Source organism: Micropterus salmoides, unplaced genomic scaffold (assembly GCF_014851395.1).
Source record: "Micropterus salmoides isolate LMB-PRFRI ecotype aquatic unplaced genomic scaffold, ASM1485139v1 Ms_hic_scaffold_14, whole genome shotgun sequence".
Taxonomy (NCBI): Eukaryota; Metazoa; Chordata; class Actinopteri; order Centrarchiformes; family Centrarchidae; genus Micropterus; species Micropterus salmoides.
The window spans coordinates 25,013,708-25,140,947 of record NW_024040485.1 but is presented as its reverse complement, the minus strand read 5'-3'; the positions used below and the strand labels follow the sequence as shown (position 1 = coordinate 25,140,947).

Genomic DNA, 127,240 nt, shown 5'->3' with positions numbered 1-127,240 from the left:
AAGCCAGGAGCCACATGGGAGTAAGTGGAGTGACCGTGGCAGCCACCATCGCTCTTACTGCCACGTCTTTAGCTGTAGTCTCCCTGACCCTGTCCCTGTTTGCCTGGGAGGCAAGGTCTGGTGCTGTTGACGATAAAACAATCAGACAGCTCCCATTTATACAGTCAGGTGTCATGACAAGGGATAAACAGCCGACCGCTTTGGGCCTCTTGAGGCACAGTCTGCACCAGCGGTAGGGGCTATCATCAACCTCATCCTCACCATCACCCTCATGATCATCATCATCAAGAGCCGCAATAGTGGTGTTGGCAGAAGCTCCTAGGTGCCTGCTGGGAAACGGACGAGTACTGACTCAGATTGGACAGAACTCAAGGTCTGCACTGTTTACTTTGCCGGGCTGTATTCGTTCGTGTCACTGAATTAATCGAGTCAAAAAAAGCAATTGCCAAAAACATTGCTGAGGAAGAGGGGGTGGGAAGAAAAAAAAGAACAGTCTCGAGTAGAGCGAGGCGGCTGTGGCACACACGCAACAGGAATGACAAGAGTGTGGCTGTCATCGCAAGGGATGAAAAACAGCACCCCTCAAACGAGGCGAGGCAGCGGCTGCCTCTTGCGCCAGCAAGTAAGGGGATGCGCTGGGACCACAAACGCAATTATCTTCACGCCAGCTTTGTTTGTCAGAACTGGCACGCATTTAAGGACTTGGGTATACTGATTATATGACACCCAGAGAGCCTTCGGGGTGGACAAGAGGCAGCCGGCAGGGAGTCATTACCCAAGCCAAATAGACTTCTCATTTGTTTTTCCGTCGGGGTAAAGCATCAACAGGAATAAACAATGGCTGATTGATACTCCATTACCAAAGGCATGCACCCTTGCAGTTGGTGTTTTTCCTTTTGAAGATCCAATTACAAAATCCTAGCATCAAATCATGGGAAATAGCATCTCATATGTGTGACCTATGTGAATCCCAGAAAGGTTGTGAGGGTACCCTTCAGATATGATCTAGTGTCTGGGAATGAAATCACGTATGACCACCTGACAGATGGCATAATGTGGGCACAGGGGTTATTTTCTGACAGTGTGAAAAATCATCGTGCTGGCACCTTTCTATATCGCCAGCTGGTCTTTTTCATAGCATTTCATCTAATTTAGGCGAAAAAAAGTAAGCTATTTTCTTCATTTTGTCATGCCTCCCCAGAGTGTCACCATCTTGCCCTGTGTGTGGAAAGCTTTGTAAAAATATTCTGAAAGCCGGTAGCCTACTTAATAGCAGCTATTCTGAAAATACCTGTTGATAACCAGCAATCTCTGTGCCAGACATATGCAACCGTCCACACTGGCAGCACACTGCCCACAGTCTGCTGGTCCAATGCCAAGGTCACAGACACAGACAGGGTGAGTCCCAACATGGTGAAAAACCACAGGTGAGAAGTGTTTCCTCTATACATGACTAGACAGGCCAAAAGGGCAGACAGGAACATACACACCACAGGTTTATAAATCTAAAGCTATAAACAAAACTATATCCCCAAAATAAGAACAACCTTAAGAATTCAGAATTCTTCAAAAAGCTTGTACAAAGTGTCTTCTGAGCACGTCTAGAGGCAAAAGTGTTATCTAGTATAGATAACACTTTTTAGTAGTATATCTGTTCCAAATGGCACAATCACAGGCAGGACGAAAAAAGCCTGTTGAATCAAATAAATAGGGGAAACGGTCTCTCTTCAGAGCATTCAGCGTCTTGCACTCGCTTGGACATACAAAAACTAATTAGACAAGTGTTTATAGCCGTGCTAGCAGCTTTGTGGGGCTGCATTTAGGCCATTAAAACGGAGACCTTTTGCTACATTTTCACCTCCCGTCCAGACTACAACGGCGAAGACGAAACTCCAGAGGGCGTTTTAGTGAAGACGGGCCAAAACGGAGGACTTTAGAAACGATGACGCAGCCGCTCACGCTCGGTTCTCTGATTATGTCTTAAAAGTCATGCAAAGCAGAAACACGATGCTACTGACCGGGTTTTTGACATGGTATTTTTATTACAATATTATGTACCGTGCAAATAACACTTATCTGGCTACACTTGTACTGTGCATGTCGCCACATTTACTTTGCAACGACTCCCAGCCTGTTTTCCGTCGCAACACTCCTGTATTAATTCAGTAACAGTCCCAGCTCCTTATTGGTGCATGCAAAAAAAAAAAAAACTTCTTTTTCTGTATTTATTTTTTCTTTCGCCAAATCTTCTGTAACAAGGAAGAGACCATCTGCCTCATGTTTACACCGGCATGCGCATGCCCAGTGTACCTGAACAGCCAATAGATGTGCGTTTTCAATCGTTTTAATGTAGACCGAGATAAACTACAAAATGCAGCTAAAACGCTGGTGTGGATGGAGATCGTATTCGTTTAAATTCTTCATTTGTAAACTAAAACGGAGTAGTGTGGATGGGGCTTTAGGCACAGCGGTGCTTTGAGCTATCTGCTAACATCAGCCAAAATTCTCACAATGACAATGCCAACATTCTGATGTTAAGCAGGTAAACTGTTTGCCGTCTTAGTTCTGCATGTTAGTATGCAAACATTTGCTAATTGGTACTAAACCCAAAGTACAGCTGAAGCAAACATCATTTATTTTGCAGGCATTTCATCACAAATTAAAGCATTGGACAAATGATGATAGCACTAGGTGAAAAAAGTGAGGAAAGTTAAACTAACAACTGTAGCAGTTAAACACAAATATAAAGAGAACTTTAAGAGAAGTTCAGAAACACTCTCATCTCGATCCCTTAACACACCTAAAAAATTTCTGCATGAAGTGTTCGTGCTTATCAGATAGTAAAAATGCTGGGGAGGCCCAGCACCGTCCGACAAGTACTTCATTTGAAACATATTGATGCCTATTAGCAGAACGCTTGTGAGCCAATGAACAAAAATAAGAAATGAGTACCTTATGTCCCCCCTGGCGCGATCCACAGATGCTCTTCTCGCTGTTCAAAAGCTAGACTTGCGAAAAAAAGTGACAGAGCCTTTGTTGTTGTCAGGGATTCTACATTTTGTTTTACTGTCGTGTTGATTTTTCTAAAGCACTTTGTAGCCTTTCAGAAAAGTGATATATACACTCACTGGCCACTTTATTAGGTACACCTTCCTAGTACCATGTTGGACCCCCCTTTGCCTTTAGAACTGCATTAATTCTTCGTTGCGTAGTTTCAACAAGTTGTTGGATAGCATGATGCAGTTGCTGCAGATTTGTCGGCTGCACATCATGATTCGGATCTCCTGTTCCACCACATCCCAAAGATGCTCTATTGAATTGAGATCTGGTGACTGTGGAGGCCGTTGGAGTACAGTGAACTCACTGTCATGTTCAAGAAACCAGTTTGAGATGATTTGAGCTTTGTGACATGGTGAATTATCCTGCTGGAAGTAGCCATCAGAAGATGGGTACACTGTGGCTATAAAGGGATTGACATAGTCAGCAACAATACTCAGATAGGCTGACGCGTTTAAGCAATGCTCAGTTGGTATTAAGGGGCCCAAAGTGTGCCAAGAAAATATCCCCCACACCATTACACCTCCCCCACCAGCCTGAACTGTTGATACAAGGCAGGATAGTTCCATGCTTTCATGTTTACGCCAAATTCTGACCCTACCATGTCGCAGCTGGCTCATCAGACCAGGCAATGTTTTTCCAATCTTCTATTGTCCAGTTTTATAGCCTCAGTTTCCTCTTCTTAGCTGAAAGGAGTGGCCCCCGGTGTGGTCTCCTGCTGCTGTAGCCTGTCTGCTTCAAGGTTCAACGTGTTGTGCGTTCAGAGATGGTATTCTGCATACCTTGGTTGTAACGAGGTTATCTGAGTTACTGTTGCCTTTCTGTCATCTCAAACCAGTCTGCCCATTCTCTTCTGACCTCAACATCAACAAGGCATTTTCGTCCACACAACTGCTGCTCACTGGATATTTTCTTTTTCTGACGATTCTCTGTAAACCCTGGTTGTGTGCGTGAAAATCCCATTAGATCAGCAGTTTCTGAAATACACAGACCAGCCTGTCTGGCACCAACAACCATGTCATGTTCAAAGTCAAAATCCCCTTTCTTCCCCATTCTGATGCTCGGTTTGAACTTCAGCAAGTTGTCTTGACCACATCTACGTGCCTAAATGCATTGAGTTGCTGCCATGTGATTGACTGATTAGCTACTTGTGTTAAGCAATTGAACGGGTGTACCTAAAAAAGTGGCCAGTGAGTGTAAATAAAGCGGATTACTACTATGTGAAGCCAAGTCTGCAGACCAGCAGCAACTGAGGAAAAGTAGTCTAATTCATGCATGGTGTCACATTAGAAAACTATACCCACAACGGATTATCAATCATCTGTCCATCTTATACAGTAGCTGTTTAGTTGAGATGTTCTTCAGTAATATGGGGGCTGCTTGTTTAATAAGTGATACAAATGGTGCACAGGAAAACAAAATAGGATTTCAAGTTTCCTGGTGAAATCTGCTCTATGTGCACACATTTCATTATGATTTGCTCAGATAGTATCTCATCAAGTAATTACAGCCTCTAAAAGCCAGCTATTTTTATCAAGGCAAGGCTTCTGACACCACACTTAAATGACAACGCAGTATGCTTGATATTTAATGGTGCTGGAGGGCCTGGCCTTTATCCACTACTCTGAAAATATAATTTAGTCATATTCAGTTTGTAAAAAAATAAAAATCACTCCTTTAACCCTTTAAGCCACAAGGGCAGCCAAGGGGTTAAATATGTCTTCTTAGTGTTGCTTTTATCAACATTCACTCCATTTTAGCATATCTCCATGGGCACATGCATAGTTCTGCTTCGATTGATGGTGCAATTCCCATCACTTCATTACCAAGAGCAGCACCACAGATGAGACCCGCTCATTTCCATTTATCGAAATCCCATTTCTATTCCATCTGCTAACTAGTCACCTGTGAAACTAGTTTTTAACCATGATTTTAACGCGTACCGGCTTCAGAGGCCTACCCTTTACTAGTGTTTATTCCCAACCATAAAAATTGCTGGAGGGGCACACACTTCCAGCGCAGGCTGTTACATTGTAAAACACCATGGCAGGGTGGCACACAGCTCTGCGCATTGAGAAGTTAAGTGTGTCGGGGAGGAATTAAAGAATAAATTTCCCCTTCCAATTAAAAGACGTATTTGTGCAACGTGAGCGGGGGAAGGGAACATTAGCAGTGAGGGGAAGAAAACACCCTGTTACAACTCAGGAGGCACAATTACTGAGGCTGGTGGTATGCAATTAAGTAGTGCTATTTAGACTGTGCTACTCCCCACTAACAAACACAGAACATATAGAGAAGACAAAACAGGCTTTGGATGTACCTCCAAATCCCAACAGCTGTGGGGACCAGATGACTGAAAAGTAAACACAAAACAGTGGCAAAATGACTACATCAAAAGCAAGATGAGGCGACAAGACTATACACTTAAATAAAGAGTAAATTCAGAGAAACTCAACTATTTACTATCTTCCTACCTAAAGGTACAATCGTGCAAAATGACATAAACAACACTCTTGAAAAAAAAGAACCTCACAGGTTTTATTGAGAAAGGTGTAGTTTCTGAGGGTATGATCCAAATTAAATGTATGTAGGGCAAGCACCACAGTACACCCACACTGTATTAAAGCACATTTGAGTCATCTCTCCTTCAGTCCCTCAAATCATACTCTGTGCAGGGTGAGTGGAGCTCGCTAGCGTTGTTAAAAATGTACAATATAAAGCTTTAAGCTATAGCAAACAAGTCAGAACGGCCCACAGAAGTAATGCAAGTGGAAATCAATAGGCAGCTGAGTCCTTTTTATTCATGTGTCAACTCTGACATTACAGAACATCTTAAACATTGGATACTAGAATAACCTCCTAACAAACCTTATTCTCTCCCCACTTCCTTGTCCCCTCTGTGCTCTTTCATTTCCTAACTATGCCTGATCCTTGTACTGGTGGTGCAGCATGAGCACGTCTTCCTGGGAGACCCTGGTCCAGCCCTCGCTGTGGACGTGGTACAGGTTGACCTGCCCTCCGCTGTAGGCGTCACGGTATGTGGCCTGGTAGATGGCACGGCGCCCTAGCTCGCAGGCCTCGTCCACGGTCAGGTCTTGCCGCAGGCCGCTGTCCATCACACCGTAGGCGTACATGGAGCCTGAGCCCACAGCAAACAGGTCGCCGCACACTCGATTCCCCTCTGAGTCGACGTAGTACAGCCCTGAGGACAAAGGACAAAAGGCATGTCAAGATGGTGTGTAGGAAGAAACAGACAGTGTTAAGGGGCTTGAGTTCGATGCAAAAGCCTCCTGCATTCTCCTGACTCCGGTGTAGAGCTTTGTCAGGAAAACTGAGATGGTGTACATCTAACACCGCCGCTTTCACACAAACAAAACACACTCAAACTTGCAAGCGCACATACGCCATGTTCTCCAGAGAGAGAATATGAACAGCTGCAACCTCTCCAAGTGAAGTAAGGCTGGCAAATATGAACAGCTGCATCCTCTTCAAGTAAAACGAAGCCGGCCGAGGAACCTGCTGACGCGGGCCACATCGCTGTCTGCCCAGGGGCCCTGCTCCGGGCCTTATTGATCCCTGCAAACACGCTAAAAATTAACTATCGACCCGCAACCCGAGCTGCACAGGTAACTGCACCTCGAGGAGGACAAAAAACACATCCTGTGGACATCAGACGAGTACAGCACATTCCTCGCCTCCCACACATACACACACACACACACACACACGCCTCTATGCGGACATTTCCCTCACCTTCAGATGTACACTTGAATGACACATGGGAGGCGCGAGCTCACACCACACCAAACTGGCCAAACATGTAATCCCACATGCACTGCAGACCCACAGTGCTCTGACAGGCCTGTGAGGGACAGTTTGCTCCACACCACGCTTTGTGGACACATGCAAGACATTTTGTTCCGCACCATGACACACTCGCTAGGCCTGATCCCAAAGTGACGTGGAATGAGTGACTAGCACCAGCCTGTGAGCTCGCCCACAGCCAGCCTACAGATGGTAAAAAGACAGCCCACAAAAAGGCATGTTTTTCATAGCGCTTCACAAAGCAAAACCTGTGAAAATGATACTCACACAGAGAAAGGCAGGGACACATGCATATGAAATTGCCTAATATCCACCGCTATCACTCATCTCCTACATTAAAAAACACTTCAAAATGCCCTCAGATTGCACATCCCTGCATGCAGAGTTCCTCTGCTGAACTAGTGACAGTCTATTTGGGATAGAGAGCCACTTGCCTTTCTGAAAAAAGGGGCTTACCATTGCTTTCAACTGGCAAATTGCAGCTTCCTCAGCCTGTCGTTAGCTTGCCATGATAATCATCCAGTGCCTGCCTATCCACGGGGGTAATTTGCCATTCTGAGACCTGCCTGTTCCTCTTGAAAACTGTAAGGGACTCGTTAAAAACATAATAGGCAGAGAGAGAGTTGTAAAGGCAGCCTCTTGTGTTGAGTAGCACAGTTGACGGAGGTGGATAAGGACTGTTTAGGAGGTCCAAGTATAGAAGCAGAGCGGCACCAAAAAAAACCCAACATCCCACATCCATGTCTTTCCAAAGACACCTGGGGTTTTTGTAGAGCCCAATGTCATATCGTTTAACAGTCTCTGCACCTCAAACGCTGATGTAGAAAATTTACAGGAAGGTGGCGACGAAGGCTCAGTACAAAAAAAACAAATACAAAAAAAAGCGAAAGCAGGGGCACGTTGCCTGGATGGTGAAGCATTGCAGGAGTTGCGGCCAAGTGAGACTCCTTCCACTCCATCGATCAACTGACAGGTGCTTAAGGAGGCTTCTTTAAACAGCAGCCTGTGTAGCTGGTTGGACTGACAGCTTTTAGAGGTAGGCGAGGAGCATGGAGCCATGAATGGGTGGCTAACATCAAATGGGTCAGTGTCTGTCATCTGTTCTTCCTACAAGAATTTACCACTGGATGAGGAGTAAAAATAATAAGAGCAGCCGTAGAACAGACAAAAAAATATTGCATCACTCTCTTGGGAACTGACTGCCACATGGGTTTTCTCTGACAAGGTCTCATATCATACACTATTCTACTATTTGTCAAGGTGGTTACATCCCATTTAATCAAATATTACTTTATTTAAAACCGTTGATTTACTCGTAGGGAGCAGCAGAGGGTGCCATGCAGAGTATAACAGCTTTTTGCTGTGAAAGCAAAGCCACTCTCGACTTATCACGCTTTAGCTATGCACTGATTACAAGTGTCATAACATTTAATGTTATTACATAGAGTCATATCTGTCAAGCTCCTCAACATACCTTTTATTCAATTTATTTTGCATCCAGCTTAAGACACTCCATCAGGGAATAAGTACTCTTGACGTGACTGTAGCCCGCTAATGAGCTTCCCACCTAATCGCGATTGATTTAATTTACATGAAATGTACCTTGCCATTCAATCGCTGGCATTATAGGGGCCATGGCAAAGCTCCCACACCTATTGAATTTCTCCAGGGATCATCATTATTTCCCCAATTGATTGCCTGGGATTTAACGTGTGTCATTTACGTTTGTTGGCTCACCGGCGGGCCGTCATTGTTCACACAGCCACCGTGCTTTCCAGACAAAGCCAGCATCGATCTCAGTAGGTGTACGGGCATTATGCATGCGACCCAATTGTCCGGGGCTGAGACCAAACGTCCATCATCCGCCCGCACTGTCGCTGGCATGCAGTCCCAGCCTCATCGATTTTCCATTACCGTGTCACCGAGGCGGCCTCTTTAAACACACCTTCTGTGATGTACGGCCTCACACTGCGTGGCATCCAAAAGCCACAGCTAAAAGCACAAAGGGTAGCAGAGCATAAGTGAGGCTGCAGTACCATCTAGTGGGTAACTCTGGGAACTACAAATATGCTTATCAAGAAACAGCACTTGTAACTAAAAAGAAACACATGAATTGACAGTTCTGTTCACAAAAGATCATTACATTTGATGGCTGACCAGTCTTTAAAACCATTCATTATTTAAGTGTGGATGGTCAGTTTCATATCAAGAAAAATTACTGCTAACCTGACATTGAAACCAAAAAAACTACATTTCAGACTTATGCTGAACAGCTAACCAGCTCACTGTGAGAGCTGCAAAATTAAATTTGCAGTGGAAATCACATGCCAGGAGCAGGCAGTTAAGAGTGTGTTTGAGTAGTCAGACCCGAATTTAAAAAAAAACAAATCTGCCATGTTGGTTTTACCCTGCTTTGAGCAAATACATATATGGTGAACTGATAATAAATATTTGAAACTGGGTTATGAATATAAAAATATGCTGAAAAGTGAAACACCAAAACAAAATTCCAATTTTAATGAAGTCTAAGAAAAATTGCGTGAAAAGAATTATAAATCCATCCTGCATAGTTTTTAGAATCTAAATCTTTTAAATTAAAAATAATCCAAATGTGTAGATTAACTGATTCATCAGATATAAGATTAATATGCATTCTGATAACTGATTAATCATCCAAGTAGTTTTTCAAGCAAAAAGGGCAGACATTTGCTGTTTTTATCACTGTAAATTGATCAGACAAAACAAAGACATTTAAAGACGTCACCTTCGGCTGCAGGATATTATTATTATATTATTATTATATTGGGAAGCTGGACAAGTGGGCCAATAAACCATAGTATTAAAACAGACACAAAAAACTGCAGTTGCAAATCGATTGGTATGTGCCTTTAACGATGGCATGTGTGAGTGTGGTTACTGGTCCAGACGGGGGTGGGATGTTGACGTTTTCATACAATTGGCTACGTCAATCAATCACACCCTCCACATCAGAACATCATGAAACTGTTGAAACGCAGACCTACTCTCTAGCCCGTTTTTTGTGCTTCAAAAATCATGGATGAAAAACATGTGAGGAAACACCAAGGTGGTGTTGAGCAGTTAAAAGAAAAAAGAAAGGAGGTCGCTCGAGGCAGGTGCAGCACAGTGCCTCAAAATTACAGACTTTTGGTGCTGCAGTGAGGAAGCTGGCGACCCAAGTACTAGCACTGGCATGGGTGAACATGAAAGACAGCAGAGGTCAGGGCAATAGCAAAACATTACGATGATGCTTATTATTATGAATATGTTTGCTAATTACTAATCTTTTGCATACTATTGAACCAGATGCTTGGTCTAAACAGCCACTAGGCTTGTATGTACACCGTAACTTATTTATTGTACTCAATGGCTCAGGTGATGTGATTACTTTACTTGGGGAGAGCTAGATTGAAAATGTATTTTAATGGCTCATTTCATTATGTACTGTACTACTATAAAATTCTAACGAAAGCAGGAACAAAGGTTTCTAAAGACCCAGAGCCGGAGAGTGGACTGACCTGGGACAAACTGCTGGTACATTTTTTGGCCTTTTCATGTTGTAAAGGCACTTTTCCCTGTTTTCTTGCGTTTGTAGACCAACCAATTAACTGAGAATGAAAATAGTCATTAGTCAGCTCTAAGACTAATACATCAAAAACATTTTTTAGAGCACAACAGTTATGTTCAGTTTTAAATACTAATTCTATGTTCACTTTGGAATAGGGCTGGGAATATAAATTTCCTCAATAACAATATAACAAATGTTCAATATATTTTCAATAAATGTTTGACATCAAGTGTTTGTCATGTTCTGACCATAAAGAGTTTAAACCCCAATTAACCATCTGGTTAATTCAACTTTCACTCAGGAGCAAAAATCACCCTTTAGACTTAAAAGAAACAATGATTCTACATTTATCGTGATAATTATCGATATCAAATGGTATGACATTTTTTATTGTGATAAAATCTTTGGCCATAAGCCCTACTTTGGACAAATGTTACTACCTGAACAGAGAGAGACTATTTTTTTTTTCTTTAAATTATAGTCAAAAAATATATTACTTGTACCAGTAAATGATTGAATGGCTTCTTACCTCAATACTCATTTGCCAATACTCAATAATTTTACTGGTTAAAACCAATTTTGGATAATAAACAGACATAGGCCATATGTGCATGTCCTATACAGCCGTTGTATTTACCTGGGCCTCTCTTGTCCCAACCGCACACCATGGTTCCCATGCTGAGTCCCATGCCCTTGTACTGGTACACCATGTTGGCAAGCAGCTTGGAGGCTGCTGCCACAGAGATGCGCTCCTTGTTGCGAAGCTCATAGATGCGGCACTGGCGGGCCAGCAGGCGCTCCCAGAAACTACAGTCTGCAGCTCCTCCAGCCATGGTGCCCAGCAGGTAGGGGTTGATCTCAATCACCTTCTTCACGGTCTGCGAGGCTATGTAGGAGCCTGCTGTGGCCCGAGAGTCCACCGCTACAATGACGCCATGCTGGAACTGAGAGGCAACAGCGGGGGGGGGGGGGGGGGGGGGGGGGGGGGGGGGGGGAGACAACATGTTAGGGAGACACATTACAGCAGGAGGGAAACGTGTAACAACAGAGCAGTCACTGATGGATCAGTGATGAAAGTGTACAGTTTATTTACAACCTCTTATTTCTATCTAGACAGTGTGCTGCTGCTCATAAACAATATATAGTTGAGCTCTGCCAGAAAGCTGCTGGATAAGAGGGAAGACTTTAGTGCTTCCCTGTAAAACCTTCTATCATTGAACTGACGGTCACAATAGCCATACAGAGCTAAAGTGAAGACAACAGATTTGGCCAGTCAGAGGGAGACGTCTGCTGGGGAGGTTTTCATCAACCAGCTGCCCCCCCACCAGTCAGGGATTAAGGGATAAAGTTACTGTTATTTTATCTTTTCTTTATATCAACAAATCCCTTGAAGAGACCAAAACCAACTGCTGTGACGTGGTTCAGTATTTACACTGCTCTGCTTGTCTGACACAGTGAGAGGCAGAAGCTGTACAGGCTGTTTTCATCGTAATAAAAAAAGATATGTCACCCAGACATAATGGTATTGCTGTTACAGGTTTATGAAAATTTCTGGACAACAATGGGGTTCTGTGGCACTATCAGGCTATTACACAATCTAGTTGACAGCATGAATTCATTGTTGGTTTTTTGGTGTTTTCATGGAACTAGTTGATAATTATAAATCAACGGTATCGACCGATTCTGTAAGTAGAGGGCAAACACACCTTGTGCTTTAATTAGCTTTTATGCCTTGCTTAAATCTTTGAAGCACATGTTAAGTAAACAGCATTCCCTCTTTTGTTGACATTAATCATTAGCAGCTCCAGCTTTGTACTTTACTTATGAACAAAGCTACTACATGCCATGAGCATTTCCATAATGGTGTTTTTGTTGAGAGACAAACTTGTGGTGTGTTACCTCATCAGTTTGTAGGGGCTAATAATACCAGCCGATTTTAAACTTAGTTATGTCTTCAAGTTAGACCTTTTCTGGGGAAACCAAACATTCAATACATCTCCATCAGAATATAATGCCCGGTTCTGAAATAATACTTAAGAGCATCATGTATGGAAAGTCACTGTTGACATCTGGGTTAAAAGGAACCACATTTACAAAGGTGTAATAGTATAATTACAATGAACCATAACAAATTGCAGTAAAAAAAAAAATGTACAGGTTGTTGTTCTCCTCCTACAATAGATGCCAGGACATATAAGCAGAATAAAGTTACAAGTTTACACTTGACCTGTTAGATCTCCTGGTGCACAGTTAAATTACCTTGTTTAAAAAAGCATAAATAGTGTATTAGGGTTGAAAGAAAAAACATTAAGACAGCTCTTCATCATATTTAGCTTTTATTCCACAATACAAAAATAAAGCACCTGCACTATCAAAGGCACACAGGCTGATAACGTTACAGCATTATGTAATCCTTATATGTAAAACACAAATGTGGCTTATCTTTATATTATCATTAGCCTACTTTATCTATTAAAACACACAAAAGCCATGTGTGGATTCAGCACAGTTGCTGTTGACAGAAGTGGCATCTTGTTTCCCATTCATGCACTGGTCAGGTGTAAATAAAGCCACATGGCAGAATAGCTATAGCTTTGTGACACCTAAACAGAATCACACACTCAAAATCACACAAAGATGACCAGCTTAACGTTACTTTTATCGGGTTGCTTTTGAAGCCATTTGTGACAAATGACCATGAATGGTTCAGGTCATCTGCAATGAGAAAGCGGTTTGTAGCCATGCTAGCATGCTAACGTTTGAGATGTAACTTAGCGTTATGTTAGATATAAAGCATAACGTTTAAATTCTGGGGGATTTAGCAAACGTCTACTTTGTCAACTATATACGTATCTTTACAGTTGTATGCTGTTGGCTCGCTACAATAAGTCTCTCTAATAACGTTACTTACTTTAAAGGCTAAGGTGGTGGTTCCATGCAGGAACTCTATTTTCCTCTCGACGCCATCCTCGTCCGCGGCGCACAGCGGGTTTTTAACAGAAAAACTGAGACCGTCTCCCGGCGTAGCGTCAAATCCCAGACCGCTATGCACGGGTCCACATCCCAGAGTCAAAGGCTGAAAATTGTCAAATGAAAAATCCGCACAATCACTGTTCAACACACTAGCAAGAGCCATCTTTGAAACTGTCTAGTGAGCAAGCAATTTCCGCCGTTTGCGGAGTACGAACGTTTATAAATTCACTGTGGTAGAAACACACAGCGCCCCCTCTGTTTTGGGCGGACTGTACATTTTGTTTTGCGATGCAAAACTCTACACACTAACCACAAAAACTTCTGCCAAAAAAACAAAACATTACATATCCCTTGCAAAAGCAAACAATTCTTGCAAAACTCTTAAAAGTTGTGTTTTTGCATCACTACAGTACACACAAACGTCTTTGCACATGAAGCAGCAACTACGCATAGTTGTAAAGGAAAGCACTTGTGGCTTTTGCTTTTTCTGTGTGTAGGGCAGAGCAGTTTGCAATAAAGCTTTGTCATGCATGTATTACAGTAAAGGTCTGAATGTGTGTTCCTCGGCTGTTTTACATTTATTCATTTTAGCTGACTCTTTTATTCAAAGCAACTTACAATTGCTATTTTATCAGAGGTCGCACACCTCTGGAGTAACTAAGGGCTATGTGTCTTGCTCAAGGACACATCAGAGGGTGTCACAGTGGGGAGTTGAACCCAGGTCTCTTATACCAAAGGCATGCGTCTTATCCACTGCCCCATCACCACCCTTTTACACAAGCTGAGTTTCTGTCACATGAGACTCTTGTTCAGCTGCTTCATTCAATGCAGAGAGATTCACTCTGTTGATGCTGTGGAACATTGTGTTACATTGTGGTCCTGTAGTTCTCTGTATTTACAATGTGGGAATTATTAGTTTGTGTTTAAGCATTCAGATAAAAACATTTCAAGGCTACAACAATTTCAAACTACTTAGCATTTTAGACTACATGAATCATGAAGAAAGAGTGTATTCTAGCTGGCTGACAAAAACGGATCAACTACTCTGAAGAAGAGGGCCTCTTTTTTCCCCCTCCACTATCTTTGCCCTCCTCTCCATGTCTCTATAATATTCCTCTTTCAGGTCCTCTCTCTTTCTTTGGCTCCATCCCTGGGCTGTGATGTGAAAGAGGTCCACATTGTTTCCTGAGTAGGCATCCCTGTGAGTGGCTCTGAACACGGCTTCTCTTGCCAAGGAGATGGCCTCTTCTTTACTCAGGCTCCACCTCAGCCCTCTATCCAGGACTCCATACGCATAAGGAGAGCCTGAGCCCACAGAAAAGACATCCCCCTGCAGGCGGGCTCCATCACTGCACACGTATATCAGCTTTGGGCCACTGTTAGGAGATGCAGAATGTACCATTGCAGTAACATCTTGGCTACTAACAACAGTTGAGGAGCTATCATCAGTAATAAACGATGAGTCTTCTGACCTCTTTGCAAAGCCAGTGTCACCTGCTTCCTTGTCCCAGCCACAAAGTGTAAGAGCCACACACACGTCAGTCCCTTTAAATGGGTGCAGCATAAAGGAGAGGAGCTTGGCAGTGCCACATATGGAAAGACAACGTCTGTGCCTCAGTTGGTAGAGTCTGATCTCTCTGGCCAGAATTCGCTCCCATAGCATGCAGTCTGCACCGCTACCAGAGGAGGTGACCACTAAATGGGAGTGAATTGGTGTAATCTTATGAACAGCTGGACAGGCAACAAGCCCCCCAGCACTCGCCCGTGTGTCGGCAGCTGCAATGACCCCACCTTCGAAGATGAAACCCAAGGTCGTTGTTCCATGAGAGAGAGGGAAAGGCCTGCGGACTGTCACTGAATGGTTGGCAGGCAAAAAGGGGAATGAAGGTCTGTGGTTGGCAGAGTTTGGCAAAGTTGGTATGAAGAAATGCAGTGGGATCCCACTATTTCTCCGACACTTCTTTAGTCTTCCCAATCCAAAGCTGTAATAGTCACTCATTTGAAAAGATGTGGCTGTATCTTCGAAATGAGAGTCAGGAAACCACTTGCGATGCACAGGAGAGTCTTTGAAGCCACAGATATCTTCCAAAGCCATAATGGTGTAAGTGAAGCAGATATCTGCAGATATAGATTGATTAGAATTTCAGAGATTGGCAGTGTCATCACACAAAGTTAAAACCAGAGTCCATTAATAGAAAAATTGGTCAAACATGGTTTGTATTGGCTGCGACCCTCAGTCATCTAGCATCTAGTATGAAAAAACAAAGTTTTTACTCTTTTATAGCCCTCCCAAATATGACACCCTGCAAAAAACACACACGCTTGGGCACATGTCCAAAAGCACTTGAGTTGACATAAGTGATATTTTATCCTACCTGCGGTGAAAGCAATATCTAGAGAAGCCCTTTTCTGCAAACCCTATGTTTTGCTGAGTGACCGAGTCATCTTGCCAGTTGTTTGCAAGTTCATACACATCACACTATTTTGAATGTGTTGTTAAAGGAAGCTACCAACAGCAGGGTTTTCATTTTCTGTCAAACTTTCCATACTGTTGCTCTGTCTTAAATATGGTCCAGTGACAATTACAAAGTAGCAATAGAGGGACTTAAGTAATAATTCATCTGATGGAATACCAATAAATTAAATGACTTTACGCTAAGTTAATTTATCTAAGAGCAAAAAATTTATTTGTCTGGCATAACATTTCTGAAACAGAGCCTAAAAAAACGTTGACACGAAAACATCAACTGTTGAGTTAAAAAATCATGAACTGAAGAATGTAGATGCAGGATTATCGCGGTAATTTACGAGATATGCAACTGAATTACTTGCGATGCCATTTTGGGTCTAAACTATCTTGCCGCCCAATAGCCATGCACGTCCTTGCAGATCCAAGATGGCGTCAGTTTCCTCGTAAGCCATGATGCTCCTAGTCAATCCATCCATTCGGCTAAAATCATGGCGTCTGCCAGCACGGGGAGCAGAGTGTCCTGCGGGAGAGATTTGAATTGTGTGCCGGAGGTAGCCGACACGTTAGCTGCGGTCGCCAAACTTGGGTGAGGAGAGTGCTGCACAGTGCGAGTAGTTTTTTTAGTAGAAATGAGCTCACGAGAGGGCGCGCTGGTGTGCTAGCATAATATGAGTGCGTGGGTTTGCTAGCATGTCAGTGCCTGATGCTTGCTAAGCTAGCCGGTGAATGACCAACACGTGCCCAATCTCAAAGATGCTTGACACTGGATAGTATTTATTATAACTCGTGTAGGCTGTTCTGTTAGAAATTTTGTGAGATGGCTGGGGGATTGTTAAGTAAACAGGTTTGCGTTTCACCTCTGCTTGACATTATGAATCATATAGATGTTTAAATGATGTGCTTTCTTTCTTTCCCTGTTGTGCAGGTTTGACTTCCTGTGCATGCCCCTGTTCCACTCGAGGTTCAAGAGAGAGTTTGAGTTGGAGCCCGCTAAATCCAGAGCCGGTGCTCAGACCCGATCAGACCTGCTGCTGTGTGGAAGAGGTCAGTGTTTCTAGACCTCTCGTCCTTTATCACGTCAGGCTTCGTCAACGTCAACTTTTACTAAATTCCAAACCTGGTCGCAACATGCCTGTTGTCATTATGTTTTATCATATTTAAACTCACTTAAGCACCTTGCTATACAATGCATAAAATTACCTACTTGCACAATTATTCAGTGTATTACTGTGCACTATCATCATTATATTGTGTACATTACTCTAATACATATTAATATGGTATGGTCTTTCTTTTAGGGTCAATTTCTATTCTCAGAATAAATTCTCTTCTTTTTCATTTCAGACATTTTAATATATTTGTAAAATGTATTATTCGACATATCGGACTTTTGTTAGGGATAGAAGTCTGGACTTATTTTGAATGTTTTCCCTGGTGTTTGTTTACACAGTCCATCTACCTTTAGGTGATGGCAGGCGTTAAATGTCTGATGTTGAGTACATCAGAAAATAGAACTGCAAAGCTAGACAATTGAATCATATGATATGATTAAGCAGTTCACGAAGCTGAAAAAGTATTATATATATTATATATATTAGGCCTGGGCGATATGGGCAAAAATGTTATCACAATAACATTTTTTATATCATTCCATATTTATAGTTATACCGATAAATATCAAATCATCATCATTTAAACTATTATGTATGGTCACAACATGACAAGCACTTGATGCCAAAGCGGATCTCTGGCAATGTAACAGTGGATAAGTAACAAGCGTTTGGTGTGAGAGACCTAGGTTCGATCCCCACTGTGACATATTCACCAATGTGTCCCTGAGCAAGACACTTAACCCCTAGTTGCTCCAGAGGCGTGTGACCTCTGACATATATAGCAATTGTAAGTCGCTTTGGATTAAAGCTTTTGTCCTGTGTCTAAACTTTAATACTATTTGATAAGTTGATGAAGTGGTATCTGTCAATGTTATATTTTATATTGCTGTTGCTCTGCTTGCACCTGGACGTTTTGCAATGGTGAGCCACCATAACTTAAACTCATGTCGCCACACTGTTAGTAGCAACTCTAATGCTCTTACCAAATACAAAATGATTCACGCTGCCTACTGGATTCAGTGCAAAAGTTCAACTAAAATGAACAACAACTGCGGTGTAATTTCAAATCCAAAAAGAGTAAAATATTACACTAAATTAGTGTTAAGGTATCAACACTCCAAAAAGAGTTAAAGTAACACTCTGTGGTGTGGTGGACCCATGTAGACAACTCTGACAGTGTTAATGTGGGTATACTGATTTTACTGTGTTTGTTTATGTATGACTTGGCTGCTGTGACACTGGCATTAATTAATTACAATGTCTCTCAGCGCTAACACAAACAGTTGACACATCAGATTTAGTATATAGGTAAAATGTTAGCGTAAGCCTTTTTTTCCCACACTATAGGGCCAGTGAAACAGATGGATGTTATCACTGAGAGCTTAAATGACTCCCGGGATTGACAAGAAATGCTGATATGTTGATTAATGCTTTTTCTTAACTCTCTGTAATGCTTTGTCTAGACTGGAATACTCTTATTGTTGGAAAGCTCTCACCATGGATCGACGCAGATTCAGAAATCGAGACAGAACGCAGAAACTCAGAGGCTGTAAGTTCCTCGCTTTGGACCATTTCTTTGACATAGACTTCCTTTGAGGTTGTTGTGGATGTTGTTACTGGAGAGAGTTTTATCTTAAGACTTTGTAGCATGAGTGAACTTATCTTGTCCAGTCTCTCCTGTCTGCTACTCTGAATCCTGTCTCCTTGTGTCATCCCACCACGCTCATCATTCTTTTTCCTTCTCTCCAGGCTCTGGCGCAGGAGCTAAACTTCTCAGCCTATCTGGGCCTGCCTGTCTTTATGGTCCCTCTAAAGGGCCCTCATAATGCCAATCTAGCCCGTGTGCTGCTAAACCACATCCACACTGGACACCACACCTCAAATGTAAGACACACAGCATTAAGGAATACTCAGCATGCATGTGAAGAAGTCAGACAGACACCTAAATTCTTCCATTAACTGCTGTCGTCCTCTGTGTCTGATTAGTTCTGGATACGTGTCCCGCTGATGGCTTCAGAGGACATGCGGGAAGATCTGATTGAAAATGAACCAAGCACTTACGTTGATGACACAAGTGTTGATGAGAAGACCTGGAGCTGGTTAGTTTTACGCCAGTCCACTTCCTGAGCAGTCTGGTGCTGTCTGCATGCTAAAACAGTTGTCATTGATTTCCTTGAAATTCTGGACTCATTTTGTTTACTTGCCTCTGCTTCTTTAGGTGGCACTCATTTAGAACCCTTTGTGATTACAACAAGAGGATCTGTCTTGGTGAGAGAGAACACTGTGAAGCGACAGCCTGGGGCAAAGTCAGTGCATTAAGAAATAATCATGGCCGTGTCTGCTACTGAAAATGCACTTTTGTTTTGTATTCCTGAAGCTATTGAAGTTGGAGCAGACATGCCTTCAGACGCTGTGATTGATAAGTGGCTCGGGGAACCCATCAAGGCAGCCATACTCCCCACCAGCATCTTCCTAACTAATAAGAAAGGCTTCCCTGTTCTGTCAAAAGCCCATCAGCGGATAATCTTTTCTCTTTTCAAGGTATGACTCCACAGATTCAACTAAAATTAATCACCAGCCAAATGCGGAAGTGTTGTTTTATTAAAGCAATCTGTTTTCTTAGTTGGAGGCCCAGTTCGTCTTCACAGGAACCAGTCGCCACACTGAAAAGGACTTCAGATCCTACCTGCAGTACCTGGAGTACCTCAACCAGAACCGGCCTGCACCCAATGCCTACGAGCTCTTCGCCAAGGGCTATGAAGACTATCTGCAGTCTCCCCTGCAGGTAACGAAGTGCTCAAGTTTGTTCCATAATATAGATATGTTATCTTTTTTTACCTTTTGACGATAAAAACAGAATGTATTTCTTTCCCTTCCTCCCTTTAGCCACTCATGGACAACCTGGAGTCCCAGACATATGAAGTATTTGAGAAGGATCCTATTAAATATTCCCAGTACCAACAGGTAAGACCATCAGACACGTCTGTAACTGCACTAGAAAGGTGTTAAATGGCTATGTGACCTTGTTCTTAGTTGTCTACCTCACAAACAGATATGCTTAGGGTTAAGGATTTTTTTTAATATAGTAGTTATTCAGTTTCAATTAAGTTTTATTTATATAGCGCCAAATCACAACAGAGAGGGGGGCAGAGAGAGAGGGATGGAAGGCAGTCTACACAATATACACAAAGAGGTACAGGTAGTAAAGGTGATGTTGCTATAGATTAAATGAAAAATGGTACAGATATTTATAGTAGTGTTAATGATAATAATCGTAAATATAAAAATAAATAAGGGACGCGAAAGCACAAGACTACCGGAAAGGGGAGAAGTCGAGTTAGTAACATGCAATAATGGGATGAGGTTGCATACAGAGGGAAAGAAAGTAGAGGAGAGAGGAGCTCAATGCATCATGGGAAGTCCCCCGGCAGTCTAGGCCTATAGCAGCATAACTAAGGGATGGTTCAGGACTCACCTGAGCCAGCCCTAACTATAAGCTTTATCAAAGAGGAAAGTCTTAAGCCTACTCTTAAATGTGGAGATGGTGTCTGCCTCCTGAACCCAAACTGGAACCTGGTTCCACAGGAGAGGAGCTTGATAGCTGAACGCTCTGGCTCCTAGTCTACTTTTGGAGACTCTAGGAACCACAGGTGCATTCTGGGAGCGCAGTGCTCTGGTGGGGTAGTAAGGTACTATGAGCTCTTTAAGATAAGATGGTGCCTGACCATTAAGAGCTTTGTAGGTAAGAAGAATGATTTTAAATTCTATTCTGGATTTTACTGGAAGCCAATGCAGAGAAGCTAAAACAGGAGAAATGTGATCTCTTTTCCTGGTTCCTGTCAGAACACGTGCTGCAGCTTCTGGATCAGCTGAAGAGTCTTAATGGACTTTTTCAAGCAGCCTGATAATAAGGAATTGCAGTAATCCAGCCTAGAAGTAACAAATGCATGGACTAGTTTTTCTGCATCATTTTTAGACAGGATGTTCCTGATTTTTGCAATATTACGTAGGTGAAAAAAGGCGGTTCTTGAAATTTGCTTAACGTGAGACTTAAACGACATTCCTCACAGTGGTGCTGGAGGCCAGGGCGATGCCATCAAGGGAAACTATATCTTTAGATAATGTGTCACAGAGGTGCTTGGGCCCCAGAACAATAACTTCAGTTTTATGAGTTTAACATTAGAAAATTACAGGTCATCCAGGTTTTAACATCCTGAAGGTTTAGCTAACTGATTAGTTTCATCTGGCTTGATTGATAGATATAACTGAGTATCATCTGCATAACAATGAAAGCTTATGGAATAATTCCTGATAATATTGCCTAAAGGAAGCATATATAAAGTGAAGAGGATTGGTCCGAGGACAGATCCTTGAGGAACTCCATGACTAACTTTGGCATGCATGGAGGACTCATCGTTAACATGTACAAACTGAAATCGATCTGATACGGTTCCTTGAATGCCAACTTCTTTAAGCAACCTAGTCGGGATGGGGTCTAAGAGGCAGGTTGATGGTTTAGATGAAGAAATTATTGAAGTTAGTTGGTAAAGATTTAGGGAAGCAAAGCAGTCTAAACATATATCTGGTTTTACAGCTGTTTCTAAGGTTCCTGAGTTTAGAGATAAGTCGGTGCCAGTTAAGGGCAGGTCTTTGTGAATTTTGTTTCTAATAGTTAGAATTTTATCATTAAAGAAGCTCATGAAGTCGTAACTACTGAGAGCTATGGGAATACTTGGCTCAATTTTCTTTTTTAGAGGGGCTAGTCGAGTGTCATTCGCAGCGAGTCTGCATCACTATCAACAAGATCATCGACTTGGGAGGGACTGAAATTAGCATAGGAGTCCTCCGTTACTTTGTGATCTTATAATGAATTTAGAGCTGATGGAATCGCATCCTTAAATTTAGCTACAGCACTATCAGACAGACATCTTGTATAGAAATTTTTGCCCAGTGGTGTGTAGTTCAGCAATACAAACTCAAGTTATCAAACAGTGGTCAGATAAAGAGGGATTCTGTGGGAACAATATTAAAAGTTTAATTTCAATACCATATACCAGAACAAGGTCGAGGGTGTGGTTAAAACAGTGAGTTGGTTCATGAACACTCTGAGAGAAGCCAATGGAATCTAAAAGAGGGATAAACGCAGTACTGAAGCTGTCATTCTCAACGTCCACATAAAATAATAAAATCCTCTACAATAATAATTTTGTCCGTTTTAAGGACTAAAGTTAACAAAAACTCTGCAAATTCAGATAAGAATTTAGAGTACGGACCAGGTGCTCGGTACAGTATAACAAAAAGAATTAGCTGCAGTGGTTTCCAACTTGGATGTGAAAGACTACGAACAAGGCTTTCAAATGAGTTATAATTTAGTTCAGGTTTAGAGCTGATTAGTAGGCTAGAGTCGAAGATAGCTGCAACTCTACCTCCTCGGCCTGTGCCTCGAGGAATTTGAGTATTAATATGACTGGGAGGGTGGATTCATTTAGGCTAACACATTCTCCATCACCCAGCCAGGTTTCAGTAAGACAAAATAAATCAATATCATAATCTGATATTAGTTCATTTACTAGTACACCTTTAGAAGAGAGAGATCTGATGTTTGAGTCCACATTTAATTTTCCTATTCATTTGCACTACTGCTCTTGTGGTTTTAATTTTTATGAGGTTTTTATGCACAACTCCTCTTCTATTTACCTTTGACTTAAATAATTTCAGTGGTCGGGGGGCAGACACCGTCACTATAAGGTTTTCACTAAGTAACTCCTGAAATGGAGGAGCAGAGAAGTGTGTTAGACTGCGACTCTGACTCCTGGTCTCCACTCTGGGTTGTCATGGATTTGGTCCACTAATAAACTTGGCCAGATTTCTAGAAATGAGAGCTGCTGTTAGTCACCCACAAACCCCAAAGTCAGCAGTTTAAAGCAGTTACAGGATAAAGTTAATTTAAACTCACTGTGTGGCCTACTGAAAAGTCTTTATTTAAAGAAGATCTACTGGTTTGATAGCAGACTCAGGACAAATACAAATGGCAGCGTAGCTATAGTAGTTTTCTTACCCATTCTTACTCTGAGCTTACTTTAAAATATTTCATCTGCTGTTTGTACAGACAGGACAGATTTTGTAGCTCTTGCAGACCACTGATATGTCTATTTTTGTGTGAAATTAGGGGTTAGATGAGCTGTATTTAGTCTGTAAGAGGTTGACACAACATACTGATACTCCTGCTTTGTCTTTGTGTTTACAGGCTGTGTATAAATGTCTGCTTGACAGAGTTCCAGAGGAGCAGAAAGACACAAACGTTCAGTGAGTAGCTCCACATATCTAAAAAACAAACAATGACAATGGCACCCAACACTCTGTACCCCTGATAAAGCACCATATAATACAGGGTAACGTTCTTGGAAAAAATACTGACGTGTTACAACTCCAGTTAGTGTTGGGAATATACCGCTGTATCCCCTGGTAGAGATTTGCATGGAGCAGTGATCGCAGCAACCTAAAACATTATGTCTCTTTCTTTGTCACAGGGTGTTGATGGTGTTGGGAGCAGGGAGGGGTCCCCTGGTCAATGCCTCCCTGCGTGCTGCCAGACAGGCAGACAGGAAGCTCAAGGTTTATGCTGTGGAGAAAAATCCCAATGCTGTAATCACGTGAGTTAAATACTAATGTCAATTCCTAAGTCTCTGCCGAGGGGGTCAAAATATTCACAGACCTATGCAGTTAAACTTTTATCATTGGCCCACAATGTTTCATGAAGTTTCAAGCCTGTCTTGTTAGTGCATCCTGGTGTGATCAGATAATGAAAGTAGTACTGAAAAGTAAAGTAGTTGTGGAAGATTGATGGCTCTCCGGCTACCCAATATGACCAAATAGAAAATCAAACATCCCTTGCAGGGAGATATTGCAGAGTTCCACTGCTGCATGGTGATAACCCATTATGAGTGTTTTAACGTGATTGTATATCAATGTGTGAAGTGGAGCTTAGATATTTTAAATGCTCGTGTTATTGATTCCATGCAAAAAAACATTTCGACTGGTCCACACTTGTTCAGGCTGGAGAACTGGCGCTTTGAGGAGTGGGGTGATCAGGTGACGGTGGTGTCATGTGACATGCGGGACTGGGCAGCACCTGAGAAAGCCGACATCATTGTCAGCGAGCTGCTTGGATCATTTGGTGACAATGAACTTTCCCCTGAGTGCTTGGATGGAGCGCAGCACTTTCTCAAAGGTACTTTCTTTGTCTTTTTTTTTTAAAGAATCATCTATGTACTGCATGTAGACACTGTAGCTGCAGTCACTGGATGCACATGTGGAAAGCATTTGTCATCCTCCAGTAGCTTCCATGCTTCCTTTCATCTCAAATCACTTTCTCTTTCCCCTTTTCCTTGTCTTGTCACATCACTCTCAGATGATGGCGTGAGCATCCCCTGTTCCTACACGTCCTTCCTGGCTCCCCTGTCCTCCTCCAAGCTTTACAACGAAGTGCGGGGGTGCCGGGAACGTGACAAGGACCCAGAGTGCCATTTTGAGACTCCCTATGTAGTGCGCCTCCATAACTTCCACCAGTTGGCTGACCCTAAACCGTGCTTCACCTTCTCACACCCTACAACAGGTAGACACACACACCCTAAACTCATATTGTATGCCAAGGAACGAGTACACTATACCCTTAAAAGATGTATTTTAATATGTTGACCGCTCTTTGTTTCTTCTTTCAGATATGAACAATAATCGGTATCAGTGCCTCAGATTCTCTGTGGGTTGTAACTCTGTGCTCCATGGTTTTGCTGGCTACTTTGAAACAACTCTGTACAAAGATGTCACACTCAGTAAGTCATCTTTATAAAGGGGAAGTCTCATTGTGATAAAACTAGACCTAAATATTAATGTTTGTGTTGTGTGTGTGTGTTTGTGGCAGGTATAAAACCAGATACACATTCACCTGGAATGTTCTCCTGGTTCCCCATCCTCTTCCCCCTCAAAGTAAGTTACACAGTCAATACTCAATAAAAATCCTTTGTCTTCTAAATTTAACAGTATACATCACTGTGTTCACGTATTAATCCTACCTTCTTCAAATTCTTCCTTCCAATAGCAACCCATCTCCATATCCCGGGACGATGACGTGACGGTGCGATTCTGGCGCTGCAACAATGGGAAGAAAGTGTGGTATGAATGGGCTGTGACCGAGCCCTCCTGCTCTGCCATCCACAATCCAGCTGGACGCTCCTACACTATCGGCCTGTGAAGATGACACGTCAGCACATCCATCAACAGAAATACACACACACACGTTTCTGTACGACTTGGTGGAAGTTAAAGTGCAGGTGGCCTGGCTCTTTTTATACACACAGTTAAAACCTGGGCTCGTGGTGCAAAACCCTTCAGATGCGGTCTAGGTTTTAAAATGACCAGTAGTAGCTACCTTTTAAGCCGGCAATGAAAAAGTTGATTGGAAAAATGTTTCTGAGAATTCTGTCTCAGCAGGCATGGACGTCACCTGTACACAAAATGTATTGTTGCTGTGGGATTGGCTGATTCAGATAAGATCACTTCACCCCCGGTTTATTTTTAAGGTCTTTGTTTCTTCCTACTGTTCAAAACTGACATTGCAATCGTACACACTCAGTCCAACAGGACCTTTGCCTTATCAAACACACATTCCATACCGATACATACATGATGAAATGCCCTTCTCCTCAACACAAGAGGGTCAGAGGAATGTTATGCTGTACAGGTCACCATATTGTTCGGGGGGCTGTCTCTTCACACTGTTGTCATTTTGTTTATGTATGTTTGAACAATGTCAATAAATACAACATGTTCTCCATATGCTCTGCTCTTTGTTTAGTGCCACCATGCGTTGCATGTTTTTGGGATCAGATTTAATGTCAGTATAAAAGTTAGTGACTGATTGTAGAATGATGGTAGGAGCATTGTTAAAAGATGTGTCCAGTAGATGTCACCCTCAGGTAACAATCTAAAGTAGTCAATATTGCTAGTATTCTCCATTTGGTCTAAACCAGTGGTTCTCCAACTTCTTTCTGTCATGCCCCCCTTCAAAAGAAAGTGGCCCCTCAAACTGGGGGCCACTGTCTGTAGGCCAATAGAGCTACAAATGGAAGGTGTATGGTTTAAATTTATTTTAATGCAAGGGGAAATTCATTCACCCAGGAGCCTATGTCCTTCATTAGAACAGACATACCTGTCACATGTAACAAAACCGACTCATCAATCTAAACACAATGCATTGTGTTTCTGCATCAGTGCAACTGTTAAAATCAATTCAGCTCACAGACACTACAAAAGCACTTAAATATGCTCTTCAGTCACAGCCGACAGATAGTGACCCTGCTCCATATGACGTAATGACAGCATGAGAATCTCAGGAGCCCAACACACTCCCCTTCCTGACACTCATCTTAGTCTGTACTACTCATTTTCCGTGTCTGACTTACATTACCCTTCCTTGACTGTACACGTGTAGGACCACAAACACGCCCAGTCTGGTCTTATCATGTTGCAGACATGTTGTTTGTGCATATCTTTGTTGTTGTAGTTGCTTAAGACTGAAGCACACAACTCGGGCCAAAAGAGGATTTTTAAATATTTTGCCGGTTCTAACAAAATTATCATGATTTTGACAATTGCCATAAATTGAAACTAATGCAGCCAGTATAATAATCCATGTAAGATGATTTTATGCACGGTTTTAAGCATTTCATAGACAAGTTTCATTGTTTGTGTTTTGGTTGACATGTTGAGAAGGAGAACAGTAGTCACCCACAACTGCAAAGATGTCACCATAAAGGCCAAAACTTTTGTGGTTCTTGATGTAAATATTGCAAAGATACAGGAGTTCAGGTGACTAGAGGACATGTACTGCCTACAACCAATCCAATATACATCATTATCACTTAAACCACTCTCAGTTTAAGATCTAAAAAACGGTTATAATTTGACGTGATTTTGAAAATTGGTGGCTTACTGAATGTTCATTTGGCAATATCAATAGGGCCTATATATAATAATTGTATTTATTATATATAGCCTTCTTTATGGACCCTCATTAGAAATATGCAGTATTTTGGACACTATAATGCGTTTGTAAATTAAGTAGTCCTACATCTTTTAATTTAGTCAAGACTTCCATTATGATAATTGTTTATTTAGGGCAATTTTTAAAATTAAGCGTTGCATTGAAGCTGGTGTGTTAGGAGGTGCTGTGGCGGATTCTTCAGTTTTAACAATAGGAACTACAACCATAGGGCGGGGCCTGAGACGTGTTGACAATTTGGGCTAAGCTGATTGGTTGAAAATAACCAGCGTTTCTATTTATCGGGGCTGTCAGCTGGAAGTCTTCTACTATCCCGACCGGCAGCAATAACGCTGAAAATGAAGTCCGCCACATGAGTGGGAGCTTTCAGGTAGTTTTCAAGTCACCGCAGCTGCCGAAGAGGTGGGTCAGCACTTCTTTACGAGTTACTCGCTTGAGGCTTATGCAGCCAAACAAAGAGCGTGAGGTTAACGTTGGTGCTGATGGGTTAATTGCAAATTACAGCAGTCTTGTTGATTATGGGCTACAGGAAAAAACTCCGGTTGGTCCTGCAATGTGTCCTGCAATGTGTTATAGGCCATGCTATATGTTAAACGATAAATTTGAACATAGACCTTGTTTTAATAAACACATTTAAATGATGTCAAAGTATGTTTGTGGCCATGCACCTTCCCGATACAGTGGCTGCGCATCGCTTTGCACTGAATTATTAATGCTGGGTTTCTAATTTTAGCACTTCTGTAGCCTAGCCAACTAAAAATGGAAACCTCTGCCATCGGCATTTTTGCCATCTAATAGCCCGAAGGAAAGTCATAGAGAAATGATTCAGCAACTGTGTCCGGGAATAATGTTTGCAGAGTCGTTTAACTTTATTAAAACAATTTATTAATTTACCTTTAATACTTGTATCCTATGTTATGTATGTACAGTATCTCACAAAAGTGAGTACCCCTCACATTTCTGTAAATTTGATTATCTTTTCTTGTGACAACACTGAAGAAATTACACTTTGCCACAATGTAAAGTAGTGAGTGTATAGCTTGTGTAACAGTGTAAATTTGCTGTTCCTCAAAATAACACATCACCCAGTCATTAATGTCTAAACCGCTGGCAACAAAAGTGGGCCCTAAGTCCCATTATTTTCCAGCACTGCCTTAACCTTCTTGGACATGGAGTTCACCAGAGCTTCACAGGTTGCCACTGGAGTCCTCTTCCACTCCTCCATAACATCACGGAGCTGGTGGATGTTAAAGACCTTGCGCTCCTCCACCTTCTGTTTGAGGATGCCCCACAGATGCTCAATAGGGTTTAGGTCTGGAGACATACTTGGCCAGTCCATCAGCTTTACCCTCAGCTTCTTTAGCAAGGCAGTGGTCGTCTTGGAGTCGTTATCATGTTGGAATACTACCCTGCAGCTCTGTCTCTGAAGAGAGGGGATCATGCTCTGCTTCAGTATGTCACGGTACATGTTGGCATTGATGGTTCCCTCAATGAACTGTAGCTCCCCAGTGCTGGTAGCACTCATGCAGCTCCAGACCATGACACTCCAACCACCATGCTTGACTATAGGCAAGACACACTTGTCTTTGTAGTTCACACCTCAGACCTTGTAACGCTAACGAGTCACATGACATCGGGAAGGGAAAATGGCTAACTGGACCCGATTTGGACATTTTCACTTAGGAGTGTACTCACTTTTGTTGCCAGCGGTTTAGAAATGAATGGCTGTGTGATGTGTTATTTTGAGGGGACAGCAAATTTACACTGTTATTCACTACTTTCGATTGTAGCAAAGTGTCATTTACATTTATTCATTTAGCTGAGGCTTTTATCCAAAGCAACTTACAATTGCTATGTCGCGCACCTCTAGAGCAACTAGGGGTTAAGTGTCTTGCTCAGGGACACATTGGTGGATGGGTCACAGTGGGGAATTGAACCCGGATCTCTCACACCGAACGCATGTGGATTATTCATTGCTCCACCACCAACATTTCTTCAGTGTTGTCACAAGAAAAGATATAATTAAATATTTACAAAAATGTGAGGGGTGTACTAACTTTTGTGAGATACTGTATGTATGTATGTATGTATGTATGTATGTATATATTTATAGGCTGAGAAGGAGGCGCTGTCCCAGTCTCCTGAACCACGTAAGAGGGGGACACGCTGGGAAGGGCTTCAGGATGACCGAGGGTCCGAGGAAGCGCAGCGGAAGCGGGGCCAGTCAGTCAGAGCCCCCAGACTCCAAGTCGGAAGTGGGGAAGGATGCAGGAGGAAGCTCCGGGGTGGCTTTGAAAAAAGCAGATTGGCCTAGGCAGCGCATGTGGCATCATAATCGGTAAGTAGGCTATACATGATCTGGGGAAAGTCCCTTCACACGTTAACTGTATTGGAAATAAAGCACATCCACCTCAGTCACTAACATCAGCTTTTAGAATCAATTTCATATGACAGTTGAGTTGGTTATTTTATGTATCATCAGTAAGCTCTCATTGTTGGCTTGAATGATTAGAGTTGCAAATTAATTTGCTTTACACTTCAGCTTAAACTTAAAAGACCCCTGTCAACAGCAAACAACAACAATAAATCTTACTTTTTTCACTTGGACTTCATTACAGATATTTAACATTTCTAATTTGGAGTAATAAGGTCTAAATGTAGATCCCAGCCACCTATGTAATATTTGCCAATTTTAAGCTGCATGTTGAATATTATTTTAATGATGTAATTGACTATTCTTCCTTTTGCATGTATAAAGACAATGTAGATGAATTAGAAATAAAGCAATTCACATTCCACTGTTAAGTGGTTGAGCCTTACTGACTGAAGTCTCTCCCTCGTTCTCTCTGTCATGATTGCGGGACACCCTCTGTGCACTCCCAGCATCATTCATCTTTTCACGGGCACTTTCATGTTTCCACGGAATCGCTAGCTGCCACAAAACCTGCTCAGTCCCTGCATATCCTCCCACACATGCAAAGAAAAAAAAAAAAAAGGGCGGTCAATAAAAAGCAATCCCACTAATGGGTGTCTACCATTGTTGAGACTGCATTTACCATCACCATCTGAATCATGTTTGGAGCGTGGTCGCTGCACCACTGGCTGTACTCATTTTCTGTGTTGGCCCCAGTATGAAGTGGGTGGACAAACTCATTACCAACCGGTCGAGGAAGATGGCCACCGACCCTGAGCCATGGTTCTGCTTGAGTTTCCTTGCCTCTGTCGCTTGGTCACGTCTTGGTGGGAATGGTTGGGTTTCTGTAAATAACATCAGAGTATGGTCTAGACTTGTTCTTTTCATGAAAAGCGCTATGAGATAATGTTGTGATTTGGCGCTATATAAATAAAAATTGAATTAATCACAACACTTTGCCACTTTAAGTGCAGCCTTTTTGTCAGTGTTGCATAATAGCTTTTAGTCACCAGCAAGTGACAACTGATGTTCTGCTGTATTTGCCTTCAGGCTTGTATTTGTTTCCTGCTGGTCCCGAGAGTCACACAGAGTAGATGAACTCATTCTGCCATCTCTTTATGCATTAAAAAAGAGAGTCAACATTTTGCCACTATAATTGTCTCTTTTGGTACCACTGTATCAGCCTTGCGCTATACTTTCAACCACTTATCAGATGTCAGAAGCAAAATACAACAAATTCTTTCTGGACTAGTCCCACATGAAGCAAAATTAATCAAGCCCAACAGGCTAAAGTTAATTCTGTATTACAGGAAATGTGGCATAATGTGACAGGAAATTGTCTACCCTTTTCTTTTTATTTCATTTTAGCACAAATAAAACGTACAAAACAAGACGGGGAATAAATCTACAAAAATGAAGGATAGAATTTAATCAACAGTGGTCGAAATGATGCTACAACACTTTCGAGCACAAAACAATAAACAATATAATTGTATCATTATACTGAAAATCAAGAGAGAAATAAGAAAATAAACAAAACATCAGGAAAACAGAGGCAGAGCACAACGGAGCAAAGTAAGACATTAAAAAGCAAGGTATAGATGTATACAATTTGATTCGCTTTTTCTATTTTTTTTCCATAGATTTCATCAAGTAATTTATTTGTGCGTATTTAAAAGGTAACATTTATAGGCCAGAGCATCCAACCCTTTTTCTGATTTGTTTCTTAATTTGTGCTCTGTTGTCCGTTTTGTTTTTTTAACTCATTCAGGCAACATCATCGGATCAGGGATTTTTGTGAGTCCTAAGGGGGTCCTGGAGAACTCTAGCTCAGTGGGTGTGGCCATCATTGTGTGGGTTACCACTGGAATTATCACAGCCATTGGTGCTCTCTGCTATGCTGAGTTGGGCGTGACCATCCCCAAGTCAGGGGGAGACTACTCCTATGTCAAAGATATCTTTGGAGGACTGGCTGGGTGAGAACAAATGCTATTTGTGTGACTATCAGGCTAAGATTAAAAAAGTCCCCTATATGTTGGATTTAAATATCAGATTTTGATGACTCTAGAGTAGCCGGTACTGAAATGGAAATCAAACCTTAAGTGAGTCTTCTGAAATAAAGAATTCAATCCTGACATGTTAAGTGTTTTATTCTTTCAAAGTGTCAGACAGACATACAGAGTGCAAACAGTCTGCAGAGTGTAAGACAAAGAGCCAGTGAAGAAACAAGTGACTTTGATATTATTCAGCTATCTTAGGGAGGAAGGACCTGAGATGAAGGCCTATCAAGGACTCTCCAATGAGCGTCTTTCCCATAGGAAACTTCACCTAGCTGCAACATAATAAAATGATACTAATCAGGCATGCAGGGTGAAACAGTAAAATATACTGTGAAATGATCCCAGTTAACTCTGTACCAATGTTAACTGGGATCATCTCATTTTGCTGCAAACAAAAACTTCATGTTGTACATTTCTACATAAAAGGGCTTTAACAGGTGTTTGTAGTTACATGGGTTTCTGTACTCTGTAAATTGTGTTCCAACCCCGTATAGTTCATGTGATATTCTGTCACATGATGCATAAAAGCAGTCTAAAAAATCCATACAAAGCAAGGTTACAGCAATTTTGTAGTTAATTAATATTTATAGTACGACCCCACAACCATGCTCATCGTATAATTAAAGCCTCTCGTAATGTAGTTTTGTATTCCCAGCATCCCAGAATGTCTCTGACCCAGTTCGGTTAATTTCTCTTGTCTTTAACAACATTGCTCCAGTGCATTACTACAATGCACTTAGCTAATATGCTCAATTGTCATTACAATTTGCTGTAATGAGGGCTAGGTGTGCGTGTGCGTGTGCGTGTGTGTGTGTGTGACACAAGTCTGTTGCCACAGCTCATTAACCTCCTGCTTTTGTTGTCCCTCAGCTTTCTGCGTCTGTGGATTGCGGTGTTGGTCATCTACCCCACTAACCAGGCTGTGATTGCTCTCACCTTCTCAAACTACATCTTGCAGCCCCTCTTCCCCTCCTGCCTCCCCCCAGAGAATGGCCTACGCCTGATGGCCGCTGTCTGCCTGCGTGAGTCATAAAATAAAACTGAAGATGAAATGGCTTTTTAGAGGTCAGTGCATTCACAGATACAGATCATGAAGCGGCACAAGAATGATTTCAGGCATGGTGAATTTAAGGCTCATTTCCTTTAGTCTTTTTTTCTTCCATTGTTTTTATACCCCGTGGCAAAGAAAGACCCTCTACTATGTCAAATATACACTTATAGGCAGATTTAATTGTTGGTGCACGTGTGTTGGAGACGGTGAACTAAAAACTGCTTGGTTCTGCAGCGAATACACACCAAATGCAGCACTCAAGCATACTACACAACATGTAAAAATCTGTTGTAATATCTTTAGTGTCTGTGGAGGAACTTTGTCAAGCCTGAAAGAGGAACTCAAGTGAGATCGTTTTGCGTAATCTGGGCTTGAGCTTGATGACAAGCTTGGTACAAATGCCTGCGTTACAAACTGGAGGCATGGACATTGAAATGACAGCCATGAGCCCACAGGAGTTGCTGGCCTTGAAATATTAGAACTGAATGTACCAGGCAGTGAGGGTCTAGTAAAAGATGCTGCAATGTTGTGATCCAGTCTGTCAGTTGGTTTCTGCAGGTTTCTCTTATTTGTTTCTTAAACCCAGTTGTTGTTTTGGTTTTTTTAGGGGTGAATGTAAAAAGTTGCACTTAGGCCAAGCAACATTTGGACTAGTTTCACATGATTTCAGAATTCACACAATTGTCAGAATACAAATACTGCCCTTGTTGCCGCCTTGCTGTGAGAAGGTCTGCACCCAACCTAAATTTAGAAATGTTCTATTTTGCGGCCATTAATCTCCTGCAGTGATTCCCATTTGGGACCTCCTGAACACTGGTTTATCACATATCCCTATTCTAACCAGAAAACAAGCTTTTCTGTTCAGTGTGACATTTTCATTGCTCACTCCTGACAAGTCATCCTAAAAGACCTAAAGGTTCTCTGTATGTATTAGATTATAATATGAAAAGGCGAAACAAATATTTTCACGGTGGGGGAAAAACGAATATCCACATGATGTGTGTAATGCGACTATGCATCCAGTCGTCGTACTCACGTTTTCAACTGATTCTGACTAAAAAGGAGATCCTATATTATTAAATGTGTATTCTTTGTGAATTAACAAATGCATGTCTTCAAATAATAAATAAATAATAATAATTTTAAACATTTTTTGTTGTTGTTGTTGCAATAATTGTATGTATTAAGCTATAAAACTAGTAAAAAATGTTTTTCTTAATTTAGAAAAATCTAAATTTAAATGACATAAAATCCATTTCCTTTGCAACTTTATGCAAATGGGTACAGACTCAAATATTATTTCATTTTTGGCATTCATTTTAGAAAGCTTTGTATTTGTAGGAACGTACAGTGGAACGGGACAATAGTGACACTAACACGTAGGCCCACAGACATCATTCTAACATTCTCTGGCTGTACTTTTTAGTGTTGCTGACGTGGGTGAACTGCCATAGTGTGCGCTGGGCCACATGTGTCCAAGATGTCTTCACCGCTGGCAAGCTTTTGGCCTTGGGCCTCATCATAATCATGGGTGTCGTCCAAATATGCAAAGGTAGTATTTGCTGTCTCTCTCTTGCCTTCATGCAATGTTTCTGTCTCTTTCATTTTGTCAGTTCTTTTACTTTCTTGCTGTCCACATCTCTCTCCCATGTTTTTATATTTTTTTGCCTATTTGAAGTGAAGTAGTGTCTGCTCAGATTGCATATATCTGAGTTGTGAGCAGCTCAACCAGAGACTGATGTTCCCCTCTCAGTGTTTTACTTTGAATAGGATTTAATGATCTGAAGAGGTAAAACTAATGTTTCACAATGTAGTTTTTCTCATTTCTTGTTAACCATCTGACGACGCCTCCATTTTCCTGACCTCCAATTGTCACAGTCTCGGATGCCACAATAGGGGGAAAAACTGGTCTTGAAGCTGCAACGTTTTAGCTGCCATCACATTATAATCCCCTTGTGCCTCTCATGGGATTTGTGATCCCAACCGCAAAGAGGGATTACAGTCCCTCATAGCTCTTCATCCTACTCATAATCCACACACACACACACACACACACACACACACACACACACACACACACACACACACACACACACACACACACACACACACACACACACACACACACACACACACACACACACTCTCTGCTAGACCCAGCGAACAGATTCATGTGACTCGGCCTCCTCATATCCCACTTTGTGTGGCAATACGTGTCTGATTGTGCAGACCTTTTAATGTGATTTGGTGATGATTATTGCTGAGACGATTTGAAAATACGTTGTGGGCTAAATTATAAAACTGTTAAACAGGGAATGCACCATCAATAAGATTTTTGCATAATTAGATGGAGGATAAATACCAAAAAAAAACACAAGACCATTCAATATGTCTTTCATGACCAGAAAGATGTTGTACACGAAATATATAATGACTCATTTTAGACCGCTGCATCTGCAGTCAAAGAGCAGCAATTAACTGTGTATTACATGCAATAACGTTAAGTTAAAGACCTGTAACAGCATTGTGTCTTGTGTCTGGTGCCCTCTGCTGCTTAGACGATGGTGGTGAAAAGCGGTTCACATAAAGTTGGAAAGATTTTTGTTATTTTGGTTCACAGGTCACTATTACTGGTTGGAGCCAGCACACTCCTTTGAGACCTTCCAAGACTATGATGTTGGTCTGATAGCTCTGTCCTTCCTACAAGGCTCCTTTGCTTACGGAGGCTGGAACTTCCTCAACTATGTCACAGAGGAGTTGGTTGACCCATACAGGTAACATGTGCACATTTGCACAAATATCATAATACATTAACTGATTTGAAAAGGATTGTGTAAGATTAACAAACTCAAATGGGCGTATAAAGACTCTCGACAAAGAAAAAGGAATTAAACAGTGATAAGTTAAGATTTATCAATAGAGAAAGGAAAAAAGTTATGAAGCACATCACCGCAACATAACTGAAACCGCAAGAAGGAAAAAAAAAACAATGATTTGCCTGAATTTAACATTTGTGAGAAAGGAAGATTGTGCATGTATATGATGGTACTTATTCAACAGCAGAGATCCCCAGTATCTGATGGACAATTTACCAAATTGTTCTTAATCTTGCAAGATGCAAATGATTTACACGTCTAAAATGATTTACTGAATTTGTTTGAAAAAATCAATTGTTATTGGTACTAAACACATCAGACACACACACACACGTACATAAAAAATACATTTTTATCTAATTCAGTAAGTGCCTCAGAAATGGTTGGTAGCGTTTTTCTGTAGGAAAATTGGACGTCAGTCATAGAAATTGTTATTGTGCCTTGAATCGCAGACTTGTTTTTTTATTCTCTCAGGAATCTACCACGCGCAATCTTCATCTCTATCCCTGTGGTCACCTTTGTTTACGTGTTTGCCAATGTGGCCTACATCACAGCCATGAGCCCACAGGAGCTGCTGGCCTCAAATGCAGTGGCAGTGGTGAGAAAACAGACCCACAAAACTAAAATCTGTGTGTGTGGTTGGTTGGTTGGTTTGCATGGAGTAGTTAGAAGCTTATCAGAGTTGGAATCACTTTGAAATAGAGTTGTTGCATTGCCCAGCAGCCTTTTAGAGTAGCCGCACTCTGACGCATGCTCATCATTGTAGCGTAACACTTAGTGTGTCACCCTTTTGCACTCCATTTTGAAATGTCCTGATAAGTCACTGTTGCTGTTTAAATATATTTTCAACTGTCTACTTGTTTTCTCCTCCCATCTATTCTCTCTCTCTCTCTACTCCTAATATTTCTCCCAGACATTTGGAGAGAAATTGCTAGGAGTAATGTCATGGATCATGCCTATCTCTGTGGCGCTCTCCACCTTCGGGGGGGGTCAATGGCTCCCTCTTCACGTCGTCGCGGTCAGTTTGTTATCGTCCGTCCCCATCCTCCTTTTCTTCTCATTTCAGCTTCTGTGGGTTTTTAGTTGACTCCAATGCTGATATTTGAGTCCATGCCTGTAGATATACATGGATAAACTGGAGAAGCAGGGTGAAAATGAGAAGCTTAACAGGAATAAAATGCATCAGCAGTGTTACTGCTCATCTCTAAGGGCCTCAAACTGGATGTCAGAATGTAGGGAAAAGGCCTGAATAAAACGTTTTAAACACGTTTGACTCTGCTAAGATAATCCCACTTGACCAAAAACACAGTGAGCCAATTGTACTCCTGTTTTGGTCCATCTTTCACCCTGCAATTTTCACTTCTGCAGCCTGTCTCTGCTCTGGGGCTTCCATAATCACCTGAACTGTGTCTATGTGTTTTTTTTCCTGAGCTGATCTCTGCACACGGTAAGCGAGCACCAGCTGGCCCTGCTCTCATGACTAAAGTGTCTTCGCTTCTGTCTCTCAGGCTGTTTTTCGCCGGAGCGAGGGAAGGCCATCTCCCACGTCTGCTGGCCATGATTCACGTCACACGCTGCACTCCTATCCCAGCCTTAGCGTTCACTGTGAGACCCGTCCCACTAAACAGAATATTTACTGTTTCTGTTTTATTCTTACTCTATCCTCTCCTTGTGTAGAAATGATGCCTTCTCCTCTCTCACCCTTCTTAGTTGATCTCCACTCTGCTGATGTTGTTCACCAGTGACATTTACACCCTCATAAACTACGTGGGATTCATCAACTACCTCTTCTATGGCGTCACTGTCGCCGGGCAGATTGTGCTGCGCGTCAAAGAGCCCGACATGTATCGGCCCATCAAGGTAAAAAACATCACGTGGAATTTTGGGTCTCAATGTTCAGAAAATTGTGATTGCTGTAACATAATAGCAACACTTAAGTTTGAAACAAACTTACTGTTTTCTATAAACACTGCACAATACATGGCTTATTGGATGTTGCGCTATTTATACAGGCTCCACAGATCACTTTTTGGCCAAACGTCTACCTAATTCTGGTAGAACTTTGATTTTTAAGCAACAATGCATCATAATGACTCTGCAGTGATGAGAGAAAGGTATCTATGTGCCACAGAAATTATTAAATATATATTAAAATGTATAATAGTTTTTTGTGACCACATGTGACCTTATATTTTTACTTTTAACTACTTTACATTGCATTTTAAGCCAGCATGCAGAAGTGTGCTGACAGGATATTGACGTTTTACAACACTGTCCCTCATCCTTCAGGTGAGCCTGGTATGGCCAGTGATCTACCTGCTGTTCTGGGCCTTCCTGCTGGTCTTTTCCCTCTACTCTGAGCCAGTGGTCTGCGGTATTGGCCTGGCCATTATGATGACAGGTGTCCCTGTATATTTCCTGGGAGTCTACTGGGAAAACAAGCCACAGTGTTTTGATATTGTGATTGGTAAGGCAGCATCCCGGTCTTGACATATTTTATCTATGTTGAAAATGTTATTTAAACTCTAAGGTGCCCGCAAATGTGAGTCTGTGCACTCCAAAGTGAGCTGTAGTGTGGTTCATTATTAAATGCAGGAGCTACCAGGGGTTGAGTTTTGGCTGTAATTGTCAGATTTAAAGGTGACCCTGCTTCACCCTGCAATTTGAATCCTAAAGAAAATATGATGCAACTAAAGTCTTTTTCACACAGGTCAAAATAATAGGAAATGTACAACAGGTGGTGTTGTATCTCTTGAAAGTCAAGGTACAGCATTCATAAAAGTTAACCCAGTTTGATACAGAACAGAAATAAAAGGGTGAAGGGAATATTAATTAGGGTAAATGCTAACAAGTGTCTCAGAAATGTCCATGTATGAACCATTTAACTCTAATATACAAATGATTTCCCTACTCTCTTCCCAACTGTATCCAGGTAAAATGACTCATATGTGCCAAAAGCTCTGTTTGGTGGTCTACCCAGTCTTCGAGGAGAACCTGGAACCTAATGGGCCTCAAAAGAAAGATGGAGATGGGGAAGATGGAAAAAGCTCTCAAATGGCTAATTGAATTGCATAAACATGCATTGACATTGCCTCACACTTCTGCTCAGTGAAGACACCCAGAAAGATAAGCATTCATATTCACTTGTTCTACAACACTGGACTTTCTTGCTCTGTTTTTGACTGGCCTTAATCCTGACCACAATTGTTTCAGTGTATGTTCTGGGAACAGGTGTTTGAGATGAAATATTACTTACTTGAAAGTCTGTCTTTTTTTCCACATTAGAATTTAAACCTTTTGTCCTTTTCCTGTATTGTACTGTTTGTTTGTTATTCTAGGAGGCAGTGGAAAAATATTTTAACATGCAAGTTGTATGTATTGTTCAAGCTCTGTGTGTTTTTTGTTTGTTTGTTTTTCTATTATCACCTTACTGTATTAACACTAAAATGAAAATTTCAAGATGGTTTAATGGTTTTTATTCTCATCTCAACATCTTAATGTGCCAAATTGTATTTATAACACAATGTAATTTCTTTTTGTTCCTGGCAGTATGTGATTGTGATCAGGACAGTGATATTTTGAAATGTAACTTTTTTTTTTTTTTTTTTCAATTACATTTCAACAAGCAACTTTTCCTTTGGACACCAAGGCGCACTACCACAGGCGGGACTGGCCACAGCGGTCAGAGTTCTCTGTAGGGAGAAACAAGGGAGCTCAACTGGGAGCCACTGGTGGCCCCTCAGAAGGTGATGCCACCACTGCTCATCATATTTGGCCTTATGAAACAGTTTGTCAGAGCTTTACCTTCAAGTCTTCTTCCCTGAGGTGTTCATTTGGATTCAATACATATTAATTTGCATATAGATGTGGTGGTGGTTGTTTTGTTTTTTTTCTGACTTCATGTGAGTGAAAATAGGTGAATTTCAAAATATCACTGTCCAGGTCAAAAAAGCAAAGTTTGTGGAACATAATAGTCATTTTCTACACTTTTGAGGCATAAGCAATTAGGAAATAAACTAACCAGGAACAAAAATTCTTACATGGTGTATTTCAAAATGTTCACATTTGAATACATACAGAGAAGGCATGCTTTAGAGAGAGCAAATGTTTATTTTTCCTTGCACATAGATTATCACTATGGTGAGTTCATACTGGCTGATTGCATTATAATATTTTTATTTTAATATGAAGCTTTTCCTATATTGTCCACATGCATGAATAGGTCATAGCAGTTGTATAATCTCCCATCATTGAACACAAAACACATGATAGAAAATTAAATATTGCTTAAAATGTTCCCACATTGCACTAGGCTACTTAACTTTAAAATATCAGATTCAATTTTCCCTGGTATTTTTGTCACCTGAATTATGTTTTTGACACACTGGGATGCCCAGATGTCTTCAGTGTCTCTTACTGTGTTGAATTGTGCTGCATACACTGCAGTGCTGCTGGTTTTGTGCTGCCTGCTGCACCTCCTCATCAATGTTTCATCCACCTGTTGAACACCTGACGTAGTAGAGGCACGCACAATGAGCGATCAAATTGCGGAAGCCATGGGCGGCTATGACAAGCCTAGATGGGTCAAGATGTCACATCACCCTAAATAAGACGGGAAACTGGATGGATTTGCCTTCAAAATAAAATGCTTAAATAATAAATCATTTTATCATTATATTTATTATAATAAATAATAGAAACTTGGCAACTTGGCATTTTGAGTGGATTATATCGAGCAAGGATTTGTAATTCACACAGCCTGTGTCATATTTTATTGCTTATTATATACTTACAAATGCTGATTAACTACAGTCCGCATAGAAGACTGTATGAGAGCTTGTTAATATTTTGTTCAGTTTTGGGGCCTTGGTCTGTAGAAGTCTGGGGTAGTTGGACAGTTTGCCAGGCTGGAGTAATCGTCCTGCTCCTTTTGTAGTTTGCTGTCCTCTGTCACCTCTATTATAGGTGAGTCACGATTATGGGGCTATTCTACATAATAATTTGGAACCTCTTTCACGTCCTTAAAAAATAAAATAAAAACGGGACAATTTATCCGATAAACCTAGTTATTCACCCATAATTCTAATGGGTTACGAATAATCAGGCTTTTCACCTTTCATGGTTTGCCTATTTGATTTTCTGTCTTTCACACCTGTCAGACCTTGTACCATATTTCCCCCTATTCAGGAAATATCAGAAATAATTCCTTGGTGTTGTTTCTACACAAATCATACATGTTGGGCTATTTAAGATTTATCTTTTGTAAATGATTTTAGATAAAATAAGCAGTATTCTTTTTTTATATATATACTATAATAATCTTAATAATTGCACCTGTGCTTTTCCCACATCAAGATGTCTCATATGAAGAAGGCCTGTTAATAATCTCCCTTACATTTTGACAGATTTTAACAGTACTTACAGTTACAGTAAACATATTTGAAACAATATGCCAAAAGCAGTGTTTAGCAAATGGCTTTTATTTTGAAAGGTGTGACAGGAAGTGGTGTGATTATTTCTCCTCCGTTTACAATGTTACATGGACACAGTATTTGGGGTTTCCAGCCAACTGATTGCTGCCGTGTATTGGAGGGGGTTCTGTTGAACCGGGTTACTTTTTAAATACTGGCGTCTCCCTGTACAGTGTAGAGGTACGTTGTCATTTTGGTCATTTACAGTGTATTTGACTGTCATGCTAAGTTAGCTAGCGCTTTAGCTCGACAGTCTCTGACTGAACAGGCTTGACAGCATCTGCAAGGTTAGCTCTGTTGGGTCGGTTGGCTAGCTTCTGGGTCATTTTACTGATCCACATCATCGACTGGGGGAGTGTCGTGCTAACTTGTTAGTTAACTCGTTAATTTAAATTTGTTTTTACAACGTTAATAAGTAATATAGCTAAATGTAACGTTTGGTTATTATCAGTAACTTCCCATGAAGTCAGCTCTTGGAGTTAAAAACGCTTTCAACAATCTGTCACCACAAAAAACAGTCGGTGTTCCAGACCTGTAATGTAATTAAGGAAGTTGTTTGAACTGTTTTTTTAAATATACACACTTTAATTATGTGGTTTTGTGACAGCACAGCTTTTATTAAGGTGTAGTAACAGCTTTGTCATTGTCTAATTACACACCTAGAGGTTAGAGGAAGTGAAACCAAGCACAGTCCTCTGCAAAGTTAAGTGGTTAGCTCTCTGTTAATTCTCCATTTTAACATGTCCATAAAACCACATGCACACATACCAATGCATTCACCCAACCACTCACCAATACACACACACACACACACACACACACACACAGCCATGTCTCCATCAGTACCCCTGCAGGAGATGATCCGGGCCATCAGGTCTGCACGGACGCAGTGTGAGGAGCGGGGTGTCATCCAGAGGGAGTGCGCAGCCATCCGGGCACAGTTCCGACAATCCGACAATGGGGGGCGATCGCACAATCTGGCCAAGCTGCTCTACGTGCACATGCTGGGCTACCCCGCTCACTTTGGTCAGGTGAGGGGATTTCGCTAATGCTTGTCATGGGTTTGCTTGGGTTAATGGGGTTAGCAGGGTGATAAGCCATCATGCAGCTGGAGGATCTGGGTTCAGTTTATCGCTGAATTGTCCTTGTGCAACACAGTGGCCCAGTCACATTGTCCAACCACTATGTCCCTAAGCACTGATCCCTCGCAGACATTATCTGTGGGCTCAGCAAAAATGTGTAAAGAACAGCACACTGCGGAATCACATGCTAAATACAAAAGGCTGTAATAATATCAGTAAACATGCTGCTATGCGTATGTAAACTTCTTGCTCTTTAGGACTTTCCCTGTCATTAGAACAATATGAATTGTGGTTGATTCCTTCAAGCAAAGTCAGCATCTCAAACCCATGTCAAAAAGAATTGGGCCAATGACCCCCTCCCAGCTCCAGGGCTGCTGCTCTGAGGATGAGCCTGATCTCCACTTGAGGCAGGCAAAGAGCAGAAAATTTCCCTCGGGCTGTCAGTGGTGTCAGTATTTCAAGTAACTTCACATTTGACGGCGTTGTTGCTCTTCCTACTAGATGGAGTGTGTACGCATGATAGCCAGCCCTCGCTACAGCGAGAAGCGTGTGGGATATCTGGGAGCTATGATGCTACTGGATGAGAAGCAGGATGCCAGCTTGCTCATTACCAACTCTATTAAGAAGTAAGGACAGTGAACACTTTATTTTAACCCCCATATTTAGCATTTATATCCAATTAAAGGGGAACTCCACTGATTTTACACATCACAGTCCGTTTACAGGTCTTGGGAAGTACTAATGCATATGAGAAAAAAAGTTGAGCTTTAATTAAGCTTTTAGTGTGTATATATATAAATTACCATTCACATCATTGGTGTAGAACATCTTAAATAACATAATCATGTTAGACAACACTTAATTATCATAATTTACAGTGGTACACTTCATAAACAGAGGAATCGTAGTAGACAAAATGGGGAGTAGACAAAATGTAGAAAAGAGGATCAGATAGTATACAGAATGGAAGATATTCCCATGATTTACACTCATTAATACACATGGATCTACACTGTCATTTGTGTGTTTTCCTCCATATGTGTGTTTTCCAGTGACCTTTCTCACAGTAACCAGTATGTGCAGTCTCTGGCTCTGTGCACGCTGGCCTGTATGGGTTCAGCTGAGATGTGCAGAGATCTGGCACCAGAGATTGACAGGCTGCTCCGAGCCTCCAACTCTTACATAAAGAAGAAGGTGGGGACCAAACATGATGCAGCAGCAAACATAATAATATTACTAAAACCTGTAATCACCATTTAAACGTAATTCTGTAGTTATTATACTGTATTTATATATTTGCATGTGGTTTATGCTGGTTTATATTTATTGCTGTGATAATGGCAATAATACAGTTAACCAACTGTGAGAGAAAAATAGTGTTTTTCAACCCTAATTACATGTTGTAACCACTGTCTAGTGAAAAAACAACATATTAAAAAAGTATTGTTCATTTAACAGGTACTATGATTGATTATGTCCTACTCATTACTAGTTATCCATTAATGGTCCTTTTGTGCAGTCATTCAACCATCTCAGTATGATTTAGTTTCAGCATATTTGTGGCCTGATTATAGCAGTTGTTGTACACAGATTTCAATCCTTTGTGCTGATGATACCCCACTGTTCTTCCAGGCTGCTCTGTGTGCTGTTCACATTGTGAGAAAAGTCCAGGAATTGGGGGAGCTTTTTGCCCCGGCAGCCCGGTCCCTCCTTGCTGAGAAGAACCACGGTCAGTAGATGCACCTTTATGAAACACCTTAGTAACATGCTTACCGTTTAGTTTCATGTTGCTTCTTCATGGTTTTGGCTCTGTATATCTGTAGGTGTGTTACATGGTGCTGTGGTGCTCATCACTGAGCTGTGTGAGCGGAATCGAGAGACATTAGAGCGGTTCAGAAAAGTATGAGGGACACACACACACACACACACACACACACACACACACACACACACACACTTGATCTAATACGTGTCTCTACACTCTCTATCTCTATCTCTCTGTTGTAATACGTTTGTGCTGTGTGTATTTCAGACAGTTCCAGATCTGGTTCAGATCATGAAAGGGCTGGTCATTTCAGGTTATTCTCCAGAGCACGACGTGGCGGGCATTAGTGATCCCTTTCTACAGGTCAGTCTGGACTCCACTGCATCTCCACTCACTTGCAAAACAGTATTATATCCCTCTACTTAGTTTTGTTAATTCACTTTAATGGATGCTTTACTGGCATGCCTACATTGACTGTAGAGAAATAACACTTTAATAACATTGGAGAATTCTGTTATAAATAATTTAGTATGATTCTTAATTTTCCTTCCTTCCTTTCATCAAAAGTGCCACTCTTCTTTCTTAATGGTTCAGATTCAGTCTTAATCTGGTGCAGACTTGTAATGAATAGTTTCATTTTATTTTCAGTTTCTTTCCCACTAGCACACACAGATTTATCATTTTGTCCTTCCTCCTATTTTTGCTGATTCTGTGTATAAAAATAACTTGCAGTCCATCTGTTCACTCTCGCCTGCCTCTCTCCTCAGGTACGCATCTTGAGGTTGTTGAGGATTCTTGGTCACAGCAACGAGGCAGCCAGTGACGCTATGAACGACCTACTAGCTCAGGTCCCGTGTTCACTTTCATATACACAAATAATAAACAAACTGTTAGGTGAAGTTTCTGTGGACGTCACCTCTTTCTTTGGAAAGCCATTATGGGTATCACTGCTCACGCTAACTACAGTTAGTCACCCAGTTTGTTTTCCTGTGTGCCAGAATATGTCCCTGTGGAAAGACTAACCACAAACTGGGTGTTTAAAACAACAAATGTAAAAGCTTGAATTACTTATGTCAGTTGATGGTAGAGAGAAGCAAAAATGTATTCTTTCTTCAAAAACGTTTCACAGAACTTTAATATCTGTTACAAATAAATGAACTCATCTCGTTGTATTACTAATGTGTGATGTGCGTTTGACCTGCCATACAGGTGGCGACCAACACTGACAGCACTAAGACTGTGGGCAACGCTGTGCTGTACGAGACTGTTCTCACTGTGCTAGACATCAAGTCGGAGAGCGGCCTCAGGGTGAGAGCCAAGCAACACTTCTCACTGTGTTTAACCACATTAAAACGTGAAGAATAATGTTACCTAATTAATAAATAAATGCACATGTGCTTCTTTTAACTTGTGCCACAGGTTCTGGCTGTGAATATTCTGGGAAGATTTCTCCTGAACAACGACAGAAACATTCGGTTAGTTTTCCCTTCCCTCTATGCTATTTCCTCCCTCCATTCCTGTCTCTCTTTCCCTTTAATTCTCTTCCCCTATATTTCCCTCTTTCCTGCCTTATCTCTCTGGGTCACTTTACCTTTTCCATTCCACAAGGCCAACGGCAAACTCACTGCACCCTGATAGAGAAACCTCATAATAGGCTTTTATCAGTCTGAGCCCTGCCAGGAAGTCACTATCTGTCAGTGCTGATGTCTCAATTTTGGGCCATGTCATTTTTCATCAGGCAGTGTTCAGGCATCAGGCCTGTTACAGGTTCCTTGGAGTTTTGTTATGGTACTATTTTTGGGGCGGCAGTAGGCCTGTCTGGTTTTTACTTGGCAGAGCCCCTGAATCTCTCTGTGGCTGTGTGACAGTAATAGGACGGGTTTATTCCTGTGAGCCCTGCCTGGCTAGATAACTCCTCCTGTGCTCCCATAAATACTTGATCAGTTCATGAGACATTTCAAGTGGAAAGATAAATTATTTATCTTCCCAATTTGAGAAAGTAAAATTTTTACAGCACTGTCAATTAATCTTGATTGTTAGCCGATGGATAGAAATGATTTCTCAGTTCAGTCACAGTGCTTCATCATAATGCAATATGAAGCATAAAGCATGACATCTGTATTTGTGGCTGTTCTGTATGTGTGTCCAGGTACATTGCCATGATTTCTCTTCAAAAGATTGTCGGGACAGACCACAATGCAGTGCAGCGCCACCGGGGAACCATAGTGGACTGCCTGAAGGACCAGGACGCTTCTGTCAAGCGGTAACTTTGACACAGACACAGCTGTTATTTCACAGATGTTCAGTAAACTTGACACTGAGGTCATGCTTTTCCAAAGTCACCCCCTAATGTGAGTCTTTGTACATGCATTTTGTACAAAATGTCAAAGTATTTCCTTATTTTATGTTGAGGATGTTTTTTGATACTCTCACCAAAAACAATTATAATGCTTAATGGATTTCTGTAGATAAATGCAGAATCACTTGGTCCCTCCTCTAGGTTCAGCAAAGCAAGATGATATAAAAGTGGTGTGTATATTTTTGGACTGCGACCCGTTGCCCTCGTGTCTGCCACTAGGCAACATCGATATTCTATATTTTGATTGGGCAACAGCAGGGTGCAACTCACCCGTCGTGGGTACTGGCTGCTGCTGATCCTACTAACAATACCATTCACTACAGGTTGATCTACTTACTCTGAACTGATCACACAGCCATGTGATTCATATAGCAAGTTGTTTGTAACTAATATCATAAAAATTTATTGATCCAGAGCAGATGATGACTTTGAAACTAATGTCCCTCCAAGACTGTTTCTCTTCATCCATATGTTTGTTTTCTGCTGGTGAAGATGTTTATAATTCTGTGAACTCGCATACCAGTAACATCAGCTCCTGCATCTTTTTCCACAAGGTACTTTCAGACACTTTCACCCTTGAATCACTGTCTGAAAGCACCGCAACCCAGAAATATATTCATTAACTAGTACCTTACAACTAGTAGGGGTGGGACAAGTACAGGTTGGATTTCATGCTTTACTCAAAAACAATGTTGCATTTTTAAAACTATATTTATCTTTTTTGAGCTGTAAATATATCATATCAGTTTCACAGTTTATTATGTAATCACCGCTGTTGTGAAAATGTAACTGTTGTGGACAAAATATCATGATCGCAGTATACTGTGAACTACCTAGTGATTTCCAGCCCTACTAATGAGGAAGATAATAAAAGCTATACATAATTGATCCCAGAATTACCCACATTAATCCTCTCTGGCTAACTCTCCAGCCGTGCGCTGGATCTGTCCTTGGCGCTGGTGTCAGCCTCCAACATCCGCTCTATGATGAAGGAGCTGCTCCTCTTCCTCTCCTCCTGCCCACCTGAGCTCAGGGCTCAAGCTGCCAGCGGCATATTCAACGCTGCCGAGAGGTGAGCGACACGCACATACACGACTGTATTACACACATGCTGTATCTATGCATGCAAGCACACATACGTTCATGTGCATGTGAATACATTTATTGTGCTCTGTCGTTCCAAGCTGGGATTGGCTGTTTCTAAAAGAAGATGAAAAAATGGGAATTAATGCAGCCGTTTAAGTGTTAAGGCTGTAACAAAAAAGTCTCTGTGCTTAATATTAGTGTGGCTACATGTCTCACCCTGTGTCTGTCTCCACGCAGTGATATCCCTGTCTCTTTTAGTGGCACCGTGACGATGAATAGCCTTCTCTGTTTCTACTGTATATCACTCTACCACTTGACGCATTGTGTTTTTGTGTGTCTGTATATAAGTAGTGAGAGAATGCAGATGGACTTTATGTGTGTGAGACTCACCCTGAAAGCACCACTGAGTGTGTGTGTCTCTGTCTCTGTCAGGTATGCGCCCTCCCAGCGCTGGCACATTGACACCATCCTGCATGTCCTCACCACGGTAAATACAGACTGGATCACTCACCCTGCTGCCTCTTACATGACTTTCTCACTCACAACCCTATTTTTTTTTTTTTAGAGTTGCCTACTGTCTTCATGAATGCACTATGCCATTGTGTATGTACGTGTGTGAAGGCTGTGTATGCATTGACAAATGCATACACAGCCTACATATTTGATTAACAATACATATTTGATTAACAATACATTTTACAAGAAATTATGTGTACCTCTTCTGTACAAACTTTCATACATACAGCCCCAGGTCCTGAATAGGCCCTTTATCCTTAAATAACACTTTCCACTTTGCCCTCTGTTCCATCCTTACTTTATATTTTGTGCTTCATCTAGGTAAGGGAATAGATTGGTGTAAAAGCTAATGCTTACTCTAATCTTTTTTTAACTGTTCTCACTAAAGGATGGCGTGTATAGAAAGGGTAATGATGGAGATGTGGCATAAATTAAAGTGTGGTAAATATCTGTAAATGTCCTCTATAATGTAAATGAACTGTGATGGAAATGTCTCCCAAGTGAGGTCATTGTGTCTTGGAGGAAATGTAGGGCAACCCAAATACTTGAGCCAGCTGTCTAGCTAATTGAGTTTGTGTGTGTGTGTGTGTGTGTGTGTGTGTGCTCGCTTGTGATTGACTCTGATCTCCACTGCCAGGCAGGGGGCGATGTGAGAGACGAAACAGTGCCCAACTTGATCCAGCTTATCACCAACGCCTCAGAGCTGCACTGCTACACCGTCCACAAGCTCTACCGGGCCCTGCTCGCTGACATCTCTCAGGTGTGTGTGTGTGTGTGTGTGTGTGTGTGTGTGTGTGTGTGTGTGTGTGTGTGTGTGTGTGTGTGTGTGTGTGTGTGTGTGTGTGTGTGTGTGTGTGTGTGTGTCTGGGCATTGGAGTGCTCAAAAGTTTTAGGGAGTTTGGCTTGTTGGTCACTTATTCACTGTGTGTGTCAAAATTTGATTATATTAATACTTTAAGTCTTTGTTAAATGCAAAGAGGTTTTGTAATTAAAAGGTAATTTTATTTTACATTTCTTCACAAATCAATACCTCAGTATAGCTGATTAAGGTAAGGCTGTTTATTAATGTTTCTTGGAACCTGAAAATAAGAATTGATATGTTTTTGTTATCTTCGAATGAGCCCTTTATGTGTACAGAGGGAGCTGGTCCTCTTCCACAGAGACCGCCGTGTTGCGGCGCCATGTTTCTACAGTAGCCCAGAAAGGTCTAACCAGACACTGGCTCTAGAGAGGGACTTTCATATTTTTTTGGCCATCATAGGCTCACGTACTTGCATGGAACAGGAGGGTGAGGGGAAGGGTTATCACTTGGTTTCATCCTCACTGCTAGATGCCACTTAATCCCACACACCGGTCATTGGAACTAATCATAAAATGGAGTTAACTAATCAAATAAATGCAATTCAAATAAAACACACCTGACCTCACCTAATGTTGCCCATTCATTTTATACTTAGGATGAAAAAAGCTATTAAGGAAGAAACAACAGGACCCTCGCAACAGGTGTTGGAACAAACTATTTAATTATAGCCTTTTGACAAAGACTTCATATACAATAAAAGTGAAACAGAAGGCAAAATGATCAGACTTTGGTCAGCCAGTCCAAGGCCTGCATCCATTGTACACAATTTCATACTGAGCAAAGCATGTGTACTTGGCTTTGAACCCATACTATATCCTAATGCCCACTGAGATCCCAAAGATATCTGTTGTCATCTGAAATCCTCTGATATGATCCTCCTCGAGATGAATTGTTCTCTAAATATCAGATAAAAAAATCAATAAATTTCAACTCATTTTGCTGCAACAATCATGTTCATTAAAAGAGAGCTGGTTTTATTCTGTGTCAGAGAAAATAGCTACGCTTTCAGTGTGAAACTGGCTGATGCATCCAGGTTTATTTTTGGAACCAAGTCAGACGAGCATGTACTCATCTGCAGCGTGGTGCAGTTTCCCATCTTCCACCACATTAACTCTCGGTGAATTCAGGAAAAATTAGCTCTGATGTTCCAAACTGCTAAGCTGACCAGCAAGCCAATCACCCAAGACCATAAAGTGTTCCTCTATGATTATATTTTGCTGCGAGTGTAATGTGCAACTGTTTGAGTGTAATATTTGTATGTGCAGCAATCCCTGGTGCAGGTGGCATGCTGGTGTATAGGAGAATATGGAGATCTGCTGCTGAGAGGAGAGTGTCAGGAGACTGAGCCTGTTCAGGTACATGCAGCACCAACACAGTTTTATAGTATGATACAAATAACAATTAGTAGCAGTGATTCAAACTATTGCTAGATCATGAAAGGATTCAGTTCTAAATGCCTCCTCTCTGGTAGGAACGAAAAGAAACATTGTACATTTTCTACCACACTGGCAGCTGGTTTGGAAACAACAGGGGATCTGAGTAGTTAGCACGAGCCAATACCAAGTCAGATTTATTCAACAGGAAATGCAAAGAAAAAACAATCACACAGTTTGACAAAAAATGCAGTGCACATTATACTGACACACTGCAGCAACATATGCTTGAAGAAAACAAAACGCACAGTCCTCAATTCCCAACTCATAAATTAAGGGTCTGTGTCATCATCATACAGTAAATGTGATGGGTCGTCAATTAAATGAATACTAGAAGCTAAAATGTGACATTTCTGTCCTCTAGTTTCAGCATAATATAAAAGTGATTGCACGTCTCTCTATCAGGTCACGGAGGATGACGTTCTGGATGCTTTGGAAACTGTTCTGCAGTCCCACATGTCATCTCCGGCAACCAGAGGCTTTGCTCTCACCGCCACCATGAAACTGAGCACACGCATCACTGATAACGTGGAGTAAGAAACACTTTTATCAGTCGCTCACAGCAAACAGTGACCGGATACAAGTGAAGCACATTAACTGTGGCTGGTTTAAAGTGGCAAAGTTTGATTTATTTATTTATTTTGCCGTGCAACTCAAAAGGAAAAGAAGTGTGTAGTGCAGTACTTGGATGTTGAGTTAATGATTACTTTGTAATGTGTTGAGTAAAAAAACCCACTCTTATTCAGGAACAAAACCCGCCTACGCAGTGACATTTCCAAACACAGCCAACCTGCATTTGATTGCTTCAACACTGCAACACATTTCAGCGAAGGCTAAATGAAGGCTGCATTCGCAAGATAAAAGAGGCTAAATGGGGAAAAAAACAGAAGTACTATTCCATAATTTGCATTTCCATATGTTAAGCTACATGTTTCTATTAAATCTCCTCTTTTATTTTCTGTCTCACATTCCACTGTGGCAAAGATTTGATGCTAGTGTTTTACATATAAAGAGTGTTATCAATGTTGGCACAGCACTTCTGGTCGCTAACAGACTTTAGGACAGATGATTGAGTTTCAGCAGTCTAACAGTCAATTATAAGGGGTTGTTTAGAAAAGACTTGTGATTAAGACAATTTCTCAATAGTTGCAGTCTTTTCTCAGCAGCCGCCTGACTGCTTCTCTTCCTCTTCATCTCCCCTACCCCTGCCAGTCGGATCAGAAGCATCGTCAGCATCTATGGCAGCTGTTTAGATGTGGAGCTTCAGCAGAGGGCAGTTGAATACAATGCTCTGTTAAAGAAATATGACTACATGAGGTATGCAGCATGATGAAGAAGTTGACGTTTCCTGTTCTTTATGAAATCATGTAATATTCTGTTTCTGTCCCTAGAAAATTACAAGTATTTTCGTTTATATTGTGATTACAATGTTATGGTTAAATTTTACAATTGACAATAGGTACTATTTTCTGGCCATAAACAGCTGACATGATCCTTTTCTTTGCAGGGCAGCGGTACTGGAGAGGATGCCTGTGATTGAAAAGAACTCCCCAGGTCATACCAACGGAGAGTCGACAGGGGAGGCCATCAAGGAAATCAAATCAGCTAAAGTCAAGCAGGGAGAGCCAGTGCTGCCCCAGCAACCTGCTAACCAGGTACACTACATTGACACAGATTTCATGTTTATGACGGCAAGTTGGTCAAGACTAGACTGGTGACCTCGGGCTAGATTTCACAATCCCATTTCTCTCTGTCTGACCTCTTTTCGTTGGCCACCTATTGAGTTTCAAGATTTTACTGATAACTTTTCAAGCATCATCAGGTCAGGCTCCAAGCTGTCTTATGACCTGTTAAACATCTATGAACCAGTATGTCAGCACAGGTCCTGCTGACACAGCAAAATTCCTGCCTTACCCTAATGAGCTTCTATGTATTTTTTATGTGATTTATTTTAGTTATATTATCATGCCCTCTGTTATGGGCTGTCCATAATAAATAGAGGTGTCTAATTTTCTTAGAGACACCAGGTGGTCAGTACTTGTGTTGTCATGTAAATTCTGACCCTTTCCCATACAGGGTTTGGTTTGCCGGCCATATGTTTTCTCTTTTATGCAAATCAAATTGTAATGAAGCTCAGTTAGGAGGTTCAGCAGCAATGTTCTGGTGAAAAACACAATAGACTTTCAACTTAATTCATGTTAATCGTTGTAATCACTATTCAGCTGTCTCCTTCTTTTTCTCTAGTTTTATGATTATGTTTGTAACGGCACTTTGAAATCTTAAAAATATATGCTTTTCAGATGAAAGATTTGCTTTCAGTTTGCAACAGCAACAGCAATGTTTTCTGTTCAGGTTAAGATTAAACCAGGCTGTTTCCTCGTCCTGTCTATGGTTTTCCTCAGGTGTGTGATCTCTTGGACCTGCTGGGAGGCTCTGAGGAGACTCTGCAGCCCAGGCCGGCAGTAGGAGGTACATTCCCAGGCCTGCCCATGAGCACAGCCAGCCCTGCTGGAGGAGACCTCCTGGATCTGTTGGGAGTGTTAGAGCCTGCACCCCTTGCACCAGGTCTCTGACCCTCACACAAGCGCGCACATACAATAGTTTAGACCGAAAGGGTTTAGGAGAGTGAAAGAAACAAGAATAAGTCTAGGAATTGGGAAATAAAAATAGAAAAAGTAAAAAGGGACTGAAATTGTATTCACTGCTCTGAATCAGGCCATCAGATAATCTCCTTAAATCTCCCCCGGCATTGATGTTTTTTGTTTTTATTTGCTTAATATTAGTTTTAAACTAATGCAATATCTGTTTTCCATAGCTCCCACAGTGCCGGTGTATGAGAAAGAGGGTGTGACTTTGACACTGAGTTGTGAGAAACAGTCAGACTCAGGCCTGACAGTCACACTAACAGCCTCCAATTCCACTGAGTCAGACATCAGCAGCTTCACCCTGCAGGCTGCGGTGCCCAAGGTCTGTCTCATTACCTCTGCCCAAACTCACCATGTTCATCTTGTTAATCATCCACAGAGGAACTCACTAGCAACCAAGCTTTTTCTGTCGGTGTTGACTTGTGGCTGCCACAGTGCACCAACAAACAAAAAAAAAAACAGTTTGTGGCAGATTATATTTTATTTGCACATTTCAGTGCTGCATCACATACACAGATACTTTACCGTTACTGTCTCTCTATGTTTGACCGGTCTGCATCACGTGCAAGTTTTAGACCCTGTCATGTTCTCAGTGGTGGGCATCAGTGCAGTAAATAAACCTGAACAACATACGTGTGTTTTTGGTGCTTTAAACTTGAATGTTCCTTTTGATCTTCCTCCAGAGTGTCCAGTTACACATGAAGGCCCCCAGTGGGGACTTTCTTCCTGCCCGAGGCGCAGCTAAGGTGACCCAGATGGTAGTCCTCAACAACCCAAACAAGGTGGGGTTGACACACAAAGCTGTGATTCGCATTTGGCAGTAAGAGCAAGGTCAGGTCAGTCAGGAGTGTGGTCTATCCCTCGCTTATATAAAACTTTATGAAGGAAGGAGGAAATACACCCCTTCAATTTTAAATTTCTGCAGTAAAAGTTAGATCAGTTTGAAAATACAACATTGGATTGAATCTTCACACTTTATCTCTAAAACTGTGCTTAACTCCCACAAATTTGTTTATTTGGTGATGTTTGTGCCAGGTCCAAATCTTTTTTTTTTTACTCCTATCCCAGAACCGATACTAGCTGCATCTAAATCCTTATTCCTCTTCCAGGTGAACTTGAAGATGAGGGTCCGCATATCTTACACCAGCCAAGGATCAGCCTTTCAGGATACAGTCCAGATTGACTCCTTCCCTGGACTCAGCGCTGGCGGCCACTGACACTGGGCATTCGGTCAAACAACCCTATGAAAACAGTCTGTGAATGAGTCATCAGGCATCGCCCTTCACTGACAGAAAGGTTTATTCCCTCTGTTCTGCAGTCCGAGCAGCTGTGTTGTTGGGTGTTTTTATGGCTGAAGAAAACAGCTCTCTCACAGGAAATCACAGCCTCGTACATGAACTGACATCGTTTCCATCTCCTCTGGAAACCAAGCGTAAATGTGACTGATGACATTATTTAATATGGCAGAAGCTTTGGATTATGCTGGTGTAATATGAAAATACTCAAATATTTTTCTTTAATACTTTACTTTAATGTTTTTCTGGGATTTTTGCAATGACGACTGTCCACAGAAACTTTCTACCATCCAGGTTTTTAATCAGAGCTACTAAAGGTGATTGTAGTTGTTTCACTCCAAAAATATTTACTTTGTGACTCCTGTTCATCAGTATGGGCCACTAGGTCAATTGTCCTCACATGGCTCATGTTTACTCCCTTTGAAGTGATTTCCTTATATTTGCCTTTACTATTTTGGAAAGCAGCTAAACACTTACTAATGACCCACTACTATTATTAAACACTCTAATCCAGAACACTTGATTTTTCTGGGATTCCAAGACGTGAATTAGAGATTGAAAGGTGTAGGATTTTAAACACAACCCTGTGTATTGCATTCACTTGTCCTTTGTCGCTCCTGTATTTCATGCCTCATCCACCTGAATAGTTCATAGTATCCACCTCCTAATTATTTCCCCTGTGCCTTTCTCCCCTCAAGAACCGAGGTTTTCTCATTTAATGCAATTATATTTAGTTTTGGAAGCCAAGAAATTGTTTTAAATGTAAGTGGTGTAGTGATATAAACATGTTTTATCCTGACCAATATCTCCTTGCCTATTGTTTACAGGGGCTCCAGAGTTATGGTATTTTCTGAAGACTGTGTATCGTGATACAAAAAGAAAAATTATGCTCTCTACAAGATGTATATTTTACTTATTAATTTTAGGGGGCACAATTAGAAGAGTTTAAAGTCTTAAGAAAATCTCTAATACAACCCTTTGTTGTAGAAGGACAAAAAAGTGGTCTGTGAAACACACCTTCAAATAACCAGTGTGTATAACCTCAGTAATCAGTAAAACTCATCTCATAGTCATGGACCTCATTTTAAAACACTGGATGTCAGCAATGGTGCTCTAAATGGATTACAGTGCAATCTCTACCAGACTGTTTTAGATCACTACTAAACTGTTAAGAAGGACCAGGGTGAGTATCCTGACAGTTGCATCTTTAAATCTTCTGTTTCATGTCATTTTCTAATAAAAATCAGTTTTCAGAATCCTCAGCAGGGACTTGTCTTGGTGTCTTTGCTCAGTGTGTGTGTGTTAGAGGACAACACGTACATCAACGTCAGCATTTATTCACAAGCAAAAAGACCACAGTGTTCTCAAACTGTCTTTTGTTCTGCATTGGTGCCTGCATCAACTGGTCAAACTCGGAAAGATTGACTTTCTGGCTTTACAAAAAAACATTACAGAGGAATTTGAACGTCCTTTATGTTGTTGTTTTTTTTCTTTTCTTTGCTCTTGTTGGTCGATTTTTGTTTGCGTGTTATTTCAGATCTCTGTGCTGTAACATGGTTTGACTGTGACAGACACCTAAAGCATTGGCACTCAGCTGGCCCTCATCACAGCCGCAATTCATGATGAGGAGGAGAGGTCTATGCAGGGCCTGTGGAGCGTTGAGCCACCTCTTAGCGCCAACACAAGATGGAGCACTGAACCTCCCTGGATCTTGTAGTCTGCAGCTGTCTTCTCATCATTCCTGAGAGCAGAAGAACACAGGAGAGAGCATAACATAGCTCAGAGAAGACTTGCGGAGAAATAAGAACCTATTGCAGCAAAACAGCTCACGAAGGAGGAACTCACATCTGTTTTCCACTGTAGATGAGTCTTTGTTGCTGTGGGGGGATCCCTTCCTTCTCTTCCACCCTTTCTTTAATTCGCTCCACCTTCATTGACCCAAAAACACCACATTTAGAAATGATAGTGGCCTGAGAGCCTACAGTACACAGGTTAGCGTGTTGTCTTTCTATCTTACAGGAACGATTGTATTTCACCTTGTCTGTGGGCTCGATGTCGATCTCTATTTCTTTTCCAGTGAGAGTCTGAAACATAATGTTTACACAATTATACAACACCAGCTTTGGTCACATGCACACACATACAGTCTGCAACAGACCACCACAAGGCATAATTCTCAGGGGGGGGGCGACGACACACCAATCCCTTTCCACAGAGATTCACCCCTGTTACACTGAATTCTGTGGCCCATCAGATTTTGTGACATAATTAGGAAAGTCAGCTATATTGCCACTGCAAATGTTCTTAATATGGCCACAGTTTTTTGACAGTTATTAGCAACAAAAAAAATTATGTCTATGGGGATAACTGCTAGGGCAGCAACTAACGACTGCTTGCATTTTAGATGAATCAATGCGATATTTGTAATTGTTAGTCCACAAAACATCAGAAAATAATGATAAATGCGTGTCACAATTTACCAGAGCCCAAAGTGACGTCTTCAAACACAAATATATTTAGTTCACAAGGATATAAAACAGATAAAAGCTGCTAGAACCAGAGAGAGGATGGCATTTTGATCAATAATCGCCCCTAAATGATTGATCTTGTACACCGGCCGAGGACTTGGCTAACCTGCTCTGATGGTTGCATTTATGTTAGCAAGCTATCAAATAACATAGCTACCGAATGGCGAAAAGTAATTACCCAAAGAGCAGCACGTTAATAGCTAGTAGCTCTACATACTACTGAGCCAAACACAGGCAGAAATGAAAACCGGTGAGCAGAGAATAAAATACATTCAAGAAAGAATATCATAAGTTGCTGCACCCCGGCTGAAATAATAAATTAGCGAACCGGTTATTGATGTTAGCGGGCAACAGCAGCTACCACTCGGCGGTAATTGTAAGCGTAGATTTATAAAATAGTCTTACCTTTACTTTGATCAGCATGTTGAATAAACAATATACTACAATTTGACTTGATATTAACTGTTAGCTGACCAAAACACTTGATATTCTAGCGATTTACAACCTACTTGACTTCAATTGACTTCCTGTGTGCACCGCTTAACGCTCCGGACGCGACCGCGTCAAACCACATGGGGAAAAGGTGGTTCCGCTGTGAGAAATTTAAAAATCTGCTATTTCTATGTTCACAGCAGCTTTCGTATCGACAGAAATATGTAGATCCGTCGCTTTAAAAAAAACATAAAAAACTATATCTTGTCAATATCTTGCTGTAAAAGGTAAATTTTTACTCAAGAAAAAGTTAAATAAGAATTATCAAAAAATAAAAATACACTTTCATTACTGGATCATTAGCTGTCACTCATGCAAGAACATGTTAGCATTTTAATGTTGCTGTTCGCCATGGATTCTATATTTATAATTTAACTAACTGTTAAATAATCTAATATGAATCAGTGTATAGTTTTATAAACTGCTCATGTTTTGAATAAAAAAATGGATCTGTAAAATAATGAGTAATAACCTCTCAAATAAATGCAGTAGAATTAAAAAAAACTATATTTGCTTCTGAAATGAAGCAAAGTGAAGGTATGAAATGTAGTAAAGTAAATGAAAGCAAAATAAAAAATCAAAATTTTACTTAAGTACAGTACGTGACTAAATGTACTTTGTGACTTTCCACCTCTGCGTTAGTAAATTGCCAAAATGAACACGTACACTATAAATGAAAATGTGAGAATGCATAAAAACACCCCAGCATAAGTACACACTGGCCAAATGCTGCCCTGCCCTCACACAGATGTTGATCATCAAGCAAATTGGGCTGGAAGTCTACAAATTGTATCAATTCCAGCATGATCAGGATCATTCAGTCATGGTGACCAATCTCTATCTAGGTGTGACAATTGTGGCTTTTTTTGCAGCAGCTATTGCTAATGCAGGTATTCTTTGCACATGCTTCTAAAAATGTGTCAACCTTAGGTGTACTTAAGTTTTTAATGTACACGGGAATGTGTTTGCAGATATCCAAGTAGTCTGTGCAAAAGGCTCGGTAAGAATCACATGGAGGATCAACGCGGAGTTGGTGCCATATGCAGTTCGTCTCTTCCTTGGAAACTGCATGCCATCTCAGTTGGATGTTCTTTCAAGTGGAGAGGGGGTGGCACACTTTGACTACCAGTTTTCCGACTGCAAATTTAAAAGACAGGTAATGTCAGTGCTATATTCAGTTAAAATACCTTTTGGCCACTTCAGTGTCTTAATAATCTGTCCTTTCTACAGATGAAAGGAAAGCTTGTCATCTATCAAAATGAACTGACTTACAGGCCAGAAGCAAGACTTAAACCTGCAGCCTTTGTGTATCCCATTGAGTGTGTTTATAAAAGGTAAAGTATCTTTTTGAATGTATTTCTGGTTTAAAGCTAAAATGTGAGCTGAGAAAACATCCCCAATATATTGCAGACGTGAGGGGTGGGTTCCACCTTTCCTGAACCCTGGGTCAGGTGTATTAGAAGGTCAAGGCAGGCTGGTCTTCAACATGGCACTCCTCAATGGTAAGTAATACAAAATAAGGACACTCACAGCAACGATCTCAATCTCATCATTTTTATTTTCCCTACAGAACAATTAACAGGCTTAGCAACAACAAATGTCATCCCACTGGGCTCGTTCATGCCAATATGGGCTGCAGTGGAGCAGGAGTCCCATCAACCCTTGCTGCTGCTCATGGAGGACTGTGTGGCAGCCACTACACCAGTGCTGCAGCCTGACAGTCAGGTTCACCAGATCATTGGCAATAAAGGGTAGGATTCAGATACAGAAGTGTTTTCCAATGATTGTTCCTAATTAGAAGTCTTACTGCTATCTGTACATTTCTTCAGGTGTCTTTTGGAAAGCATAAGGGGAAACTCTGTGTTCCTCCCTCGTTACCATTCGTCTGCAGTCATCCTTTACCTGCAGTCCTTTACGTTTGGTCACGGAGAGGAGGTGAGAGGGTAAATGGTAACACCTACAAGGAATATGTTCATAAGAAATTTTGACTACTATTTTTGTGCTCCTCAGGTGTACATTCACTGTAAACTTGTAGCATGGGATCCTGAGGTTCTTGATGAAGGCAAGAAAGCCTGTCACTATATAAAGAGCAATGGAAGGTAATCCTGAATTAATGGAATGGGTTGACATTTTGGATAATATGTATCTGCGCTCTTGCTGAGTTGGATGAAAGGTTCTGTACTGCTGTCATGTGCACCATAAGCTTGAGCCAGGAAGCGGTTAGCTTTTTTTTTTTTTAGTTAAGATTAACAAGAAAAACTCAACACCACCACTTAAAGCTGAATTTGCTACAGCTGGGGTAATGATTTTCTAAGTCTCAGTAAGACTGAGCAAATTTCCTAAAACAGACTATTCTTTAGATCAAGTCCTGTGTTTATGTAAAACTTAATTACTGCACACTTTGGCTGCACTACATTTGAGATAATTTACTCCACCACATTAATCTGATATTTTAGTAACCGCTTGCACAAGGTTTCCTTAAATGACTATTCAACTCGACATGATCTGTATGTCAAATATAAACAGCAAATGTTATTTGAACATCTGGGATTTTTAATAGGAGAGCATGCATTCTGCTTTTTTTTTCTCCAAGTGTTTATCAACACTATGCTGGTATAATGACCCTCTGCGATTTCTCCTTAGATGGGAACTACTCGATGACCCCCTTCAGAGCTCCATCTGTAGTTGCTGTGATTCAACCTGCAATTCCCGCTCCAAAAGAGAATCCGTGTCGGGTATCACTTCTGCCAACTCTGCTGGGTTTTTTTGATATTGGTATTCTTCCTCCATGCAATTTATCATTTTCCCTCCCTCTCTCATGTCAGAATCCCACAGCTTTAGTCACAGTTCTGTGTTGGGACCCCTTTTCATCGTCGATCCGTCTGATTTTGAGGCCCAAAACCTACCAAAGGTGTCGGATGCAGTGGACTCTCAGGTGTAATAAGCAATAACATTTTAATGGAATTTGTTCAACGCTGGACAAAATGATTAAAGTTCTCAACATTTTCTGAACAGGAAAGCCAGTCTAAGCTGATGACTTGACGATGCACCACAAACAGGCCAGTAGCAGATGACGTCAAGTCTCCTGACTTACAAGGCATTGGGGCATCAGCTTTGTGATCTCGACTTGATAGTCTGCAGATTCATTTGAATGGTCATACATGAATCTTAAACCCTCCATACAAATAAACCTGATGTAAACTGCTAAGATTCTACTTACTGCCTCATTTTATTTTAAAATGTGATTTTTGTCCTGCTTATACTGGCACGAAACACCAGCCTACGGCACTTGATACTGCAATTGATAAATTCACCATAAAGTCGTCACAACTACAGGGAATGACCAGGAAATGTAACCAGACCTTACTACAGGTGCTGGTCATATAATTAGAATATCATCAAAGTTGATTTGTTTCAGTAATTCCATTCAAAAAGTGAAACTTTAATTCCTTTTAATTTTGATTAACTGACAACTAATGAAAACCCCGAAATCAGTATCTCTGAAAATTAGAATCGTGCCACACTCTAATCAGCTAATTAACTCAAAACACCTCCAAAGGCCTTTAAATGGTCTCTCAGTCTAGTTCTGTAGGCTACACAATCATGGGGAAGACTGCTGACTTGACACCTTGCATGAGGAGGGCAAGACACAAAAGGTCATTGCTAAAGAGGCTGGCTGTTCACAGACCTCTGTGTCCAAGCACATTAATAGAGAGGCAAAGGGAAGGAAAAGATGTGGTAGAAAAAAAGTGTAGACGCAATAGGGATAACCGCACCCTGGAGAGGATTGTGAAACAAAACCCATTCAAAAATGTGGGGAGAGATTCACAAAGAGTGGACTGCAGCTGGAGTCAGTGCTTCAAGAACCACCACGCACAGACGTATGCAAGACATGGGTTTCAGCTGTCGCATTCCTTGTGTCAAGCCACTCTTGAACAAGACACAGCGTCAGAAGCGTCTCGCCTGGGCTAAAGACAAAAAGGACTGGACTGCTGCTGAGTGGTCCAAAGTTATGTTCTCTGATGAAAGTAAATTTCCTTTGGAAATCAAGGTCCCAGAGTCTGGAGGAAGAGAGGAGAGGCACAGAATCCACGTTGCTTGAAGTCCAGTGTAAAGTTTCCACAGTCAGTGATGGTTTGGGGTGCCATGTCATCTGCTGGTGTTGGTCCACTGTGTTTTCTGAGGTCCAAGGTCAACGCAGCCATCTACCAGGAAGTTTTAGAGCACTTCATGCTTCCTGCCGCTGACCAACTTTATGGAGATGCAGATTTCATCTTCCAACAGGACTTGGCACCTGCACACAGAGCCAAAGCTACCAGTACCTGGTTTAAGGACCATGGTATCCCTGTTCTTAATTGGCCAGCATGAACTCGCCTGACCTTAACCCTGTAGAAAATCTATGGGGTATTGTGAAGAGGAAGATGCGATACACCAGACCCAACAATGCAGAAGAGCTGAAGGCCACTATCAGAGCAACCTGGGCTCTCATAACACCTGAGCAGTGCCACAGACTGATCATGCCACGTCGCATTGCTGCAGTAATTCATGCAAAAGGGGCCCCAACTAAGTATTGAGTGCCGTACATGCTCATACTTTTCATGTTCATACTTCTTCTAAAAATCCTTTTTTTGTATTGGTTTTAAGTAATAGTGTAGGCGGTTACGGCTCAGACTACTGCCAGTTGTCCATGTGGTGTGAAATGTCCAACTTGAAAACCCTGAACTTGTCTTGGTTTATCACTTGCAATTTGTTAGCAATAAATGTACAATTAAAGGACCACCTAAATTATTTCTGAGGTTAGATTCTCATTTTCAATGAATTGGAACGTGGGCTGAGGGATTTTAGAGGATCAAGCGTCTGAATTGGGACACAGCCATTTATCTTTTGAATACATTCCAATTCTAACATTACAGATAGTAGAATTGGCACAGATCATGTATGAGATTTAAGACAACATGTAAGTGGTCCAACACAATGTTTAAAAATAATAAATGTGTATTTAATTAAAAAAACAAAAGACAGTTCTGACTAAAGAATCACATTTTGGCCACTTTTACCCGAAGCAGAATGTGACATGGGGTTTCTTTACTTTCTGGTCATAAATATAAATCAGTGGAGAGGGTTTACTTATATGAGATCACTGACAGAACTGCAGCTTCACACTGACATAGCTCATATACTGCAACGCTTTGTGTGGAAATACTAGTTGTCACATTATGCACAACCTGTTTTCATTGACTGCAGCAGTTTGCATAACTGTGGGATTCTTGTATGCTATTATAATATAAATTGTAACATAAACATGATACACACTTAAAAGTATATGTGCCTTATAAGCCTTTCCAGGCTTATTGTAATTAGGCTGATGGCTACTGCACCTGAGACTGTTGTCACGCACCAGGTGAAAGAGGTTTTCTTGATTAATGTCTCTCAGTCAGAATGAATAAAAACACCCACAGCATTAGAGCAAGTGTCCAGCCATGATGGTGTTCTTCTGGCAATGTGTGTTGTTTTTGAGCCTAGTATCTGCCCTGTTGGTACATGCAGGTAATTTTGCAGCAGAATGCACAACATTTTCTTTTCTTTAATTTCAATTTATCATCTTGAACTGAAACTTGAGGTTTTTTGTGTTGCATTCCTTCAAAGACATGAAGCTAGACTGTAGGCCTGATACGGTGACGCTGGTGTGGACAGAGAATAGATCCCAGGCTGATACCTCGCTCTTTCGTCTGGGTAACTGTTTCCCCACCAGCTTCTCGCCCAGGGGAGCTGTTTTCAGTGTGGATGTCAATAATTGTAACTTCAAGAGACTGGTGAGTAACATACTCCTACTAGCAAACTGAGTCAACTATATCTTCTACAGCTTGGTGATGTTTGTATCTCTTAGGTTACTGGGAGTCATCTGTTGTACACCAATGATCTGACCTACATTTCCTCTCCCGATTCTAACATTCTCCCGTCCACTCACCTAGTTGTCTGTGAGTATGAGAGGTGGGTGTTTATACTATGTTGAGTGGTAAACTGCCTTGTACTGGAGTTTTACAGATGCATGTGTTTAATGGCAACAGCTGCTGTACTATAATCTGCTTTATTTTGTGCAGGCCCAGGGACTGGTACCCTATGATGTATTACCCAGAGTTTAATACATATGGTGAAGGGGATCTAGAGTTTCACATTGGACTAATGAATGGTGGGTTTAAACATGACCTCCCTATAAATTTCCAAAGGGACTCCTGTAATATAATTACTTTTTTTTTTCCCCTCCCCTATTTACTCATGTAGCTGACTTCTCAGGACCTGCTACATCTACAAGTTTTCCTCTAGGCTCCTTAATTCCAATCATGGCTAGTGTGGTGCAGAAGTCTCATCAGCCATTGCTGCTGCTTCTTGAGGAATGTATAGCAACTAGCACACCAGAACTGCATCCTAAAAGCAGTATATACCCAATAATCACCAATAAGGGGTAACCTTGTTATACTGGCAATAAGCACTACTTAACTGAACTTTTTCCCCCTCCAGATTGAAAGTAACACAATTTCATGTTCTTTAACATACAGATGTCTTGTGGACAGTAAGATCTCACGCTCAAAATTTGAACCAAGGCAAACATCATCAGAGATTCACCTATCCCTTCAAGCTCTTAGGTTTGCTAATGGAGAAGAGGTAAACTGGCTTTATTCTAGTCAACTCAAGTTCACTTTTTTCCTGTAAATACTAGAAACTTTATGCCTTGCAACATTAATTATCTCCTCAACAGGTATTTATCCACTGCAGCCTTGTGGCTTGGGATCCGTTAGGTCTTACTAACACCAGGAAGGCCTGCTACTATGTCAAAGATCATGGGTAAAACTCTTTAAAACTGCAGCAGTGTCTGAATGGAATAATTTTCCCAGTGAGCCGATCAGATGGGCCAGTTAAACATTGAAACACAAAGTTTCAGCCACTTGCATCATCTCGGACTCTGGATTCAATCAGACTTCTATCATGAGAAAATTAACCAGTTGTTGGCGATCTGGGAATTATTTGCTATTAAAATCTCCTTCTCATCCAATCTTCACAATCTCAGTTGGAAACTGCTGGACAATTCTGCACATAGCAATCTTTGTGACTGCTGCGAATCCAGCTGCACATCCAGGAGGGTGAGAAGTATCAGATCAGGTATCTGCGCTGCTGCTGTATTGAACTGATTTCCTTGTCCTGTACTAAACTGGCCCCTAAAACTTTCCCTTTCTCTTTAAATGCAGAGAAGCATGGAGTAGTACAAAAAGCAGTCCTTGGACCACTTACCATCACCATGAATTCCTGAGGTATGCTGAAAGTAAATTTTACACAGCAATATAGCTGTGTATCCCCAACTAAACTTTTTTTTTTTTTTTTTTTTCAAACAGGAATGGCTGCCTTATGGACTGGTTTCCTTAATCTGAATTTGGTTTTATTCTTGGTTTTGGAAGCTTCTGAATGTTTCATGTCTGCCTGAATTTATGATTGTAACATGGCCATTAAAGATTTATCAAAACCAATTTATTTCATGTAGCTCTTTTCAAACATGTCTGCATAATTGTATTCCCAGTTTCACTCACATTAATGAACACTTGTGAGGTGCCACAAAGTGAGTATTTCCATTTTATGTGTCATTTGTTGCAAAATTAAGTGAAGGTATTTGGGGGGGGAGTATCCTTTGATATTGAGATTATCAATATAAAATATGAATCAACTAAATATGTATTCTGGATTAAATCTAGAGTAGGCCTGGGGGGGGGGGGGATGACATTTTCTGTGCTAAACATCTTAACATCAAGCATGTTATGAAAAACAGTGGATTCGACATGTATTTCCAGACACATCCAACATTTCTAGAAGAAAACTAGAGCCAACAAGTTCTCAACACATTTTTGGCCCATTGGTGGCCTACTTAAAAAGCCGTCTTAATCATGTTAAACCTTTGCCAGATGCTATCTGCGCATGGGTATTGCTGATACAATACTTTTTACATGTGTTCTAGTTTATGTGGACCCCCCCCCCCCCATCAAATCTGTATTTGAGAGAAATAAAAGGTAGGATGTGGGCTTACCAAATCCAAACATTAGCTGCATAATAAATCAATCTGTCACATTTTTTATAATAGTCTGTGGTCTACATACAATCAGCTTAGTTACTAGCCTATGCTGGGAAATGTGACGGGCTGCAGTGGCTCACTTGGAGAAGCTCCTCACACAGCTGTAGCACAAGCATGACTTTGACAGGTGGAAGAAGTAGTTCCCATCAAAGGAGTATAATTGGACCATCCTGGTGACGGTAAGATATGGATACACACACTCACTCCAAATTACTGAGTTTAGATATCGATCCTTTTATGAGTATTGATCCTACAGCAGGAAACGTCGGATTGTGAAATATCGATATTTTAGTATCGGTCCGCACATCACTAATGTTAATTTGCGCAGATGCGCGACCAGAAAGGGCGGGACGGACGTCTGATGCCGACTGAAGTTACTCCTTCAACTACTTCTGATCAGAGTAAGGAGAGCAACGAGGAATATAAACAAAAATGAGAAGGCAGATATTTTGTAAGCCAACAAAGTATTCAGTATGTTATGTATCCAGCCAATGCGGACAAGTGAAATTTCCCCAGTTTAAGCTAGCTAGCTAGCACATACTAGGGCAATAAAACAACCTGTTAGCATTGTGGACGAGTAACTTTGTGTTCAGTTTTGAATGCTGTAATTACCTAACTGTGCTGATTTGTCCTGGTTGCCTCATTGCAGAATTAATAATGAGCAAATGGTTGAGCTAACTTTTGTTGTGTTACTTTGTGCATGAGTGTGGATGTGACACATTTATTACATTACTTATAGTGAAAAAAACATTGTCAGGACCAATACTAAAAGTATGTGACCAGGGGTGTCAACATACTTATGGTCATAGAGTGTAATATTTAATGTTCCACATGATCTCATTTGTGTATGGTAAGCTTGTGTTTGTTTGCAGAGGAGTAAACCCACAGGACTAAAAATGGACTGGTTCCACTGTAATCAGTGCTTCACAAGGAGAGGGTCGAAGTTTGTTGTGGCCAGCTGTGGCCACATCTTTTGCGGAGCGTGCATTCAATCTAGTAAGACAATTATATACTATCTGCTCTGTGTGCTAAGTAAATTTGCTTCCCCATCACAGCTGAAATAAGATGACGTTTCACGCTACGTATGCCTCTTCGGGGCTTTACAGTGTGAATATTTTCGCTTTTGCATCAAAAATAGATATGTGCATACTGGAAAAAATATTTACTAGCAATTTATGAATGTGAGAGTAAAGATTACAACATACTGTAATGACAAGTTAGTACTTAGCATGTTAATGAGAGACTAATCACCATTGTAGACCATTTCTCTTGCACAAGGATTTAATGAACCCACAAAATGAAACTACTGTGATTATGTGTTTTCCTACAGGGCAGTGCAGCGTATGTGGAGCCAGCTGCAGTTATCTGCCCATCACAGATGAGGTTGGTGAGTTTATCTTCACTGCAAGTTACTGCCTGATGCCACCAGCAGAGAATGGCCTTATTTTACATAGCCAGCTTATTATAACGGCACACACTTTCTATTTCAGATGAAACCACAGGAAAGGGTGTTTTTCAAGGACCCCATGAAGCTCATCCAATCACGGCTGGAGAACATATCACAGGTCTGTGTCTTCTGTGCAGCATTCACTCCGAGCTCCCTCTCCGCTGCTCTTTTTAATTGCTTTTTTTGGAAGTAAAATGTCAGAGCACTCAGTCAGTTAATTAGCCAGTCAGTGTCGAGTCATTCAACAAGAGATTGCTTCAGTTAGTGATATTTGACAAGATCAAGAGTATCACTTCAGGATCAGTATGCTATACGGTAGTTTCGGAATCCCTAAGATACTCCAAAAGCCAAAGTTGATGTACATAGTGTTTTACTTTCACTGAAAGATTATTTCAACGTGAGGTCTTGTTCTTTAGATTGCGCTTTTTCAGAAGACACAGATGGAGAGAGTCACAGCCCACTTCAAGCGTAAGTCTGTTGAACTGGAACGACATCTGAAGGAAGTCACTGAGCAGGGTTACAGGTGAATTTAATATTTGTTATTGGTCCTCTGTAGCTGTGTAAATAAAACCTACAATTGTGACGCTATTCTTCCCACGTTTGTTATCACAAGGCAACTCTCCGAGCTGAAAAGAGAGAATGCTGACTTAAAAAAGCAGCTATCAGAGCTGAAAAGAGAGACTGCTGAGTTGAAAAAGCCACTTTCTCAGAGGAGGGTAAGTGTTTTACAAATCTAATAAAGAAAAAGTTGCCAAAAATGCCAATGTTCAGGTAATAAGTTACATATCTTTTTGCCACAGGTTTCTCCAGGACCGTTTCAAATACATGGGTAAACCAAACAAATTTACATTTTCGGACTATCATGTTTAATAACACACTTTCCAGTATTAAATTTTTTTGATTGTAGTAATTACTTTTTCTCTCATATATATATATATATATATATATATATATATATATATATATATATATATATATATATATATATATATATATATATATATATATATAGTACTCAAAGGATGTCACTCCCTGTGGCTGTCACCTCTCCAGGTAATACCAGTTATTTAAGCTGAATTGTTACAGTTAATGTTTTTAGTGTTGGTTGTCCATTTCAGATTTTTGTGATTCAAGTTGATGAGAAGTGTTCATGTTTTCTTTTACCAGTTACCCCTCGTTCAAGAACTATGAGGTATGTATTAAGTTGTAATACTCTGGTGGAATACGCTATGTACTATAAATATGCTTTATAACAACATGCTGTCCTGGTCTTAGTCACTTAGGCTCTGCAGAGTCACAGGGCTGGGCCAGAGGTCCTAGTCTATTCTCCCTCACAGTAAGTCTCATAGTCATATTGGCTCCATGTAACGTTTTATAGACCTACTGTAAATTAATGTTATGTTAAAAAGTATTTCCACAAAAGTATGTATCTGTTCTTAGATTATGTTATCCACAATACTTACACTTACTCAGTTGGAATGTATCGTTATTCAGTTCACAATAGAAAAAATCTTAACTGAACAACTTCTGTAAATTTTACCGGAGATTTCCAGGAGGTTTCATCACACTGTCTTACATAGCTGTTTAACTTGAGATGTCATCTCCATGACTACTCCATTCACTGAGATGTGGTTGAAACCTCCCGAAGAAGCTATAAGTGGAGCTTCAGTGAAGAGTTAATACTCATTAGATATTAAACTACAAACTTATACAGCATTTTAGAGCAGAAATTTGTTTTTTACCTTTTGTTTCATAAAATAAAGGAAACACCTCCTCTTTCTGTTTTTTGTCAGACTCCTGGATCAGTGACGTCTATTTCTAGCCATAGTTCTCTTCATGAACGTGTACGCAGTAAGTGTGGTTTCAAACACGCTTTTGTAACTCTCCACTTGTTTCTGTGGTTAAACTGGATACACTATATTTCATCAACTCAGAAATGAAAAGAATTCTATTTTTAATTAAAATACCTTCCACCTGTCTGTTTCAAAAAGGAACGCCCACATCCTTTAGCACCCCTACAAGGTAAGAAATGCTTTCCAAGTTATTGCATCACATTTCTAAATATGCTTGATACGAAGATTTTCATATTGTAATAGCTGAGTCTGTCCATTTCTGTCTTCCTCAGAACTCCGCATCAGACTCAAGTTTCCCAGCTCCAGTTTATAAGTGGAATATCAATACATTCACCCAGGCATTAATGAAATGGCCCCTAACATATCTGAGGACAATTTGGTTACTTACATTCATCAGGACTGCCATGTCTGATGCAGATTCATTTTTCTACATCGTTGAGTACAGGTATTTTATTTGTTCAGCTTACTGATGTTACAAGAGGAATTAACTTGTTGGTCATTGGTTGACTTATGGTCATGTTTTTATGTGACGCAATGGACTGTAGCACTGTGTCCAAGACACATTTCCCTTCTGTGACAATAAAGTTTACTCTACTCTCCCTCTAGTTTTTCTTCCTGTAATATTGTTAGCAGCAATTTATATTAGAACTATTTCTGCAAATTAATTTCACGCTAACTTGCCTTTTGCTCACAACACGTAATGTACATTGATGAAAAAAAATACATTTGATCGGTCAGAATCAGTTGGAGTCATTGCAGCACACAAGAACAGCATGAACACATGATTATAAAGGCAAATCCTTTACTGGTTTCCAGTGACACAATTGTGTGAGTGAGAATTTTTTTCAAACAGGAAAAAATACATTGAAAACATCTGCAAAGGAAGACACCAATTGTTATGGACATTTACCCACAGCATGAGTTGCATTAACTTTTCATTATTAATAGAATGATAAAACAGTGGTGCTCATCGTTTTATCAACATTCTGGTAATCTTACCTTTGTCCAGATATTTCTAATGAACTAAACTGTGACTCCATTTAAAGCCCACTCCACGCCCTGTGTGTCAACTAAGTACTACTATCTGTATGTATAGAGTTTTTTTTTTTTGTTTGTGCTATAATTCACAACAGACTCAACGGAAAGATAATATTTCTTTGGATTCAAACTCTTTACTACTTATGCAGTACATGGACCCCTATCAGTTATCATGTCTAGTTTGTCTATATTATAATCCATCAAGTCACAGCCTACACCTATTAAGACAAGAGATGTAAAAATACTGACTGAATCAATGAGTGCAAATATAAATTGAAGTTGGCAATTCTGTCATCTGTATGATGTTGATGTGATTGATGCTTTCTTAGTACATTTAGCTTTTACTGTTAAAAATGTGCAGTCAAATGCAAATAGTAAATCAAGTATTACAGCAGAGTGTCTACAGAGAATGGGGGAATGTGTTTCAGAAATATGTTGACAGTAGTATAATTATATGTACCATGCTGTTTTCAAAAGGCATGACGATAGGTTTCGAGTGTTAAGGGGTCGAGAATGACACAGTTTAGTTCGGAACTCTTTTTGTTTTTAAAGAATTGGGTGTAATGAACATAATGGCAGCAGGCTCTAAAACCAAAGTGCAAGATGTTAATTTAAAATGTACATGTCCAGTGTGATTTTCATGACAAGGAATTATTGGCTGTAAAGGAATGGATTACACACAGTGATCAGTCAACAAATTCATCAGCAAAGACATTTTTCCAGAGCAGTTACTTATCTGCTGTAGTCCGGTACCAAAAGTACAACCTGTTTAAATTATACTGCTACCATAGCATACGAAAAAGATAGTACTGATACCTAAACAAAAATAATAAGATCAAAAAATATAGCAAACCAGTGTACAAGTTACTGTCCTATTTACAGCAACACGGGCAGCACAATTATAATTCAAGTCCAAATATATTAGGATAAGCAGGAAATGCAGCATATTATAAAAAACACAAACCTCACTTTGGGCTTGTACTGGGAAGACTGGATGTTACAAACCTGCCTCAATTAAAGCAATTTAAACCAAAGTAATAACTATGCTTGTTGGTGCAAAAGGATGTGAGGCGCACTCCTCCAACTTTTACAAATGTTCTTAAGTCTGGTTCCAGTGTCTTAATCAGCAACAATAGGTTCCTGGTCAGTCTCTCCGACATCCTGGGCTGCAAACCAATCTCGCACTTGCTGGTAGCTCATTCTTGATTTCTTGCATAGTGAGTCAAGGTCTTTTTCATTTAGTGAGCCCGTCGAAAGGTAATATGTTACCAATGGCTGGATATCTGGGGAATCTGTACTATTTCCATTTGCTTGAGATTTTCGTTTGCGGCTACCCCCAGCCCGAGTAGATGTCCCAGAGCCACTTCCGTTAGTTAAACCACTGCTGTTTTGCTGGGCTGCAAGTTCTGCCAAGAACTTGTCGCGGACCCCCTTTACCCAGCGCAGCTGACCATTTTTAACAGCATACCGCGTGTCCCCAAACCACTGAATAACGTCTGCCCGGGGTAAACCTGTAAGCTTAACAAGCTCAGTGTAATCTTCACTCTTGGGCCACTGGCACTGCAAGAAGTGTTGCTTTAACACATCCAACTGCTCCTTGGTCTTTCTTGGTCGCCCAGCAGGAGTGAGGGCAGGGGATGTGGATGAGGAAGCCCCTGAGACGTGCAAGGGCGTTTGTGAAGGACTGGCTTTGGCTGAGTGGACTGACTTCTTTGATGTGCTGATGCTCTTTGAATGCAGTTTATTAGGCGAGGCAGTCAGTGGTGGGCTGCCAGAAGGGGAAGAGTAGGGAGAGGATGTCAATATAGCTGATGGTTCACGTAGAACATCTGGCTCAATCGTGCAGGTCTTGGTCAGTTGTAAGGGTTGTTCTTCACTTTGTTCCTCGTCTTTAAAACTGTCCCCATCAGCAGAAAGCTCCTCTGTAACATCCAACCCTTCTGCCTCAAGGACTCTTTCCCCAAATGCTTCCAGGCTGTTTGACAAAAAGGTCTGAAAGAAATGTGAATTTCTAATCCCATTGCTACGGGCTCCCTCGTGGCCCTTTGCCCCATTTAGCTGACGAGTATTTTGAGAAATAAGAGGAAGAGGTTGAATTTGTTGGTCAGGTTTACCTCCTACTGCAGTGTTTTGAGAGCAGTTCTGGGCTGCTGCCAGGCTTCCTCGGCCAACCCTAAGCTGGTACCGGCTGTCACTGAACCATTTCCGAATGTCATTACGGCTCAGCCCAGTTTCTTCCTGCAAACGTCTAAGCTCTGCCTCTGCAGGCCAGTTCTCCCTCAAAAAGCTCTTTCGAAGGGCAGCGAGCTGAGCTTTAGACTTTTTGTAGCGGCCATGACGATGCTGTTGTGAAGATGACTCTGAAGGGTCAACGGAGACATCAGCTGCTGTGCTTGCTGGTGTGTCTGCTGGTGGGCGGTAGAAGTACGAATCCTGAGGAGGTGGGAGGGTGGAACTGAAACATGGGGCAGTGGGTTTGGCTGGTTTATAGGTATCTGGTGACTCACACTTTGGTTTCTTCTTCTGAGGGGTGAAACTGGAGAGAGCACACTCTACTTCTTCACTGTCCTTATCCTCAATTACCAATTCCTCACAACTTCTGCTCTTGCTATTCATTTTGACTTCCTCATTTGTTTCAGTAGAGTCATCGCAAAGCTCAGGCACTGCCAGCTTCCGCCGTGTCTCCTCTATTTCCTCTGAGGACCAGCTGATACCATATTTAATTCTCTGCACCATAAACCACACCTTAACTTTGTCCAGTGGCAAGGCACACACCCGGGCCAAGGTGTTAACCTCACGGGATGATGGGTACGGAAATAAGTTAAAGGCTTGGACCAGCTCTGGGATTGTGTCAAGTTCACGGGTTTGATCCGACTGTGTCCATACCAATTTCAGACCCTCTGACACTAGAGGCAGGCACACAACGGAGTTGTGGTTGGTGGTGAAACTAGCCACACCACTCACGTTGCCTTCAGCTGGGCTGGCAGACTGGCGCAAATCCTTGGAGGAGCGTTTACCTTCAAGCTTTCCTTCACATTCTGTCTTTGTTATTTTCCCTTCAAAGCACTCCTTCACGCTCATAAGTAGTCCATTTCTGCCATTATGTTCACTGTACGTTTCCATCTGGGATATCAAAATAGGCTCTTTCACCTAGAAAAAAAAAAAACAACACACAAAAATACTGATTTAGCTGCCGATGTTTTGTTTTGTTTGTCTCAACTGCCAAACTGTTTTCACTTAACGGGTAAGGTCAATGTTAAGGAGAAGGAAATTTTCTTTCTTGGAGGAGTTCAGCTAAGAGTAGCGACTATGTTTTAAGAACTTTTTGTTCACATTCATTCTCAAAGTCAATTATCTGACAGCTGTTTCCCCTCCCCCTCTACTTGGCACTCCTAATTCTGAACTCCCAATGAAACTAGTGATACTCTGTCCAGACTGGGTTCCCCTCCCCCAGAGTGTGGGGACTGACTTTTGTTTTGTGTGAGTGGGGGGATTGGTCGCAAAGGGTGGGAGCGTGGGGAAGGGGGATTTATGAGAAATCCATCACAGTCTACATTTCTCACCCCTTCCCAGTCAGGCTTTGTTCCACTTCCAAGTTCTCGGAACCGAAAGTTAAGTGTAGCCTCTTCCCAAAGGCAGATACCACAAGAGAAACCTGTGGAAGGAGAAAATTAGTTGCATTAATCATACTGAAATGTAAGTCTACGGACACTATTCCTTATGAGAAATGGTTTGAAAAAGTAACATTGTTGAGCAACAGGTGTTAAGCCAACATTTTACAATGAAAATTGGCAATTAGAAGGCTATAGGAAATGGAATTGTGATTCAGATACTAATTGATTATTTCCCCCCCCATTGCAGTCATTACCTAATGATATGAATCCAGTGTTTGTTATTACTGACTGGACAGTGTCTTATAGTTACCATGTACTCGTCATTTAGGAGTTGTTCTTTATTTGGGACAGCACAGGAAATGTTGCGCATTTGGTTGGGGTTATGTTAGTCTACCCAACGCCATGACCAACGTTTAAGGTCGCTTTAGCCACACAAGAAACGTCCAAGCCTACCAAAGACATTAGCAAACAATTATGAAATCACTGTATTCGTCATTCGTGACACATTGAAACCCACGGGGATGAGATCATGTGGTGGCCTCACCCGGTTTTGATGTTTTACTTTAAATGCGCTGTAAGAGTTTAGACATAGTATCTTTGGTTAAGTCTAACAAAAAGCTATAAAAGTTGCTCACTGTGCCTGTGGCGATAGCAGGTCCTGTGAATCCCCCCCTTTATGGCGTACTAACTAAAACGCTTCACACTGCACAGGCGCACTTCGCCGTCAGACACGCTTCAGTGAAACATAAAAATAAACTTACCGAGAATGCCTAAGCAACCTTTTATTCGCGAGGTCCGTTTGAGCGAAAAGAAAACAAATGACTCCCAGAGTTTCCACTCTGCCCCTCCGCTTTTTATGGCCGAAGTTTAGAAGAGGACCAAGGAAACAATACCGTCCGTCTGTCTGTTTGACCCTTGTCTTATTTATCAAGCACCTCGACGGATTACGGTCGGGTACAAAGATGCGAGGCGACCAAGTTTGTCGCCTTTCTCAGTAGTTCAGTCGTCGGGTAAATCCTGCCGTAGAGGGCACAAATCGCTCAATCCGCGAGATATATAGGTTTGGATTTGTGTAACCCTCGCTTCGTCCCCCTCGGTCCATCCGTTGTTGCTTTTGTTCTTTAACTGAGAAGTGTTTTCCCTGTCCGGCCAGATCGAGGCGAGGCGGAGCCGAGGACCAGGAAGCCCAGAAGGCCCAACTGACTCCTCCACAGTGACGGCGGGGTGGGTGTGCCAGTCTGGGAGAGCGGGCCATGGATTGGAGGGAGGAGGCGCCTGTATTATAAATCCGTGGCAGTAGGCTAAACATTTTCACGTCAACCCCCCCGCCCCCCCGTCCAACCAGGGACAAACAAACACCAGATATGATTTATAACAATAACCACTGCCTTCGTCCAACTCACACTGTCCTAACTTAAGAGCAGTAAGTAGTAAGTAAGGAAACCCCCCCTTGTAGCCTACCTCAAGACCCGTGGAGGTCCTTGTACCAAATGTATAGAGCTTCTGAGTGCTTAGCACTGAGGACACTGTTTTCTGGAAACGTGGGCCTTTCAGCAACATCGGAGAGGTTGTACATTGAAAAATGTAACACATTATGAGATTCTGCTAATTTCACTCTCGGGAATATTTAACAAGATTTGGGTCAATAGATAACTAAATAAAGACAGTAGGTTGTAATAGTTGGGTAATACATTTTAAAATTGAACATTTAATAATAAAATTTTAAAAAATAAGAAAAATCCAAATAATTGACCTCATTATTTCTAAAACCATGGCTACGACTGTGTATCAGTTCCCAGAATCTCATAGATATTAAGATCCAGAGTGGTTTACATGTACTGAACCAAAGTTCTAACAAAAAATAGTTGACAGCCTGTTAGATTTTTCTTTGTGTTATGAACAAGATACAATCAACAGTGGTACTATGTCCTTGAGCAATGTGCTGAATTTATATCTGCTTCAGACATGATGAAGCCAGCTGTATTTTACTGATCTCAGTCAGTGTTAGAATATAGAAAAGATGTAGATATCTCTCTTCAAGGGATTCCACATATCTTTGCATCAGTTTGGAGATGCTATCACTTTTCTTATTTAGCAAAAAGGAATGAGAAGAACAGCAGCGACTTAATATTTTTTTTATTTAAACAGTTGTTACTTAGCTGGTCACATACAATGTGTAATATATAATATTAAAATATTAGTGTTGTGTTATGATATTGTATACTGCTTAAGAAAATACATCACATGTAGTAATCATAAATTCACATTGTGTGGCTTCACCCAATGCAGACATTAGCGTTAATGTTACATACAGGGAATATGCTATAAGATCCTTCATGTTTGCTCCAAACTAATGGTATTCATTAAGTACTCAAATAGGAACGGAAGTATATAGGCACTTAATATAACTACGCCTTCAAAAAATAGTGTTGTCTGTCTAAATTATTTGGCTCTTGTCACTCCTCAGCCATGAATCTGAAAGCAATGACATGACAACTATAGGTTTAGCTAGAATTTGGCCCATGTTGTGGAAACATGGTTTGGTACTGCCACTTCGGTACTGATATAGGAAATGTTTAGAACCGGCTGTTTGCCAGGGTGAGCACAAAGCGTGGCAGGCGTACGAAAGAAGGTACAACAGCTGACAGCCAGGAGAGATATGGGACCTGGGTCAGGAGGAATTTTAGGGAAGTGTAATCAGCTACACTCCGTCCTGGAAGTAAATAGAAAAACAACATATTAGAATTATGTGATTGTAGATTATATTGAGTTCAAATCTAAAAACTTTAAATAAATAAAAAACTTGAGCTTTGAAATAAAAAAGCTGATACAAACGTACCATCAACATCTTGTATCCCATAGCGCCTTGCCAGGTCACAAGTCATGAGTATTTTCCCAGTCAGCGACATCAGATTTTTTTCTTTCAAGCAGAAAGAGAAATGTAAGCTTAGTTTGCAAATATAAACAGTTGAATACTTCTCAGCAATAAAATCAGTTTCTGTAGGCATGTTAAAATGAACAGCCTGTATAGATATGTGGACAGAGTTAATGTTATGCTCACTTCTATAAAGCCTTTATGTCTTGCATTCTCCACTAGCACAATGTAGCGTGACAAGTGTATATGTATATATACATCTATTTCCTGTCAACTCTACAGTAACATTACCGTTTACTTTTCACAGTTGGCTTATACATATTGTTGATAGTATTTATCGTTTGTTTTTGTAAATAGGGTTTTGATCATTTTGATAATGTCTCTGTGTATTATGTCTGATAATTTCTATTGGATAACCATTTAGCAATGTTACTAAAGTTAGTCACACAGTATAGTACTAACGTTATGAAGCTCCTCCAAGCACTCAGTGTAAAAAAAGAGCACTAGCAACTTAATGTTGGCTTGCTAAGCTGTGAAAATCAGTCTAACGTTTGTACCATACTTAGTGACTAACTTTACTAACGCTGCTAAACGGTTATCTAAGACAGGGAGGTGATCACTTTATACAAAAACAAATAGTAAATATTATTAAAGCTATGGTAGGCAGTTTATTTCAGAAGTTCATTTTGTTATATTTGTTAAAATTGTCTTAACAGCATGACAGCAATCAATAAATCATATGTCCAGACACAAAAATTAAAACAAAACTGGTATCTGTGGCTGTTGCAGGACTGTAATAAACATGGACAATCATTAAGTTCTGTCAACATTAAATCACTGGCTGGCCTAAGCGAAGTAGAAGTAACTCTACCTTACTGTAGAGTTGAAAGGAAGTAAACAGGTAGTTCATAACACAGATATATTTGACTACATTGTGCAATATCATCCTACCTTTTGCCAGGTTGACGATGCACTTCCCACTCAGTTCTGTGGTTTCTCCATTGGCAAATACATCTTTAAACTGAGGAAAAGAAAATACAGGAATTTAGCAAAAAACCTAAGTAGCTACCATGCATACAGATTTACTGCTAGAGAAGAGTCTACCTTAGAATCTACAGGGTTTGTTGTGTCTTTCTCCAGTACAAACTGAGACACCAACTCTGTTTGTACCGCTCCTGGCCACAGGCTGACAGAAGCCACACCCCTACTTTTGAGCTCAATAGCCATGTCTGCTGCCAGCCTGTCACACTGTAAACCACAAAAAAAAACCGTGTTATTTTTTTTTTTTACGTTGACCTAATTAGACAGTCCTTGAACTTGCGTTAAATAAGATATGTTTCTTGATAACATAAATCTGGGACTTAATGAGATGAGAACTTACTGCGGCTTTACCAACGCCATATGGAACATTGAACAGATACCGCAGCCCTCCCATAGATGAAATGGTGACTATCAAACCCCGACCTCGTTCTACCATCAACCGGGATGCATAAACTGAGAAGAAATAGTGGCCCCTGCCAGAGAAATAAAAATATTTCCACTCAGTTTTAAAATACCTCTAATAAAGTGAAAATGTTTTCTGAAAGAGCAACTACTGATCTAGAAATTCCTGCTGAACTCAAAACTACAAAAAACAAAAACAGGTTCAGCAATGTCTGGAAATTTGTCACTACACCGGAGGAATGATTAAGCAGTAGGCTGACAATGACGTAGTTACACTTGTCAGACATGAGTCAGCACAGAAGCGTACGTACCTGAGGCCTGTGTTGTTGATGGAATCCCAAATGGACGGGTCAGTTTCCCAGAACTTTTTCCCCATATTGCTGAAGATATCCTGCAATAACAAATCATGTTTAGAGATGCGCTTTCATTCATTTATTCACTTTTCATTCACACGGCTTTGCTCTACATTACTAGAGTAATCCTAATATTTCAAGTATGCAATACACCAAGTAGTGTTTCATGTCAATGAAGTACACCCACCTGTACTCCAGCATAGGCATTGTTAACCAGGATATCCAGCCTGCCATTCTGTTCACGTTTGATCCGTTCAAACACTTCTTCAATTTGTTCGTCTTTTGTAGAATCACAGATCACTGGCACACAGTTTCCACCCCTCTCCTTAACCTGTGTTGAGAACAAACACATCCCTGACTGAAACCCTGACACACATTGATGGCACCATCACAGGGATATTGCCTTTCTACCAAAATCTGATAAGCCAAATGAGCAAAATCTGACCTCTGCAGCAGTTTGTTTCAGAGTCTTCTCCTGGCGCCCTGTGATGTAGACGGTGGCTCCTGCCTCTGACAGCTGGAGAGCTATTCCCCTGCCAATGCCTCTGGAGGCACCTGTTACCAAACACACCCAGCCAGACAGGGACATTTTCTCTGGAGGAGGAAACATCCCCACATCCAATTAGCAGTTATACTAAATACACTTTGTAAACTAAAAGTACATAATATGAATATAGGTCTATGTCGTTAAATATGATCAAAGGTCAACCGGGAAATAAAATATAAAATTCCACCATGGTTGCATAAATGTAATTGCGCCATCATCCCCCAGTGTCCATGGTTCACATGAAATCTAGAGGCGCTATTATTGACCTTACACAACTACGTTTGGTCCAGTCACTATTACTCAACATTATACTGCTGACACAATAAGAATTAACCAGTGATTAATCATTTATTGGCGATAAATTCGATCACAATGTCAGAAATATATGGTGATATATATTATATATATATATATATATATATATATATATATATATATATATATATATATATATTCACAGTACATTACACACCTTAACTAAATGTCATACTATTAACTATGACGACGTATTAATGACACTAAAAACATTTATTTAGTTTCTCATAAAAGGAGAAAACATATTCTTATTAAAATCGGCGTTAAGGTCATTTCTTTCTCGTTCTTATGTAACTCTTTTTTTTTTTTTTTGGTTTGAAGAAAACGTTTGCTGTTAAATGTTAAGTTATTCTCGTCATAACAAGAGAAGTTGTTGTCGAGAGAGATTCATTGAAAACCTAAAAAAACGTTTCGAGAGAAACCGGCGACACGTTTACACGATTTGATTACATTGTAAGTCCTGCTTATAAGTGGCGAGAACTTCCCGTTATTTAACACAGTAGAATGTAAAATAAACTTTAAAATATGTAGAATTCATTAAAAATATCAATACCTTCGTGCTGGATCTGGTTTGACAAGTCTCACTAGACAAGGAAACGTATCTGTAGAAATGCCACGGCTGGTGAGTGAAGATGTTATGATATGATACTGGGTTATGCACGCTTTATACAGACTATGGTAACGCCTCAGGCTACAACAATCCTGAGGACAGCAGCATTGCTACGAAGGCACCATTCCTACCATACTATCGCGAGAAGACGCGTGGAATATCCGCGTGACACTGAGGATTCACGTGCACTAACTTCCTCCTTCGCTTAAATTCCGATGCACTAAATTTAACGTGCGCAGCCCACATGTTTGTTTCCCTTATATCTTAAAATAACGAAGCACTATTTTACATGTGCATCGTTTGAACTATTCGCCATCGTGCTTTTTAAATAAAATTAGGTTTTTAACACAGTTTTAGGCTCATGTCTTTTAGTTTGAACTGTTTCATAACGACAGGCCGGGATCAGTGAACTATCTTACTGGTGAGTCTCGGAGCTGGTCTTTGGTTTAACTTAAAATAATTCACACACGATGGCGCTATAGTCTTCATAAAATACATAAGCGATAATGATTAAAGGAAGTAGTAGCAATACCTAATATACATTGTAGGCCTATTGACTATTACGAGAATACCGAAAGAAAGAATTTGGAGATTATTTAAGACATCAATGATTTTATTACAAAGGTACAAACAATGCTCCACACTTAAATTAATCTTGTCATGTTGGCCTATTTGTAGAAGCAGTACTGGTAGTAAATAATGGTGTTTGTTTTGTTTGTTTGTTGTGAGAGAAGCTGGAGTTATGGGGGCTGTGCTGCCTATTTGCAGCTGTTAAACTGCTGTAATATTACCCTAAAGGAAAATTCTGCACTATTGGTAGTTAACACTTCACTGACCAAAGATTGTGTGTTTTCACTGCTGACTTTACAGAGCTGATGTGAATGTGTTAAATAATCATTTAAGAACTGGGATCTACAGGAATGAGCTCTCTTCTTCCTGCTGTAGTGACGTTACTGCAATCACAGCCTGCATTTTTTCCCTGTCCCATAGGAGGCCTATGTGTAGCTAATTGTTCATATTATTAGACCTAATGTACTGTATATGTTGACACATTAGTTTGTGGATTACTGGTTTGGCATCAAGATTTTGGATAAAAAGTTGTGCTACAGATTGCAAAAGGTTTCTTCCTGCTAAATAATTTGAATGACAAAACATTTCAAGTGTAACAGAACTGTATTATAAAATATTTTGTTTGCTGTTCCTTATTATTTTTGTATCAACAATTAAATATCTTGTATTAGAAGACAACTGATTAGTCAAGAGGAGTCCTGAAAGAGAGCTCCCTCTTCCTAATAGGCCCATCCTTGCCAAAAAGATTTGGTCAGAGCTGACACACTCTACACACCATAGAGAGAATTTAGGGACATTGTATTGGTAAATTCCTCATTTGATTTTTGGAAAATGTGTTTGCTGTAGTAGTTAACAGGAAGAATGAATAGCGTACAGGCCTGGTAGAGGTGTAGGGGATGCTGTCATATCAAAGTTATTACAGTACACTTTTTAAAATCTTGCATTCAATGCAATCAAGCCATTCCTGTTCGCAGAGTGGCTCATGTGCCGGTTTTAGCTTTTTTTTTTTTTTTTTTTGGGTCTAGTTATTGTATATTTAGTTTATACAGTTGGCATTTTGTGGTGTGTGTTTTCAATTTTGGTTGGTTTGAATTAATTTGTACATTTTGATTCATTTTGGTGTGTTTTGCTTTATCCTTTTAGCCACTGTGTATTTTAAATAGTATATTGTATATTTTATACTTTCAATTTTATTCAGTAACGGCATGCCTTCTTAACTAGTATATGTAGTTGGTGTGATTTCTTTCTTTTTGCTAAGTTACTTTTGGATTTTTTGTTTTTAAATTATTATTTTGTTAATAAAATTATTTGTTTAAATGTGAAACACTCTCTGCCCTGGCCTTATTTCATACGAACCTGTGTGACCTATCAATATTTCCTAGGGCGAAATTCCCTAGGTGGCGTTGTTGGCAACTTATTTAAGTTAGTATTACGTATTTAAATGGAATCTCACCCTTGTCTTGCTACATGTATGTTGTCCTTTTGTATTATGTCATTATGTGAGCCCTTGATGCATAACACATATTCCACTAGTGGCACAATAAAGCACCTAGACTCACTCTGTATAGGCCTTTCTTTTATAAAAATGGGAAAAAGGTTGTAGGGGCTCTTTAGATCCCAATGATTGAAATTATTTTGGAAAAGGCTCTTTCATACAGGACATTTTCACATGTCAGAGAAGGGAAAATAACAGGAGTAAATGATTAAATAAAGGTTTCAGGGTCCTGATATTGTCATGCTGACTCACTCTCACACTGTTAAGACTTACTAGTACCCAAATACAGCAGCACAATCTTAGGTTTAAAAAAAATTATTATATATATAGAGCAAGTTGGCAATAGAAACAAATTATTGAACATATTCATTGTATCACCAATCAATTAATTGTTACTCAGCATTATTCAAACAGGTCTCACAAAATGACCTGGTTAGAACAAATTTAGTCAATCATTATCAACAAATTACACAAGGCTTGCAGACAGATTTCAAACCAAACTGTGCTGCTTTTCAGAGATTTTGAAAATGCATCCGTGCCTATCTTGTCAGTGTTTTCCTACAGGTGCTATGGCTGCAAAACGGACACCTTTATCTTATTAATAGTAAATTAACTCTGAATTCCCAGCATAGCTTGGCTTCACCCAGTACCAATTTTAGCTGAGGTCTAATCATTAATTGGATGCCTGTGTGTACAAAGGCTTTCTCTCTTTCCAATGAGTTTAGGATTTTTGACTTAAAGTTTTAAGTGGAACAAAAGTCCTAGAAAGTTTATTTTATTGTCTGTTCATTTGCAGTTGTAGTGTGTATAGATACTATTTTCTTCTTACATAATGGGCATAGTCACAGGTGCGATAATTCTTGTGATTGAAACTAGTCTGTACTGTTTGAGGGATTTATGTTACCCTTTCAGTGTTCTGTATTCAGAATGTCCGGAGTTACGCAACTTCGTGTAATCAGCACCACCCACCCACCCAAAAAAAGAAGCTCAGAATCGAAAAAATCATAGGCAATCATTGCCAGTGCAACAAGTTTACGGGAAGCCTACACAGGAAATTCTGGAAACATTGGAAGACGCCCAAATCACATTTCAAGCCAAACAAAGCAAGTGCTGACTCGTGATAGAAGTGTTGTGTTTTATGGTTGACACAGTTCTTTTACAGAGTGCAAATATTCACTTTTGCAAAAGAATGTGACAGAATGTCTTTATTAGAAAGTTGACCATGGACAGTAACAGGAAACATGTCAGAGAAACAAGAGATTGCGTATAAATCATATATAAAATGTAAACAATACTATAAATTACTACACTTTACTATAACAGATTGCCAGGCCAATAGAGGAGCTCAAGAACAGATTTTTAAGGGAATTATTATTCACCTACATGCATGCCACTATGAAAACTTATAGAAAACATAGACATACAGTCAGTGTAAATAGATGTGTTTGTCAATATGCCACTTGCAGAATTTATCATCCTAGCCTCATGATGTTTGAGTGGAATGAACATCTTAGTAAGCTATGTTAAAATAATATATAAAATTATAAATAAAACATAAATTTTAGTATTTATAAGTATATTTATATAACAAGCATTTTATATCAGACTTTTATTTATTTGTAAAGCACCTTTCATGAAAAATAACAATTTAAGGTGTTACATTACATACATTGTGTTAAAATAAGAGCATAATCACAAAGTCAGCAGGTAAACTGAATGGTATCCTGGCACACACGCAGCATTTGTTTGAACAGTGTAAAAATTAACTGCAGTAGTCTTCAGCCTCCTGCCTGGAATAGTTTGGTATCTAAATGTTGGCTTAGTAGTCTCTGACCTTGATTGATTTTTGTCTGAGTGTTACCACAATGTTTGCTGAAGATGTCTGCAATACTATAGCTAATGAATTTGAAATCAGAGTGAACCACGATGTGGTTTTATCAGTATTTATGATTTTCACATACATTTTGTAATTAGCTTTAGTGTATGTAATTTATATAGTTAGAAAAATGTGCCAGCTTTTCATACATAGCTTTTAGCTTTTTGTAAAGGTAATCATTGATTTGCTCCTCCTATTTTTTTCTATTTATTCAGTAGTGTATAAAGAGCATTAGCACTGCTGATAGAAGAGGAATAGTTTGACACAAGACAAACTGGCTGGCAATGGCTGGAGGTTCTCACTTCATTTGGATTCCCTTCCTTCTCTCCTGTGTCTTTCAAGCTTCTGACAACAGACATGGTAAGGAACCATCCATAGCTTACTCAGTTAGCAAGCAGTGAATAAAATGTAAATATTTTAAACCCTGACAGTTACATTCAGTTGATAATGTTGAGTTTTCTGTTTTCTCAGTCCATCAGGATGTGAATAGTTTAATTGGTCCTACAGGAAATTCAGAGGTGGAGTCCATCCTTTCAAAGATCCCAGTAAGTCCCCAAAACAGTGACTTACCGAGTCAGATAAACACATGTATATAGCAATTTAAACAATCCTTATAATGGTGTCTTTTACCCCGTTGACTTCAGATAACTATACCAGAAGGAATAGATCCCAAGAATATAAATGTAACGGTATGTAACACATACTTTTTCTGCTTATGCATATCTCCTGTGGTTTGACTGTGTTGTCACCAGCATTAAACTTTTATCACAAAAACATTATTTTTTTATCTACTTTTTGTATTTATTTTAACCAACCCAATATATTTTTTTTGCCTCACAGTTAGTTTCTATCAGAACTTGTGCTGGTGAGTGGTTCTATATACTTACACAATATGTGCATGTTAAACAAATTATAATAGGTGTAATACACTAAGCAGCAGTGATTAAGTACCAATTACAGTGACAGGGTCACAGTGATAAGAATTCTTGTAAACATAAGACTCAACCTTGTAAGATTCCCAGAGAACACCGATATCTGCTAGCCTGACACCTGAGCTACTGTCTCTGACTCAAAAATTACATTTTGTGTTTCCTAAGAGAGTTTTCAAGTTACTATAAAAATTCCATTGCAAATGCAGAAAATGGTTTAGTCCGATGTAGAAGTAATACATGTACTACAACACTATATAAACATATACTCTTAGACAAACTGTCTATTATTGTGCTGGGTTAACATCTGACATCATTCAAATCAGATTTGAAGGAACAGCTGACGCTGCTTAACAGGCAGCTTCAACAGACAACTCTCCACAACAGCCACCTAGGTGAGTATTCATCGTGTTAGAAGTGGAGGTATTACACTAGTTACGATTTGTGTGTTTACTGTTTCTCTGATTTAACCTGTACTCTTTCTGACAGAGAATGAAGCCTTTGGGTTGAGGAGGGAATCCAGATTGCTGAAACAGCAGCTTGCTGCATGCAGTTCGACAGCCTCAGCTATTACTGGCTGTAAGCTTTTAATCATCAATCACAATATATGCTCAGAGGATACACTTGGAATGACACAAACCAATGTGTAACTGTATCTTTAATTCCATGGCAGCTTATCAAACCCAATTACACAACAAAATGAAACAGCTTCTGGAGACATTTGATAGTGACACATTTCTGAGTAAGTTTACCTGGCTTGGATTTAAGCCTCCCATATTTTGTTTATTGTTTTCTTTGGGTTTATTTTATCATATGTCAATGCAGAGTTTGAGTTTAATCTAATATACATGTTTTTATCTAGTTCTGAAAACCATTGCTCTCACCAGGGAAGTGAATACATTACAGAAGAAGGTCAAACATGCTGCTAATTCTACTGAAACTACTATTGAAATCCAAGGTGAGTGTTGTTTTGTTGTTCTACATCTGCTTGTAAGTATTTAAAATTTAGTACTATAGCCTACTCTTCTGCTACTCTCAATACAATAAACCCCATCTTGAAAGATTTGAACTTGGCCTCAATCTGCAATTTTGCTAATCGTGTTTTGAGCTTCTGTGACAATGTCATTGTTAAAAAAATGTTTCATATCTGAGCTTGTGTCTCACAGTGCTGAAGAGAGAGCTGCAAGAGAAAATCAATGAACTGAATGAAAAGACACAGGAGATTGAAAGAAGCCACACTAACTCATTACTGAGTAAGATGCTGATCCATTTTGATTTGTACATACATTAAACTATATAAGGTAGTAAAAGGTTCTGATTTCACTTCTTTTTTTTGTTTGCGTCTTCAGTTCTTCAGATCATCTCACTGCAAAATCAGATCTGGGATTTGGAACAGGCAATATCAAGAAGAGGAGAAGCTAGCCTTCAACTGGACAAGGGAATTCTGGGTAAATTGCTGAATGTTAAACTACAAAAATTGCCTGTACACATCCAGGTAGCACATTTGAAGCAAGACTAAAAAGACTTCAATTACCAAGCATATCAAAAAACAATTACCTAGCATTTTAGCTAAACAAGTTAGCTACATTTAGTAGTTATTCTAAATAGGTGTTACAATTGTTGTTGCAGTAGCTGCTTTTTGCAAAAGTTACATAATCTCACTTTATTTCCTCTTTCCATTTAGCTGTTTGTTTGGCAAGAATAACTCTTTTATCATGTTATGTCTGTGTTTATCATGTATTGTGTTCACTTCAACAGCTCTACAAGGCCAACTGGACAAGAAGCTCAGTGAGCTGCGAGGCAAAGGAGATGCCGACTCAGTTAGTCAGTACATCTTTCTTAATATTTCCTTTATATTAGCAATGTTAAAGGGATTTTCATGCTTCTAACTCTTCCTCGCACACATTCCCTGTTGGTCCTCCAGTGCTGGAGCTGATATCAGTGCACAGTAAGATTGCAGTGATGCAGAGGCTCATCCGTGTCCACATTGAGGAATCCAGAACTAATACTGCTGGTGAGTCCCTATCTCATCATCAACTTGTAGTTCCTGTCTTATCTTGTATGTGACCTACTTTATGCTATTATGGCTTCAATTTTATTTCTTTTTCAGATTACCAGAGGCAATGGAGGCAAAAAGCTGAGCTCCTTAAAAAGAAGATTTTACAGTTGAATCGAGATGAGAATAACACTGAACTTAGTAAGCGTGCAACTCAACAAAATACACTTTTTTGTTGTTATTTTTGTTTTTACTCCAGCATTACTTTAACATCCTCTATATCTTTTCTCCAGCCAAGGAAATTTTGAAACTGCAAGCAGAGGTGGAGAACTTAAGACAGTTAATGATAAATGCTAAAATCACAACTGATTCCCAACTTACAGGTAAATGAGCCTACAGGTCTATGAGACTTGTTCTAAATGTATGAAATTGAAAGTGTGTTCGTGTAATGTGGGATTATAAAATGCTAAAACTATAAACAAATCTTATAGTTAACTGCAAAGTCAGAAAGGCAAAAACATTTTGTTTCATCCTAGAGCTAAGAGTTATTTTGGAGCGGGAGAAGAAACAGCAAGAAATCTTGGAGAAACAACTGGAGGAAGCGGAGTATGTCCAGGCACAGCTGAGTAAGTAGGAGCATGAAAAAAGGCAGACTGATGTCTTGCCAGGTGCATTAATGCAAAATTACTATAGTTTAACATGAGGAGTTTAATTCAAAATACAAAACAAAGTTTAAAGAACATTAATTATTTTACCCTTTAAGTGTATTCACCGATTATACATAAATCACCTCCAACAGTCAAACATTGAAGTTTTATTGTTTTACTTTAAACAGTCATGAAAATCATCAGCATAATGAAAGAGGTGAGAGAGCTGCAGGTTGATGAGCAAGACCAGACAACATCAACAAGTCAAGCCACCAGTGAGTCCCCTTCTTCTACTTTCAGGCTGAAAAAGCAGCTGATGCTTGCCAAAAAAAGATGCCATGAATCTTTGGTTTCCTTACACTCTCTCTTACAAATCTCTTATGTTTCATTGTTTTAAATCAGCTCTTCAGACTCTGCTTCAAGCCAAAGAAATTGAATATGCCAAAGCTCAGGATGAAATAAATGGTGAGTCCGTTTTATTCTCATCTATAAAACTGCTCTGAAAATGTCAAAGCACAATTTCAGGTGATGACCTGACTACATCTTTCTGTAAAACAGAGCTGCGGAGGAAACTGCAATTAAAGAGTCAACAATGCTCTGGTCTTGAGGGAAGATATGAGCGTAAGTTGTAAATAGGACTTTAGCTAAGTATATATAATTTATGTTTTGGTTTCAGTTCTGATATGGTTAATGTGTATGTTTCTATCAGATGTAAATACTGAATTTGAACAGAAGATTTTAGAACTGAACAGAACCGGGGACTTCAAATCAGCACTCAGTGAGTAACACTACAATACAATATTGGCATCATTGCCTCAGTGCAGTGTATTATTCACATTACAGATGAAGTCCCTCCTGCTCCTGCAGTTTCTCATCTGATTGTTTGTTTCAGAAATATAAACTATGTTTGCTCTGTTTCCCTGAATCAGTTCTGAACGTGATGAAACTATATGATGAGCTGAAGACTCTGAGGGATCAGATCTCCACCTCAGAAGACCCAGAGAGGATATCAGGTGCATAACAAAAGTCCCGGTGGATGTTTGACACTGCAGTTGTGAATATGTGTTAATACGATATTTAGTATGACATTCAGAAATGCCTGTTCTTTGCTTGAATCTTTATTTATATCTTGAAAGAAATGCAGATTTTTCACTATGTTTGACAAAACCTTTTTCTGCTTTCTAAATGTATCACTGTTTCTCTCTTCTCACAGAGCTGCAGAGGCAACTGGAGGAAAAGCAAGACGAACTGAACTTCATGACTGACGATATAGAGAGACTGATTGCAAACCCAAAAAGAAGTAAGGGGAATTAATTTGATCCTCAGTGTCCATGTGAGTTACTGTTATTGAGTGAACTGTCCTAAGAAACTGATAAACTAAGTTTTAGATGGCATTTGGATATCTTGGGTAGCTAAGCTTTATTTAATGTCTTGAACTTTTTGGTCCCAGGGACAATCAGGCAGCTGTATTTTTTTGTCACTGTACAGACAAAAGTAGTGGCTGTAAAACAAAAGTGTAAAAAGTGTCTCTAAACTTTTAGCTGCTGTTAAACATTTCACCATTAACTTCATGTCACTGCATGCTGTAACAGTAAAACAAACTCACACAAAAACGAGGCTGACCACGTTTAAAAAACATCCTTTGACAAGATATGTAAAGTAGAGTCAAGAGAACATTAATCATTAACAGGTTTAGAGTCAGGAGGACTGTCAACATAAAGGTCTAATGTAAGTAACAATTCTGCTGTCATTTGGGCACTAATGGCTAAATAAAACAGGATACTTTTTATAGAATAAAATATAAAATCAGGGGATCTTTATGTTGTTGGAGATGCCTTTCCATTTTTGCCTCTTCTGACAGTTTTTGTCCTTGTTGTCATGCCAGTGGTTTCTAAGATATGCATGGCTTTAAATGTATTTACAATGCGCCGCCGGTTGAGGTTGTAGCTCTAAGAGTCTGGGAAAAAAGACACCAGCCAGTAGTTTCTGTTAACAGACTTGCTTAAACTTACTGCATGTTTGTTTGTTTCAGTTTTAACAATCATAGAGCTGCAGAACGACATGTGGGACCTTGAGACAAAGGCTGCCAATGACACCACTGGCGACTATGTAAAAGGTTAGTCTCATTTAAAATGTCAATTTTAACAACTCAGGGTGATATTTTTTGAAAGTCAAGTCAGAAATGACACAATGTAGCTTAAATTAAAGTACTTCTTTCCCAGAGTTGCAGAACAGAGTCGATGGCCTAATCAGTGAAATAGATGACAAAGGTGACAAAAAAACAAAACTGAGTGAGTCTGAAATTTTTTAAAAAGATGTTACATTCTTATTCCTGTATATTTGGTAGAAAACTAAATTTCTTTTGTTGTGGTGTGCTTCAGTGCTGAAAATCATAACCCTGCAGAGTCAGGTGGAGCAGCTGCAGAGTCAGTTGTCAGACATCCAGATGTTACGACCCACTCACATAACCCGTGAGTAATGATTCTTTACGAATCCCCTGATCTCCACAACATGAGCATCACTTAAAATGAAATGGTTTACAGCTGGCTGCACTGAACAGTGGATTTAAAAGTAGACAGATAAAGTTAAAATAAAATAAAAATGTTCTGATTTGTCAGAGCTCAGAAATGATCTTACGACTAAGAGGAATGAGCTACAGAAATATGTCAACGAGCTGAATGAGAAGAATCAAACAAACACCAGGTTGAGTAAGTAAAAAGGGAACATGGTGTCAACATTTATTATAGTCTGAAAAATATTTATTTACAATATATGTAATGTCTGTGTTTCTCAGTTCTTACAGTCACCGATCTGCGCAACCAACTCAGAAACCTAGAAAGAGAACGAAACAACAACAACAATATCAAATCATCATTAACAAGTACTCATAAGTATATCATTTTCTTCTAAGAGCACTGAATTCATTTCATAAAAGTTCGCTGTTTGATAACTAAAGCAAAACTGGCTTTTCTAGAGCTGAGGGAACAACTGAAGGCAAGCATGGCGCAGCACTCTCGCGATCAAGCTGAGCTTAGGGGTAAGAGTATTTTGTTGACTGTGAAAAAACCTTGACTGACTAAACATATTATAATCCAGTCCTTCAGACTCTGCTTAAAGCTAAAGACAGGGAACATGCTATTACTAGGGCTGGGTAATAAAACAATAATAATAATTATATAATTTAATTTTTATAAATATAATTTTCCTCAATAACAATATAATAAATGTTCAATGTATTGTCAATAAATATATAGTTAAATTAATTTGAATCACAAACAAACTAGCACTTACTTTTTCTATTAAAATATTTGTTTTGTGAGGAAAAGGGACTGAAAGAAAATTTAGTAATCATATTTGTTGAAAAGGATTTTGTCACAATAGTTTAGAATGTTTTACCTCAGATTTGTTAAGTGATCCACTGTTTGGCATCAAGTGTTACTGGAGTCACATTCTGAGCGTAAAGAAATGTTTCACCACATAATAACCATCTGGTTTCTTCAATTTTCACTCAGGAGCAAAAATCTGCCTTTAAACTTGAAAGAAATAATGATTTGACATATATCGTGATAATTATCGATATTTAATGATGTGAAATATTTTTATCGTGATAACATTTTTGGCCATATCGCCCAGCCCTAGCTATTGCTCAGTCTGAGGTCAGAGGTGAGTTTTTCTTAATAGGATTGTCTACTCATATTGCTCTGAAGGGAGAGCTTTGATTATCTGACTTCATCTTTCTGTACAACAGAGCTGCAGAGCAAACTGCAATTAAAGAGTCAACAATGCTCTGGTCTTGAGGAAAGATATGAGCGTAAGTTGTAAATATGACTTTATCTAGTAAGTACAGTATATGTAATTTGTGTTTTATTGTTGGTTTTGATTTGGTTTATGTGTGTGTTTCTATCAGATTTAAAGACTGAATTTGAACAGAAGATTGTAGAACTGAACAGAACCAGAGACTCCAAATCAGCACTCAGTGAGCAACGTTACAATGCATCATTCGCATTATAGATGAAATCTCTCCATTTTACATGAGCGGTGTCAGTTACTGCTCAGTTTGTTTCAGAAGTATAAGCTCTGTAGTGATGTTTGCTCTGTTTCACTGAGTCAGTTCTGAACGTGATAAACCTGCATGATGAGCTGAAGACTCTGAGGGATCAGATCACCACCACAGAAGACCCAGAGAGGATCTCAGGTGAAGAGCAGTGGTCAAAGTTTGACACTGCAAATGTGTATCTGTACATTTTAGTTTAGCATTGAGAAATACATGATCCTTAAAATTATATTTTTAAAGATATACAAGTTATATATCACTATAACAGTTTTACTGAAATAAGTTAATAATAAAAAATAAGATTAAATATGAAATATCAATGCATTTTTTGGGGCTAGATCTGCAGAATCAGCTGACGCAGACTGACGCACAGTGTCCCAATTTTCACTGTTATCTCTTTGTCTGCTCACAGAGCTACGTAGGCAAGTGAAGGGGAAGCAAGACGAACTGAACACCAGGACTGCAGACATAGAGAGACTTATTGCAAACCCAAAAATAGGTGAGGGCATTGATTTGATTCTCTGTTATCGTCTGGGTCACAGTTTACGTCCAAATTATCTTCATGGGTGTGACAGCTGTTGTCATATTTAGTAGGGTTAGCATTAGGGGGTTGTCCCTTTGAGTTTGACACACATGATATTATGCATTCTGGGAATATCTATACTATATATGCTTTTTGTGATGGTGCTGCTATAGTGACTTTTAGATGAAAGTTTGAACATTTGAACATCTAGATTTTTAAAACGTAGATGTTCATTTATATTCGTTGATCTTGAAAATGGAAATTTATTGGGGAGTTTTGTACTATGAACAGAAATTCAAGACCGCTTCAGAAATCATTTAAAGAGCAAGGAATGTCAGAAATCTTAAATAGAAATATTTTCAAATGTTTCCAACTTGTCTGACATAAGTATCCAGATTTGTGATAAATTAACAAAACTGCTGAGTACATTTAGATATTTTTGTTATGTTTTTGTTTCTTCTTCTAATTACTTTTGACTAAAATATCTTCCATCAATGAAAATGAACCACACTTTGCACGCTCACTCTCATGTTGATGGGAGAAACAATCTTTTCCACTAATGTTTTGAGTATCAGCCACCGACAGAAGAAAGACCAGTTTCAAAAAGCACAAATACCAGTCGATTCCCAGTTAGCATGGCTTAGAGAATTATGAAGTAATAAATAAAGTAAATAGGCATTTAGCCTTTTATGGTGAGGCCTGGTAATACTTTCTGAGGCAATAAACCCTGTCAACCCCATTGCATGTTTCTTTGTTTCAGTTTTAACAATCATTGAGCTGCAGAATGAGATTTGGGATCTTGAGAAAAAGGCCGCCAATAGTGGCCGTGTGAAAGGTTAGTCTTATTCGAAATGGCAATTTAACAATTCAGGGTGACAATATTTGAGAAATCAGAATCAGAAATGACAAAATTTAATCTACATTAAAGACTATACTTATTTCCCAGAGATGCAGAACAGGGTGGATGACCTTATCAGTCAAATAGAAGACGAAGGCGGCGAAAACACAAAACTGAGTGAGTTTGCAATAACCAGGAGCAAGAAGTTTTGCAGACAAGTTTTGCCATCTCTTTGTTGAGGGAAATTACAATATCTCTTGAATTAAACTACATTTTTACCCTTTCTGTTGCGGTGTGCTTCAGTGCTGAAAATTCTGATGCTTCAGAGTCAGGTTGAGCAGCTGCAGAAGCGGTTGTCAGACGTCAACACATTACAAACATCGCAAGTAACCGGTAAGTATCTCCAGCAAACCTTTCATGACCTACTGCTAAGGTTGTTTGTAATGTTTTTTTATTTTGTATCCTGATCTTCTGCATATAACTATGTTCTTTAACTTTGTCTCAGAGCTCGCAAATGATCTCACAACTAAGAAGAGAGAGCTGCAGGAATATGTCAGTGAGCTGAAAGAGAAGGATCTGGCAAACGCCAAATTAAGTAAGTAAAGAGGAAACATGGTATCTGCATTCATAACTGAGGATGTAGTCTAAAATGTTTCCCATATGTTCTTTCTGTTTCCTTCAGTTCTGACAGTCACTGATCTGCACAACCAACTCAGAAATCTAGACAAATTAAAGAACGAGGGCCAAGCTGCTACTGCTACAATTACTAGTGAGTGTTTCATTTCCTTTTGACATTACTGAATTCATGTATTTAACAGTAGCGCCTTCTTAAGATGAAGCATGACTTACTCGTTCTAGAGCTGAAAGAACAACTGAAGGCAAAAGTGGAGGAGCACGCACAAGATCAAGCTAAGATCAAGGGTGAGTTCAGTACTCAGCATGTATGGATTTGTGCAACAAGAAATAAAAAACAAGATTAAATATGAAATATCAATGCATTTTTTGGTGCTAGATCTGCAGAATCAGCTGACGCAGACAGAGGCACAGTGTTCCAGTTTTGACCAAACACTTAAAGGTGAGTCTAGCCTCTGTTGTCACACCCTTATGAGTCCACTGTGAGAAATGAATGGGTTAAATGTCTATTTTAAAGTAATTGGTGTTAGAAAAATAGGAAGACAACTTTTTCTGCAAAGTATTGGATTGGAATACAAAGTTTTCCTCAACATTGCCGGAAAGCAGCTTAAGAGCTGAATACAGTTACAGGAAAGAGAGAAAAACACAGAGAACATCACTCGATATCTTGCACACCAACCCCTCCAGAAGACTTATTTCTCAGTAGTCTCTTCAAAGTTGAGGCCTTAAAGGGTGGCTTTTTACTGTCCAATAGGAATTGAGGAGCCACAGATTGCTTAAATGGGCAGCTAGAGGAAAACACCATACAACTTATATAACTTTAATAAGTGGATACAGTAATCCTTGATATAATAGCCATCTTAATGTTTGACAATATGGACCGGAAGAAGTGTTTGAAGTAATTTTTGACATTTTTTTTTTTTTTTTTACATTAATGTTTTTGAAGTGATATAGGAAAATTATTTAACCCCCTGGAAACAATTGACAGAGATATGGTCTTATTTAACCTGTCAAATAGTTTAACAAATTATGTGGTTATTTGTTTTTATTTTTTTACATGTATGATCATCATCTGCATGAAGTGAAATGGGGTGTGTTTTGGACAGTGACTGGCCCATGAACTTGTTATTGCCAGGTAGCCTGCATAAATTTCTCCGAAGTGAATGATAAAGGGCAATCCCGGTGAGACCCGAAGATAGAAACCTTTACGGAGCAGATGTTGACCGTCACAACCAAAACTATTGGGATCAGCATAAAGAAACTCCTAATCTTAGAAATACATTCTTCGCACTCCTCAGATAGTCCTATTTAAAGCGTTCAGAAGTTTTATCTTGTTGTGTCTGTGGGATCAATGGTTGTTACAAATGTGTCCTTGTAGATCTGCAGAATGACCTGGATTCCAAAATGAAGGAACTGCAGAACAAATCTGACACTGTTACTACGCTTGGTGAGTGGTGGAGCTGTGCTACTGTTTGGCTCATACTGTATTACCCTAATATTACCCTAAGTAAAGATGTCCAAAATGTGAGAATCTGCTGATTGTCTTAGTCTTTGTCTTTCATGATAGGTAACTGAATTATTGTTTAGACAAAAAAGATGTTAACATGTCAGCATGGGCTTTGGGACATTAGAAAGGACAGTTTTATAATTTTCTGCTTTTCTTATGGACCAAACATAAAATAACCTACTGATTAATTTAATAATAAAATTGATTAGTTGCAGACCTATACCATACATGGAAATCTAATTAATTTTAACAAAGGCAGCTAATTTATATTAAACTATGGTTACAGTTGAGCGATCTGCATATGCATTAAAGGGTACAGAAAAACTTCAGACAGTTTGAATACTGTTGCTAGTTAACTTCTTTTCAATCTGGCTGTTTCAGCTCTTCAGGTTTCTACATTAACCCTGCAACTGGAGGAGCTAAAGAGACAACTGCAAAACACTGAATCTGAAAGTAAAATAAAAGGTCAGTCTGTGTGTGCAGTTGCCCAGATGACGATATGTTCCATCCTTGCTTGATATGAAGTATTCAGTTCCCATGTTGTTTTATCTTGGCCCACCAACGGGTGCACAAGATACGACAGAGATAGTATGTGGATCTACTGTGCAGCAGAGAAACATCTAAACAGCGATGTGAGGTGTTATTCCTAGGCACGAAGAACAAGGGATATTTAAGTTAAAATGGCTTTGTTTTTGTTCTGCAGAGCTCCAAAAAATAATAGATGAGAAAACAAATGAGTTGGCCAAAAAAACATTGGAGCTAAATGCAAGAAGTGCTCAGCCACAAAGATGTGAGTAGAACGTGATCAACAACTCACTGAAAGAATCCAAATCACTGAAATATATATAGTTAAGATGGGGAAGTTATACTCGCTAGAATACGATTGTCAACACTTTCACTCTTCTTCCAGTTCTGCAGATTATTGCAATACAAACAGAGATTGAGAGGTTGTCGAATCTGGCAAGAAATGACACAGATTACGAGAAGATTAGAGGTAAGTGACAAAAACATGCAGTATGTGGACTGCCTATTGTATACTCTGGACTCTAGAGCAACAGCATTTTATAATATAATGTTGAATAAACCGTTTAAACCATACATGTGCTCCTATGTGTTCTCCCTTTCTTGTCTGCAGGACTCCAAAACCATTTGAACTATTTGATTTCCGGAATTCAAGATGAAAACAGTGAAAATACTAAACTGAGTGAGTCATCATCAAAATGCCAGTGAAATGTAATCCATCGTTGCGGATCATGGTCTTGTATCCGCTGAATTTATCTAATCCAACCTTTCTTCTGTTAGTGTTTAAAATCTTGGCTGAACAAGATGAAATAGCAAAACTGAAGAGGCAACAAGTGAAACAGACTGAAGAAAAATTGAAGGAAATTAAAGGTGGGAAGTGGTATTTACAAGCAAATGTATTCTGAATACTTTATTCATACATTTTGAAGAAATTAAACATCCTTTCTGTCTTTTTCAAAGATCTGGAGAATGAACTAGAGGATGTCAGAAATCAGATAAAAGAAAAGACACTGGTGCTGCACACCAGTGACTTGACGATTGCTAACTTGTGTAAGGGTTCTGCTCAGTTTTGGCCAGAAGAAAAAAAACAATTATCAAATTACATCAGAATAGTAAAAGTTGTCTGCTTTGTCTTTTTGTAGCGGCTCAGATTATGGAACTTCACAAGAAAATCAAACCACTTGAAGAAGCCATATCAATCATTAAAGAAGAAAATGCTGAAAACCTCGAAGGTTAGGGACAGTTACATTGTAATATGCCATGAAGTAACACATACACAGATTCTGATGACATGATTTGGAATTTCATCGATCACTAAATCATTTTCAGAGATTCAGAAGAGACTGGATTTGACGAAGAGGCAACTGCAAGACAGCGAACATCTACTTAAGGAAGCAGATGCAAATAATTTTAAATCAAGTATGAAAATGATGTATTTGCTAATGTTTTGTGTCATGTTGTGTGTTTCCTTTATGCACAAACTAATACTGTAGCTCTGTCTGTGTCTCTGCTAGTAATGGAGATTTCTGATCTGAGGGCAAAACTGAAAAAGGCTCAGAAACTGGCATCCAGAGCTTCTGGAAAAGATATCAGCGGTTCGTCAAAATAAAGTTACTTTCATACTATTGTCTCTTCAACACATTATTTCTTACTGTGCATGCTAGAATTTTATAAATATGATAAAAATATAAACACGTATTTGCTAAATTATCTGTTTGGTAAAATTAACATTCTACAACCATCCTCTTTTATCTGTAATATTGTTGAAAAAAACTCTATTTGATTTTTCACGTAGTTGTGTTTATTTTTGTCTTTTCTCTCAGAGTTGGAACAACAAATACAAACACTGAAAAAAGAGAACAGAAATCTTGAAAACACAAATAAAGGTATGTGCTGGGACTCTTAAAGGGATAGTCATTATTCGCTTTCTTCTGCAAGTTAGATGAGAAGATTAATACCACTCTTGTCCGTACGCTATAAAGCTACACCCAGAAGTTGGTTAGTTTAGCTTAGCGTGAAGGCTGGAAACAGGAAAACAGCTAGTGCTTTGTGATTTTACAGGGGCTATTTGCCAGACTACTTTCTAAAGTATCAGCTGGTTGTCTGTTAAGTTCACATTCATGACAAGTCTCCAGGAAGTGACTGTGCCCAGCTTGGAAATAGTCCAGCACATATCACCCTGCAAAACCACTTTATTATTTATACTTTGGATTTTGTACATGTCAATTAGTGAACTTTAGAGTGGATGCATGTGGACTTACTTTTGGATGCCTTCTGGATGTAGATTCATATTCAACTTGACACTTTGATACATGTCAGTGTTTCAACGTCCTTCTTCTGTCAGACTTAAAGCAAGAGGTCCAAGAACTGAAAATGTGCTGCTCTGATGTCAACACCCATTGTGACGGTGAGCTCCTCAATGCCCTTATTATCACTCCACATGTAGCTGTCCTCGAGATCCACTGAATCATTTGATGTAGCTTTTGAACTGAATATTTCATGAAACAGATTTACAAAGACAACTGCAACAGAGCCATGAGGATGCGGATCGCCTACAGCAGCAGCTGCTTGAGAAGGATGGCAAGCTCGACCAGCTGCAGCAGGAGTTAGAAAAACAAACCAGGGAGTATAACAAACTGCAGGACGACTACATCAGTACGTTCAGCCTTCTGAAAGTGCCTAAACACACAATGTGTATATTAATTCAATATCATAGTGGAAAGGTAGAAGTTGGTCTTGGGATTCTTGATGAAATGTATAAATCTTGCTGTCTTAGACCTGCAAAATGTAAAGAACAAACTAAACTGTTGGTTCTGTTCAGCAAAGTCCAGACAGTACATTGTGACCAAAAAATAAATAAATACTGTTCTCTCTCCTCAGATCTTCAAAACAAAGTGGCTGATGTTGAAGATAATACAATCTTTGCCAGTGAGTCACACACATAAGCCTGTAGATTCTCTGATCACTGCATAAACGTCAGGATAAAAATACAAAACTCTACACATACATACACACATTCACTGTACACTGTTAGAAACTGTATAAATGTAACTACAGTATATGGATGACTATAAAATAGAACTCCATGAATTTTACAGTCAGTTTAGTCTTCATACCTAGTATTGCTAGCTTCTATGGAGGAGTCAAGTCTGGGAAATGTCATTAGGGTTATCAGAGCTTGGGCTTGGAGACTCCATTTTTTTAACATAAAGCATGCTTTATACATGGGTGTTTGCCAGACAGAGAGGGCCTTTCTCAAACCACCTCCTACACCCTCTCCCTACCCACTCGCACTCCATTTGTGCGTTCATGTAGAGGGTCCGCCATTAAGTGCTATCCCACACCAATTAGCAGGGAGTGGAAGTGGGTTATAAATCTTCACACTCAAGGAGTTTTAGGCATGTTCCTGGTAAGTCTATGAGGGTTTATGGCTGTCCCACTGTCAAATCATCAAGGGCATGAGGGCCCGAGGCATTTTATACACACTTTCCGTAAGTCCGCATCTCTGCAGATTTTGAATGAAGGATTAACATGTAAGTGTATGATGTTGTTTTGATAAAATCGAGTAAATTAATTATTTGAAAATGACCTCTGGTCCACTCTGTAAGGCAGGAGTCTGGAATAAATCTGGCAGTCGGTCCATTCAGTGCCTCGGCTGTGAAGAAAGTAAAATAGAAAGTCCCAAACCCACAACTGTATGTAACATGTTTTGACGCAACAACTTAAAGGTTGATTGTAAAGTGTTGTATATTTACAGGGACTGCGGCTACAATCAAGCATCAGAGTGAAAAACAAAAAAAGTGTGCCGTAATCTTCCATCAGCTGGTAGATCAGGGCAACATTTGCTGCTTCCAGAAAACTGAATTCCTGTTCAGTACTTTATTTGTTTTAGGTGCTCTTATGTAAATGTATTAAAAAATGACCCTTACTGGTGTTAATGAGAGAAGTATCTCTGTACTGCAAATCACTTAAGAATACAAAAAAGAAAATAACAAAAAAACCTTATTGATGCCCTATTACAGGAGATCCCTTAGTTATTTTTTTTATTAAATGTTTTTTTCTCTTTTATTAGGTTATAATTATGTTTACATTGTGTGCTCCGTTTTCTAAATAGCCGATTACGGATGATGTATTACTTGCCATATAGCCTATTGTTGTACAATTTCTATTTTATAAAAAAAGAAGTTGCCACTTTCGAAACATGCTGGTATGAAAGCTGGAGACAGTTCCTGTTTCTGTTGCAGAGAGAGAAGTTCGTCCTTAAGTTTGCCACTGTAGATTTATACCCAAGACCATAATGAAGGGTGCTTTGTTCTGGTGCAAGTTTATCTTCTAACAGATTGGGGAGGGGTCTTGTTTGAGAAAGACCCAAGGGGTCTAATGAAAGATGCTAGCAGTTGCATTATGGGAGATGTAGGGCTAAAAAGTGAGGCTCAAATGTCAGCATTATGACAACTGCTGCTTCAGTTTTCACCGTTCTTTTTTAAATCTGCCTCTTGTGACTCCACCTTTATAAAAGTGACATACTAAATCACCGAAGTACTGCTTTAAACTTTTTTAATGTCAATTTCCTTTCAAAATGTGATGCAAAAATACACATGATCTACTACATTTCTCTGTTTACAGGGAAGATGACCTTGGATCCAAACACAGCAAACCCAAGAATAGTTCTGTCTGCAGATAACACAGAGATGTCCACTACTGAAGCAATACAAAATATCCCAGACAATCCAGGCCGGTTTGATGTGGCTCTCGGTGTCCTGGGCAGTACTGGATTCTCAAGTGGCAGACATTACTGGGAGGTGTCTGTAGCTGGGAAGCTTTGTTACCATCTTGGGATGGCTAGTGAATCTGCTGAAAGAAAGGGAAGTATAACATTCAGGCCGACAAATGGTTTCTGGACCATAGTTCTGAACAAGCAGGGTCAGTATAAAGCTATTGATAAGCGGTCTGTTATTATTCCAGTTGAGACGCAACCTCTGACACTGGGCATTCTGCTGGACTACAAAAAGGGACAAGTCTCTTTTTATGATGCTGGTGCCAGATCTCATATGTACTCATTTGTAGGTCAAACATTTACAGATAAGATCTATCCATTTATCAATTTTTGTGTTGAGGACATTGAAAGTTCTACTCCAATAGTGTTGCTTTCTCCTGGATCAGTTGACTGGATAAAATAGAGAACTGGGAAGTTTCATCCTGTGCGTCAAATCTTAACCATGCGTCTAATCATCTTAGTAGCCATTCCATGTGACTGCAGAATAGTTATTACACATACTTCTGTTACTACAGTTGCTGAATGTTTCAAACAATAAAAAATATGAAACAATGAATTTGGTTTGATCTGTGTTTGACAAGTGATGTGTCCTCTTGTCCGTGTCATTCCAGGTGTTTTAATCACTAGGCCCAATATAGAAAAATGAAGCCTATAAGTTTAATTATCTAGCCAGATGTTAAACCTGTTTAAGGTTATGTCATTGGGGTCATTACATGGCAGAGCAAGAAAGTATTAATGAAAAAGTTCTTTATAAAAAAAACAAACAAAAAAACATTGTATAATGTGTGATGCAGCCCTGGAGAAACCAGTGTAGGAAATGCAATAAAAAACAGCTTATACTGAATGAACACTTCAGTTCTTACATGGAAATTGTTTACCTTCAACAATAAGGCCCATCACAGTTACACACACATTTCTCTGTCGAGAACTATCTCAGATCTAATACACATTTCCCACTACATTTTTTTGTAATCACTTTTGCCATCACAATGCAAACACTGCTCAGTCTCTTCCTGCTGTACCGGCTACACTCCTGTAAAAGTGGGCAACAAAAACTGGGTCCCGCTCTTCCAGCATGTGCAGGAAATGATTCCTCTCCTCTTCTCGCCAAGACTCAAACCACTGGGACCACAGGCGCAGCTGGCATTCAAATATGTTTGGTAGTCTGTCTTTAACCTTGTCAGGGTACAAAAAAAAAAAAAAAAAAAAAAAAAGAGAAAGCAGCTGTTAAATGTTAGAAATTACATATCAGCACTCTGCTTAGAAGTGACCGTGCAGAATGTACCTGAAGAGTACTGAGTGAATCAAGGAGGGTGCACACTTTCCCAGGCACAGCTTTCCCCAGAAGATCCTGCAAGAACCGCTCCCTCTGAGAAGCGGTCCAGCCGTGGAACCAGCTCAGGACGCACCGCTGCTCCTGGAGGCTTACATAGGAGATGGGCTCCGGGTCTCTTACCTGACCTGCACTTGGAGAAGCGCAGGACAGCTTCTCGAGACTGAGGGGGCTGGCTACACCCTGTGGGGCTGATGGAAAGTCCTCCGCGATGGGAGTGGGGCAGCCGGTCCAGTGTTGTGCAGCCATGGTGGGTGAACCCTCTGTCGGACCTCTGAGCCTGGAGTTGTGAGCGCTACACAAGATGTCTGTGAGTCTGTGGCTGTCAGTGGGCTGCTGCTGATCCGAGCCTTGACTGACATGACTGAACCACGCCATTGTTAGAAAGACAGGTTAGCTTCAGACTGAGAAAAGCCAGCCTCTGCTTAAGTTAATCAGCAATATCTGCTGCTGATAGAGACTCCTCTGGTCTGGGTAGCGTTAACATGTAACTTGACGTTAGCGTCGTCGGTGTCTGAATTTAAAACCAGCGTCACAATGAACTGGCCTTAACATAAATGGCTCTGAGTACGCATTTTTAAATCGTAAATCACCTTACTGTCGGCATATTTGAAGTGCAGTGTTGGACGAGAGTCGCGCTAATCTTTCCAACAGATATATACAGGAAGTATACAGTTAGCTAATTAGCCTTGTTGTAGAGGAAATCAAGCTTGCGCAGATTTTGCGCATAGTTTGTTGTTGAACAAATTAAAATATTAAAACAGTAATTTGTGTATAATATGTCAAATCAATACATTTAGTCGTGCTGAAAATGAATTATGTGTGATCTAGGCTTAAAAAAAACCGAGAAACCTTTTATTGATTTGATATTTGATTGGGGGGAAGTCGTCGAGGATGACGCTGCGTGGAGGAAGGCGTTGCTCGTCGCTCTCGCTGGGAACTGACTAGAGGAACGGAAAATGGCGGACCTCGAAGACGTTACCCTGGACGGGAGACCGCTCCAGTCCCTTCGAGTAGCGGATTTAAAAGCTGCTCTTGAGGAGAGAGGACTTTCGAAAAGCGGGCAGAAGAATGCTCTCATTAAAAGACTCAAAGGGGTGAGTTGTGCTGCGAAATACCGGACCACGGTTGCTGCGAGCTAACGTTAACGATGAGACGGGCTGATGCTCTCTTGAGGGCCGACAACTGAGTATCGTTACTGCCGAGCAGCGTAGTAGAGTTATCGAGGTTAATGGCCACTAATCAGTTGAAATATGAGTCTGATTGCACACCACTGTGGTTGAGTGGTGTTTTCGCCGTGCAGAAGTATGCCAACCGTTGCAAGACCGGGAGTTAGATCAACTTAATTGTTAGCTATTAATTTCAAAGTGTGTGTCGCGGTGATGTTGTCCTGTTAGCTCGTTAGCTCCCCTGGCTAACGCTGTGACTTGAGCGGTGGCCTGGTTTGCTGCTGTGTATGTTACCGTTAACGGCGTCTGTCCCAACAACAGTCGATGTGCATGGGTTTAGCCGGGAGGTTAACGTTACACCAGTTATTTAGTAGTTTTCTCAGCTAACTCCGAATGTCTATTTAACGCTAATGCAATGTATTTCACGGGGCAAATTTCGCCGTGCCGCCAAATTTAGGAATAGTTTTAGCTCAAAATGTGTCCCAGGCCCGTGGGCTTCCAGATGTCCTGCATGAGCCAGTTTGTTTACATTGCGACAGGTATTCAACCGTATCTGCCTTGACATGAAAGTTTGGGCTTTCTTTTCTTTCTTTTTTACTGGTTAGTCTGTTATCTACCATTTGTCTGCTGCATTGTGCCATTAAACCAGCAAGTAGTGTTTTAATTTGCATTTCCCTGTTAAACGTCGACGATCCCAAGGTAGCTGTATGTCATGATTATCTCACACGTGAAATCTAAACACCATGTGGTTTAGTTATAACACATAACAAAACGTTTTGCTACATTTTCTGTTACCAGCTCATGCCCTTTTTAAAGTGTGGAAGTTTAGGTCTACTGGCACCTCAAATTGTCACATTTTCAGTATTGTTTATATTATGTATCAGGTGTTGTTTGCTTTACTGCGAATCCGTGGTGAAGACATTACATATCAAAAAGTATGTTTTGTTTGTATCCTTGTGTGTGCATGCAGGGTGAAAAAATACAAGCAGCATAGTAGGAGAAATGCTCCATGTCTGGCAGTGAGTGTCATGTTGGTGATAGTTGGGGGAAAAAAAACAAAGTGTTTACTTAAAATTGTGTAAAATTTAAACAAAGTTAGGTCTAGCAGCCTTTGCTTGCAACTCTGCCCTCCTTATTGGCAGTCTGGTTTGCTTTACCCATAAGGGTCTGATTGACCCATATGCCGTGTTACATATTTGCTTCTGACCAGGGAACTCTGTTGTATGTCATCCTCTTCCTTTTCTCCGTGAGTTTTCAGTTTCTCGCGGCTATCAGCTACATCAAAGACAAACCTAAAATTATTAAGAACTAAAAGCAGTGATGCTGACTGGTGTTTGTCCCATCTAAATTGATGGCATGCCAAAGCAAATGTATTACTTAATACAGTACTCAGAGACTAGGTTGTTATAAATGACCCATATATTTACATTCAAAAGCACCAGTACGAACTCTAACAACTCTGGATAAAACCTGCCTGTTATTTACGTCAAATGAATAACGTCTGTTGTCTTAATAACAGGCTCTCATGCTGGAGAATCTGCAGAGGACCTCCACCCCTCATGCTGGACTGCAGCCAAACTCACAGGTAAATGTCTCATGGGTGCTTTAAATTTAATTTTAATGGCTGAAGCCTTTTCACATGTAATGACATCTTAAATATAAATAAATAATGAATATCTTTAATCAATTAATTTAACAGATTATGTTTTAAATTTGGCTGTTAATCTAATGACTAATTTATCAATTCTAAAGATATTTTTTTAGAACTCCATTAAAATGTGAATAAAACTAATTTATCCAAAATAAATATCAAAACTTGTCTCATTAGTAGTTCAGAATTTTATTCAATTTTAATTCTGAAAAAGAGGCACATTAAAATAATGATAATAGTAATGTATTTTATATTTGTCACTGTCACTATTTGTCACTGCTTTGTTATTAAATTAATAATAGAACTATTTGGCACATGCCTGAACAGATAAAAACTGGACCTCAAATTCTGAAGGATTTTTGTGACACAGATTAATTTAAGCACTGTATGTCAACACTTTTCCTGAACTGGAGAATCAGTATTTTTACCAGACTTAATTTAATTTTTCAATGACAAATGTGCTATTTTACATCATTTGGGAACATTATTTTTCACTATCTCTGTGAACAAATAGTTGGAAAAGCTAGAGAAGATTATAAATAAACAACAAACAGAAAAGGTAAAGAAGTTGTCTGGGGAGGGACTATAACCAATCAATTTTGGGAAAGTTATTACTCTTCATTAGCTTAAAAGAGGCTAGGGCTGTTTCTCAATCTGCGTTCTTGTCTGTACTTGTTTTCTTTTGGACTTGTGAAACGTCATAAGTCGCAGCCAAAGTACTGTTCCAATTCAAACGTCCGCATCTAGCCAAGTACAGTCAAATACCTGGATGTGTTCTCGCTCCGCCCGTTTTACCGAGCCTGCATTGGTGGTGACTTGAGTGGACTTGCATTTTGCCGCCAAAAAGTGGAAATGTTGGACGAAAAATACTGCTGTTCTTGTGTCACATAGTAGTTTTAAGAGTTTATGTGGAAATATAGTTGTTAAAACTCCAAATATGTGGTTGATTTCTCAAGTCAGAGCTGATTTTAAAAATTGCTATGACATTGCTTAAACAGCCTAGTTCCCTAACTTGCTTTATTAACCTCCACAGTCATCACCATCTTTTCTTTTCCTAACAACCAGTCTGAAAACTAAAAAAAATAGTTAACTAACTATTAGTATAGTCTGCGTACAGGACAGAGCTGTAGGCTACACCAGTTTAGTCTAAGCTTGTAATGTTGTCAATACTTGACAAAGTAGGCAGTAATGAAATGCAGCAGCTAGAGCTTCATATAGGCTAAATTGAGCTAATGTTAAGTTACATAGCAACGAAAAGTCATAGTCTACTGTCAGCTTTCCTGCTCAGCTGCGCAGTCTGAAGGGGGAGAGTGGGGGACTTTTGCAAGCACTAACCAGCTTCACTGTTCCAGCAGTTGGGGAAACAACAGACATACTTTTCTTTGTCTTGAGAAGCTGACACGCTGTAACTGACACTGCCAGAATATTTTCCTCCACTTGCATTCACCATCACTTTCTGCCGCTCGGACAATCAAACACTTGCTACGCACCTCCTGATTCCTTGCAGGTGTTATGCTGCTCTTATGACAGCACCTGCCATGTAGATGTTCTTTGAAGAACATTTGAAGGCGTTAGCGAGTGAAACCATTATTAGTGTATAGTGTAATGATCGTGGGAAATTTTAGTAGCAGCGGCGCACCTCCGCTCCTGAATGAATATAGGGGAAACACTGGTAAAGTTACATTACCATAACAGTAGCAGTGCAGAAATTACTCTTGACATTGGGGTGATGAAGAAACATTTAGTGCTTACTACTGACAGAAACACGTTCCTCGTGTTGATAATCCTAATTTATCATGCTTGTGTGAGTAAAAGTCAACAGGATTTGTGTTGCTGTCTTGCTGCAGTTGGCACTCTGGGATGATTTTGCTTCAGCTGTTCATGCATAGCAGTTGTACTGCTGTGATAAACCATTTCCAATTTACACTGCTTACAGAACACTACATTGTCTAAAAAATATTCCCAAACGTTATATGGTTGTATACAGGTTGTTTTAGCTGCAGAATGTATTTGCTAGTGGCCTTGAAGGTTTTTCTCTCTGGTCTTTAGATTGGTGAGGAAATGAGCCAGAACAGCTTTATCAAGCAGTATCTGGCTAAACAACAGGAGCTCCTAAGGCAGCGTCTGGAGAGAGAGGCTCGTGAAGCATATGAAACAAATGGTAAGTGTTATTAGAATACTTCACTGCAACTAAGTAAGTACCTGCACAAATTTTGGGTCATTATGCAAAACATTTTTGTGATTTTATGTATTTGTCTTTTCTAAACAGACCAAGAGGACCACACAGAAGTTAATAACAGTACCTCATGCCCTCCCCAGCCCCAGGTCAGACATCACTTTCTTTTCTTACATATTGCCATCGGTCACATTTTCTAATCTCTTTGTCCAGAGATTTTCTGTACTCCAAAAGATGTTGCACATTTGAAAGGAACCTGCTGGTAAGAATTGTGTCAGATTATTTGAAAGGAAGAACAGTGGCATAGTGCTGTGACCAAATAAGTCTCATCTTTGTTTCTATCCCCATCAGGATGTCACACCAGCTGTGGCTGAGCAGCACAAGCCACCAGGCCCCTCTGGTGCAGAGGGATTGTTTGGTGCAGTGAATGAGGGAGAGGGTAACAGGAACCAGGAGGCTGCCATTTCCGGTCCTCCTGCTTCTGGCTCTGTGGCCATGCGGGTTCCTGGTGGTGAGCAGCGGCCAGAGAGAGGTTCTGCATCAAACGAAGTCGCTGCTGATAGTGACGACGAGGATAGTGATGATGGCGAGGAGGATGGTGACGATGATGACTGGGACAGTGGTGCTCGGAGGAGAAACCTTAGAGAGCCAGCCAGAGTGCCCACAACTAGAGAGAGGTCTGGAGCATCCTGTCAACCCCAGCAGCAACACATGCCTTCCCTTTTGTCCCCTCAACTCCGCCAGCCAACACCTCCTCCCTCCCCACCCCCAGAGTTATCATTCCCATTGCCTGACACCCCTAAGCAGAGCCCCCCCAGTCCAGATGTAGCCCCAGCGAGGCGCTCACCCAGTACCTCCAGCTCTGGTTCCTCCAGCAGCGGCAGCCGCAGTAGCAGTCCAGAGCCACAGAGGAGTGGACATGCTGAGCGCAAACCTGGCCCGCTCACCCTTCTGGCACGTAAGATGGCATCAGAAGGTGCTTTTTCTGGTGCAGGTTGGCACGGGGGCAATGGGGAAGGCAATAGGCAGGACAGCAGTTCACCTTCGGCTACATCATTTCCTGGCAGAGGGCCTCCAGAGGGTCTGGTGTCTGCCATCACTCACACTGCCAACACTGCAGGCCACGTGCCATTTCCCATGATTCCAGGCACCAACCAGGGTGTCGCAGGAGCACATTCGTCCCATATTCAAGTACCTGTGAGTGTGCTCAAGGCCACTGCAACAGAAGATAGGGACAGAGAGAGAGACGCTGAGGTAGAAAGAGAAAAGGCACTTGAGCTGGAAAGGCAAGAGAAGCAGAGGAAACTTGAGCAAGAACGAGCATTGGAGGAAGAGCGGGAAAGGGCTCTTGCACTGGAGAGAGAGGAAAGAGAGAGAGCTCTGGAGAAAGAGAGAATTGAACGACAGCAGGCCTTAGAGAGAGAAGAAAAAGAAAAGGCTTTGCAGCGGGAGAGGGAACTTGCTCTAGAACGAGAAAGGCAGGAGAAGGAGCTAGCTTTGGCTAAAGAGAGGGAAGAACGAGAGCAAGCCTTAGCAAAAGAGAGGGCCCTGGAGCTTGAGAGGCAGAAGGAACTTGAAAGACAGAGAGCACTGGAGCAAGAACGTCTGCAGAGAGAAAAAGAGGAGAGAGAGAAGCGAGAAAGAGAAGAAATGGAGAAAGCGATGGAACTAGAAAGAGCCAAGGCTTTGGAGCAGGAAAGGAAGGAGAAAGAGAGGGCTCTTGAGCAAGAGAGGTTAGAGAGGGAAAGAGCTTTGGAGGCTGAGAGGAAGGAGAAGGAGAGGGTCGAGAGAGAAAAGGCTTTGGAGCAGGAAAGGGAAAGGTTAGAGAAGGAGAAAGCCTTAGAGCAAGAGAGAATAGCGAAGGAGAAAGCTTTGGAGCAAGAGAGGCTAGAAAGAGAGAGAGCCCTGGAACAAGAGAGACTAGAGAAAGAGAAAGCCATAGAGCGAGAGAGAATTGAGAGAGAGAAAGCCATAGAGCGAGAGAGAATCGAGAGAGAGAAAGCCTTAGAGAAAGAGAGAATCGAGAGAGAGAAAGCCTTAGAGAAAGAGAGAATCGAGAGAGAGAAAGCCTTAGAGAAAGAGAGAATCGAGAGAGAGGAAGCCTTAGAGAAAGAGAGAATAGAAAGAGAAAAAGTTCTAGAGCAAGAAAGGTTGGAGAGGGAGAAAGCCCTCGAGCAAGAGAGGTTAGAGCTTGAGAGGAAGGAAAAGGAGAGAATTCAGAGGGAGAAAGCATTGGAGCAGCAGAGGTTAGAGAAGGAAAAGGCCTTGGAACGAGAGAGGGAGGAAAAACAGAGGGTGGAGAGAGAGGCAGCTCTGAAACAGGAGAGGATGGAGAAGGAAAGAGCCGAGAAAGAGAGAAAGGAGAGGCTGGAGAGGGAGAAAGCTCTAGAGCAGGAGAAACTTGAAAGGGAGAGAGCCTTGGAGAAGGAAAGGAAGGAGAAGGAGAGGGCTCTCGAACGTGAGAGGTTAGAGAAAGAGAAAGCCATTCAGAAAGAAAAGGAGGAACAGGAAAAAGAGAGAGCTAGGATGGCTGAAAAGGAGAGGGAGAGTCACCTCCCTCCATCCAAACGTGGCCGTGAGATTGGTCTCACCCCCCTGCCCACTCCTCCCCCCCTCTCCACAGGACCAGGTAGAAAGTCATCGACTGAGGCAGGAGAGCAGGAAGACGTCCGTGCTCCAATGTCCCGGAGTGAAGCAGCAGAATCCGGTGCACCCGTGTCACCGACACCTCTGTCGCCTCAGTCCTCATTCAAGAAGTTCCGGTTCTTAAGGGACACCCCACTTCAACCGCAATCTTCCTCCACTTCTATGGTTATCAAGCGGCCCCGTAACTTCTCTGATACCCCCCAGCCTCAGGCTTCACCTGTCTCCTCCTCTGCCAATGTCGGGGAACAACAGCAGGAAGGAATCCACCCCTACACTGAACAGGAGGTTGTTGCTGGGCCACCTGGAGCAGTGGGGATCCAGCCCAGTGTTAATACCACACTAGTCAAGAGTCCCAAAAAAGAAGGGACCACAAGCCTCATATCCGAGAATAAAGAAAAAGCAGATTCAGTGAAGATGGAAAAGGCTGCCAAGGAATCCACCAGAAAAGCAGAAGAAGTGGATGAAAGTAAGGGCCCTTCAAGGCCTGTGGATACTGCAAAGCAGAGAGCAAGAGATGCAAACAAGGAAGAAAAACAAGCACGACAAAGATCATCGTCTAATGATTCCTCTTCCTCAGAATCGGACTCTGGGTCCTCATCATCTCGGTCCTCTAGCTCATCTACATCCTCTCTTGAGAAAACCTCCACTTCAAGAGGTAGAAGGGTAAGTGGTCTGAAAGAAATCCCTCTCTCTGTCCCTGACATACATTGCCTGTAAACTTACAGGCAAGAAGCATTTTCTTTGTAACAGGAATAGCGTCTTTGAAGGCATTGCAGTGTTACAGGAAAAATGTATTCACTTGTGACAGGCCCTTGCCTCAGACGTTTTAACCACCACGGCAGTCAGCTTTGCATAGTAATGCCTTACTTATCAATATTTGTTTAAAGTCACTCAAGATGGCTTTAAGACAACAGTCGCCCCACTGCCGTCTACTACATTGATTTGCTGAGATAAACTAATGTTGGTGCAGTCTTTGCATTCATACTGCTATTGGTGGCTACATGTCCGAAGACCTCTTTCATCCATATGTCTAAATGCACCATAAGGCCACTGTTGATGCATACTAATCGCTGTTTGTATCAAAGTATATTTTATTTAAAAAAATGCCTAAAATGTTGCTCTGTCGTTTGTCTCTTTTAGGAAGGGAAACATGACAGAGATTCTTCTCCACAGCAGAAGGTGACATTAGAGGCTCAGGCTGAGGCTTCAAAGGAAACTCCAAAAGCCTCCCCTTGCAAAAGAGAGGTGTCTGTAGAGAAGAGTAACAAAACTGCTGATGGAGACAGTCACATCAAGGTCAGTTGGTCCTAAGTTGACACAAAACCAATTTTTTTCACATCTATGGCAACTATATAAATCCACATCGTACCTGAAACTTAACCAATTTACCTAAGATCAAGTTGTGTTACAGACAAATCTCATCATGGCTTTGTATCTGGTAATTATTTTTCCTTTAGTGGTAATATCATAACCATAGACTGTATAAAAGACATGGACAGGGTCACTGTGATGTCAGCCATTAGTTTGTGGGCTACCATTTTGAAGCCTCGAGTTTGGCATTTTGGCCATCGCCGTCTTGGATTTGAACAAAATCCACGCGTCTTTGCATTGACTTTGTATGTAAACACACCGCTCCAAACACTCGCTTCACTTTTGGTCTGAAAGCACCATCAGAACGGTTGCAGGTTTAAGGCACTAACACATTGGCTTCACTTTTCAGACTCAGATGTTCTCTATTGAGCTTAACTAATTGAAAATCTTTGACATACACTATATTCTTTCCATCTTATTTAATTTCCTGTCCTTTTAAATCCCCAGAAACCGTTCTCTGAAGCATCGATCAGCGAGGAGACACAAAGGAAGAGAAAGGACAGCGAGGGAGAGGAGGGAAAGGACAAACAAAGGTCTGCTTTTAAGTCTTTGTGTTTTGAAACACATCTTATACAATGTCTGTTTGTGTGTCAGATGTGCATATATAGGTGAGTGAATATGTTCCCTTATAATACTGCAGGCTGTGAACAGTCAAGCTCTATTGGACATCTACTGTATAGATACTATGACACATACTACAAGTTTAAAGTGGGGTTTCTAGTGTTGCAGTTTCATGAAAGATGGTTTAGTTTTGTCAAGTCATTTGGTTTATAGTATTTTCACACCCATCCTGAGTGGTCTGCATTAGATTGATCACTGTTGTTGGTCCAGCCCCTTCCTATAACAGATCGTATTTAAAGACCATATCTAGCAATAAAAAATACTAGATCCATCCCTTTTTATAAGGGAAAAATCAAACACTAATGAATATTTCTTTCTGGCAGCTTGATATCACATGCAAGACTGTTCAAAGAGTGGTTGTTTAAGCTAAGGAAACAAATTTGATTTTGTGGTTGTGGTTGTTAAATCAATTTTAGTACTCTCACTTGTTAGTAAAGGAGGTTTTCATTCCAATATACCTCCTCTAGTTGTCATGCACATAATATAATTTTCCACCAAAATAGGGCTGCACGATTTGGAGAAAAAGACATATTGTCATTGTGGACAATATTGTGATTTGATTATAATGGAACAAAGGGTACTATGAGTCTACTTGCTTGATTGTCAAGGAAAATGCACAGAATACTGACATTTTGAAATGTATTTTTCTCAACTTGAACAAAGTTAAACAATAAACAATATTTATACTAACTTTTGTAAAACAGATGTAAAAAAGAAGGGGTATGTGTTGCTCTCAGGAGGAGACTGCTAAAAGGAGCAAATATTGGCACACTGGCATCCTGGATCTAAATACATCTGTTTACTGCAGAGGCTCTATCCACAACCTGGAGGAGGAACTAGTGTAAATGATTGTATTAGTATAATATTAACATAACATTAAATAAAGAGTATAATGTTCAGTTAATAGCATACTGTTAGTATAATGTTAATATATTAATTACTATATTCATTATAATTTCATCTAATAGTATACTATTTTACCACTAGTTGAATATTAAATTCAGTTACAGCTGTTTCATTTCTGTGGGTTGTTTTTATTATTTTTATATTATACGTGTGCTAGCAAAATTATCTATATTGGTCTCTAATTTGTTAATGCTAGTACTAACTTGTCAATAATCATATTGTTCAATACAGAGATGCTCACAAGTCTCTGAGAAAGAGTCCAAGTCAAGTCTCTTGTGCTTATCATGAATGTTGTATCACCTGCTGTGTTCAATCCAGGCTGCTTATAACACTGCATAGCTATAAGGGATTCTATAACTGTAACCTGTTTTTCACTTACAGACCACAGCAATATAGCCTAATGTACAATGCATCTACAACTAATGACAGCTTATAAACTACTGTAAGTCAACACATCCCCCAAACTCTTAAACCAGTTTAAGGTTATAACTAAATAAAACTGTAACGTTGCATGATCAACAATAAACCTGTAACCTCTTTTTCACAGAGCACAACCATGTAATGTGCAATGCAATTAATGACCGCTTAAAAACTACTGTAAGTCAACACATTCTCCAGACTCTCAAACCAATGTAACATTAACTGAATAAATCTGTAACCTGTTTGCAGCCAACGGTAATAATTAACGTGATGGCAGACAGCGGGATGTAAATGTCGCAGTTAACCTCCCGTAGGTCGTAGCTAAAGCAAGAAGCAAGCTAACGTTAGATGGCCAGTGCCGAGCTAAACATGTTCACTAACCTCAGGTTACTAACCTATTTTGCGTTCAGCGCTTCTTTGTTTGGGCCTTGTTGTATGAAGTTTTAAAGCCAAAGTTTATGATGAATGGCTCAGCAGCTGACACTGCTGTTTGTTGTCCTCTCTCACGCGTGGCAGCGCGCAGCAGATACCTACGTGTTACGTAGGTAGGTCGTAGGTAACGCAGGGAGGGGGTTAACAGCAAGCTCATCAGACATTCCCTAAAACAAAAGTTGCAAAACAAAAGGCAGGAATACAACTAACATTAACTGGCCAGCAATCCAAAGCCAAACCTTCTTTATCTAATCCGTTTTCTTCTGTCTTACCGCCGACACGCAACGTTACTGAAACGTAACTCTTTCACAGAGCGACACCGGCTCATTTTTGCTGCTTAAATCGCACATTTTTTGCGGATATGCAATCGCACATAAGGACATTGCGATTAGATTAATCTTGCAGCCCTACACCAAAAACTCACTGGAAATGTCACAAAAGGCCAGTTTTAAAAGACTAATTGAAAAGAAATGTTCCTGACAAACAATGACCCTGCAGGACCTTCCTCTGCGTCTCCTCTGAGTATTTGTTCCACTCACTGTTTTGATACTTCCACTCCACCAGACATACCGAAACATTTTACATTAAAAAAAATCTAATTCTGCATGTGCACAGAGGGAACAAATTGATTCAATAAATTAACCACATTTTTTTCGATGGGAAGGTGTAATGAAATTCCTTGATCAGTTAAAGAACATTTATGGGTGGCCTCAGTATTCTTGGACATTGGACAATATTCTTATAGGACCAGTTAATGGAAACACGTGCTGATTGACATTTCTTTGTCAGATTTCTCTTGTAAATCTGCTTTAAACTTGCGCAGGATTTAATGAGAACACACTCACCTGTTTTATGAGTTAATGGTTAATGCAGCCTTGACATGAAGTGATTTCAGGGCTTTGTGTTGGCCACTTAATTACCTTGATTTTGTTGTCCATCAGCCATTTTGCCACAACAACTTTGTTTGGGGTCATTGTCCATTTGGAAGACCCATTTGCCACAAAGTTTTACCTTCCTGGCTGATGTCTTGAAATTCTGCTTTAATATATCCACATAATTTTTCTTCCTCATGATGCCATTTATTTTGTGCACCAGTTCCTCTTGCAGCAAAGCACCTTCACAACATGATGCTTGAACTGATGTTTGTTTCATCATTTCTTTGTCCCCATGTGCAGTTGCAAACCATAGTCTGGCTTTTTTATGGTGGTTTTGGAGAAGTGGCTTCTTTTTTGTTGGACCTTTCAGATTATGTCGATGTATGATTTGTTTATTGCGGATAAGGGGTGGTAGAGTAGTGGATTAGAAGCATGCCTTTGGAGCTCAATTCCCCACTGTGACACGTCCACCAATGTGTCGCTGAGTAAGACACTGAACCCCTAGTTGCTCCAGAGGTGTGCAACCTCTGAAATATATAGCAATTATAAGTTGCTTGGGATAAAAGCGTCAGCTAAATGTAATGAGAATTTGACACCTGTTTCCTCCAGAAGCTTCACAAGGTCCTTTGATGTTGTTGTGGGTTAGATTTGCACTTTTCGGGCAAAAGTATGTTCATCTCTAGGAGACAGAACCCGTCAGGCATTTGGAAATTGCTCCCAAGCATGAACCAGACTTATAGAATTCCACAATTATTTTTGTTGTGGCTGATTTATTTTTATTTTTGCCCATGGTGAGGTACACCTCCAATTGATTTAAATGATGTCAATTAGTTTATCTGACGCTTCTAAAGCCATGTTTCCCCAAACTGTTTAAAGGCAACTTTGTGTACATAAACCTCTGGCCCACTGGAAGGGTGATGTAGTGAGTCTGTAAACAATTGTTGGGAAACAAACTATAATTTGTTGTGGTTAAAAAATGAGTTTTAATGACTTGTATGTAAATTTTTGACTTCAACTGTTGGATCAACTCCACATTGACCAAATGGAAATACCAATTTATTCTGCATAAGTTATTGGTTGTGACTGTGAGTCTTAATTTTATAACAGGACAGTGACTATAAATGTGCATTAAAGCTATGCCAGGCTTATCAAATATGAAAAATCAGGCAGTGCTTCCCTTTAATAATCACCAGACCTCAGCTCCACTGAACATCTCTGGTGCTCCCAAAGGACACAGGTGTAATATGGAAATCAGTGCAAAAAAAGTCTGCAATATTGCTGTAAAATTCCTCTGGCTGAAGACACTTTTTACATTATTTCATAAATAATGAAATATTAAAAACTCATTGGTAGTGAAGTCACAGTTTATTTATCTTTCTCTAATGAAAGCAGTGTTGTGCTGATTCTGTGGCCATTTGTATGTTGTCCAGTGTTGTTTTGTAAGCTCACTTGATCATTGCCGTCAGATCATATACTCCTACTCCCAGAGCCAGGGAATCGGTCTGCTTGTGAATGTGAGTACAAACAGCGACGTCAAGAAATGTCGTGTGCTGAATTTCTCATCAGGCGATTGATGAGCCTGCCTTTAAGCCGGTGTGGCTGTGAGGATGCGGGTCCTTTTATTATTTTTTCTCCCCCCCCCCATTCGTTGCAACATGGCTGTGCTCCATCGATGGCTTTAGCTGCCGATGCCGGCCTGTGGTTTTCCTCAAACAGCCGCTCAGCTAAACAGCAGGCGAGGGTTTGTCCGCCGCAGGTTTTGGTTGACACCCGGTACGGACATGAATGCATTCAGAGAGGAGTAGTCTCCGGTGAGAGGAAGGTAGGAGGATGGGGGGAGAGAGGTGGCTCGTTGCGACGCAGTCGTTTTAGCAGCAGTCGCAGTCTGAATGCAGCGTTTTTACCGAGCACAGTTTATATTTGCTGTGAAGTTCCTCCAACTTAATGTCCAGTCGAAATGAGCGGACGTGTTCACGTGCGCGCGCAAAGGGATGACATGACCCCCCCCCCGAGGCGCGTTTCTTTGTCACATATGGTGTCACTGTGGTTGAGCGTTTGGGTCGGTGTGAACGGACTCGGCACGCCTGGAGGAGGACTGCGGTGTCTCTGCATTTAGTGACTCTTCTCCTCGGCTCAGTTCTTTGACCACATTAAAAAAATTAAGAGCAACGTATTTGTGAAATGACAAAGTGACTGTGTGAGATGCGTTTTAGGCGCAGTTATTTTGGCATGGCCTCGCTGCTGTTTGTGTATGTCAGTGGAGTAGATTCAACTGCTGAGATTTATTTAAATATGTGTTTCAGTGCTGCCTTTTTTGTTGTTTGTTTAAAAATTATATGTGTTCATAGTATCTTACATGTTAGTTAGTTAGTTAGTTTAAGAAAATTTAATGTTTAGCCTATTTAACTACAGATTACATGTGCTTCATGTAATTCCTGACAGTTACCAAGGCACTCCATAATGTTTTTATATAAATACTCATATTTTGAGAGGGTTTGTAATTATATGAAAGTTTTAATTATTCATAGAGCTCTCTTAATATTCATTGATGATTCATTGCTTCTATTGAACTTTGCATTTATGCTGTTACATTTTTTTTTAGCCTTGATACATTTTTTATTACCTAATTTAAACATTTATTGAAAGATTTTTTTTCTCCGTCCTAATGGTCTGCTCATCTGTTTCCTCTTTTTCCTGATGTGTATTTTTAACATTACGCAGGCAGGTGAAGGAGACTGCCATGGCAGAGCCAGAGAAGCTTCCAGAGACCAGCGAGGAGGTAAGGCACCAGAAGAACCATGAATCATCTTGGTCCTTAAAGCTGTTGGTTGCTGAGGACTTGGATGGACGGACTCATTTGATCTTTTATAGTTTTTATTAACCTGGATATATTACATTATAGGTCATTTTTTATATGTCTATAGTCTTTGTTGGAAATCTTTTATATACATTTAAAAATATTTCCACAGATTACTTAATGAGCCCTTTCCACAAGTGGTAGAATGTGTGTAGGAAATTTAATTTTTTAATTTGGCTGTTTGTAAAACCTTTTGTTGGCACTGTCATAGGCAGAAACAGCAAGGGTATTTTCTCACTGTGGCTGATGTTTAAACCCCAAATGATTGCTTTGTTATAAAGGTGCTCATGCCTCTTCCATTGCCCCTATTGGTACCTGCATACTACCTCTGCCACTACTTCTACTACTACTGCTACTGCTGCACCTGTTCCACTGTCCCCAAGAATCCAGAGTTCACCACAGATAAGCCCCCAAGGCTACACTGCAGAGGGACACCCCTGGCAACAAAGGCTGCCTCATTTTCATGGATATGTCTTGCAAGAGCTATTGATTGGACCAGAAGATTCAAAGAAGGGGTTGGCTAGTCAATGTGGCCCACCTCTCTCAGCCTTTTATGCACTAATCTGGCCATGTGCCATTAAAATCAACATGGAGAAGAGACAAGCAAGGATGTGTGCTTACATCAAGTCAAGACTGCCGTGAAACCCTCTCAGCAACCAAGTAGTTTTCAGGTTGTTTCACTTTGAGACATTTTAAACCCACTTCCAAAGAAATGTGGGATATTATGGACATGCCTTTTAATGTTGTTGGTGAACTGTAACATGCTTGACAAAAGGACATTTGGGATTTTGTTAATCTCTTGGAATGGGATACAGATTTCTCCAGCAAATACCTTTATTGGATGCTAATGAGTTTTCAAAGAGGCTATTGCTTTCATCTGGACTCAGTGGGCTTGACAGTTTTTATTTGAACTGAAGAAGGACATTTGAGTCCCTTTCTACAACAGCCATTGCCAGATATTTTTTTATGCTTTGTGACTCTCAGTATGAACTTACTGCGCCCCAAACACAACTGAACATAAAAATCAAAATCCTGGATTTGTGTGCACAGTGACTGTTGACAACATACAACATCTGGTCTCCAACTCATGGGACTCATTGTTTCTGTCTGTTATACGAGCCTGCCACATTTTTAAATGGACTAATGCCCAAAACACCTGAGGATGAATGCTTGGGCTAAAAGCATTTCAAAGCCCCAATGAACTATTGAATCCATCATGCCAGCCAACCAGCTATCAGATTTCCGTCCAAACATCTCAGCCACCTTTGATTGGACCCTTGTTGCCTAGATACAGTACATGCAGTCGTGATTGGGCCATATCCAAACCAGTAAGGATCAGGTGTCAGTGGTACCAGGGAATAAGTAGACGTTTACTCAATGCTATATTTCTTAGTTATTTTGAAAATGCTTAGTTTCCAGTGATACACTCTGTAGTCTTTGCTGGGAGTTGCAGCATTAAAATTGTTTTATCATATTTGTGGCTACTGCAGTTTAATCAACATGGTTCAAAATTGTTTTACAATCTTTAATCTTCGTTGACTTTCACTTATGTGAAACTAATTTGAGTTATTGTGTTTCTATTTAGTCTGTGTTTTAACTCTGGGATTTAAACTGCAGTATTTCCACCAGATCCTTGTTTGTATGATAGAGACTGCAACTACATTTAACTCTTCAAATGCAAGTTAAATTAATTAAATAATCTAAATGGGTAGATTATTATTATCAAATAATTATGAATGGCATGCAGTTACTTACCAGTACAGTACAAAAACAAGCTCCGTGCCTTTCAGTAGACCGAACTTGATAAAGACTTTACACAGCAGTTTCTATCATTCACTCTCTAAGTCCCTACTTGTCCCCTTTCCTTGTTCCACTTGTCCTTTAACCTGTCCTTAACCATTTATCTCCACCCTTGGTGTCTGCCTCTCACCTCTCCCATGCATCCTGGGTTTTTATCTTCTTGTGTTTCAGACACCAAAGGCCTTCTCAGCGCGTAAGATCTCTCTTAGCAGTGAGTACACCCTCCCAATTTGCTGTCCTCTTTACCAGCATTTATAGCCGATCGTTAGTGTTGGTTTTTGATTATTTTTAATGTATATTAATGGAAATCTTACTCCAAAGCGTGGGAACAAATTTTAAATGTAGATTGCATGATGACGATCATCTATATATCAAATATATGTGGCCAGAAGACTGTGGGCATGGATTGTTGATGTCTTATATGTATTATACTGCGGATGCCAGGTGCATGAGGATTTCATTTGTGTTCTTTTTCTCTTTCTCAACAGGCAGTAAATCATCCCCAGGCACTGGCAGTGTAGAGGGCGAGCAGGAGTCTGGGGCCGCAGCCGGTCGCAAGAGGAGGTGGGGCTCCAGCACAGCTGTCACTGCCAAGAAACCTTCCATCAGCATCACCACAGATTCACTCAAGGTATTTTCAGCATAGTAAAACAGTTTTCAATGCTAGCTAGCAGTCCTTTTCAGACAGGAAGCTATTGATGCACCAAGTTAATCATTTAAGACTTCATGAAACGATGACGCGGACACTCACATTTGGCTTTCTGATTCGGTCTTATCTGTCATGCAAAGCATAAACACGATGCAACTGACAGCTTTTTAGTTTCAGTTTTTTTATTAAAATATCTTGTACTGTGTAAATAACACTTGTGCTACTGTGCGTGTTGCCGTATTTTACTTTGCGACGACTCCCAGGCTGCCGCCACAGTCGCTTTGTACTTCCGTGTTACTTTCAGTAACATTTTAACCTTGTTGTCGGTCAGTGCAAAAAAAAAAACCTGGTGTGGTTACTCGTCTGTATTACTTTTTTCTTTCGCCAGATCTTCTGTAACTGCGGAGTAGACCATCTGCTTTATGTTTATACCGGCATGCGCATGCCCAGTGTAACTGAACGGCGGCTAGATGTGCGTTTTCAATCATTTCAATATAGACTGAGATCAACTCTGATATGCAGCTAAAACACTGCTGTGGTAGGAGAAGATCATATTCATTATAAAACGGTTTTTAAAAATATTATAGTTTGGATGTAGCCTAATTTTACCCCACTCTTCTCTCTATTCGTCTTAAGTCAACTCTCCCGTTTTCCCCGGAATTCTCACGGATTTTTCCGTTCTAACCCGGTATTCTCCCGTTTAAATGTTTAATCTCACGTATTTTGAACTTTTATAAAATCTAATAAAAACCTGCAGGCCGTATTTAAAGTGTTCGCTACTCTCTCCTCTGGCAAAGCAGTAGGACTATGTAAAAGATGTTTTAATAAATGAAAACAACCCACTGAAATAATATTAGGCCAATACTAGTGGTAAACTAGGCTATATGAAATTATAATGAATATAGTAACTATAAGTAATATTAACAATATACTAACAGTGTAATGTAGAATTAACATTGTACTTATATTTATTTAAATTTCCCTTATTTTTAAATCTCAATGACAGTTTTGACTCTGTAGCCCACTCTCCCTCTCTCTACTCCTCTCAATACCCCCTAAAACCCACAGAACCTGCCCGAGCTTTCCAGAACAAAAAGCTACTACTTCAGAGTTTATCATCGACCCATGATTCCTGAGCTCCTTTATCTCCTAAATATTTTGGCTTCAGCCTGTTTTGTTGCAGTTTTATAGTTGGAAGTAAATTTATGAAGATGCTGTTTGTTCTGTTTTTGTAGTTTATTCCACAGGAAAGCTATATTTGTTAAGCTATAAGATGTTTGCAATAACCAGGCAAAGGCTGCTATGGTTGAAGTTGCTAAGACAGAGAGATGATTCATGATACTTCATCATGTATTAATTTTAATACTTAATACATTGTTTTTAGGACTAATTAGCGTCAAATATGATTTAACTTGAAACGCGATGGACAAGAAAACTAATGTTTATTTATTGATGGCAGTGAAATGTGGTATTAAACAGGCCTGGGACTGTTGATCATCAAGCTGCAGCCTCTGCTGCTCTCTGTCGGCTCCTACATACACACAGCAGCCTGCGGTGGAGACGGTGAAGTTAAGTTAGCTCCAAACTACTCGAGTTGCCTACGCTCATTACGTGCAATAAAACCTTTGCGAGTAAATGCTCCGTATTTGTATAGCGCCTTTCTAGTCTTTTCGACCACTCAAAGCGCTTTTATGCTACATCTGCATTCACCATTCACACACATTCATTCACTGAGCCTAAGTGCTCAAACAGAAACTAACATTCATACACTGGCAGAACAGCCACCTGAGGCAATTCGGGGTTCAGTATCTTGCACAAGGATACTTTGACATGCAGCCTGAAGGAGCCGGCAATTGAACCGCCGACCTTCCGATTAACGGGGCACCCCGCTCGACCTCCTGAGCCACAGCCGTCCGCCCGCCTGGCCTTACCAAATAACCGTCACCAAATAATAGTAAAGTATTGTTAGTGGTATCAATAAAGAATCAGATCGTTAAGCATTCTCAATAAGGGTATCAATATTATCTGTGTTCTTTGCCCTTAGTCTCTTATCCCAGACATTCGGCCATGTCTCGGTCAGGAAGCAGTAGTGGACCTGCACCCGGAGGAAGCTGTCCTTTCTGGGGCTGAGGATGAAGAGAGGGAGCGCTCCGACCAGGACCTGCAGATTCGACGCACTGTCACACAGGTTGGTCTACAGCACTTAACTGTTTTAAATGAATGGCAGGTTTGAAGTGCTCCCCATCAAAGTCTGAGGTTACATGAATCTCTTAATCAAGATTTGCTTGTGTTGATGCCTTCCTTCTTTTGCAGGTGGTGCACTCAGAGAGTCAGGAGAATGGACAGAAAGAGGCAAAGAGGGGTAGACATGAGGATTTGGAGGAGGAAGACCCACGGGGAGACAGAGAGAAGACAAGGGAGCATGAAGAGAAGATGGACACCTCATTTCCTGAAGCCATGGAAACCCAGTCTCCATCACATACCAGCCATGATGTAGAAATCAACACTGGTAATGGATCTATGACCAGACGGTCTATATGTCGAATTATATTAATCAGATTTTTACATTTTTTTTTTCTTTTTCTTTTTTTTTTTATACACAACACAACAATAGACAATAATCTACATACTGTCTTTACATGTTGCATTTAAATCTAATGTTCTTCAAAGGTTTAGCTAACAGGACTTGATTTCTGTTGTAATGAAATTTTTTAGAAGTACTTTTTTGACTGTTCTTTTGTTCTTCATCCTAGTGACCCCCAGCGACACTCTCATTCGTCGCTCCATCAGCCAGCAGAAAACCGGTGTTTCCATCACAATCGATGACCCTGTTCGCACTGCCCGGCAGCCCTCGCCACCTCGTGGCAAAGTCTCCAGCATTGTTCACATCAGCAACCTGGTGAGAGAACTCTGTCCTAACTGCCCTACAACCTCTACTTACTATTAACATTTATTGATAATGGCGTGCACTGATTGTAATGGTTGCATTCTGCAGCACAAATAGAAAAGCAACCAACAAATGGTGTATCTAACGTTAATGCTGGGGTTTGTGGAGTTAAACTGACCCAGCCTCTTGTTGTGTCTCAATTTACTGCTTTGCCTCCTGCAAAAGAAGAAACACTTATCTTTTTGGAAAGACCAAAATCAACCATTAGTAGTTTGTTTTTCCTCTGTGTAGCTACAACCTCATGCATAAAAAAGAGCCTTATAGGTTGCACTGGTGCACATATTCCGTCAGTATAATGAACATGGCGAGTGTAGCTTATTCCTTCCAGCAGTATAAACGCACAACTACTTCCCCGAGCATACGCAATCATGTCCGCCCGCACAGAGCTGCTCTCAGTGATTAAGAATGAAGTCGCAGAAGTGATTCAGAATAAACAACACTGCCTATGTCTATTGAAAAAAGGATGCGACAGTATGGCTCTTATCTGTGTTTTTAATAATGACTGTGGAGTTCTGTCACTGTGGCACTGCTAGTTATTTCAGGTTTTTGCTTCAAAGACAATTTTGGTTGTGGCTTTTTCTGGTAATTTATTGTTGATGAAAATGTAAAATGATACCAGGATTTTCATTGAATTGCACTTAACCAGTGGTGCAGTTTGGGATTGTTTTTTTTGTTTTTTTCCTAGTTCACTATGTATGTTTATTTACACACGTGCATCTAAGATAGGCCCAAACCACTTCTGTGACGTTCTTAAAAGATGTGTAGAAATATTTTATAGTCTTATTTAATGTGAAATTTTTATTTTTGTTGAATTATGTGAATATTTATTTTGTTTTTATTACCTCCTAGTAGGTTATGTTTTCAGTGCCGTTTCACTTGTCAGTAGGATTACAGAAAAACTACTAACCCGGTTTTCATGAAACTTAGCTGAAGGGTGTAGCAAGTGCTAAGGGAGTTCCCATTTAATTTTGGGAGGATGGGGCTTTGAAGAATGGTCAAATGGTTTCCATCAAATTACTCTGCTGTAGTCAAAGGTGTCGATCGGCTCGGCTCCAATCAGTGGTAATGTAAACCTGACACCTGGGGGAACATGCTGGTTTGACGAGGCTTCAGCTAGGCACAAGCTTAATTTGAATAGTTGTGGTAATGTATTCAGACACACATAGTGGCCGCGCTTGCAGATTTGCATATCATCGATAGGGCTGCAAATAATGACTATTTTGATAGTCGATGAATCTATCGATTATTGAAACAAATAATTGATGATGTGAAAAAATTATGAATCTCAAAATAACACAGTGCGTCTTATTTAGCTATCAGCTTTTAAATTTAAACTTGAGGTTGTTTTAAGCATGTGCTAATTAACAGTCATGACAATAAAATAAATTCAAAAAATATCAAAAATACATGTTTTAATAAACGTTTCTGCTGCAGTTCCACTGAAATCAAGTCCTGATCTAAGCAGCTGATCTGCTGTTTAGTGACGGAGCAGTTTACACGTCAGTACTGCAACACACTGACACTATATACAAAGAAAGGAATGATGCCATGCATCACATTTGCCGAATTTACAGGGGGGTCAATAATAACGATTTCGTAGTAGACAGCGTTTCACAGCGTGGATAAGACACATGCCTTTGGTGTGAGACCTGGGTTTGAATCCACTGTGAGACACTAGTGTGTCCCTGATCAAGACACTTAACCCCAAGAGGCGTGCAACCTCTGACATATAGAGCAATTGTAAGTCGCTTTGGATAAAAGCGTCAGCTAACTGTATAAATGTAAATCGTTTATGATTTTAAAGTCAGGGTACATTTGGAATGTGAACGTGTTTATAATGATTTTGTGCTACTCTTAGTGCCATAGTCAATCAAATTCAGTAAGGGAAACTGTATAGAAAACGTTACGACTCATAACGTGAAGTAACACGGCTTTAACGTGAAGCTAGCTCGCTAACTAGCTTACCGAGACGAGTCTTCATCATCCACAGAGCAACATTACACGCCTCCTCTTCAGATGCTCCGGTGTTTCCAGGAAACCTCAGCTTTGCAGATGCTGCAGTTAACAACTTTTTGGCTGAGTAAAGAGTGAGATGCTCCCACACTTTGGAGGTTTTAGGTTGTGAAGGTGTTACTGCAGCGCTGATGTTGTGGTGTTTTACTAACTTTACTGTTCACTTTAGTCCGTTAGGCTGACGGTGTCCTTAGGGCCTGGTGACGTCATGAACAAATCAATTATTAAATTCGTTGGCAACAAATTTAATAATCAACTTTCGTCGTCTATGTGCCCTTCTAGTGTATTGTGGTTCTCAATGTATGCTTAATATTTTTGCCCACGCTATTATTAATTGTGTAAAGCAGTCTTTTGATTGTTTTTGCTCTGTAATATTTTGTTCAGGTGAGGCCGTTCACTCTTGGGCAGCTTAAGGAACTGCTCGGCAGAACTGGCACCCTGGTGGAGGAGGGCTTCTGGATTGACAAAATCAAGTCTCACTGCTACGTCACTGTGAGTTACTACAAAATTATATTTTCTCTAAAAGAGGACTGCAGCTCTTAACCAGACTGTTTTTGGCCTGTGCAAGGTTCTGTATCTCATGGAGCTCTCCTATTCTCCCTGTGTTTAGTACTGTAGCTCTGAGGAGGCAGTCGCTACACGGGCAGCTCTTCATGGAGTGAAATGGCCTCAGAGCAACCCAAAAGTCCTTAGTGTAGACTTCTGCCAGCAGGATGAGGTAAGATCTTATAGTTATCAGCGTGTTTTTATGTTACGCCCACAATGCTTAGCCATCTGTAGCCTTAACATATCTCTGCTATGTAGCTGGACTTCCACAAAGGCTTGGGTACAGCCGACAGACCCGGAGCAGAGGAGCAGGGGCCGCCTGGCTCCGGTCGTGGTCGAACATCGGGCTTGCCCTCTCTCCTCCCAGAGCGAGACCAGTGGGCCGAGCGTGAGCGTGAGATGGAGCGGCGGGAGAGGGCTCGAGCAGAGCGGGAGTGGGATCGCGACAAAGTAAGAGAGTTTGGGAAACCCGGAGAAGAGAAGGAGGGAGGTCCCCGGAGGTCACGGTCCAGAGAGAGACGACGCAAAGAGAGGGGAAAGAGCAAGGAGAAGAAGACTGAGAAGAAAGGTAAGATATGCAGACATGGATTGGACTATATGCATTAGGTAAAATAGACTGTTGGATACTACTGTGTAGAGCTGAAACAATTAATCCATTAGTCCACTGATGGAGATTAATGTGAAGTTAATTTTCTAATTGATTTTTGGTTTGATAATTGATTCATTCAAGTTTTGTGCACTGTTGGTCAGACATAACAAGACAGTTGAAGGTGTCACCTTCATTGTCATTTTTTAAACCAAGCAACTAATTGAGATATAATTGGCCCAAATAATTGATGAGAATTACAGATTTTAGTAATTGTTGCAGCTCTAAGTGTATGTATTATTTTGGCAGAGAAAACAGCTGAGGATCCCCCTGCAAAGCTGCTTGATGATCTGTTCCGTAAAACGAAAGCAGCTCCTTGCATATACTGGCTTCCACTTTCAGAGGAACAGGTGAGGCAAAAACCAGTTTGTACTCGTTGCTTTCTGTGCTAAATTCAAGTACATGGCCTCTATCTAATTCAAGTCTTTACTTTAAGTCTAAGTCTTGTTTCTATGCATTCTCTTCATTTTAGTTTGTTCAACGGGAAGCTGCCAGAGCCGAGCGTATGAAAGAGCGTGAGAAGCGGAGGAAGGAGCAAGAAGAGGAGGAGGAGAAAAAAAGGGAAGAGGAGCGCAAGGAGAGGATGAAAGCCGCAGCCGGCACAGCAGGAGAGCGGAGTGAGGGTGAGAAGGACAAGGACAGAGACAGAGAGAGGGACAGAGACAGAGACCGAGGTAGAGACAGAGACAGGGAGAGAGAGAGGGAGAGGGAGAACGACAAACGCAGGGATGGCTACCGTAGGCCGGGGGGCAGCGGGACAGGCGGGGGCAGACGCTCCCGCAGCCGCAGCGACCCGCGAGAAAGGCGGCGTTAATGGCCGATCGACTGATGGAACTGTCCCAGAGACCACCCTCTTCCATTTGCCTTTCACTACATGTACTTTGTTAAAACTAAGACCCAACAGAGGACCAACTGATGTCATCACCATCTCTCAAATTGTCACCTTTTTTAAAGCACATCTAGGCCGACACAGTCATGCTTGAAGGGGACCATGATTTTATGCAGTGTTGTTTCCCCAGAGTGCTGTACGTCTCGCTCCTATCAAGGTTTAATATATTTTCTTTATACATTGTGCCTGTTGGGTTTTTTGTTGGTTTTTTTGTCTTGTCTTGACGGCACAACAGTATGGCGCGCTGGGTAATTTTAATAATTTCCCCCAATGTTTCCCATTTTCCCCTAAACATAGGTGCCAATTATGATTTGCAATCAGTTGTCGTCGACTCAGTGTTTAACAACACAACGCAATTTGGATGAGGAATCCTTTTGTTGATGCATGTAGTCCAAGGCTCTCCTCGCCAGTCCTGCCTAAAGAGAAAACTCGGCCTCTGTGCAGAGGCTTGCAAAAATATAAAAATATTGGAATAGGTGTGTTTGGCATTTTGTACAGACATATAAGATTACTCAAAATCAAGTCTTTAAATAGGGCAGCTCGGGGGTATTTTTGGACAGGTGTGGAATAACTACTAAGGCTGTTGCAGTGTTCCTCTCTCCCTCTATTTAGTTAAGAGATGAGACAATTCTCTGTGGAGGAGAATCTATGTCACACCTGACACGAGTTATGATTATGTCCTTATCGATTCTCTTTTTTCTCCTTCCTTTCCTCTTCCTCCCGTTCTCTTCCTGTAGTGTCGATACAGGCACAAGAGGGGAGGTTGCATTATATGTTTTCTCACCAATGATTTTAATATTGTTTTTTAATCATTATTTTATCATTTTAGTACCAATGTTTTTTTGTTTGTTTTTTATTTCTTCTTTGAGTACGCCTATCAGTGGTGAATGTACAAATAATAAAAATTGAATTTGAAATTTTTGTGACGTTTCTTTTCCATTCCCCTGGCTAATGTGGTTTGTAGTGTATTTCTCGGGGGGGGTGGGGTGACTGATCAAAAATGTAACTTCTCACTAGTTTGTGGGAATAGCTCTGTTCAAGCGAAGTACATGTCCTACTTGTTAAATCTGCAGTTACACTTAGAATCCACAAGGGGTCACTCACACCACATTGTGGCCCAGGTCAGTCATGGCATTTGGCACAAGAGGAATACTTTTAGGCAGTCAAGTTAAAACTTAAGAATATAAAAGAAAAGTATGCTTTAGTAAAGATACACTGATCTGCCACCAACCTCTATTGTCTCTCTATTTGACAATTCCCCTTTCCTCTGTGCCATGACAAGGTGACAGCCAGCTCTAACTTAACATTTATCCTAATCTTGTAGTTTCCTACAAGTTGGGATAGTTTACCCTCAGTACCATCTATCTCCGTCTTACCCACCTTTGCCCTCTTGTTTGCTGTAAATCATGCATTTGCCCTCTTCCCTTCCCTTATTCCATCTCTCCAGTCTTGACATTCATCCTGCAGAGCTCAGCAGTGCTCCTATGTAATTACAGCCCTATGGTCGCTGAGCATAACATTTTTCTGCCCTGATGCAACTCCATGTGTCTGGACTCAGTGAGGAGCAGTGAATCCTTCACCCTGGCATCTTCCCTGGCAGTCCAAGAACAGATTTTTCTTACTGGGGCAGAATGAGATTGCTGGAGAAAGATTTTGTCTTTCATCTTGATGATTATCTATCATGCAGGGGGCACTTAG

The 127,240-nt window shown here is 40.4% G+C and overlaps 13 protein-coding genes across 19 annotated transcripts; 7 read left to right on the top strand and 6 right to left on the bottom strand.

Moving 5' to 3' along the window:
- Window positions 1-5,570: 5,570 nt before the first annotated feature.
- On the bottom strand, window positions 5,571-13,627 carry psmb5 (proteasome 20S subunit beta 5). Its single transcript, XM_038718740.1, has 3 exons — window positions 13,380-13,627; window positions 11,106-11,412; window positions 5,571-6,259 (listed from the first exon to the last, which is right to left on the bottom strand). The coding sequence occupies exons 1-3, from the start codon at window positions 13,602-13,604 to the stop codon at window positions 5,976-5,978; spliced, it is 816 nt and encodes a 271-aa protein (XP_038574668.1). The 5' UTR covers window positions 13,605-13,627; the 3' UTR covers window positions 5,571-5,975.
- Window positions 13,628-14,477: 850 nt separating this feature from the next.
- Window positions 14,478-15,536, bottom strand: psmb11a (proteasome 20S subunit beta 11a). Its single transcript, XM_038719391.1, has 2 exons — window positions 14,914-15,536; window positions 14,478-14,817 (listed from the first exon to the last, which is right to left on the bottom strand). The coding sequence occupies exons 1-2, from the start codon at window positions 15,534-15,536 to the stop codon at window positions 14,478-14,480; spliced, it is 963 nt and encodes a 320-aa protein (XP_038575319.1).
- Window positions 15,537-16,338: 802 nt separating this feature from the next.
- prmt5 (protein arginine methyltransferase 5) lies at window positions 16,339-25,858 on the top strand. The gene is made up of 16 exons (XM_038718739.1): window positions 16,339-16,497; window positions 16,837-16,955; window positions 18,487-18,572; window positions 18,773-18,907; window positions 19,010-19,122; window positions 19,242-19,291; window positions 19,401-19,564; window positions 19,647-19,808; window positions 19,910-19,987; window positions 23,271-23,329; window positions 23,554-23,676; window positions 24,079-24,254; window positions 24,435-24,638; window positions 24,745-24,855; window positions 24,945-25,009; window positions 25,122-25,858. Exons 1-16 carry the CDS (start codon window positions 16,400-16,402, stop codon window positions 25,272-25,274), a joined length of 1,896 nt encoding a protein of 631 aa, XP_038574667.1. The 5' UTR covers window positions 16,339-16,399; the 3' UTR covers window positions 25,275-25,858.
- A 1,507-nt stretch (window positions 25,859-27,365) lies between these two features.
- On the top strand, window positions 27,366-39,346 carry slc7a8b (solute carrier family 7 member 8b). Its single transcript, XM_038718738.1, is given in 14 exon segments — window positions 27,366-27,485; window positions 29,197-29,377; window positions 29,379-29,421; window positions 31,268-31,472; window positions 32,427-32,578; window positions 34,034-34,159; window positions 35,228-35,381; window positions 35,958-36,081; window positions 36,397-36,465; window positions 36,467-36,501; window positions 36,992-37,088; window positions 37,194-37,343; window positions 37,773-37,950; window positions 38,416-39,346. Coding segments are annotated over 14 exon segments (1,698 nt in total). The 5' UTR covers window positions 27,366-27,435; the 3' UTR covers window positions 38,550-39,346.
- Window positions 39,347-40,997: 1,651 nt separating this feature from the next.
- ap1g2 (adaptor related protein complex 1 subunit gamma 2) lies at window positions 40,998-55,259 on the top strand. The gene is made up of 22 exons (XM_038718735.1): window positions 40,998-41,134; window positions 41,783-41,985; window positions 42,538-42,662; window positions 43,089-43,230; window positions 43,669-43,765; window positions 43,860-43,936; window positions 44,069-44,164; window positions 44,569-44,649; window positions 45,011-45,109; window positions 45,221-45,276; window positions 45,951-46,064; window positions 47,092-47,232; window positions 47,679-47,733; window positions 48,400-48,522; window positions 49,890-49,979; window positions 50,463-50,590; window positions 51,270-51,374; window positions 51,565-51,712; window positions 52,460-52,622; window positions 52,873-53,024; window positions 53,386-53,484; window positions 53,812-55,259. Exons 2-22 carry the CDS (start codon window positions 41,785-41,787, stop codon window positions 53,917-53,919), a joined length of 2,400 nt encoding a protein of 799 aa, XP_038574663.1. The 5' UTR covers window positions 40,998-41,134; window positions 41,783-41,784; the 3' UTR covers window positions 53,920-55,259.
- Window positions 55,260-55,318: 59 nt separating this feature from the next.
- nedd8l (NEDD8 ubiquitin like modifier, like) lies at window positions 55,319-57,088 on the bottom strand. Its single transcript, XM_038718737.1, has 4 exons — window positions 56,931-57,088; window positions 56,034-56,081; window positions 55,843-55,925; window positions 55,319-55,738 (listed from the first exon to the last, which is right to left on the bottom strand). Exons 1-4 carry the CDS (start codon window positions 56,946-56,948, stop codon window positions 55,615-55,617), a joined length of 273 nt encoding a protein of 90 aa, XP_038574665.1. The 5' UTR covers window positions 56,949-57,088; the 3' UTR covers window positions 55,319-55,614.
- A 737-nt stretch (window positions 57,089-57,825) lies between these two features.
- On the top strand, window positions 57,826-60,232 carry LOC119902506 (zona pellucida sperm-binding protein 3-like). The gene is made up of 10 exons (XM_038718736.1): window positions 57,826-57,907; window positions 57,989-58,173; window positions 58,248-58,351; window positions 58,428-58,519; window positions 58,588-58,768; window positions 58,847-58,952; window positions 59,028-59,116; window positions 59,661-59,752; window positions 59,843-59,952; window positions 60,033-60,232. Exons 1-10 carry the CDS (start codon window positions 57,841-57,843, stop codon window positions 60,057-60,059), a joined length of 1,053 nt encoding a protein of 350 aa, XP_038574664.1. The 5' UTR covers window positions 57,826-57,840; the 3' UTR covers window positions 60,060-60,232.
- Window positions 60,233-62,463: 2,231 nt separating this feature from the next.
- On the top strand, window positions 62,464-64,537 carry LOC119902501 (zona pellucida sperm-binding protein 3-like). Its single transcript, XM_038718729.1, has 10 exons — window positions 62,464-62,564; window positions 62,664-62,830; window positions 62,905-63,008; window positions 63,119-63,207; window positions 63,300-63,480; window positions 63,575-63,680; window positions 63,775-63,860; window positions 64,084-64,175; window positions 64,262-64,324; window positions 64,406-64,537. The coding sequence occupies exons 1-9, from the start codon at window positions 62,498-62,500 to the stop codon at window positions 64,321-64,323; spliced, it is 954 nt and encodes a 317-aa protein (XP_038574657.1). The 5' UTR covers window positions 62,464-62,497; the 3' UTR covers window position 64,324; window positions 64,406-64,537.
- Window positions 64,538-65,451: 914 nt separating this feature from the next.
- LOC119902504 (RING finger protein 212B-like) lies at window positions 65,452-68,903 on the top strand. Of its 4 annotated transcripts, none has more exons than XM_038718733.1 (13): window positions 65,452-65,534; window positions 66,006-66,129; window positions 66,464-66,516; window positions 66,624-66,698; window positions 66,997-67,103; window positions 67,194-67,296; window positions 67,381-67,409; window positions 67,593-67,633; window positions 67,748-67,772; window positions 67,856-67,916; window positions 68,374-68,424; window positions 68,572-68,602; window positions 68,706-68,895. In XM_038718733.1, the coding sequence occupies exons 2-13, from the start codon at window positions 66,030-66,032 to the stop codon at window positions 68,744-68,746; spliced, it is 717 nt and encodes a 238-aa protein (XP_038574661.1). In that variant the 5' UTR covers window positions 65,452-65,534; window positions 66,006-66,029; the 3' UTR covers window positions 68,747-68,895. The 4 variants fall into 4 exon arrangements, 3 of the variants coding, with proteins under 3 accessions (XP_038574661.1, XP_038574659.1, XP_038574660.1); XM_038718731.1 differs by having other exon boundaries at window positions 65,453-65,534; window positions 68,374-68,431; window positions 68,706-68,903; XM_038718732.1 differs by lacking the exon at window positions 65,452-65,534 and adding an exon at window positions 65,552-65,584 and having other exon boundaries at window positions 68,374-68,431; window positions 68,706-68,903.
- Window positions 68,904-69,218: 315 nt separating this feature from the next.
- homeza (homeobox and leucine zipper encoding a) lies at window positions 69,219-74,309 on the bottom strand. 4 transcript variants are annotated; one of them, XM_038718725.1, is made up of 4 exons: window positions 73,847-74,309; window positions 73,396-73,534; window positions 73,035-73,126; window positions 69,219-72,621 (listed from the first exon to the last, which is right to left on the bottom strand). In XM_038718725.1, the coding sequence occupies exon 4, from the start codon at window positions 72,592-72,594 to the stop codon at window positions 70,591-70,593; it is 2,004 nt and encodes a 667-aa protein (XP_038574653.1). In that variant the 5' UTR covers window positions 72,595-72,621; window positions 73,035-73,126; window positions 73,396-73,534; window positions 73,847-74,309; the 3' UTR covers window positions 69,219-70,590. The 4 variants fall into 4 exon arrangements, with proteins under 4 accessions (XP_038574653.1, XP_038574655.1, XP_038574652.1 ...); XM_038718727.1 differs by lacking the exon at window positions 73,396-73,534 and having other exon boundaries at window positions 72,941-73,126; XM_038718724.1 differs by lacking the exon at window positions 73,396-73,534.
- An 895-nt stretch (window positions 74,310-75,204) lies between these two features.
- dhrs1 (dehydrogenase/reductase (SDR family) member 1) lies at window positions 75,205-79,329 on the bottom strand. Its single transcript, XM_038718730.1, has 9 exons — window positions 79,172-79,329; window positions 78,202-78,350; window positions 77,944-78,087; window positions 77,715-77,794; window positions 77,342-77,474; window positions 77,065-77,208; window positions 76,912-76,981; window positions 75,925-76,005; window positions 75,205-75,798 (listed from the first exon to the last, which is right to left on the bottom strand). Exons 2-9 carry the CDS (start codon window positions 78,343-78,345, stop codon window positions 75,662-75,664), a joined length of 933 nt encoding a protein of 310 aa, XP_038574658.1. The 5' UTR covers window positions 78,346-78,350; window positions 79,172-79,329; the 3' UTR covers window positions 75,205-75,661.
- Window positions 79,330-83,211: 3,882 nt separating this feature from the next.
- On the top strand, window positions 83,212-126,346 carry acin1a (apoptotic chromatin condensation inducer 1a). Its single transcript, XM_038719390.1, has 71 exons — window positions 83,212-83,529; window positions 83,641-83,714; window positions 83,814-83,858; window positions 84,010-84,034; window positions 84,425-84,493; window positions 84,588-84,677; window positions 84,772-84,840; window positions 84,961-85,056; window positions 85,265-85,351; window positions 85,448-85,546; window positions 85,857-85,922; window positions 86,023-86,112; window positions 86,209-86,295; window positions 86,388-86,477; window positions 86,631-86,720; window positions 86,930-87,016; window positions 87,144-87,206; window positions 87,300-87,362; window positions 87,451-87,519; window positions 87,671-87,754; window positions 87,955-88,041; window positions 88,774-88,857; window positions 88,964-89,032; window positions 89,123-89,212; window positions 89,360-89,449; window positions 89,536-89,622; window positions 89,716-89,778; window positions 90,490-90,552; window positions 90,649-90,717; window positions 90,853-90,936; window positions 91,208-91,294; window positions 92,079-92,153; window positions 92,265-92,333; window positions 92,460-92,549; window positions 92,662-92,751; window positions 92,839-92,925; window positions 93,015-93,077; window positions 93,169-93,231; window positions 94,168-94,236; window positions 94,678-94,761; window positions 95,000-95,086; window positions 95,207-95,290; window positions 95,432-95,500; window positions 95,599-95,688; window positions 95,779-95,868; window positions 95,961-96,050; window positions 96,148-96,237; window positions 96,333-96,413; window positions 96,642-96,704; window positions 97,163-97,225; window positions 97,327-97,473; window positions 97,699-97,746; window positions 99,445-99,989; window positions 101,873-102,025; window positions 103,617-103,682; window positions 105,798-105,909; window positions 106,018-106,073; window positions 106,276-109,233; window positions 109,711-109,866; window positions 110,389-110,474; window positions 115,917-115,974; window positions 118,024-118,063; window positions 118,341-118,483; window positions 120,546-120,689; window positions 120,815-121,010; window positions 121,255-121,400; window positions 123,846-123,953; window positions 124,072-124,179; window positions 124,266-124,575; window positions 124,903-125,003; window positions 125,126-126,346. Exons 1-71 carry the CDS (start codon window positions 83,454-83,456, stop codon window positions 125,465-125,467), a joined length of 9,912 nt encoding a protein of 3,303 aa, XP_038575318.1. The 5' UTR covers window positions 83,212-83,453; the 3' UTR covers window positions 125,468-126,346.
- cunh14orf119 (chromosome unknown C14orf119 homolog) lies at window positions 99,359-101,611 on the bottom strand. The gene is made up of 2 exons (XM_038718723.1): window positions 100,881-101,611; window positions 99,359-100,771 (listed from the first exon to the last, which is right to left on the bottom strand). Exons 1-2 carry the CDS (start codon window positions 101,304-101,306, stop codon window positions 100,598-100,600), a joined length of 600 nt encoding a protein of 199 aa, XP_038574651.1. The 5' UTR covers window positions 101,307-101,611; the 3' UTR covers window positions 99,359-100,597.
- Window positions 126,347-127,240: the final 894 nt, after the last annotated feature.

Coding starts and splice junctions, on each gene's coding strand:
- psmb5 (XM_038718740.1), bottom strand. CDS start 13,604: ATGGCTCTTGCTAGTGTGTTGAACAGTGATTGTGCGGATTTTTCATTT. Junction 11,413..13,379: donor CCACCACCTTAGCCTTTAAA/GTAAGTAACGTT, acceptor GTTGCCTCTCAG/TTCCAGCATGGCGTCATTGT. Junction 6,260..11,105: donor TTGGGACAAGAGAGGCCCAG/GTAAATACAACG, acceptor CTTTGTCCTCAG/GGCTGTACTACGTCGACTCA.
- psmb11a (XM_038719391.1), bottom strand. CDS start 15,536: ATGGCTTTGGAAGATATCTGTGGCTTCAAAGACTCTCCTGTGCATCGC. Junction 14,818..14,913: donor GACACTGGCTTTGCAAAGAG/GTCAGAAGACTC, acceptor ATCTCCTAACAG/TGGCCCAAAGCTGATATACG.
- prmt5 (XM_038718739.1), top strand. CDS start 16,400: ATGGCGTCTGCCAGCACGGGGAGCAGAGTGTCCTGCGGGAGAGATTTG. Junction 16,956..18,486: donor CCTGCTGCTGTGTGGAAGAG/GTCAGTGTTTCT, acceptor TGCTTTGTCTAG/ACTGGAATACTCTTATTGTT. Junction 24,856..24,944: donor GTACAAAGATGTCACACTCA/GTAAGTCATCTT, acceptor TGTTTGTGGCAG/GTATAAAACCAGATACACAT.
- ap1g2 (XM_038718735.1), top strand. CDS start 41,785: ATGTCTCCATCAGTACCCCTGCAGGAGATGATCCGGGCCATCAGGTCT. Junction 47,233..47,678: donor ATATTCAACGCTGCCGAGAG/GTGAGCGACACG, acceptor TGTCTCTGTCAG/GTATGCGCCCTCCCAGCGCT. Junction 53,025..53,385: donor TGCAGGCTGCGGTGCCCAAG/GTCTGTCTCATT, acceptor ATCTTCCTCCAG/AGTGTCCAGTTACACATGAA.
- nedd8l (XM_038718737.1), bottom strand. Junction 55,926..56,033: donor ACATCGAGCCCACAGACAAG/GTGAAATACAAT, acceptor GGGTCAATGAAG/GTGGAGCGAATTAAAGAAAG. Junction 55,739..55,842: donor ATCTACAGTGGAAAACAGAT/GTGAGTTCCTCC, acceptor TTCTGCTCTCAG/GAATGATGAGAAGACAGCTG.
- LOC119902506 (XM_038718736.1), top strand. CDS start 57,841: ATGGTGACCAATCTCTATCTAGGTGTGACAATTGTGGCTTTTTTTGCA. Junction 57,908..57,988: donor AGCAGCTATTGCTAATGCAG/GTATTCTTTGCA, acceptor ATGTGTTTGCAG/ATATCCAAGTAGTCTGTGCA. Junction 59,753..59,842: donor CAAAAGAGAATCCGTGTCGG/GTATCACTTCTG, acceptor CTCTCATGTCAG/AATCCCACAGCTTTAGTCAC.
- LOC119902501 (XM_038718729.1), top strand. CDS start 62,498: ATGATGGTGTTCTTCTGGCAATGTGTGTTGTTTTTGAGCCTAGTATCT. Junction 62,831..62,904: donor ATTGTAACTTCAAGAGACTG/GTGAGTAACATA, acceptor TGTATCTCTTAG/GTTACTGGGAGTCATCTGTT. Junction 63,009..63,118: donor GTTGTCTGTGAGTATGAGAG/GTGGGTGTTTAT, acceptor TATTTTGTGCAG/GCCCAGGGACTGGTACCCTA.
- LOC119902504 (XM_038718731.1), top strand. CDS start 66,030: ATGGACTGGTTCCACTGTAATCAGTGCTTCACAAGGAGAGGGTCGAAG. Junction 66,130..66,463: donor CGGAGCGTGCATTCAATCTA/GTAAGACAATTA, acceptor GTTTTCCTACAG/GGCAGTGCAGCGTATGTGGA. Junction 66,517..66,623: donor ATCTGCCCATCACAGATGAG/GTTGGTGAGTTT, acceptor TTTCTATTTCAG/ATGAAACCACAGGAAAGGGT.
- homeza (XM_038718725.1), bottom strand. CDS start 72,594: ATGGAAACGTACAGTGAACATAATGGCAGAAATGGACTACTTATGAGC.
- dhrs1 (XM_038718730.1), bottom strand. CDS start 78,345: ATGTCCCTGTCTGGCTGGGTGTGTTTGGTAACAGGTGCCTCCAGAGGC. Junction 77,209..77,341: donor ATGGCGTTGGTAAAGCCGCA/GTAAGTTCTCAT, acceptor TGTGGTTTACAG/TGTGACAGGCTGGCAGCAGA. Junction 75,799..75,924: donor TGGGATACAAGATGTTGATG/GTACGTTTGTAT, acceptor ATTTACTTCCAG/GACGGAGTGTAGCTGATTAC.
- acin1a (XM_038719390.1), top strand. CDS start 83,454: ATGGCTGGAGGTTCTCACTTCATTTGGATTCCCTTCCTTCTCTCCTGT. Junction 89,213..89,359: donor ACGACCCACTCACATAACCC/GTGAGTAATGAT, acceptor CTGATTTGTCAG/AGCTCAGAAATGATCTTACG. Junction 93,078..93,168: donor AGATCAAGCTAAGATCAAGG/GTGAGTTCAGTA, acceptor TTTTGGTGCTAG/ATCTGCAGAATCAGCTGACG.
- cunh14orf119 (XM_038718723.1), bottom strand. CDS start 101,306: ATGGCGTGGTTCAGTCATGTCAGTCAAGGCTCGGATCAGCAGCAGCCC. Junction 100,772..100,880: donor ATTCACTCAGTACTCTTCAG/GTACATTCTGCA, acceptor TACCCTGACAAG/GTTAAAGACAGACTACCAAA.